Source organism: Gymnogyps californianus, chromosome 14, assembly GCF_018139145.2.
Source record: "Gymnogyps californianus isolate 813 chromosome 14, ASM1813914v2, whole genome shotgun sequence".
In the NCBI taxonomy this organism is placed as follows: Eukaryota; Metazoa; Chordata; class Aves; order Accipitriformes; family Cathartidae; genus Gymnogyps; species Gymnogyps californianus.
In genome coordinates this window covers 16,606,693-16,750,871 of record NC_059484.1, presented here as the reverse complement: position 1 = coordinate 16,750,871, position 144,179 = coordinate 16,606,693, and the positions used below count along the sequence as shown (strand labels likewise).

The 144,179-nt window shown below is 42.4% G+C and overlaps 4 protein-coding genes across 8 annotated transcripts; 3 read left to right on the top strand and 1 right to left on the bottom strand.

The window, feature by feature from the left end:
* The first annotated feature begins 42,500 nt into the window (after positions 1–42,500).
* Positions 42,501–56,703, top strand: MYOT (myotilin). Of its 3 annotated transcripts, none has more exons than XM_050905557.1 (9): positions 42,501–42,569; positions 47,095–47,245; positions 49,710–49,811; positions 51,862–51,911; positions 52,484–52,616; positions 53,748–53,955; positions 54,853–55,018; positions 55,548–55,681; positions 56,105–56,703. In XM_050905557.1, the coding sequence occupies exons 2-9, from the start codon at positions 47,108–47,110 to the stop codon at positions 56,275–56,277; spliced, it is 1,104 nt and encodes a 367-aa protein (XP_050761514.1). In that variant the 5' UTR covers positions 42,501–42,569; positions 47,095–47,107; the 3' UTR covers positions 56,278–56,703. The 3 variants fall into 3 exon arrangements, with proteins under 3 accessions (XP_050761514.1, XP_050761515.1, XP_050761513.1); XM_050905558.1 differs by having other exon boundaries at positions 42,521–42,573; XM_050905556.1 differs by lacking the exon at positions 42,501–42,569 and adding an exon at positions 44,384–44,932.
* A 1,411-nt stretch (positions 56,704–58,114) lies between these two features.
* PKD2L2 (polycystin 2 like 2, transient receptor potential cation channel) lies at positions 58,115–69,717 on the top strand. The gene is made up of 14 exons (XM_050905095.1): positions 58,115–58,172; positions 58,382–58,483; positions 58,713–58,846; positions 60,071–60,324; positions 61,090–61,311; positions 61,933–62,161; positions 62,700–62,876; positions 64,389–64,570; positions 65,843–65,963; positions 66,697–66,798; positions 67,974–68,053; positions 68,170–68,215; positions 69,027–69,148; positions 69,600–69,717. The coding sequence occupies exons 1-14, from the start codon at positions 58,115–58,117 to the stop codon at positions 69,715–69,717; spliced, it is 1,947 nt and encodes a 648-aa protein (XP_050761052.1).
* Positions 69,718–72,698: 2,981 nt separating this feature from the next.
* FAM13B (family with sequence similarity 13 member B) lies at positions 72,699–126,987 on the bottom strand. 3 transcript variants are annotated; one of them, XM_050905092.1, is made up of 25 exons: positions 126,857–126,987; positions 114,622–114,788; positions 113,437–113,627; positions 112,756–112,968; positions 108,695–108,872; positions 107,919–108,063; positions 103,547–103,704; positions 96,718–96,759; positions 95,522–95,683; positions 93,411–93,546; positions 93,152–93,175; positions 89,538–89,605; positions 88,729–88,783; positions 88,174–88,321; positions 85,480–85,545; positions 84,191–84,401; positions 82,253–82,382; positions 81,686–81,767; positions 81,177–81,406; positions 80,732–80,815; positions 79,443–79,538; positions 77,033–77,116; positions 76,764–76,936; positions 76,233–76,334; positions 72,699–75,050 (listed from the first exon to the last, which is right to left on the bottom strand). In XM_050905092.1, exons 3-25 carry the CDS (start codon positions 113,591–113,593, stop codon positions 74,927–74,929), a joined length of 2,868 nt encoding a protein of 955 aa, XP_050761049.1. In that variant the 5' UTR covers positions 113,594–113,627; positions 114,622–114,788; positions 126,857–126,987; the 3' UTR covers positions 72,699–74,926. The 3 variants fall into 3 exon arrangements, with proteins under 3 accessions (XP_050761049.1, XP_050761051.1, XP_050761050.1); XM_050905094.1 differs by lacking the exon at positions 79,443–79,538; XM_050905093.1 differs by lacking the exon at positions 85,480–85,545.
* A 12,808-nt stretch (positions 126,988–139,795) lies between these two features.
* LOC127022050 (thymosin beta-12-like) lies at positions 139,796–140,963 on the top strand. Its single transcript, XM_050905457.1, has 2 exons — positions 139,796–139,895; positions 140,907–140,963. The coding sequence occupies exons 1-2, from the start codon at positions 139,796–139,798 to the stop codon at positions 140,942–140,944; spliced, it is 138 nt and encodes a 45-aa protein (XP_050761414.1). The 3' UTR covers positions 140,945–140,963.
* Positions 140,964–144,179: the final 3,216 nt, after the last annotated feature.

Here is a 144,179-nt window from a genome sequence, read left to right as displayed (position 1 = left end):
TTGGCCAATGGAAGCCATTTAATCCACATTAGATTGTTGGGTTTTGGGGAGGGGGGTGTTTGTCTTTTGTTTGTTTTTCAAATAAATGCAACCACTGTTTTCTTACACGTGAGAAGTAAATCGAGGCAAGAATAAAATTCAAGAAGTTTTGTGTGGATCAAAACAAGAAAGGAGACCCCAGAACAGCCCTCGTACTCTCTTTTGTCTCTTCAGAGCCAACTGTCCCATTCTTCTGGAGTTTTCCTCAATAAAATTATCTAGCCGCCATCCCCTCCCCTTTTAAGTAACTCTGCAGGAACTTAACAGCAACTATTGCCCCGCAGTCCTTACCCATTCCCATTGCCTCTTGGACGGATTCCACCGCTAAAGGAGCTCTCTTCGGCTGCAGAAATGAATGCCAAACAGCCTGGATTTTGGGGAAGAGGCTTGACTCTGAAGTGAAGGAGCTGAGCTTAACGGAGTAGAACAGAGCTGAGACGAACGCTCACAGGAGCTCAGACCCTGGAAGAGACTCAGGAAGATTCTGCAAGAAAATGGAGATACAGTTTACAAGCCTCAGAGCAGATTGTAACAGCATGAAAATATACGTATGTGTTTAACTCAATACACTGCGGCAACTATCTCGCCTTTCAGGGGAAAAAGTTCTATTTGAGCATCATGTCTTCACAGGACATTTTTACAAAGATAAAAAGGCACAGGAAACATTTCATATTTAACTTGCACAGGAGGGAAATCCACATACACACTGCCGCTGTGCCTGGAGAGGTAAGAAATATGGGCTCTCCTTGCAGGAACACAAGGCCATCAGGTGCCAAGATGTTAGCAAGGGACCCCAAGCCTCCTCGTGTAAGGCTTAGTTAGGTCTTACAGCAAAGAGCACAAAAGAGCCCAAGACCATGGGCTGCTCTGAGAATACGGCCGACCTGTGGCTTTGCCACAGGATGGGCACTTTACATCCTCACTGGGGGGTTGTAAGTTTATTCTCTTTTGAGGAACTCCAAAGTAAAGGTCAGAGGGACCTCACCACACCCACAGGATAAGCCTTTGGGAGGATAATTAGTCAGTAAATAATCTCTTTTAAGGTATCCAGGCCTAATATTCCACTATTTGTAAAGAATAGCTTTATCAGTCAACCTAACAAGGCTGTCAGCATGGTATGATATCCTATCCAGCACACATTTACATTTTTGCATTTCACATTGCTTTAAGTGTCTTATTGCTTCCAGCTTTTTATTCACAGCCCTTTCTGACCGTGTGAGCAGGTCAAGTTCTCACTTACACCAAACGCACCGTGTACTCCTGCGCTGGTTAGAAATCAAACTTAAAGATCTCTTCCTTGGGACTTGTATCATTCATTTCAACCAACACCAAATATCTGTCTCAAACAGCCTACGCTTTCTCCTGAAACTGGCTCTCAACAGGGCTCTTCCCGCAGGCGCCGTCTGTCTCCAGCTCTTTGTCTCGGGCCAGAGCAGGGAGGAACTGTGGAAAATGTCACACTCCAGCAGTTTTGAATGCCGCCATCCGGGTTAGTGACCGTAAACGTGATCCTAAGAGAGCACATTCTCCAGGGGCATCCACAACCTTTGAGCGCTGCAGAACCTTCTGCCAACCAGTGTCAGACCCCACACTTGTCAGACAGAAAACCCAAAACCTAAGGCGTATGAGGGTATAACCATATTTTGAAGTGCTCTTTCTTAACTAAACCCAGCTAAAACTTTGCCTGTGTTTAGGCGTGCATACAAAACCATCGACATACTACACTTAATCGTCAGTTGAAGTAACTGAAGTCCTGTGACTGACTGGGAACGCAAGATTGCTGGCTTCCAATTAAAGATGAAGTTGAGACTCCTTTGAAAACTGGCCACAGAATTAGAATTGAATCCAAAAGCAAAATCTGAGTTGACTGAAAGGTCATCAAACACAGTGAGAAAATTACTGCTTGATGTTCCAAGAAACCCAAGCTCTGACAGTAAATTAAAAAAAAAAAAAAAAAAAAAAGGCATGCTGGAAGCCTTTGATGAACGATAACAAAAGGTTTCTTTCTTCCCATCCCGATCATGCAAACAGACCAGGCACGGAGATACTGAGGGCATTATGCAAGAAAACCCCAACAATCACGTGAGCCTGAGTATCCTGTTGAAGGTCACGTCTTTATTCACTGAAATACAGGACAAATCAAATATTTCAAGGGAAAAGTAATTTTTTTTTGTTAGTATCATTTACTTTGCTGACTAATCAATTTACATAATTGCTTAGCTTTTGCTTATGCAGCTTTGAGTCCTTGTCTCTTTCCAAAAGGAAAATATACAATGTACTAAGACTCTAGGAGTACTCAAGTTGTGTTAAAAGGCTGTGTGGGGTTAGTGTTAAAATACTTTCATTATGTTTTTGCATGGAGGGGATCTGCAGCAGCTGTACAAAAAGCATTTGAGAATAGCAACAGCAAGTTACGAACAAAAACAAATTCTGAACAAAGAAAAATTATGAACAGTCAAATTAATATAATCAAGAGTTACAGTACATCTGCTGCTAAGAAATAATAGCTGCTTCTTGTATTCTTCGAAAAGCTCAAAAAAAACAACTGCTAGTTTAATAATTAAGAAGGCTTTAAAAACATACAGAATGACTGAATCGTTGAGGATGGGAAGGGACCTCTTGAGATCATCTAGTCTAACCCCCCGTGCTCAGTAAGATATAATGCTTTTTCTGAAGTATAATCATAAATTTACCTAATTAAAACTTCAACAGAAAACTGCTCCTGGGAGAGCTGGCCATGGAGGAGCCATGAGGGTGTGCGTGGCCAGCAGTGCCTGCGTTTCTGCCACGGCACGTCGCTTAACCACTGCTGATCTCGATGGGAAGCTTGGTGCCGGCTCCAGTTCAGTATCTCCCCACCCTGGAGGATTTTTTTTTTTTTTCCTTTGTCCCAGTTCATGTTGCTGACAAACCAGGAGCTGAATTTTCTCAGAAAAATCAAAATGCCCCGGTGGAGGCCACTCCGGCCGCCAGCACGAAGGCGGCTGTCGGGGAGGCAGTGGTGAGCAGACGTGATGTGGAGCCGCTGATGAAGCAGGCAGGAGCCTGGTATGTCTGGGCAAATGTGCAAGGCAAAAAGGAATTTTTTTTTTCCTTTTTTTCACCCAACAGATCCAACCAGGGCTGAAATCAATAGAAACGAGTTTCCTGCCCACTTCGTCTGGGGGATCCTGATGGGTTTTGAAGTTAATATTTCAGTACATTGTACAGATATAGAAAAAGAGACCCGCAGAACTGCCTTAGATAACCAGAATCCAGAGGTCCTGCAAATTACTGCCATCTACATTTTCTATTAAATATGTCTGGAGGATGCTTGTCCAATTTGATCTTCAGGAATATGTGTCAACCTTTTATACTGACTTTGTTTGTTTTACCTTTAGAGCAATCAAACTGGTCCCCAAGGCAGGTATTACTCGCCTGCCACCTTGAACACAATCAGATTAGTGCCGTATTTACTCTAAAAGCTGAAGTCGTGGTGCACTGGCGAACCAAATGCTCAGCATTGAAATGAGATCACCTGAACAGAGCACACAGCCCGGCCCCCGTTTCCAGCCCTGTCTTGGAGGGGACTCTGCTCACCATATGGTGCTCCTGCTATGCCTGTGCTATTTCTAGCTTCAAACACTGGAATTGGAACGGACATATTTAAAAATAAGGCTTTGATCCTGCCAAGAGGTCTGCTGACCACACTATAGTCCTTTTTTTGCTGGTAGTTGAACCAGCATTGTGCCATGCACCCTTGAGATGATCCCTGTTGGTCCCTTCATAATACAGGTTCACACACTTTGCTCTTCCTTACCCGATTCCTTAGACCTACTTTTACCCACATTGCTTCCTCTCCTGCTCTTCTTGCAAACCTATGTGTCTGGATTTGAATGGGCTTTGATCCTGACATTATTTATCCAGCTGGAAAGAAATCAAACTTATAATCTAGGCAACGAAATGAGTCTTTCACTTCTTGAAAACCTCATTCCACCATTTATCCAACATCCACCATCAGCGCAAGGTGCCACTTCTGCAGCACAAACAGACCTCCCGAGGACTGGCCGGTCCTGTGCCCATCACCCCTCACCCAGTCCTCTGGGCACAGCCTCCAGTCAAAGTCCGGTCAAAAACCAGGTACTGATGACTCTTTCTCAGCCAAAGTTGCCCACATCCCAGTGTCAGCTTTAGGTAACTTTAAAAATAAAATAACAGTTTACCTAAAAGCATTAATTTCTACATAAATTGCTGGATTTCTAGTTAATAGACCTCCAAGGATTTTTTGGTAGACCAATCACTCCTTTCAAAGCAAATGATTAGGGCTGTATAAAAACCATCCTTTTTACTCTACTGTTCAGCATTTAGATTAATCTACTAACTAGTTTTAACAGCTCAGCAGCCATCCTCCTGCAAAAATGATCACTTTGCAGTCCTAGTCAAAAAGCCTTGAAAGGCTTCGGTATTGACAGGGGGGTGACAGAGATACAAAGGATATCTCCTTTGCACAGCGACTAACCATCTTAAATCCCCTCAGCTGTAGCAAAGACAGAGATCCAGCGTGCGTAGCACTCACTTCAGTGCACTGAGTACATCATAAATGAACCACTTGGCATGTAGGATCAAAGGTAGGAAATGTGTCATTATCTGGGACGGTTACGGAGAAAGGAAGGTTTCACCCAGCCTGAGTTTCCAAAATACATATAGGAAATGGATTACTCCTGTCTCAAAGCTCATCACCCATTTCCAGGACAGAGAGCCCTCCAGTGCTCAGCTTGCTCTACCTGGATTTTCAGTTTCCCTCTTCCTCCTTCTCTCCACCACTCCCTTACTTACTGGGAAAGAGCAAAGATGATGTTTCTCACAGTATTTAGCAAGAACACCTACACGATGCAACTGCCCAGCGCCAGGATTTAACAACCCATAATTCAGGTTTACCAATCAGAACAATGCAAATCAAGGTTTTGATTTTTGGAAAAAAACAAACAAACAAACAAACAAAAAAACCCCAAAAAACCAACAAACTTTGGGACTTTTAGCAGCTGTAGTGTCTAGATCAAACAAGTTGTTTCCGTTCACTTAGGTCATTTTTTAATTAAAAAATAACAACTACAAAACAATGGAAATCAAAGGTTAGACTTTCGCACCACTAAGCAAGCCATGGGATTTTTACTAGCATAATCCCTGAACACTGGGCTACCAAATACCAGACCCATCCTTTTCCTTCCCGGAGATTTTGGCAGTATTATGCTTTCCACAGCACACCTGGGACACTCGGGAGGCACTGGACCTGCAGCACAGCAGTTGTACACGAATTCCTCAAAAGAAATTTTTCACCTTTACCTCTGCAGAGATGAGGCACACATCAGCCAAGGAAGCTTCCCTCCCAATATCACTTCACCACTTCCACCAACAGGTTTAGCAAAATCCACATACACGTTTTCTTAGCCTGGTTGCACCTATACCACAGGGGCTTGGTTGGCACAGCTACGTCAGCTGGAAGTCTCCAGTTTGGACCAACATCCTTGCAATCTCTAGCTCAACATAAGCTTAATATTTTACAGCAAAAAATAGTTCAAAGAAAAAAAAGATCATTTACTTCTCACCCCTGAAGTTTTCATAATTTGGTTACCTGAACACTTGAGCTTTTATATCCAGCAAATGTCTCTTGCACAAACACAGCCTCATTTACAAGGACTATGAAACAAGGAAAAAAGAGGTAATTGTCATAAACAAAGACAATCTAGATAAGCCTAGCTTCCTCCAAAAAAAAAAAATCAGTGAGGATGTTCTGAGATCCTTGAAGAAGCACACACTTTCTAATACTTGAGAACACCACAGTTGCAGGTAATGTGTTCCAGGAAGAGAAGTGAGATTTCCAAATTCAATTTTCAGCTACTGCCTCTGATCTTCACAGATCTACTTGCACACTTGGATGCTGAGAAGCAGCAAAGGAGTAGGGAAGGGAGGGGATCAACGTGCAAAAAAACCTCCAAACAAAACCCCAAAGGGCTAGAAGCCCAGACAAGTCTTGGTTCTTCAGATTGAAAAGCAACATAAAGAAACCAGTCTCTATTCACACGGTCTGTGGAAGCAATCTCATGAGGTCTGGAACTTGTGCAAGGCATAAATTAATGTCCTTTGGACAGTGCTCCTTGGATTTATTTACTTTTTTGCCCATTAATCCTTACAAAGCAAATCTTCCTGCTGTATAGTGATGCAAACTGGCCAGGCATTAGCATGTGATTTGCTACTCTTTTCAGTAAAAGGCAAAGTAGGGTGGGAACTCCGGAATAGCCCATAGAAAAACAAGGCAAGATCTGCCGGAAGAAGCAATCTCTGATAGTGCTGGAGGAGAGAGAGTCTTTCTGGAATTCCCAACCTTTCTTCAGATCAGATGCAGTAACATCTGCTAGAAAAGCCTGCAGTTCCTTCTTGGACACAACTCATGGTTCAGAAAGTCTCTGAGGCTAGTTTGGGCCAAGCCACCAATTCCTTACTGAGCCTACCCAACACAACTAAAGCCTGCGGTCTCATATCGAGGGCAGCCTTTCTGAAAGGCACCAGGTGGAGGTTGCCGCAATGTCACGTGCTGTATCAGGATGGTGGTTTTTAACCTTATCAGAAAGGATGAGAACAAATGCTGTCAACTTTGGGACACAACAACGACCAAGAGCTAGACTTAGTAAAGAGTGACTTGAAACTAGAATGAAAAAGGTGCTGCATTTCCACTCCGGCTCTCTTCTGATGTAGGTAATTCAGCTGGAGTTTATAGTTTGGACAGACTAAAAACAACTCACACAGAAGACACACAACCTTTCAAGTGTACTTTATGAAGAACTTTACAGTGTAACAGGTGATACTTCTGGCATGCCAAGGACTTCAGAAATAAGGATTTGTCAAATGTACGAAAGGAAGTAGTCCTAGGAACAGCAATACCCCAGCTGATGCACCAACCATGACCGCATCCTCCCGCGGGGGACGTAACAAGCTCGGACAGCTAAACAGATGCAGGGCCTGCGTTCATATCGTTCTCTTGGAGCCAAATTCAAGCCTGCTTTTCCTTGTCTGCTGTTTACTCCACATAAGTGCCAAATGACATTAACATGAAGGCTCCCTGAAATTTCATCTCACTAACATTTAAAAGTATGCTATTGATTGGTGTCTGTCTTGTGTCGGGACTTGTCAGCAAGCTGCTGTGAAGGACATGCGAATGAAGTGGGGCACTCTTCAGAGATGTTCTGCATCAGAAAGGGAAGGTTCAGAGAGCTCAGCAGCTAACTGCAGTTCCCAAAGGGATATGTACACTTTGGTAATTGAGATTATTCCAGTTTCCCAAGCCAGATGACTGATTGATCTGATATTATAGAGTGCATAGACAGACTAAAGTGGTTTGTCATGCTTCATTACACAGTCTACTTCCATGTCTAGTTGAACATCTTCAGATCCTCTGGAGAAAAAAAAAAAAACCACCAACAAAAATACATTACTCCCAAAACTGTCCAAAGATACAGGTACAGCAATACCCTTGTTAAAAACTAAGTCTTGAACCTTCTTAGGGAAATCAGTGTACTTCCAATACGATAAGACAACTTTTCCCAGGCAAGTATTTTGCTCTTCAAATACTTCCAAAATGTGAAGTTGTTGGATGTCACAAAGAAAAGACATTTACAGGTCAACTGCCTCATTTTAAGTGTAATGAAAGGTCAGGATAAACTCAGCTCTAGATCCCTGCCCAGGTCTACTTATTCTGCTTTGATTCCCAGCAGCACATGCTTGTTCGGGCAGCCTGGGAGGACCAGCAATCCCTTTCTGCACGTTACTGGGAGTATCTGCAATGCTTCCTGCACGAGCACTGTGTCAAGTCTTCTTCCCAAGCAACCCAGACCTCTCAGTTTGCCAATTTACCACACCTTACACCGACACTACTATAAAATATAGTGAAAGCGTTCAGACACTGTATTATCAATTAATTTATACAGTTGCATTTAGACAAAACCCTAAGAGAATCGAAACCTGCTGAGCTTTGTGCATGAACTGCCTGAGCCATCTGCCAAGTTCCACTGTCGTGCTTGCCATTCTGCTAGTAAATCTGCAATTTCCATATATTTTTCTCCTGGTGGCCTCCATGTAAATATGCAGAGCCTGAATTTATGAAACAATCAGATTTTTTCTTTGCTCAGTTTTGAAAAGAAGGAAGAAAAATAACCAAAATTCTTCCGCCATCTCACTCTCTTATTGTATTGACATTTTGTCTTTTTCTCTCTAGAGACTAGAGTTAAAGTTCCAACTTGGTCACAAGGCTTGATGGAGTTGCTTCAGTCCCTAATAATTATTTGTCCACATCATAAAACCATTATCACACAATCTGTCATTATTAGCTATTACTGTCTGGCCAAGGCAGCCGGTTGTATTGGTCACACCTGAAGTACAGGCGGGGTTGGGCAACTTAGATAACGCAGCAACTACCTGCACAAGGCATACCTTTAGCTAGGAGAATTGTTCACTTCTTTTCTGAAAAAGAACCAAATCAACACAAAGTTTAAGAGGAGTGGTTATTTTATTGGCATATTTCCTGCTAGTGTTTTATGGGTACAAACTATTTTTGCATTGCAGAAAATCAAGGCAGTATTACGCTTAGATTGTATCCAATTAATTTTTCATACTAAAAACCTTCTCAATGCCAGATGGCTGATACGTGGCCATTTAGAAACCAGAAGGTATCAGTCAGAAAAAAAAAACAAAGCCCTCAACTTTGTTCACTGAGCCCCCTTTTTACCTATGGCCTTGCTAGTCAAATTGTATTATATACTTTTGAACAGGTATATATGCTTAAGAGAAGCATGAATCTTTATGATTTTAATGCATCTCTCTGGCCTTCAGAATTATTCTTGCCCGTTCAAGCCATTACTCCAGGGTAAAATAAAGGAGCACAGAATATTAACCTCTGAGTTATCTTTTGCTAGGTCAAAAGATCTTTGGGTTGTCATCATCACCTAACTTGGGGCCATTGAGAAAGATGCACACAGTGAAACCTGGAGTCTGGGTCTGCTGTGGCTCCCGTTGTCACCTTCGAGGTACAGTTTGCTAACTGGCAAAGGAAGAGCATCCCCACCAGGACAGCTGAGCAAGAGACAGAGAGCGCTGCTGAATCCAGCACAACTGCAGTCGGACTCCGTGTTTGTCAATGCCAGTGCAGAGAGGAGCAAAGCCCCCGTCTCCCTTCTGCACAGGTGAAGCCGGGGCTTACACAAACAGTGCAAAGGCATTTCTGTCCTGTTTCTGCCAGGCTACCCACTGGCTAACATTTGCCAGAATGTCACAGGGAAAGGGAAAAAAGTGCTCCTTAATTGTAGTCCTTCTGTTGTTCGACTCAGGGGTTTTATTAAAAGGGAAAAAGCACAGAGAGCAGCTAATCAGCTGCTCCTAACGAATGAAGTTCTGGAGATTGATTTTTCAAGTGATTAGCAGTGCAAACACACATTTTCGCAACTCAAAACCTTTGCATTTTTATCCAGCAGCTATTTTCATTAACGAAGAAAGGATCAGAGAGGGACAGTTAACAGCCAACACTAGCCTCAAATACTAATGGCTTTAATACCACAGCACACAGATTTAAAAACCTATATTGCAGCTTTGTTTCCATAGTCCCAAGAGCTCCATAGGTTCCATATGCAGCTTTAATTAGAAGCAAAAGCTGTTGCTGTACCTTTGCACATATGATTCTTTCACGACAAAACATCCCTCGCTGGACAAAATGCCATTCAGCTTCACACAAGCCATTCACCGTCTCCAGCAGCATTTAGCACCGTCGCTCCCATGCTCGAGTTAGAAGCTCTAATGACAGAGCAGAGCAGCTGCCAGCAACTTATGGGCTGAAATAGGAATTGGAATAGCTTAGAGACAGATGATATACCCTGAAGGGAGCTAACAATAACCATGGTGGCATCAGACAGCCTATATATTTGCTGTGCTTCTTTCCATACCTGCTAGTCCCTTGAGGTATCAAGAACTTGCAGCTGACTGTACTGCTGGGATCGGGAGCACCGGCTGCTCAGCACTCACACAATACACTTCCAGGTAAAGCCAAGCCACGAAAATTACAGTCAGAGACTCTATCGTATCTGTTGTAACTAGATTTTGTTTAAGCCTCCAAAAAGGACAGCTTTAATAAAATCATCACTTGTCTACCACTCGTCGTTTAATTTTCTGAAGGTGGAAGTCATACAAGTTTCACCAGTGACTTAATACCTTTCTGAGCAATAGACTAGATGGAGAAAATTTCTTTGCTCCCACAAACAATTAGCATATCTTCACCTCCCTGGCCCCACATACGTTGGTGACAGAAGATTTTTTTTTTTTCCCCATGTGCTCCTTTTTAGCAGCCATATCCAAGAGAATAGGCTGGATGAGCTTTGCTGCCTACAACTTGAAGAGAATAACAGGGGATTTTCCTTCTCCCAACCATGAATTTCCATGACATTCCCAAACACCAGTCCAAAATCCCTTGGATGGCAGCAAGTTAACATTTGTCAGAGTAGGTGAGAAATGCGCATGTGCAGCTAAACACAGCGGCGTGCAAAGCAGCTACGCTGGGGAGTGAGAGACTCTCAAGCTGTGCGTCGTATTGCTGAGTGGAAATTGCAGAGGAGGAGAGATTGGTTGGGCTCTCACCCCCGGGAGGTGGCATCCTGCACGCTCCATGGCTTCTCCTTCACACAGCACAGCCCGGCTCACCCTCCCTGCCGTGCAACGCCTCGCTGGCACCTCTCCGCTGAAACATCGGTCCTGACGCGCTGTGAGATGTGACTTCGGACTCCGAAGACTGATGGGAAAGTCCCAGCTGGACAGCGGGCCAGCAGGACCCCTGCCCACACTGCAGCAAAGACTTTCACAGGCTCCCAGGGGAATTAAAACGTCCCTAACTCATATCGGAGGGAGATGTTTTCCACAATCAAGGAAATACATTTAGACTGTGAATACCTCAGTTCCTAGCAGCTGGAGGGAGAGGAGAAGGGGAGCTGATGCTTTTGTTTCATTCTCACCAAAGCAACCTTAGCCTTGCTTAATTCAGAGACAGAGTTTATGGCAGGTTTCAGATTCTATTCCTTCAACATCTTACAGCTTCCAAGATGCAGCATTAATGCCCCGGGAAGGCAGAGGACTCTGAATTAAGGGCACAGTTGTCACACGAGTTGTTACAGCCCTCCCACTTTCACCCACTGCGCTCTCATTACAGAGCACCACGGGATATTCACTTACACCGACGACTGGAGCTTCACAGTGTGCCTGCAGAGTGATTTTTCCTCGAGTGAAATGCCATCATTTACAATTAGTGCAGTTGTGCAGGACACTGTTACCGAACCTGCAGTTAACAATTATAATTAACTGTTGGTGATAAGTGAAGCATGGATTAAAGCACTGTCTATACATCACACAGATCCATATAAACTATTCTTCAGCAAGACATTTCATGCTATATCTGCAAACCCAGCCTTTTCATTGCACTGCTTTTCATCCAGTCCTGCACAGTGATTAGAGCAGATCAGTGGGACCGGGACAGAATATGACTGTATGGGTTTGTCCTCGCTCAAGATTCGGGGCTCCTAGATCATCTTCCCAGGCCTCCAGGATAAGTTGGTCTCGTAGTGATCAGTGAATTATTTCCAGTCTCGCTGCCAGGTTTGGTTTTCCTCTCCAAACTGCCTGCACAGGCAGCTCTTAGACCAAAATTTCACTCCCAAGAGAAGTTTTGCCCCAGTGCAGAGCAGCTGGAAAGCCACCTAAAGTTGCTTCCTAAGAATTGCTCTCTTGAAGACAAATCCACGGCCTAATTTAGGGCTGTCACAAAATCCCGTGCGCCCCAACCTCCACTTTCTGGCCCGTGGCACTGATGGTGGAAGCAAGCACTGGCAATAGCCATGTGATAGTTTTCTGGACCCTGAATTACACTAGACATTGGTGCAATGCATCCAGCCAGGGATGTTTCTCCTCTCCCTTATGCAGCTTTGAAATCATAAAAGTATAAATGAATACGTATGGGACCTGAGAGTAAAGGTTGATTCCTCGTGCTTACACAGGCTCAGAGATAATCTTACTGCAGTTCTCAGTGGAATTAATTCATGCACTGTGGGCCCATAGTGTTATCAAGATATGAGAAGGAATGCATTACATAAATATATATTTATCATAGGGAGTGGAACAGCTGAGACAGATTTTCATTTTTGCTTCTGCACTTAGATATGCTTTGTAGATATTTTCCTTCAGCGAATGATTCAATCCATCACAATTAAAGTAACACAATGTAATCTTTCCTTTGACTTAATTGTTCCCCTTCTGCCAGACATACGAGTTCAAAATACATTCAAAGTAATATTTAAAATAGAAAGATTATTTTCAAAATTAGCACAAATCTCCTAATGGGTTCAGAACTACATGCTGGGAGTCTTGCAATGCATTGATTTTTGGTACTTAATTTTAAAAGATTTCCAAAGTATGCCAGCATGAATCTGAGTTGATATTTCCCGGGAAACTCTAATGGACTTGGGTATTCAAATCCCTCAGAAGATCAATCTTCTTTCCCGTGTGCTGCTGCAAATGCTCTCCTTCCCCCATGTGCTCAGAGCAGAGCTGCCCCTCTCGGATCCAGGACGGTGCCCACAGCCCATGGAGGAGCAAGCCAGCCCTCCTCGCAAGGCAGCAGCCCACAGCATCCGCACCTCAGGTACTTACGTAGCTCAGGAGCAAAGCCCTGGGGAAGGTCACAAACACAAGGTCAGAATGAGAGATGCATGGCAAGACACCGAGCAGAAACTCAGATGGTGTCCATTTCTTTGACAAAGACACTCAGGGAGAGGCAATGACCGGCTGCAAAGCCGGGCCACATGCCCCAGCAACTTTGCTCACTGCTAGCTTGGGCAGATTTGACCTGACAACTTAAAAGCTTTTACTAATAGTTCCATAAGCTTGCCCAAGGTAAAGCATACCTACATACAGATATGCTAGTTAAATAGCAAACAAGAGCTATGCTCAGAGCTTTTGCACTCTCCTGTAACCTGCTTTCTTCCATCCTTTCCTTCTATCTGCCATCTCCTGACTTTGTTTTCAACTCCCTTCCCTTGCTGTACCTCCTGAATGTTTAATTTCATGTCCAGGCTCTGCAACGGAGAAATGCTGGCGCTGATGCTTCTTAGGCGAAGAACTGAGGACTTCTTAGCATGGGGCAGCCCAACACTCTCAGCAGGCACCCCAAGTGTTGGAGCGCAACGCTTGGTGTCCCTGCCGAGATCCCCAGATTGCAGAGCCACTGGCAATAATTTTAATGGAAATGGCATGCACTATCACTGTAAGGATTTAAGTTTTCATTAGCTGTTGAAGCAGGGTTTTATACAAGCAGCAGCGCTGTTTTTTCAGGAACTCTTCCTCAGTGAGCGATTCAAAGGAAACAATTACCCAAACCAAGCTGTAAGTGTCCACGTTATGCTGAAGCACTTGCCGTTCCTCAGCACAGCCATCCTAGAGCTCTCTAACTACTAAGCAAGACAAAGGATGCTAAAATAATTAACACATTCAAACCCTTACTGTAGCAGGTATGCAGCAGGACCTGAAAAATAGCCTCAGAAAAGAAACTGGTGTAAAAGGAGTAAAAACTCACAAGTTTTTTTCCTTTTTCAAATGTCTCACTGTGGCTGGCAGGCAGAAAGCAGCGTGCAAGCACACGCAATGAGCTTTAGAAGGTCAGGATGGGAACCAAAATCAGTGACGTCCTGCCAGCTCACTGTCCCCCCAGCCGGGTTTGCACAGAAAGCAATGCTGGTCTGTACCAGGGTTATTCTACATCGCACTGCATCTGCCAGTACAAACCTATCCCAGAGGACATTAGCATCGCTGCACATCACCTATGAGCATAAGCCGGGGAGGAAAGGGTCCCTATCCTCCTTCCCGCCCAGGTGGGCTGGAGCAGGGAACAGCCTTCATCTCAAACCTCTCCCTTTCCTTCTCCTCCACACGCTGAACGATGCAAGTGAGGCAGGATGACGAGGCAGTAACGGACACCCAGCAGATTGAAAACTGGCTATTTTCAGCACACAGCAACAGGCAGCGACTTGCCGAGTGCAAACGGCAGCTTTCGGAGCTATTCTCCACCCCAAACTGGTGTCAGTGGAGGAGCAAGCTGACCAGCTGTGCACGAATGGATCAAAAGGCCTGTGTCTCTCCCGCTTCACACACGAACTGAGGACCATTCTGCACAGAACCACTGAATACAGTTATTTGCACCAGTGTTGCAGGATCCAGACTCTTTGTCTCCAGATACAGACTTACTTCACGTAGCCACTCTATGCAAAATAAAAATTGCCTAATTCCTGACTTATATACTCATAAATTAATACACCAGAACTCATATTCTTATTTTTCATGTACACATACTACTATTAGTCTATCCCACCTGGAGACTTGGAGCTAAATGCGATGCATGTTTAAATCAATGAAAGATTTTTCCCTCATCTTCGACAGAATTAAGCGAGACTCTCAATACAAAGATTCTATTGCATTGTGATACTGACTGTTAGTAGGATGCATATTAGTATGTGCAGCAAAACATAACATCATATCAAGTCCTGTTAGAATAGAGCCTCATCAAAGAAATGATTGACAGGAAATATGTTCTCCAAAAATAGCCACAGTATTTGCTCGTGGCACTCACACAAAGGATATCTTTGAGCCACAGCTCATATCTTTGCCAAATGAGAAACCTCCAAAAGAGTCTAATTTTTATGCTCATTTTAATTTTGCCCATTTTCATTTTACATATGAAATTTTTAAAAAATAACGGCAACATATTTTAAAGAGAAGTGTTACTTTTTTGTGTATGGTTATCATTTTCTACAACACATAGACAACATAAATAAAGCAAATTAGTAACATTAGAGCAAACTAGCAGACTCCGTGCAGCAGAGTTTGATGCTCATTTACACAGAGGAAATAAGCAGGGACAGGAATCCTCCTAAAATACAGGATGGACACAAGGAACCATCTATATGCTTTGATTTGCCAGAAAACTAAAGGCATGCCATGGTGATTATAACTTTGTGAGGTCTTTAACTACAATTTCTTCTGCTTGTTCATGTAATCACAGCTTACATCTTTCTAACATCCAAAGCCCGACAAGCTTTTTCTATGCTCCTACCGCCTCCAAGCTATACAAATAATTAAGAAGCAACCTCATTTACTGCCAGTGAGAATAAGGTGTTTGTTGAACACAGAGTTGTAGTGATGTAAAGGTTGGGGCCACAGCCACAGTCAAAACCAAGTCACACAGAAGGACAGGCTGCTAGGCCAGGTTAAAATAGGGGCTAAAATTCCTGGCCGTTGCCGTCACACACCCACACGTGGTCGTGGCCAGGGGAGCTGACAAAGCAGCTCATCCCTTCCTGCGACTTCCCCAAGCTGCCGCCTGTCCCAGCCCCTGAGGGTGGCCGGTCTGTGCCCACCGGGGAGATAAGGAGCTCTTTCCCACCGGTCAGCCACGAAAACAGAAATCAGATTGTTGGGTTTGTTTGTTTGTTTGGCTACAAACCACTGCAGCAAGGCACCCAAGATGGGAAGGAGAATTACAGGAGGAATTACAGCCACCAGCTGCCTATAAAGTTGCTTATATAAAAAAATAATAACAAAAAACCACCTCTGCTACGGCCTTAATTTTACAGCTTAAATGCTCAGTAATATTTCACCTGCTCAGTTACAAGTTGTAAGATGTTCTGCTGAAGTTATTTGTAGTTTGCCTGAACAGGCACAGAGTGCTGGTGCCATCTGCCGTTTGCTGGGTATTGGCAGGCAAGCACAGGCAAATCGAGTAATAGCATAACAAAAGAAAATGACTTGATAAATTAGTATCTGGCATAAATGAAAATCCTTCAGATGCCTGAGGGTCTCCTGTGGCAGTTTTGGGATAAACGGGGTTTTAGACAAGATTTATTTACATGGGAGAAACCACAAGCAAATCCTTGCTGACGCAGTCCTTAATGCTGCATGAAATTAGACACAATGCCTTTCTAGAAGCAAAGAGCAGGATAAAACCAGAGATAGCCACTTACTTTTAGGGTTGAAGGTACTTTTAGCTTTTAGCTTAGTTAGTTACTTTTAGCTCCTCAGCCAGGAGCATGACTGCTGGAGCTCATAAACCCAGCAGTCCCAAGGAGAACAGCACCAAGCACTTCTCCTAAAAACTTATTTACTATTTAGGACACACAGAACCAGCTCCATATATAAAACCCAGACAGAAACCCAGCCTGCTCTCATCCAGCTCCTGCACCGAAGGCACCGCCAGAGGCTCACGACCCCCAACCCTTCATGCTGTTGAGAGCCACCTTCCCACGCCACCTCCCCTGCAGCCTTCCTCAGCCACCCTCCTCCTCACATCCTCCAGCTGAGCCACCCTCGCTTTCAGGACCCCCTCAGCAGGGCAGGAGGTAACAAATGCCCGGGAAAGCAGGTCCCGGCTGCCCTGGCAGGGAAGGTGCTGCCCTGGGATAACATGGCTGGCCAGCAGCAAGGCTGAGCGCTGGGACACGTCTGCCCAGCGCGGGGACAGGGGACCTGTCCCCTCCCTGCCAGGGGTGAGACCATTGCAGCCAGTGACCTGAGGGACTGCAAACACAACCACTTGCCCAATTGCCTTTTCAAGATGCTCAGTTTGCGTCCAGACCTGGCACAGAGATGGCAACTCCCAAGACACTGGTTTGAGTTTGACAAGAGAGGATATTATTTTGCTGGGGCCCAATTCAGCTGCTTTGTACAAGAATCATTTCCACTGTCCTTCCGGAGAGTTATTTATACTGACAATTGTGCTCTGCCTTAAGCACTTAAGCCTGCTGTCCAGCCAGGTTTCACACCAGATACCGTGCCTCTTCCTACCTGTACCAGTCACTAAACGCGATAAAAGGTGCTGTGCCATACAGAGAAGGCAGGTAGAATATTTCTGGCAGAGCACAGGCGATCTAATTTTTAAATGTCCTTGCTTATGGACATTGAAACCTGCAAACTTGAGGGCCAGAGGTGCTTGTGTGGCCACCAAGAGAGCTGCAGCTGTTGGTATGGCATTCTGAATATGCAGAGGGAGCTTCTGCCAGAGCTAAAAACAGAAAGCCTGGGCGGTGCGAGCAAAGTGCAGGCGACCCACATGCTGCATTTGTTCTGACCATCTCTGGCTGAGGCACGCCAAAAGGAAAAGTCTCTGCTTTTAGCCATTTTCTCTACCTCAATAAATTGACTCTGTCTCCTAAGCACCAAAGGGAAAACCAATTGTAAGAACCATTATCATGATGGGAAATGGAATGAGAGATCACGATGAACACAGTCTTTTCTGCTCTAGCAAGTATGTTGCTTAGGGAAAGGCCAGGATAAAACATCCCTCTCTGGAAATATCTCAGCTCTAGCTGGATAAAACCTAGACCCACATCCGTGGGGAAAACTCACACAAAATTTTGACATATTTTGTGGAGCTGTATCATGATGCAGCCTGCAGAGGTTTGTTAGGACCCATCTTGGGGGCACATCAGTACACTGTCTCTATAGATATCAGGGTAAGTGTCCTACCCAGGACCGGCAAACATCCAGCAATGTTCACCACTCCTCAAATTGCCTATAGATAAGTCTGTATAGCCCAGACTGGCACAGGTTTAAGTTACAGTGGAAAATATATTAGATATGTCAAAATGTCTGAAGTTAAACCCAAGGGAATGCTGCCAGAAAGCATAGCTGTAAGATCATCCAACAAGCGGATGCCTCGAGGCATCATATAGTAACGTCTCTATTGCAACACTGTGAGTGAACTTTAATTTGAGGCTAGTCAGTCTCCCCATTAAAACGCTGCTCCTGGGATTCAACATGTGGAGAGCGAGCAGCACCTCTGCTAAGTTGCTTTCAGAAGTTAATACTGACAGATGGTTGAGGACATCTGCCAGCAATGCCACTTTTGTTACGTAATAACACAGTTCCAAATTACTCACGCTCATCTGCAATCCTTTTCCACCACACTTGCTCAATCCTCTTGAAGTCTACAAATATGTGCCAGCATAATTTAGAAGAGTATTTGCCTAACATCATCAGAGATAATCTGAATTTACACCAAGATACCCATGATAAGCATCTAGGCTAAAACTACTGATCTGTCTGGCTCAGTGAGAGTATCAGATCTTCAGTGGAACAACTAGTAATGGCAGGAGAAAGGTCAAATATATCCTGTTGTCCAAACACAGCCCTCACATAAACCTGCATTGCTCCTCTGAAGCCAGAGGAACCGTACCAATCCAAATTTGGGTTTGGAGCAGTGTACTATCAAAGATGGAGGCAGCCCAACAATTGCTGGTCTCAGACAGGCTTGGTTAAGTTTAATCAGTCAGACTTGGCTGAGTCTACTAGTGAGTCCAGTTTCAGACAGGTTTGACTAAGTGTAAGCAGCCAAACTTGGCTGAGTCTGTTAGTGTTTACCACCCACTTGGAGACCTCAGTGGTGAGAAGACAGGAGGGAGGGCTTGGGGAGCCTCCCAGCACACGCACTCGCAGCCCCTCCACAGCCTTTGGACCACAGGCAGGCTGTGACATCTTCTGGCAACGGCACCTCTGCGTGACTTAAACCTCCCCAAGTCTCTCCTCTGTTCGCAGATGATTACTTGCAGTCATGTTCATTGCACTTTGCTGAGGATCTCTTAGAGGAAGAGCCCTGACTACTACCAGCAATGGGCACCACCACCTTCAAACATGTACCGCAGGCAGATGCAGAAGACTGTCCTTGCGTACCAGTCTGCTCAGCGTCCTCTCTTCCAGCAGCCAACCTCAACCAGCCTCTGACTACCAGAGGTAAATCGCTCTTTGGGAAAGACCAGCTGGGGCCTGCCAGTCTACCTGGAGCTCCTCTCTCGCCCGAAATTCATAGCACTGCCAAGCTCCCTCCCTATCCCAAGCTCCCTTGTGACATGAACACGAGCTTACGCTCAGCTTCTTCACGCAAGAGTGGGAAGATGCGCTGGATTTCCTCGCAGAAGTGAGAAGTTTCTGCCTGAACTCTGAATCCAACCATAAGAATTAAGTCAATTCTTACTGCCAAAACTACCCTAGACACCAACTTGCCAGTGAAGATGGCTAGTTTCTCCACAGGGCAGATCCATTCATTTTCACACCAAGACCATTTGTGACCTACATTCCTCCATTCAGAAATCCCTTTAGGAAAAATAAAAATTAAAAAAAAAATCACTACTCATCTGTCTCAGAGTTTGATGTGGTATAAATTGAAATGTCACTTCAGAGGCCCCTGACAAAGCACTTCAGGAAGAAGGGCCCCAGCATTTGTGGCCTTTGCGCCAGCTGCTTTTCCATTTTGGGAAGGGTTTAAGATGGCTGGAATAGCCAGTCTCTTCCCACCATCCCTGCATTCAAGCCAGCATCAAAAGTTCATCTGGTAATTACGCCATCAAGAGGTGAATAACAGTTTAAATTCCTTGGGCTAGATTGTCTAGCTAGAGGATCCGAGTAAATCCCATTGACTTGCGGCAGAGTTGCTTGTCCACAGGAGGGGAAGAGCAGCGCTCCTGGAGTTCAAGACCCCTTCCTCAGGGGTCTTCAAGCACAGATGCGAACTGGAGAGGCAAAAGACGGCCAAAGGAAGCAGGCGCAAGCAGGTGCAGCTTCCAGAGCATCCCTACACCATAGTCCGTGCTGGAGGGCAGGATCCACCCGTCCTCAGGCCCAAATGGCCTTGATACAATTTGCAGTGACACAAAAAAATGATACAGCCATTACTAACAGTGCCAGGAGAGATGCTTTAGCCAGAAGTAATTTATACCTTTTCGCACAGCTTCTGGGACTCAGCACGAATGAAGCAGGCAGGTGACTGGAAAAATTTAGGAGCTTGTGCTTGCAGGAAACCCAACTGCAAGACATATTTTCAAACTGGGAGTCTGGGAAGACCTCCAGAACCCCACAAAAGGTAACTAATTCAGCATACCTTAGACTGCTGGGCAGGGCTTTGCAAAGCAGCTGGGTTATTTTCACGGTCACAAAACTGATGAAGGCTGACAATGCCAAAACTGAACGGTCTAACACCCCTTCGGCCTTCAGCTGTGGAAGTGCACTGCTATGGTAGAAGACAAGATCCAATCTGTTTATAAGACACTTTCAGAGCGATGGGCAGCTTTGCTTGCGGATCTCTCCTCCTACCCTTTATGCATCTACACAAAGCAATTCCTCCAAACGAGCTGTTAACTAGCGTTTTGGAGCACAGGAATTTCCACGTAAACTTGTTGCCCTAACATTGGGCACAGACACAACCCTGCACTTCAGAAATGCCCTTGCTCCAGCTCGTCCCCTACACAATACCTCACTGAATAATGCACCTTGCTTGAAATTTAAGCACATAATGGCACTGTGCTTCTGCCATCATCAGGACATTACTTCAGCTCCCACGAGCTTTACAAAGCTCTTCTACCAAGTCTGGAGGATGCTAATGTGAAACTGTTCAAGTCAGCAAGACATACGCTGGCTCCACCGAACCCAAGCTATCCCCCTGCATTCCTCAGCATTTGGGGAGACGGGAGAAGCTCAGGTTTTCTTTATATCCCAAGTGAATAGGAAATTCTTTACATTCCAGATCTGTATAAGAGTCCTGCTTCTAAGGAAGTTTTGCTCCCCTTCTCTTTTTTGGCTCTCTTTCAATGTAGAGAGTCACAATCGACCTGAGCTGGCGTCTTTCCAGCACTCAGGACTACTAGCATGATAAATTATAAGCAACTACAGATCTGGCTACTGTTGTATCACAACAGTGGACCTGTTTTGTTCCAGCTAATGGTGCCGCTCTGTTGAGTTTCAAACAGACTGGAGAGAATAAATTGCTGCAGTTTATTCCCATACAGCTGACATTCCCGCCATGCCATCACTCACAAGCAGGGATCTGAACGTTAGAAATGTAACCCACCACCCCAGACAGCCTTCAGTCCTCGGAGGGGAGTTGGTGGAGAGGAGACTTTCCACTTCAAGTCTCAGCGCTGACTCAAGCTGCTGGCAGCAAGAGCCCCAAAACCAAACTGATGGCTTAGCGAGGTGAGTAACACTTTAATTTCTAGCATACTAATCATGTTCTCCAATTACATGAGGACTTTTCAAGGGGTGGGGAGGAGAGGCAGGGATATGATTTTGGATTTCAAATAGCAGCATTCCCCTTGCTGGCACACTGAGCTCTGCTCTTACCTGTAGGCTCATCAAGGGTGATCATTTGAGCATCCTGGCAAACCAGGAGCTCCAACCCCACAGCATGCTTGGCTCAGTCTTCCTGCCTGCATGAGCATCTCTTACCCTCACACCAAGGAAACCCAGGAAGACTGTGGTTTCCAAAGCAAGAGAGGACTCCACTTCCAACCAGAGGGCATCCTGGCTCCACAGCACATGTACAAGGGGTGAAGCCATGATGAGCTCTGCCCCCTTGAACATCTCACTTCATTAATGCGGTACTTTGCAAGCAGCCCAATCCACCAATACTTCTTTTAGTGTCTTGGGCTGAGAGAAGAGGCAAACGGTCCACAAGACACTCAGCTGAGGTGCGGGCTCAGTTGTGCAGCAGAGCGTCACCTGGGCTCCACAGCCTCCTCCTAAAAACATGGCTCACATGCAGGTTAAAAAGAAAAGAGAAGGGATAGAGATGCTACAGGGAAGAAAGTGGCCAGAAAATATAATGCATCTTCTCAGTGAGAGTCGTTTCATAGCACTGGGAACTGTACGCAATGGAGGTAACCAGAACCACAGGCACGGGATTTGGATTTAGTCTTTCACCCTGCTCCACCTTTCAGCAGCACAGACTGCTCTGATTCTCTAACAGCACATCATTTGCAGCCACAAAAGTTCACTGTCCGGCGAACTAACTCAAAGCTACCGTCGTGTACCAGGAAAACACATTACCTGGATATTCCTCTGCAGCAGCCAAGGAGGCAGGACACCCTGTTTGTGCCACCTGCAACCGGGCAGCAGCAGAGGGTAACCTCAAGCAATGGGCAGAGCTGGGGCAGTAACATCTCCTATCCCAGCAAGGCAGGACTCACAGCCCCAGCCCTACGGCACAATAAACATCTTGCACATTATCTGTAGGCATAATCCAGAGTCCAGTGAAAACAAGGGCCAGGCATTGATGGGAGTTTGGGGCCTCCCAGCTCCAAATGACAAAACAGTTGAGGATCAAGCATTTCCTTGGCAGACCAGGGAGTGAGGCGAACCTGAGAGTAGGACCTACCTCTTGAAAGGAACTTTATTCCCTCTGTTGCCTAGATATCGACTCTTCCTTTTCATATTTTGCTTTTCAATTGTATTAATTAGTAGATTTGGGGTATCCAAGAGCTTTGTCCATAACACTGTGTTATCTCCTAGCAAAATTCCTAGCTGTTGTTGCAAAAAGTAGCAAGAAAATTCAGTGGTGCATCATCACTGCCTGAGAGAGAAACTTTGTCCACTTACCACAAGTACTATTAATAAGAACTGTAACTCGCCTCTACTTCTGTTGCTTATTTAACCTATAACATTTTAAATGCATTTACTGACCAGCTCTCTAACAGAAGCAAACTGTTTTTTTGGCAGGGAGGGTAGGCAGAGACAAAGCCTTGGCTCTCCTGTGCCTTGCACTGCACGCATGCCTTCATATTATCATTTCCTAATTTCCAAAGGCTACGGCTGTCAGGGGACAACCCCTCGCCAACTGCCAGAGCTGCTGCAGGCTCCGATCGCAGCACTTGCTGGGGTTCACAGCCATCCAGACACTGCTGCGTTCAACGCTGAACACTGGAGGGTGAAGTGTTTCCAGAGCAGCTAGGTACACACTAGATTAGACATTTTTGTTTTCCTGAGACTTTCCAGTAATTAATCAATATAACTTGCTTACAGAACATCTGAGCTGGAGTTTAGCAGACATACTATCTCTGTCACTCTCTAGTAGACAGAAAATTCAAGCCCTGATGTATCTTTAGGGTTTTTCTACCTAGGAAGTTTGTGTCTCAGCTGCCAAAAAGACAGCAATCCGAGCACCCACTGAGATCACTGCCTAGATATACTCTTGAGCAATTAGCATGATGTCTAGTAGATCAAGAGACCACCAGTAGCTTAGGCTCAGACCACTGCTGGCTTTCATTAGATAAACTTTTCACTGTAGAAAACCTTTTCACAAGAGGGGAACAGAGAGAGTATGACGAGAAAACTTTCCCACCAGTTGTAAACAGAAACAGGTATGTACTAGCATGAAATGCAATATGGGGCGAGAAAAATAAATAAGTCATGCCTCACTTTTCTAATGAAATGGCATCAAAATCTAAGAGTTTGGGCAGTGCATATCTATGGTTGCAAAGCTGCAGCTCTGATTTATATTGACTGAAGTGCAAGCTAAAATTGGGCCTGGCTTTCTAGATTGCCTTTGGGTGGAAATGAACATATTTGCTTTAGCGACGCACTCAGGTTGCTTGACAGGCCCACAGATTTGTATGACACCAGCTGCTTCCATGTCAAATGCTGTCCACGCAGTTAAAATTAGACCGATCATATTTCCTGGAGGGGTTTCGGCTGTACAGCCCACCGTCAGCCTGCACGTGGGCTCCCCAACAACGAAGAGTTCACTGCTCGGCATAAACCAGGCGCACGGTACTTTGTGGAAGCCCAAATGCCATGGCTATTCATTTAAACTAACCTTTTCTCCTCCTCGGACACAGAGTATGGCACGTGTCACTGTCATAAGAGGTGTTTGTGAGAGCTTAAACAGTCCAGTCTTGATGCTTCCTAGAGGGAAAAAATAACCATTAGACCAGGTGTACGTTTATGTTTCATTCAAGAAACATCTGTGCAAGTTATTTAATTTTATGCAACACTTTTTGCCAGCTCAATTTTCTATGAAATCGCTTGGGTTTTGTAAAATTATTTCCCTATAAAAAGCTTCCTTTGACTATACAGTGATGGCTTCATTTAGGCAACTTGAATAATGATGGTTTGGGAGTTGGCACTTTTAACTGCTTCATAGTCTACGGCTTAGTTCTACAAACATGCGTCTAAACTACAGTGTTTAGTGATAGTCTGATTATTTGCACTTTGCATGCATGATTTATGCTCTGTGTAAAAGCTGTGAGGCTGGAATAGTTTTTTACCATGTTTTACAGCGCAACAGGTAGGTCCCTGTTTTGAGCTTCGTGGTGATATTGCAGCATGTGCAATGGGATGACAGTACTCTGACTGCTGCAGGTCTTCCAGACTTGGTTATATGATGCACTCTGGGTCCCAGCCATTTTGGGTAATTACCATGAGCCCCACTGGTGGAGCGAGAGCTGTCGGTATAGACTCAGACTCTCTTGTAGATGCCAACAGCTGCCCCAGCTTCTCTGGTGAAGAGATCAGACATAGGGCCTGGCCTAGACATAGGTCTGAGAGCAAGTATTTAAGAGATCCCAGCTCTGCCCAATTACACAGTAGCCCTCCAGCCTCTGCAAGACCCACGCAAGGCCAAAATAACTGAAAATCCCTTCCTCATGTTGGCATCAGTGCCAGCTGCATCCCTCTGCTCCCTCACTGCTACCCTAGCACCACACAGCGCTGACATCCTACTCTAGCATCATTTTAAAATCAGTCACTTGAGATAACTCTGCTGCTCAGGTGGCAGCAGAAGGACGAGCCCTGCACCAGCGTGAGCAGGAGGTGGACAAAGACCGCGTCCTTCGGATGCTCACCTCCCAGCTCCCAGGCCTGCCCACCCCACGGCATCGTACGCGGCGGTGCAGAGGGAGCCGGTTTCACCCATCTCTGATGACCAGCGGCTGCCCCTGTGGTTCACGTGCCCACCGCAAACCCCCCAGCTCCCGGGGGAACCGCACGGCGCTGGCGTGCTGGCTCGGGGAAGGCGCCTCTGGTCAGATCCTCGCACCACCACCGCAGGGACAGGGGACAGCTCTCCCCAGCGGCTCAGACAGACGCTCCCCTGTCAAGAGGCGAGTGAGCTAAAAGCATCTCTGGCATGTCAGTGAAACCGGAGACGAGAGAGCTTTAAATAACACTCCCCTCAAGCAAACAGTCTCCAGGGGGATCCTGGGTTTCTTGTTTAATTGTACAAGTTCAAATCTCGCCCACTGACTTTGCTCCACTCATGGAAGCGCTGGCACTGCCCGTCCCGGGTGTCGGTGGCTTGGCACGCTGGAGCGGGGGCAGACCAGGCAGCAGCAGAGCTCCCAGCAGCAGCTCTGTAAGGACGTGTGCCCAGCGTGAGCGGTGCTGGTGGAGCTGAACCAGGACAAGATTTTTAGGCCAGAATTCACTGTGGGCACAGATGGGAGGTGATAAAGTGCAGCGATGGGTAGCCTGGAGGATTATGTGCTGCTATTCCTGTGCACGGGCTCCCCTGCCTGGGGCACAGGCTGGAAGCAGCTCTCATGGCACTAGAGATCAGACAAGGTGCGTGAAACTCAGTCACTCACCTCCATTTTCATTGCAGCCTTCTCCATTGCACAGCAAGAACACGGGCCAGGGGCCTCACGTGCAGTGGGACAAGAGGGCAGGCAGGCTCAGGAGCTTTGGTTCACCTCTGGATCCACCAGCTTTGATGACATCAGGTTTATATGGCAGAAGCATCAGACCACCAGCCAGGATATTCTGTGGGATAACCACCCGAGACACACCTGTGTGACAGGAGATGACAGAGGCTACAGCAGGCACATGCTGCTTTGTGTGGCACTTCGGAGAAAAATATTATGCAGGCTCTGCAAAAGCTACCCCAGATTCCTATTTGCTTCTGAGTGCAACTTAGCTACTGCTACCAGTCTATAGACAGCCTGTTTGAATGTGTTCCCATCTGAGGACATACTTTCTCTTTATTCCTATTCAAAACAATTTAAATCAGCTAAGTAAAAGCAAGAGGTTCTGGGACAGAAAAGGCTCTTTGTCCATTTTGGTAGTTACCAGTATAGTAAAGACATCCCGTGCTACGCCAGATGCTATAGCAGTCACAATTCATACAGTGCTGTTCATAAAAATTCCTTCTTCACAAAGAAGGAGGGACACACGTAACGGGTCTGGTTTGGGGACAGCGGAGATCAGAACATGCTGCTTTCTGCAGAAAGTGCAAACGTAACCATACAGCCACCGACAGCAGAGAGAGCAAGTCATCACTGGGGCACTGGATAGCAAAGCCATGAGTCACGCACAGTTACATGCGCTGACCACACAATTCCGATCTTCTCCTAAGCCTGCTGGAATGACATATCCCCCTCCTTGGAAGGTGTGCCCCACATGAAGTATCGAGCTGGCTCGACTGCTCTCTCTCTCTTCTTTGGACCCGTCAACTTAATCCTCCGTATGACACACAGGAGAGTCATCATCGTATTCTAGGCTGGAGAGCTTAACTTACTTGCTGGCTGAATAGCGTACTATGATATTTTCTACGTTAAAAAAAAAGACTGTGGGTTGTCTTATGTATTAGGGTTGAGGCTCTGCTTCATTATTCACTGCAGGTATCCGTGGGGAAATGGGGAAAGCATCCTCCAGCAGTCAGCAGTGAAAGGGAGTTCTGGAATTTGATTCATCGGCTCCTCATGCACAGCCAGGCTCGTGCAGGCAGCAGGAGCCGCTGGCTCCTGGCACTGTGCGGCTACAAGGCGGGGAACTGATCGGTCAGACGGCTCACAGGTTTGTACCAGACCAGAGCGGCTCAGCACTGCCCCAGTGCATCAGCTCTCGATCCAAGCACTGACAACGCAGAGCTCTTAGGAAGTAGTAATCCTTGAGACAGCAGGCCTGGGGTGTTTCCCAGAGCTTTCAGGAAAGCCTAGCTTTGTTACTATATAGCATCCTAACTGCAGAAATAGCAGTTTCCAGGTTCTTGAAATACCATTCTTTCCAGGGCACTGAACACTTGTCCTTAGGGTCCACGTAAAGGACCTCCAGCCTCCACCAAACGCAGCCTCTGGGATGTGCCTGTGCAACATGAATGCCAAAGGTACACGCAGCACAGGCAGCAGAGAGCAGGCAGGTGCGTCAGGATGTCCAGGGACTCCACAAATACTATTGCCTTTGCTCACATCTGCATGTACTCTGCAGCTTACAGCCATGGGCACCAGAGTCTTCATGCACGACGCTCTCCAGGATCTGCAGTCTTCATGTGTCAGGCAGTCTGGGCTCAAAATTCTTCCACATTCCTGTAACGCTGTGGCATGCAAAGAAGTGGGGCAGGGATGGGGTTTTTTTAGAAGGAAGAAAGGAAGCAAATGACCAGGATCTCTGTTTGACATGAATCAACTTACTTTAACAAGTAAGGAGCCTCATGATTTGAAGTGGAAGCTTAGCATCTCTTAAAATAAGCTCTAGGCATCTTTTAAAGTCGGTGCTTAAAAGGGGATATAGTCACTTGGTTCTAGGAACTCCAGTTCGACTCAAGTGTCCAATATCTGTCGGCAGTTCAGCTGTTATCCAAATAACGGGAGGGAAAGCCAGGATTTTCCAGCCCTGAGAAACAGCTGTACTCAGAAGAGGCATGTAAACGAGAGATAAAATTAATTCACTCTCAGCCCCAGTTTGTGAGCCGTTCCCAGCCATGGGATGAAGAGCCCGACGCTCACCACGAGTCCCGCAGGGCTGCCGGGGCCACCTGGAGCGCACCCCGCTAGGCGGCCCCAGAGCCACACCAGGAGGGACCTCCGCTCTCATCCAAGGGCTGGATCAGGGGACCTTCAGGGAAATCAAAAGGTGATTTGAAGGGAGAGATATTGAGGCCCCATCTCTTCGCACTGCGCTTGGACTGGGACATGTACCAGGAGCAATAACACCCTGCGTACGTGCACCCCTGCGCGCTGCCCATGGACGCCAACATCCCACAGACTTCACGGCCACGTGAGCCGTATACAGGGTGTGTTTGCAAATGCTCACCATCTCATCGGGGACATGCCTTAACTAATTCCAAAATTAAAGCTCTCTACTGTGCTTTCTCCTATATTAAGGCTACTGTTGTCCAAACGCCATTACATTCAGATTGCTGATGTTCTTTTCCTTGCGACAGCCTGCTCTGTACAATGGATGAACTCATCTTAGCAAAGACTTTCAAGCATGGAGCACAGTACACGCATTTCAGCAGCCATGCTGTTCTCCATGCTTGAAAGTCTTTGCTAATCCCAGAGGGAGCCTGTCCTTGAAAGCCAGCGCACCTTTCTGCCCTCCCTGAGCAGCATGTATGGAGATGCCCACAGGAGTGCCATGCACAATTTTTGAGATGCAAATCTAATACCCTACTTGCTTGGGGGGAGGCATTAAAAACCTAATGCACAGAAAATGAGTCTTTTAAATAGTGCACTATGTTCTGAAAATATGCTACAAAAAATTGGTCTTTGTTCAGCTGCATTTCTACAATTTAGAAAGACTCTCAGCAAGCTTCAAATCTAACCAGGATTCTGCAGTTTCTGTAAATACCTTATCAATGGCTACAATAACCTCTTCCAGCTATTTGCTTCTTTTCAGAATATCTTAGCTGATGCAAACCTGCCCTTCTCCCCACCCGAAGAGCTGTCGTTTTAAGAAATCATTCCACAATTTGAAACTATCACAAATTTCCCTGCAATCTAACCGGTCATCTCAGGATCCTTGGTGCGTGGGCAGAGAAACAAATAAAATCACTCTTTTCTCACTTCCTACAGAAGTCTTGTTATTCATACTCCAGGAGCAACAGAGAAGCCACTTTCAAATCCCATATTCACGTCACCAAGTAACTCACAACTAGAAAGCTCACTACTCAAGTGGTGACAATTTCCCCGTTTAGCCATATGGCACAGAGGAAATACAGCTCCAGATACAGCTTTCTCCATCCCACTGCCTTTGGGAAAGCCTCATTCTTTGCAGTCCTATGTTCACACCACTGTTAAGCCATATAGGGTAGCGCCACAAGATATCCAAGCGTCTAGCATACACTCTCAAATCTTGAACACCTCTATGAAAATGAGTAACACCATCAGGTACATGCAGATGGCTTGCAAAATGCATCGCTTTCAAATTGACTGAAGGTTGTTACCCTGTATATCTGTTTGAGTCTGTTTTCTAAATAAAAGACATGCTGGTACATTAATATGATGATGCAGTCTAGGTCTGCCTTACTTCTAAGTGTAAATTTTAAAATGTTCTTCTCCCCCTATATACACTCTTTACAATGCAGTGTATTTCAGATCCAGCAGATGCTCATTTTGTTCCTAAAACAGATTTAATGGGTTTTCCATGATCTAAACGCCTGGCAAAAGGGCTCCATGCAGCTTTAATACTTTCCTAACCCTGTGTTAAATTTGTCCTAGTGTTGCATATAGCATAATTCTGCAGCCATGTCAACTATTCAGGTAATGCTAGAATGTCATCATTATGGTTTGTGTCAACAGTGTGATCTGTATGTACCTTGTAATCATTCTGGTGTTGGGTTGCAAAGGTCCTTGGACTCTTCATTTGGCTGAGTCTAATTCTGTCCTCTTCACAAAGATCTAGAGTTACACTAAGTAAAGGTTGACATTTACATGAGACACTAGGACTGCTAGAATGACTCACCAAGGTAAAACCTTGGCTATATATTCTTTCAAGGGCGTAAGCTGTACAGTGCCGACATTTCCGCTGACCTGCTGTAGAAAGCCTCTGTGCTTAGCGAGGCAAACACAGACAGAGGGGCACGTCACGCGTGGAGCTCGGCAGGACTCAGGAATGGGATCTCAGGAATCTGAAAACAGATAGTTAAAGAAGCCTGGAGCAATCACGCATAACTTAAAGAAAAGGAGACACGTCAGAGAGAAAACAGCTATCTCGGAGTGACCTCCCAGTGTTTTCTTGGAAGCTGAATGACCTCCTCTCATTTTTACTGCTAAGTTGGACAGCCACATACACCCTCATACACAAGACAGCTTTGCACTCGCACAGAAGCCCACTGTTTCAACCACGTGAAACCAATTAGTCGTGGCAGGGCTGGTCAGCATTGCAGCCAGAGTCCAAATGCTCTCAGTACATTTACTCTCCAACATTCACTCTGTCCTTTAAAGCAGCACCTGCCACCAGGCACACCTCAGAGTCTCCTGGTTTACTAAATATCCGAAGCCCCAATGTCATTAGGTCTCAAACAAAACCAGGCAATTCAGACTAAAACAGTGACCGTTCCGGTGATGAAGCTTATAAGCCTTTTATCTATTCCCATGAACTCTTCTTTACCCAAATCCAATATTAACAGTGAAAGCATCCAACACACTCAGGAGAAGCAAACTGTGAAATGGAAGGACCACAGAACATGAGATGAGAGCAGAGCATCTAACATAAACCATGCATGTGAAGGATGAGTTCGCCTACAAACCAGGGTGCTGCAAGCAATATGGATTTCAAGGATGGCTTCTGCTTTAAAGAGTAGACACCTACAGCAGCCAAGCACAAATAGACTTCCCAATGATGGGATGTCCTCTCAATTGAACTAGTAAGATCTGCTTTGGCAAGAGATTAGCCTAGCCTTCCTCGAGCACTGGCAGCTGCAGCATCTCATATATAGCTTCCTGTATTTACTGTGCAAACACTGACTGCTTGGTGTGTTACATGGCATCAGTCCAGTTTCACTTGCAACTTCGACAGCCATCATCTTTGGCCATGGTTTCTGCCATGTCAGAAGGTCTTAGCAGTAATCATCGCATTGAGGAACTAATGCCATGCAACTGAGTAACTGTCTTGCGCACAAATTCATAAGCTAGTGCTATTCCTGTTTAGTGCTAAAGTTCAGTGTCTGTTTTATTATGGCTGGAAACTGGTCAGAAGCTGTTCTTATTCAGTTCCGTAGACCAACCTCTCTCCAAGATCTTGCTTCTCACCCCAGATAAGGTGTGTCCAACCTTTCTGAGCAAGCTTCCTGGAGTGCCTCACTGTGCTTCGATGTTAAACCACAGCCTGCCACGGTCCCACCTCTGACCACTTCACTTACCCTTGCTAAGGGGCACGTCTGTGTCTTCTGTTTCTGTGCATGTCTTGCCCGATTCCAGACTGATCATGAACTTGGAGATAGAGTGGAACAACCAAGAGTGATGGCATCTCTACAGGAGAATTAAGTCTTTTATTGTACAGAAGAAAGGGGGGCATAGGTTCTCCAATGCAGTTTTGTTAATGCTGTTTCAGTCATGTGAGGTGATCTTTAAAGCAGATATGTCAGCCCAGGAACTCCTTTCACAATCTGCACATGTTTGATTTTTCACCACCCTTTTTCTTTGGGAGAAAATCGGGAAAAACAAATCAGCCTATTTCACAGGTCCTGAAAACCGACCATACTGACCGTTACCTGACAGACTGCAAGGAGGCAATGCAAACAGCATCGCGGGGATCTGTGGTGGAGTACAGCCAGGACTGGCTTGCGGCGGGAACCCGGGGCAACTTGATAACATTGGCTTCCCAGGCCCTCCTCCCACATCCAAGGGCTTGGGATTATCCAGTAGGCCTTGCATCACGGCACAGCCCTGTTGGTGGCCACGTGACATAACCTTGGACAGGAGCCATCCTGGAACTGCTTGAGAGATACTTATGACTCAAGAGCAACAGATAGAAATATGAAGGCCATAGGTGGTCCAAGTACATGTGTAACCGCGTTGCTGGATCAGGGCCAAGGGTAACATACTGCAGGTTTGGATGAGACACACAGCGACATGTTCTCATCAGAGATGTCTGACTGCCTTACAGCAGCCCATTGTCTCACGTGGCTGCCTGCAGTTGTCACATGGCTACACCAGTCAAATCCAACTAGACCGCAAAATATCCTTCACTGTAATCAGTTATGACTGTTTTGGAGAGTGACAGAAAGCAGGAGAGAGAGAGAGAGAACAGATCTCAAATAAATTATTTGGACGAAACAGCTATGCAAAGCCTCTGAAGCGTTCAGATGCACATACTGATTTTATTTGACGAGATGGGTGCTTTCGTAGCCTACTGACCTGTTCGAGGTAACTAAATCCTAGCCTGTTGAGGTGCCTCCATATCTCTACACCATGCACCTATCTGCATCTCTACAAATGTGTCTCCAAGACAGGGTGACAGCCAGCTAGAAGACCCCAAATTTGAAGTTACTCTACCTATCACGTTACAAATGCTGTAAGTACCAAAAAATACCATACAGAACCAGGAGCATCAAGTGTAGGATTCAGACCCTAAAGAAACACATATTTTTGCCTGACCTAGAGCACTGTCAGGGTGCAGATAAAACAACTGTGACCTTAGGGAGAGACTTCTTACCTGCCAAACCATGACCACTCACATCTGGTTCCTAGCAGGCTGCAAACACAAAGCAACACTGCCACAAAGGCAGTGGTTCAACAGGCGAGGAGCTCACAAGGGGACAGTTACAGTGGCCTTAGCAACCGATCACTAAACAAGAAACAACAGCTTTGTAACCATCTGCCAATACCTCAAGGTACTGTTTGCATGACCACAGACACGTACAGGCACAAACATAGGACTTGGCAGTACGTGACAACATCAGCTACCAGACAACGTAGAATAAGGCTCTGAATTTGACGCCGCGGGTGCTAAGAGTGGGAGAGGCTGAACGGCTGGCTCAATGGATGGGGAACGCAAATCCCAGGGCACCCTTTAGCAAGTCAGCAACTCAGGAGTATTGCATCACACCAAACAGATCAGCAGGGGACATACATTGCTCCTACAGGCAGCAGAAAGTCCATTCAGTTATTTCGATGCCTTCTCCTTGCTGACAAACCAGGTTCAATTCCTTCCCCACAGCTGTAGCTCAAGGCAGACAGACGCAGGAGCACTGTCTCCACGTCTCACCCATGCTGCTGTCTCTCAGTCCAGAGCCACGTTTTTAATGTTCACTCCAGAAGCGGAGTGTATGACAACAGCACTGCTGCTGCTGCTGCAAGTTATTTATTGACACTGGCATTTTTACTGAGGCAGCTGGGCCCAGGAGAAGCAGGATCGTTAGCCTGCAGTACTCCACCAAGAAAAATCTCTCTTGCCATAGTAAAAGGGAAACAAAGATGAAATCTGTAAATCTTTTATTACCACTATGAGCTAATAAGCTACCAGTAACTACTTTTTTGTGTCAATCCAGTATGCTACAGTCCTTATGTGAGAAGGATCTGGTAGCTGGTCTATGAGGTACCATTTTCACTTTAGCTAAAGCAACAAGAGTTTTCTTTAGACTCTTCCATCCAAATGCAGAAAAACCCTAACTCCATCATGGAGCCAGGTTTCACGGGTGACTTGGGTCTTTTACAAAGGTCTGTATCAATAACCTTGGTTAAATATCTCCATGCTTTGGAGGTGACCTGAGCCTACTCTCAAATACTAAGGATGCTTCTATTTTCCCTGCCACATACCACTTGCTCTCCAACCAGCACATGCTCAGTTCACAAAACAGAGCCATCACTGTGTTGTAAGGAAAAGGAGATAGTATTAAACACACACTGATTTATGTTTGTCTCTCCAGGTTCATAGGGTAAATCCGAAGGCTAAGCCTCCTTGCAAGCCTCAGCATCCTGGCAGGGCCAGAGGAATGTCACAGTAAGTGCAAACATTGTTGGGTCAAGTATACTCAGCCTCCTCAAGTCTCTGTCTCCATCCTGCCCTGTTTATTTTTCCCCCGACACTAAGAAAAAGTGGAAAGCCACCAGTGTTTTGCTGACCATTGGTTCCTCAGCCAGTGAAGTCTCTAGCAGCCGTTCAGTTCACCAGCTACACCACTTTAATTCAGCTGTTACCTATTGACCCTCAAAGAGTAGGTTACACATTTTTTAAATTATTATTTATAGTATTCTAGAAATATTTTGCAAGGATCAGCTCAAGCACGTCTTCAACAAGTGACTAAGAGACAAGGGTCATCATGAATATCAAGATCCGGACCTTAAGCGCTGGAAAGGGGCTTTCTGGCTCGGAACATTTCCTAGCCAGAATTGCTAAGAGAATTGATGGAGCAGGTGACAGGGCTGGAAATGCTCGAGGGGCTGCCACGCAGCTTAGCCATTTGTCAGCCTACTTCAAAGATTCACTTCAGAACAGACAGTTGGTTTAGAGCACATACTTGGTCAAGAGCTGGGGAAGTCAGACTATCTAGAGACAGACTTATATCTTAACCCAGGCTGGGAGGGAAAGAGCTGATAACTTGGGTTATTTCAGAGACAAGACAGATTATAAAAAAGACCAGTGCCACAGCAAAACAAACCCAAGCACTTCAGTTGCACATTTATATGCAAAACACATGGTTCAAAAGCTAAATGAGACGGATATGAGTGCACATCAACACTCCACCATGGAACAAGGACATACCTTGCACTGCAAATATTTGATCGTCTTAAACTGCCTTTCTTGCTTAATCAGAGACCTTACTGTAACCTCTGCATCAGCTGAGCTTTAAAGGAGGATGTTAGGGCAGAGTGCCAAAGTTCCTGCTCATTTCTCTACATACAGCCCCATTGTAGTTACCATATACACCACATAAGCCAAGAAGAGCTAGATCTGGGATCAACTACACCAGGTAGGCATGTCTGTAGAAGGCGACAACTACTGGCAAGCAACACTGATCTTTATACAGAGACTACAAGATGTGGGCAACTAATTGGCTTACAGCTCTGAGATCAGCAACATTTACCAGTTATCAGCTCCTCTTTCCACTAACTTGATGTTCACAGTCCAGGGAGGCATTTCCTCTTGGAGCACTTGAATGGAGACTCTCCACAGGGTATTTATTAGGCTGGCGCATGAACAACAGATAAAACGCTCCGACATCTTCTTCTGTTTCACAGTAAAGTGCCAGCAACACAGCCGGGTTTCTGCATATGAGAAACTCAAGCTATAAAAATCACTTTTCTTTGCTATATAGATGCAGAGTCCCTCGGCGAGCCTGACCGGGTCTGCCTACGGAAGCGCACCTGTGTTTACAAAGGTAAAGAGCACAGGTTGTCTGAACAACATAGCTTGTTCTGCAACTTCTAGCATTAGATTTTGAGTTTTCTTGCTCATGCCTTCAGAAGGTATTTCGAGGCTGGAACATTGGTTCATTTACAATTCAAAAAAGCCAGCATGCTTCATTAGTGATGCTATCAAACTTACATCTTAATTGGTAAACGATCCAGACAGACAGAACCACTTACATGAATTCATCTCATTTATTTCCTACAAAGGAGGCTGAATTGGAAACCTGTCATAGTAACCTCCCTTATTATGTTGTATCCACTGGAATAGATGTTTTTCCTGCATTTGGATCTGTATTTAAATGCATAAGCAAGCTAAACCATTTTAATGAGCACTGGTCTACAGGTGAAAAAACTTCCACTCAACCCACTGCAAATGCATTTAGAATTAAATCAACTATTGTAAGTAAAATAAAAATATGGGCATGAGATCATCTTCTTCACTGAAGGGTGTATCATTCCGTAATAATTGCTTCAATGGGGAAATACTTACGTCAGCCATTTAACATCAATTTTTCCTCCTCCAGGGTCTACAAAACATAAGAGCTACAAAGGGTCAGTTAGTGGTATTTGAATGTCGCATTCGCGCTACACCCACCTTACAGGTTCACTGGTACAGAGAATACGATCAGATAAGAGATTCTGCCGATTTCCGAATACTACGAAAAAGTAGGTATTACCACCTCTGTTTGACGTACAGTAATTTTATTGGGACAGTGATAAGACAGGAACAAGAACTGCTATAAAAATTAGGAGATCGTACATGTGCATAGAGGCAGAGTTAAGTTTACAAGTATCAGATGACCTGAAGTCACAGACTGCTGTACACAGCCCGCGCTTCCTCTGGCAACGCGTGAGCACATCAGGCGCAATGGGAGGAGATTGCCATGCTGTTAGCTATTAACGACAGTACTACTGAGCCATGGAGGCATTGTCACCGTATATTATAACTACTGATGAACTCAGGAAAAAAAAAAGTTAAAATATAAGCACATTTTAAACAATTTATGATACTCCCAGGCATGAGGTCATAGCTCCAGTGGGCCAAAATTACCGTAACTAACTCCAAAGTCAGAGGAGCTCTTTCTATATCACCTCAGTGGAGAGGTGTTTGTACCGTCAGGTTCCCCAGCCAAACCTGAGCTTCCCCTCTCTGGATGGGGACAGAAAGGGAGATGGTCCCTTTGTAACCAGAGTGACAGCTGAGGCGGGAAAGGGAGTGAGGGCTGAAGGTCTTTCTTCCATTCTGGCATTATAACTACTTAATTTTTTTCTCTCTTGTTTTGAGCAGAGGCTTGTTCATCAGCAGTTCCTGGTAAGTACGCTGCGCATTTTCTGTTAGACATCTCATCAGTTAATTACCCCACACTTAGTTTTTCCCACCTCATCCAAAATAAAACAATAATGTTCAAAGGGTAGCCAGAAGATAGCATTCAGTGTCAGGCTAAAAGCTTTCAAATTCTTAGTTTTGACACAAGCACCTGAAAGGCACTGATTTTTTTCACAAGACAATGAAAAAGGTATCATCCCTTTTACATTTAGTCAATGAAGAGTACCCTGTATGTTAAGGGAAAATGTGTCAATCGTTCTGACTTATAATCTTTTCTGGGGTTTAAACTTGTGCAAGAGAAGACAGAATTTAGCAAAAAAATTGTGCCTTGTTTCATTAAAGTCACAGGAAGACAGATTCTTCCTTCAACTTTGCTCCTTCTGAATCCTTGACTTCCTATACCCTTTACATCACTTTTTTGCGCTTTATTGCTGCCAAGCCCCATCACTAACAGTCCTTCTGCAAGGACCAATTCCTACAAGTTAACATTTGGCTTCTACGGTACAACAGCATGCCTGAATTTGTTATTTCAGAGGAAGTCTGCACCCTGGTTATTACAGAAGCTTTTCCAGAAGACTCTGGAATATTTAAATGTGTTGCTGAAAATGAATTTGGATCTGCAGCATCCAGTGCACGTCTCTCTGTTTCCCCAGGTAAGCATATGGATTTCTGAGCTGAGCAACTAAGCACAAGAGAATTTTCTGCTCCTCAACATCAGGCAGAGTCACAGATATTTGCCAAGCAGAAACCAGACCCAAACACTTTTGTAGGCTCAAGAGAAGAGAAATGCCCCAAAAATGCAGTCCTCTCAATGGGTACCTCTCAAAGCTGGATGCAAGTTGTTCTGCATTTCTGCTTTTGGCCCCTCTTCCTCCCGGGTCAAGGATGACAAGGTGGAGATGATGTTCCCTCTCACAGAGGAGTCTCATCCCTGAGCTTCATCCTTTCAGGGATTCCAGCTTAGCCCAACCCATTGGCTGTATCTATACCTTGTTTACTGTAACACATGACTTGTCTGGCTTGTGCTGAAAGCCATCTCCAAACAGAACAGCACCTTGCATGTAAACCAAAGCTCACCAGCCCTGGTGAGAAGTCAGGTTTGGCTAATGCAGCTGGTTTGGTCTACGCAGAGCTCAGGCAGGCTGAACTCTCATCCCCCTGCACAGAGATACCAGTTTCCCTTCCCCTGTTACTGCAGCGGGCTGTACTGGTGAACCACCACTGCTTTCTACCTGACTTGTGGACAATTCTACTTCCAGGAGCAAAAGAGCTGGAAAGCTTTGCGGGTGCTGCCCACAGGCCAGCTGTGCAAGTCACCATGAAGAAACCCACCTTCCCCAGGAACAGCCAAACAGGAGCCAAGGACCGAGACGCGGCTGGCCTGCCGTCCTACAGCACAGAGACCCCCGGGCTGGGCAGTCGAGCAGAAGCCACAAACTTCGGCCAGATGAACTCCAAGAGCGAAGCTGAAGTTTTTCATGGAGCTTACGAGAACTCACCTCAGGCTTCACCTCTGCGGTAAGACAAAGAGAAAATCACATCCCTGGGTTAGTTTTATACAACACTTAGGGGGTGAACTTTCTAGTGACCCCAGCAATACAACTGCAAAGCTCCCCGTGCCCCAGACCCTAAGAGGGAAACATGCACATGCAGTAACCTGAGCTGTTTGCCTACATGACAATGGGAACGTGTAACACAGCCCAGCTACAGAACAGCACAGACTCGATTTGACAAAGTATGTAACTATCAAAAGGCTCAGGTCAGTGCCTAATGGCGTTTTCAAAAGCGCCTACGTGTAAGTAACTTTAAAGCATCACCCCAAATAATTAGCCTCTAGAAGACCTTTGGCTCCACAGCAGAGCATGAGGCAAAGATCACAGTACCTGGGAAATTTCAAGGTACAATTCTGTTGCCACCACCTTCCTCTGTAGCCTTGGCCAAGCGGCATCACCTCATGTTTCTGTTTCCCATTCTGAAAGACAGCAATAAAACTCGAGATCCTGTAAGCGTGGTGCAGACAGTACCTGCAAAGCACTCTGTGGAGGAAAAGTACTGAAACAGTGACCCACTGGACAGAACGAAAACTGTCCCATGCCACGATAGGGACACTCCCCACTCAGGAGATGGAGATTTTCAGCCAAGAATAAAGCGTTCCATCTTACAACAAGACTCAATCCAATTTCTGTCCCAAATGCAGCTCTCAAGTACCTATGTACTTATTGCATTATTAGTTATCCTGTTTAACTATTTCAGAGAAACAAAACAAGTTGGAACACACGTCTTAGAAATTCCATCCCAGATTTTTGTAGTCTTCCTCAGGTGTTTATAGGCATAAGGAAGACCTCAAATGGTGACAGTTAAGAAGTCCACGCCCAGCACTACAGAGGAGTTTCCTCAGCCCTGTTTGTGAAGGCAAGAGCTACAAGGCAGACGTGTGCCTCCTCTCTCAGCTGAATGCCAGCGTTGCATTGCAGCGATACTGTTACATCGTGTGTAAATAGCTGTCCCTGACAGAAAGCATTCTGCGTGTTATAGATTATTTTTGGATGTACTCAGCCACTTTAACTAAACCGGTTATTTTAACAATTCTGAACACCCTCCTCCAAATTCACTACAGGAGAGATCATATTTCAATATAGATTTCTCCGTGCACAGGAATTTTTTTGCTAAATCACTGAGTAAAAATGGGTTTGCTTCAATAACCTGCAGATCGCTAAGAGGAGGCTCTCAGCTTACCTTCAAGCCCTTCCATGAAATCCAGGCTTGCTCCAGGGAAATCAGCTGGGACCCTGAGCAGACCCCACTGCAGAATCAAAACCCTGGCTGAAGCTAACTTGTATGGAGTTTAGGAGACTGCAACACTGCAAAGCTGCGGAGGGCTTGCTTGCAGCCTGCCATGAAGCTGTGCGTGTGCTGTTGTTGCCTTCAAACATCACAAGCCAAGCATGTGAATGCAGCACCGTATTCAAGTCAACTCACGCTCAACAACCCCCAGGTCCAAACACCTAGAGATAAGGCAGTTTGCTTGGGAGTACCTAACGCAGACCAATATTGCATTGCTTGTAACCTTTACCTGATGATTGTTTTAAACAAGGGCAGACTGTTAATTGTCTGCCGAGCAAAAATGAAAGCCTTTTATAAAATCTCTGGCATAATTACCTCTTGGAAGGTATGGGGGCAGTAAGAGACATTTGCTAGCTCTCCTTTTAGAACAGGACTAGTTTTCCAACCTCTCTCCCGATTTCTCAAAGGCAGCAGGAAGCCTGTATTTTGGCATTTCTAACAAGCAACCTGTGGGGAAGCTCTTTCAGATGATACTTGCTGCTTAGGATGACTACTTGTAAAGTGTATTGCCTGCAGCAGTACCAGTGAGCTGTGGTTGCGTTTTTATTTGTAAAGTTTGGTTAGTTTGAAATGCAGTACCTGACGTCCTGCATGAAGGGATATAACATACCACCAAGATCAGCTGTGTAATAGCTTTTAAAAATTTGGGTTGCATAAAACATTAACTAGTGTATAGAGCTGCAGAGTGCTTTTGATTGACAGCAATGCTGAAACAGATTTTGGAAGGCATTTACACGTCTCAAGATACAGAAAGAAAACTATTAAAATTTCTAGATACACCCATCTATGAGCATTTAAATATCTTTAAAGCCCACAGTCTTATTGCCATGTGCTTTGAAACACCATTATGAATGGGACTCAACATTGTAAATGTTGTCATTACCTCAAACTAAGCAATCATCTCTAATGAATAGCTGTACAATAACCGTCTTGTTAGACAGATTTAGCCATATAACTCTCTCATGTAGCATATGTGGTTGCAACTGTATTACCAAAGACAAAAAGAAATACCAACAAAGACAGTGATGACAGAACAAAGCTATTACTGGGAATAACTATAAAATGAATGAAGTCCTTGTACTCATACTTCTCCAAATTATTGCTTAGCAACAGCCACTCTACAAAAGCTAGAAAGTGCAATTCTTGAAGACTGTCACTACCAGCTACTCCTTTCTGAGCCCTTTATATCCGCAGCTTACAGTGTCCTTCTCAACAGCCTTAAAGAAGCAGAACAAAATCTATACTGATTCTTAACGTTAATAAAGGAACTTAATCCAAGCAAAAGAAGAGGCTTCAGGCACTAAGTATACTGCCAAGTCTTTTAGGTAGCTTTTAAGATTCCTTAATAAATAAGCAGAAGATTCTTAACTTTTTTCCTAAAAATTTTTTGCTATATGACTCAAGCAACTAGGAGAACCCAATCAGACACAACGGGTCACCATTCATAGAAAGTAATCTGAAGCAGTAAAAAAAAGCTGGTTTCTAACACCTCGCAGTGCTGGTCAGAGTACTATTAAGTTACCCTAGCACAGCCTATGAGATTTATTCCTCTGCCTTTATCAGTTCAGCTTCTAGTTCTTCCAATTTTTTTCCTACCTTCCGGATCTCACGTTTTTCTGTTCCTTCTCTTTCACACAAATCGTCCTAGTTGCGTCCAGCCTTTTAAGTGCATAAAGCCGTCCTTAAATTGATGCCATGAAGCCAGCTTTAGTTCTGAAACAAGCATACTGCACCCTCATTGAAGTCGATGGGAAGCCAGGGAGCCTGTCTGAGCACAGAGCCTGACCTTTAACATGCTCACAGCTTCCTACAGGGCAAATGATCACGCTGCAGTTACCTTTTTTTAAGTACTCAACTCTCTCTATGCAAACTACAGATTTCTTTTTTTTTTTTTTTTAACTTAAAAAGCAAATAACCTCTCCAACAACTAGGGATACACTTCCCCCCTTAATCACTTTCATCACGAGGAATTTAAATCAATTAGCACTCAATTAACACCTGCTATGTAGATTTAGTTCACAAACGACGGGCTGATGTTTAAATACAAACACTAGATGTGGATTAACTCTTGAAGATCGCTGTGAAGGGAGAGAAGAGGCAACTGAAAGACCACACGCAGCCGAGCTGCGGTATTTAAGGGGTTGGGGTTTTTTTAAACAATAGCGTGCATGTTAGGCAAGAGTTGCCAAAGTATAATTAAGATACTGAAAACACTATAATGTTAATTTAAGATGCAATTAAGCATTGAAGCCTTTGATTAAAGGGATACAAATCACCTAATCTGCCAGCAGGATCTGTTGCTGTTCTGGTGAAAACACCATAGTTGCATCTTTTAATCCAAGTAAATACCTGTAATAACACACACCAACAGCAAAATATCAAATAATATTTTACCACCAAGTATATTTTATTTGTGTTATTCAGTTTATGACTCTTCAGACACATCCACGAGCAACGCCGCTGCTCTTGATGAAGCTCCGTACTAGAGCGAAGGTGCGGGTAGCACCGGGGGATGGGGGCACGGCGGCCCCGGGTACCGAGGGAGGACTCGGTCGGGTGTGCTGCTGGGTCGTTATTTAAACATTTAAATGTTTAAATGTGTGGTTTTCAAGTATCTGTTGCCTTTAAGTACACAGCCTTAAAAGCAGTAACAGAGTGTTATCGCTACAGAGGCAATTAGCTACAGCCAATTAGTAAATGAATTAAAAAAAGGAATTTCTTTGGGATAACGAAGTGGGGTTTAGGGACGTTTAAGCATCTTGCAGCAGTCCTTCCTCGCTGCTCCCTGACGGCTGTTACGGGGAGAAAAACCTGCTTTTCTGTTCAATAGCTGTCGACTTCTTCAGTTCTCCCCCTCCTCCTCCTGCTGCTGAACACAGGGACGTAGGAGGCGGGCGACATCTCGGGGTGGGGAGAGCCGGAGCCGGCAGCTCCCTGCCCACCGCTACCCTCCTCAGGCGGCCGGCCGCCGTCGGGGATGGACCCGGCCACAGCAGCGCCTTGTGGAAACCACGGTGCTCCGGGAGCACGGCCGCCTCCCCAGCCAGCAGCGCCCGGTCCCGGCTGCCGGCGGGGTCAGCTCCTCCCGAGGGCCGGCCCGGTTCGGCCCGGTCAGCCGCCCCGGCGGCAGGCTTCAGCGCTGCCCAGGCGGGTGATTCGCTGAGCGCGGGCACCTGCCAAAAGCCCGGGCTGCGGCCCTTAAATGAAGCGTCCCCGCGAGGCCGGGGCCGGTGGAGACTCTTATTGTGACAGCGGTGCGGGCAGGAGGGCAGGCAGGGCCCGCCGTGTCATCGGCTGGCAGCACATTAAAGCCTCTGGTCTTATAACGCCACGCAGAGGGCTACTATGACAGTCCGGGTCAGTGAATGACGGTCCCTGCCCAAAATACTGGTTACAGCCCAGGTGACAGCTTCTAGGCGGTAGGTAAGGGGCTGTGTTTGGGGGGCTGGGTGTTTGGGGTTCCCCCCCCCCCCCCCGTCGTCGTTTTTTACTTCGAAGCCGGTTAGGGAGCGGGGATGGGGAACTGCAGTGCGCTGGGTAACGCTGAGGTGGAAGCGCACCTTTAAGGTGCGGTGTCAAAGGTAACGTGGGAGGCAACAAAGGGGGGAAAAATCGGTTTTTTAAAAAGCAGAGTGTCTCTATTATTACTTACTGTTTTCGTCTTGTAAGGTCAAAAGTCTCTTCAGATTTATTTCATTCTTTTCACCCAAATCAAGGTGGAGTGATTTGAGGAAAACACAACTTATCCCTTGCCGCGACAAGTGAATCTGTGCATCGTATCTTGTTTAAGCGCAGTATTCTAGAAAACAAAGTAAATGCTGGTTTCTGTACACAGCCTGTAGGTAAAATGAATGAATCCGTACACAGGCAGTGATATAAAAATGGTATAAAAACAAGGTTCAACGAGTTTTCTGCACCAGTGAATGAGAACAGAGTGTGGACATGCTCCAAAAATTTGAGCCAGCTTCAAATTCCAAGAGCGTGACAAGGGGGAAGTTAGGGAATTTTTACTAGAAAACCTCTGTTTACGTACAGTTAATTTACAATTAATATTGATAATTACCTTTAGGAAACGAAAGCTTTGAATCTTTAAAACGAGAGCGATGTCTTCAGTTGATCTCCCCCCACGGGAATTTATGACCTCGTGGAGCCCTTCTTCGGGCTCTCCGATGGGAGGAATATAAAATACTGTGTATATATAGCAGCAAAACAGCTGATCGCAGTGGGGCAAGATTACAATTTTTTCCAGCACATGTAACTGTGTGGATTTATATTCTCCTTTTTTATTAGTAGCTTTATGTTTATTTTGGGGGGTTATTTATTTATCCTGGAGCTGAAGTTGTTTGTCAGTTTTAACAAACTTGCTCAGTTCACTCTAATGAAACTTTCCTGGTTTTTGAGTTGATGGAAAGCCCAGGTTTAGATATCAAGGACCTGCAAACTAAATGCAGGACCTCTGAGCAGCTCGGCTTCCCCTACTTTATCCTGCAGCTATGTCATTCTGGCAATTATTAGCCCTAACAGCAAATCTCGGGAAATCACTTCAAACAGAGAAGCACAGTCCTTGGCATTCCAATCCCAAATCTTAATTGGATATAAAAAGCTCTGAATTCAAAAACTATTAGAGGATCAGGATACTTGGTTTCAAAGGTTTAGTTTTAGGCTTAAAAGAAAGTGGAACCTGTTTCATGCTTCCCTATGGTGTAAGGAATTTCTCGGTGCAAATAGCCAATTCTCCGAGTAATAGTACATTTAGTTTTTTGACAGGGCACAAAACTGCTAGATCCAGAGATCTTTAGTTAAGATGATATGTGGCAAATTACCTTGCTTAGCAGTAGTATCTACGGTTATCTGTAGGCTTACGCAGGTGGTGGGTTGTCTCAATAAACCAATTGCTATTTCTTTTAGAATTTACTGGGCTCTTGCAGATAAGATAGCTGTGGTGAGCACTGCACCTGAGTCGGATAGAGTGCGTGACTTGTTATTGTAATCCAAAATGTTCATACAGTTCTGGAATAGTTCTAATCAATCCTAAATCTCTTCATTTTAAGCTCAAGCTTTAATTGTCAGTTGCCTGAACTTCATACTCTTTGGATTGCTAATGACTGCTCACGACACAGTATTTTTGTGATTCAAATGGTGATGTACAATTTATTTTATCTGTATTGTCTTCCTTAAGGGAAAATCCACACCAAGAAAGCCTCTATTCTGCAAGGCAAGGGTTCCATTCTATCCAGGAGCCCAGCCAAGAAAGCTTTCGTGGCCTACCACCTAGTTTTTACCAGCCACCTATCCAAAGCCAGTTATCACCAACAAAAACCCAGGACAGCCGTGAAACCTCTCCTATGAGTGTCCCTAATTTCCCATCCGTTTCCTCTATGTGCCAACCAACCATGTTTAACTACGAACGTCCAAAACACTTTATCCAGTCTAAGAATGTGTGTCAAGGGCAACAGCAGCCTCCAGGACCCGCAGCCTCTACAGAGTCAAGCAGACAAATCAAACAGTCCTCCATCCTAATACAGCCTCGTAACCCAAGCGGGCAGAAATTCTCCTCCTCATCATCGCTGAGCTCTTCAATCACGCTCTCCTCGCCTTCCTGTAGTGCCCCTAAGGAATCCACATATCCCGTCACACCTGCATCTGCGCAGTCTCCTGCTAGCTCATCATCTGGGCAACGGCTTATATCCATGCCTAACCAACCCCCCGCAGCATTCCTGTGCTCAGTGCTACCCTCGCAGCCCGACTATAACAGCCAAACTCCTTCTCCTATGGAACCTCAGTAAGTATACACAGGCTTCTAACCTCCCCTTGCTTTCCTCTGGCCTGGCCTCTCCTGTGCACTGACCATCCCCAATCCAACCGTCCGGTGAAACACCAGCTCAGCTGAAGCCGATGGTACAACTCCCATTGACTTCTGATGTTCGAGGCAGGACTCTGCATGAATCGGGTTAGGAGGCTGAGCGCTTGCCCTTGGCGTCTGTGTGGGAGAGACGGGTATCCGCCAGGAATTACACTGCACAGCAGTCATGTCACAGGCTGCTGTGCAGGTTTTCTGGAGTCAGTTTGAACAGTTTAGTTTGATTTGATGGAAATCTCTTATTTAAGGGTAATCGAACAGAAGATGGACACTCATCTCAAATGAATTTCTCTCGACAAACATGGCTTATGAACGGGGAAGCCCCTTATAGGCAGGGAGGAAGGCAGTAGTATTTCCCACATGTAAACAACTTCAAGATTCCTAGTAAGTCTCAGCAGCTTTTTCAGGTTCCACATCATGATGGGACTCTATGCTCACCTACAATACAGGTTTCATTAATCGTACGTGCTAACAGAAAGGCGGCAACTTTAAAATTTCACCCCTTCAGACCAAAGACCGAATTCTTTCCTGAATATGTATTATATCATTTTGCCTTTGGGCTGCAATCCAAATATCTCCCAAGGTCAGTGAGATCTCAAAGGGAGCCAGGTCTTGCCTTCTCACCAACTTGTATTCCTGCCAATATTAGCTGGAGGTCCTGGGGAAAGTCAGTGTAGAATATGCAACAAACATTTAACCGAGGATATTAGAAAGGTGATAGGAGCAGGGGGGTTCTGCTGGCTTGGATATAAATTCAGATTTAAGCGTCAGTTTGTATTCGGGAATCTAAATGTTTCTGGCGGTTTTTTTTAATCACAGCACTGTGGGAAGCGGAAAGGTAAGACGGAGTGGGCTAGCTGGGGCACTCAGGAGTGTTTCTTAAAAGTGTTTCTTAAAAGAAGGAGTGTGGGGGGGTTAGGTACGCATCTGGAGTAACCACTGGGTTTTGTGTATGTAGTGTGGAGTTGTTTGTTTTCATAGCAAAGGGCTTTGGTGCCTCACTGTGCTTTTCATATAAGCTGCTCTTAAATGCAACATCCTGTGAGTTGAGGAATTATTTTCCTAATCATGCTACAAATGGGAAAACAGCGACATGAGACATATTAATCTGTTGGGAAAATTAAAGTTTTTAAGTTATAACTTGGGCAAGTTATTAAGTCCAAGCAGTGCTGGGAATACGTACCAGAATTATAACCCTTCTACCCTATTCTAATCAGCAGAACAAATTCCCAAGCAACAGGAGGAAGAGGATTTAGAATAGAAATAATTGCTGAACGCAACTGCAGCATACGAGGCCCCGCTGCATATAACGAACTGGGTTAGATCCTGTCAGCACAGAGTGCTGTGACCTCTAGTAGACCTTCGCAAGCCGTTTTGAGGGATGCTCCTCTTTTTCTAGCACCTTTCAGAATCAAGTCTACTATCTAACTCCAAGACTTGATTGTGTCTCTTGACTATGGATTACAGGATCAGGCTATGTGGGGGGCTGCAGCAAGGGCTCCTAAAGACCCGGCCTAGCCTGGGGTAAGCTTGGCTGTTGAACATCTGGGCAGAAATGCTATATGAAGTAACTTTCTGGGGCCAAGAAGAAGAGGACAATTAAAGCTATTTGTTCATACCTAATCAACTAGTTTGTGACTTTGCTGTGGATTTGCAGCACCCAGGGCCTTTTTAACAATTGAAATTGTAAAGGAACGCAGTTTTTGAGGGAGAATTTGCTCCTGCAGAGACTCACATTGCTCAGTGGAGTTAGTGGCTCCCTCAAAACACTGCTAGCCTTACTGCACACATCTGAGTGAGGGCAAGGGCCACTGCAGGATGTAGGGATGCTGAACAGTGACCCACAGCAAACTGCTGCGAGTGTTGTGGGAGGACACTCAATGACTTAGCTAGACAATGATGCTTCCCCTTAAGTTTTTGATACTCATTTACGCCACCTAGCCTATCTATCTCCCAAATGCTTTCCAGGTTCATTTGAACCACAGGTAGCAGGCTCATGTTTTCTGTGTGTATTCTATGAAGCTATAGCAAACAGGCAAGCAGGCCTACAGGAATAACTTTGTTTTCTCTTCCTGCATGAGTAGTTACTCACAACCAATGTATAACAAACAAGCTAGCATCAGCTCTATGCAGAAGACATCAGACCAAGAAATTCGAGGAACAAAAGAGGCCCTCATTCAGGACTTGGAAAAGAAACTCCGATGCAAAGACAACCTTCTCCAGAATGGCAACCAGGTAAGGGAAACCTGCTGATTAAAGAACCAGTTTGCTCTGACCCTTGGTAGTGCAAGCAGGGATGCAGAGACTAGTTCTAGTGCCCCAGAGGCTGGAGCCTCCAAACTGAGCTGAAAGCAGAAGGAAATGCAGGAGCAACACTGCCCAAACACCTTTACTCAGAACCTCAACAGATCCCAGCAAGAGTTCTTTGAGCCATTTATGACCAGAATATTCTTTCAATGTGAGGTGGCTGAATTTTTCCATTAGAAATGTAAAAAAAAAATCTCTTCCAACAGTGACTTCATTTTTAATCATGGCTCAGGGCTGGTATAAAAGGTGTGGTTCTGAAAGATTTACATCCAACCTCTTAATTTCCCAGCACCCTCTTCACAGTTATTTTTGGTATTAGAATGCAAATAGCTGTACTGGTGGGCCAGGTTCAGCTCAGTCCTGAGAAGGCCCTTCCCAGTAGAGGACCAGCACATGGCTAGTGCATGATGAAAGCTGGCCTGAATGTATGGCAAGAGAGATGGCTGCTGTAAGTCTGTCTGTAGGCATCTACTGTGGCAACTGAATGTCTGCACCTCTGGTGACTTCAGTAAGGGGTGCGTTGACTTCTGAAAGCCATCTGATGCAGCAAGATGGCTTTGAGCTGCTGTTGGCTTTCCCTCTTATCTGACCTTCTTGGCCAGCACACACCATTCAAGCTGTCTTTGAATTTGTGCAATCAAATTAATAAGGCTAGGGTCAGGAGAAAGGTACATGTTTAGAGCCGTGGCACAAACCTGAACTCTCTGCTGGGGATCCTGCTGAACACCACATCTACAGACAACTAAAAACCCAAGGAGAATCCCTCAGTTCTCCAGACACGATTTCACCCTGGCTTTCAATGCTGGGGTTAATAAACCACCCCAAATCATTAGAAAATTGGAGAAGTACCAATATTTGAAAGCTCATTCTACAGACCATCACCAGGTGGTAAACCTCTTTGATTTCTTTTTATATGAACAACAACAAATCAAAGAAATTACATGAGCTTTTATCATAAAGTCTGTCTCCTATAAGAAGGTCTCTTAGTCTCAGTACCTACTTATTTATTCTGCAAAGGGACAAAATGCAATCCTCTACCAAGAAATCCCAACTGGGAGAAAAATTTGCTTACCAGTAGGGAGGCACATTACAGCAAGCTAGAGCGAGCAGGTCTCTAATGTGGGAACCTTCCTGCTGGCTGGAGGCAGACGGGTAAAAGCCCAGTGTTTATAGTTTCCATCTTCTTTCCCCTGAAGTAGAAAGGAGTTTTTCCATTACCACCAGTGGGACCAGGTTTGTGTCATATATATAATCTTAAATACTGAAGGAAAAAAAAATATATTAGGTCAAATCTGACTTAATGTGTCCCTCACAGGAATGTCCTGTCTGCTGTAAGAAAGCTTGCCATTGCAAGCCAACTTTTCTTCCCATAGGAAGCCAGGCTAAAAATAAGGCTTATGCAATCGCCACTCTGTGTCCTCCTCCCCTTGTCCTCCAACGACGTCTGAACCAACTGGCCAATCTCAGCCACACTTGATACAGCCGTAACGACCTCAGGGATATTAAGCTCTCACAGGTTTTGCCAAAGGTCTCTCTCGCTCTCTTCTAAAGAGAAGTCCCACAAGCCTCCCCAAACCCTTATCTACCCAGGAGCAGCCACATACACAGTAGAAATTCAGTCAGAGCTTGTCCTCACGTCACAAAATCCAAACCCAAGGTAAACTTTGTGGGAAGTGAAGTGTCAGGTGTTCCGGTGCTCAGGGGACTAACGTACTCTTCTAAAGTAACCCAACTGACAGAACTTGAATTTAACTCTGCTCATATTTATCCCCACATGCTGCATCCACATTGTCGGAACTTACTGTTACATGACTGAAACGCATTCTTGCCTCCTCTCAAGACAGCACACAGCATTTCATAAGGTGCCTGTTGTGCTGGCATAAACTTCTCGTGTGCTTTCAGGGGTAGAGGTTCTCCTCTCTGGCTGTGTCTGCTTCTGGTGTGGCTCTTGCTTTTTTGGGAGTAGGGGATGCTAGCATCCATCATGCTTCTAGCTCCTGAAGTAAATCCACAGCTGAATGACTTGGGAAGTCTTCCCAGTGCTAACAGAAAGGTACCCAGGGACTTACTCTGGCTTCTGAGATAATGCCATCAGTTACCCATAAATAATCCCAGTGGAGAAAGAGGAGGAGTGGAAGGCCACAGATGGCATTAGAGAGGCTTTGATGAACAGGCAGTTTAATCTTTTATGCATTTCAGCGCTGTATATATTGAGGCTGACTTCAGTAGGCATCACAGACTGCAAACCCTCTGGAACAGACGTGGTGTTTCTGTTCAGCCGCTGCTTTCATTGACAACACCCTGAATTTGTAGCATATTAACGTGCTCTTACAAGCTGATCTGAAATACTAAATGGACTTCTGACTAGAATTCCTCTCCGCTCTGCTTTAAGCGATTAACTTATGAAGAAAGAATGGCTCGCAGGCTGCTCGGACCAGTAAATGCTGCATCTGTGTTGGAAGCACAAAGTGAAGACAACATGCAGAACGCACAGGTAAATGGGGACCTGTCTCGAGAACAATGATTTCCTGGTGATTGTGCTGTGACCTGCTTGTACCTGAATAGGGCAGAGAGATGGGCTTGCTTTGGTACCAGTGCAGGGGAGGGGAGGGAAGGGGACAGCTCTCACTGGCAGAGCTCTCTATGGTAGGGATTTGGGTTTTTTTTGGGGGGGTGGTGGCAGAGGGGGAGAATTTAAGCACCATCCCTTTGGGGCCTGATCGGTAGGAATGACCTCTCCAGGGAGGAATTACAGCAGCTGCTGCACAGCACGTTACACCCTGCCTGTGACAGGCAGGGAGCAGCACAGCGAGGGATACAGGTACCCACTCTCTACCAGCCCAAGTTCAGACTTGGCCAGGACAGCAAGATTTACACCTGTCACTGTTGGGAATAAGTGACATTGACTGCAGGAGGTCAGGGCCTTGGGGTGGGATCGGTTGGGTTTTAGCCCTTCCAGGGGCTTGCAATCATTAGGAGAAGGCAAAGCAGTTATTTTAGCAGCCCACAGGCTGCTAGACAAGAATCTATTACTACTGGCATTTTCAAAAGCATTTTAGTTGGAGACTTGCATCATTCATTGGTTATTCAGGCCAGTTAAAAGCTCTTTTTGGCAATTCTGTGATCAAAGTTAGTGGAAATGTCTGTGATGTGGCACCAGGTACCTGTGCAGCCAAAGAAAACATGCCTCCTGCTGCATGCACACAGAGAGCCAGCAAGCTGGCATACACCTTCCAAAGTGCAGTTAGCAAAACTCTTCGACACAAGAGACACTTAAGATCACAGCAAGGGAGGAATACGCAATTTGAGCTATTTCTCCCCAGCAATCACCTGACAACAGCAGGCAAGAAGGGAACATTATGGATGTCAGAGAGCAAGGGAAGCCTCGTCTTTTGCAGAGAACAAGGAAACATTCAGTCAAAACAGGATGACTGACAACTTTTCAGGGCGTGTGAAATGCTGCATAAAAAGGAGTATTGGAAGGAGAGATTGGCTTATGTTTGGGAGATCTTAGTCCCATTGTTCAGTCTTATTTTTAAATATTGTAGTCACCGATTCATTCAGCCTCCTGATTCCTCAGGAACTTAACTACACCATCAGTCCGTATAATAGAGCATTAGAATTATCAGCAACTTCATCACTACAGCATCATTTCACAAGACAAGTAATAATTGTACAGAACTTGTGTAAATGAGCAGATACAAGCAATTGTCTTTGGACTTAGCATTGAGCTCAGTCCAGCAAAACGCTCATTCATGTAATACTTCCCCTGAACTGAAGACCGCTTCTGTGCTTGAAATTTAAACTCAGGCTTAAATGTTCCACAGGACTGGGCTACAGAGCACAGAACCAAGCATCGTAATGGCTCAATGCAAACACCCCAGAAATTTCCATGCAGTTTTTCTTCTATCTGACTCCATTGCTAAAATGAGTCACTGGTAATAAACTCTGCTTGCATTTTCCAAACATCCAGGTTCCTAGCAGGAATCAATCCTGGGTACTTTAGCAGATTTACTCATGTGATTGTGGAGTTGTCAGCGAGCTTAGTTGGTGCTGTGATCTAGAAAGAAAAATATTTTCCAGCTCAGCATGTGTCCATTGCTATTGGTACCATATTTAAGTGGGCACAATACAGTGTTCTTGCCAGCGATTCCACTTCTATTCCTGCTATAGGGAAGGACACTCTGTACTTAGTTCTCATTTTAGATACTGCCAGTAGTACTACTCTCCTCTAACAAAGGTTATTGGCTGGCCAAAAGCCTTGTGTGCCAAACAAAACTGCTGCACCTATCACCTGTGCAGAGTGATGAGAAGTTGTGCCATTCTATTAATAGTACTTGTTACTGTCATCCAAAGCCTAGGGTGAAAACAGAGTGTATTAGCTCCTGATACAAGTTCCTTTGCCTCTTGTCCCAATGACTTCTGAAGTATTCAGTTTGCTTTTAAGCAGCAGTCAGTATACAAACTTAAAATGGCTTCTCATTCAGTTTATAGATAAAACTTTCTCTCTAAGTTAACTCACCTCTCGTCTTTCTCTTTCCAAGCACCAGAATGCGGAAAACATCAGGCTGCAGGTTCCTACAACCCATGTAAGGTAATGGATAAACTTGTGCTGCGCTATTCTTAAAGACCTTATTTCAAATGTTTCTAGACAATGTTAGTTTTACTTCACTACTTATCACTTTTTCTAAAGTAGTAATTCCTAAATTCATTCACTTTCTTTCAACTAAAACGCTACCGTTTGTGGATGGTTGATGATGCCTATGATCTTAATCCAGTCAATTCTAAGGATAACACTAGCGGTTTAAAGATTCCATGTACCTAGGGCAAATATGCTTCATATTCTAGATTAATCTCTAGTCACAGCAAAGTCTGACAATGTAAATGATGAAACATAGCATGATGAAACACAGCCTACGTTGCTCTTGTAAATTCTTTTGGATATTAGGCCAAAGATGAAGGTTTCATATGTTATGCTTCTGTGTTGAATTGAACAACTTGAGCAAGATAAGTGATCAAAACCCATACCTTACAGCTGAAAAACAAACCAGAACTGTAGTGTTGGATTCCTAAATGTGTTGAGGGACTCTAGGTGCAATCGACGCTTCCATGCCATTTGTGCTATGGTAACTTTTACACAATTAACTGTTTCTGTCCACTTTTTAGGAGCAGACCGTCCTCAAGAGGAGATGAACGTGGACATGACTCAATCCAGGAAAAGTTTTTTCAGCCACGTTTTACACAAGTGCCTGAAGACATAATTATTGAGGAGGGGCGATTCTGCAGGCTCGACTTCAAAGTAATACCAGCCTTTCACTTTCAGTTCCATTAGCTCAGTGGGGTGTGTGGCATGAAGAGAGGTCTCTGAGCTGCAGTGCCTTTGCACTTAATAAGCCAGAGCACTAATGGCAGATGGTGCAGGGTCTCTTCAGGCAATGTAAACCAAGAAATAGGAGACGGCTAAATGTTTCAGCATTTTCCCTTGGAAAATGTAAATGGAATTAGCTGCATAAGAATATGGTTAAAGCTAAATAGTGGTAAATACGGACCACCACAGAACACCTTCTAGACCTCATTGGGAAGAATTACTATTAAGGCCCTGCTGAAAGAAGGCATTTGGGAGGGAACCTTGTGCTTTGCACTGGGACTCCACTGACTTCAGTGGACACATGCTGGACACACGTCCAGTAAGGCCTGTTTAGGACTAGCCTGCCTTTAATGAGTCTTCTCTACGGTAACTGTGCCCTTGCTGGAGCAGACAATCTGGCAAGGAAATGCCCTAATTACAAACAAACAAAGTGCCAGAATGGCCTGAAACTGCATGGCAATTGTACCAACCCCAGGGTAAGAAAGAACATAGGTCTTCTGCGCATGCAACTTCACTGCAAAGGGTGTTTACTGATTGTGGTTTGGCTTGTTTTTTCCTAATCACTTCCAATCTCTTTCCTTAAGTATACTCTTGCCAGACTTAGGCATGACCTTTAGCCATTTTGCTGCAAATTGCTTAACTTCTGAATGTCGTGGACAACCTGGAGCATGTCTGCAGGACAGTTTATTTACATACGTTATCAAAACAGTATGGATGTCAGCACTGCTTACAGTGCTGGCTGTGGGATTAAAAGGGTGAGTTCCCCCCCTCTATGAACCCACAATCTTTGGCCTAATCTAAACTACCTTACAAGATGGGAACAACAGGGGGTTGCAGGAACAGCATCTACTGTCTTGTAACTAAAGCTCATCTTTCCATGGCATTTCACAAGCCTTCCTCTCTCTGCAGCACCACATTAATATTCAAAACTAGGCAAGACTGTAAAATTTCGCAGTAGGATCATGATTTGATCATCTATCGGCATCAAACTCCCTATAGCATTGAAAGGCTTTTATTATCTTAAAGCTGTTTAACTCTTCGCTGCTTTCCTCCCCTTCACAGGTTAGTGGGCTGCCAACTCCAGATGTGATGTGGTATCAGAATGGAAGGATGGTTCATCAAGATCAGTTCCATAAAATGATAGTGTCAGAAAAGGGATTCCACTCGTTTATTTTTGAAGCAGTCAAATCATCTGATGCGGGGACATACGAATGTGTAGCTGTCAACCGTGCAGGAGAAGCGTCTTTCGCAGTAAAAGTGGAAGTAATTGGTAAGACTGAGAGCACTGATAATTACCTGGCCACACATGGAAAATCTCAGTAGTCTAACACCTTCCTCCTTGTGTTTGGGACATAAAACAACTAAGAAGCAGAGGTAGATCTCCAGATATTCAGGCTCAAACGATAACAAACACCTTATCTTTCCCAAGACTATTTTAATACATACATCTGGGATGCCATATTTCTTCAAAGAATTTTGTCATGTTTTAACCTCAGCCGGCAACTAAGCACCACACAGCCACTTGCTCGCTCACTCCCCCCTCCCAGTGGGGGGACTAACTGATGCCCAGTTAGTTCCCAAGCAGCGATCTGCCCCTCCTGGCCAACTCCCCCCAGTTTATATACTGGGCATGACGTCATATGGTATGGAATACCCCTTTGGCCAGTTTGGGTCAGCTGTCCTGGCTGTGTCCCCTCCCAACTTCTTGTGCCCCTCCAGCCTTCTCGCTGGCTGGGCAGGAGAAGCTGAAAAATCCCTAACTTAGTATAAACACTACTTAGCAACGACTGAAAACATCAGTGTGTTATCAACATTATTCTCATACTAAATCCAAAATATAACACTATACCAGCTACTAGGAAGAAAATGAACTCTAGCCCAGCCGAAACCAGGACACACTTCTAGCGGGATATTTAGATGTAGTGGGATGTCCAGAATTTAGGAGTTATTAATCTCCCGGAACTGATAACAAGTTGATTGACTCTCCTCCTAAAGTGGATTGTGTCTACTACACCCTTATGCTCATGGTAATTGCAGGTAGGCTAAGGAGTTGCAGTAAGGAACATGTGCCCTCCTGAATTTAGCATTATAAAATCTTAAAAAACAAGCCTGATATTAGCGTTTAATACTTACAGTAATTTCTCTTTATCTTTCCTCTTTAATTTAGCAAAAGAACATCACACGCCTCCAACTTTCATCTTCAAGCCACAAAGCAAAAAGGTTTTTGAAGGAGATACAGCCCGACTCGAATGCCAGATCTCTGCTATCCCAACACCTCGGATTTACTGGAAAAGAAACAACGAAATGGTACAATATAATACAGACCGAATAAGGTATCCTACTAATGAGTTGGCCATTGATGTGTTAGAAAACAATAACCAGTATTTGTTAAGTCAAATTTGAATTGGCTGGTTTCTAAAAGCAGCAAGCTGGAAAGCTAGATCTGCCCCTCGTTTATGACATATGGCGAACAGGCCCGTGGGCTGGCCAGGCACGATGCTCAGAGTCTTGTTTTGAGGGCACAGAGAGAAAACTGTGACCAGATGCCACTCTGAATTCTAGCAGCAGTTACAAGGCCCATGGAGAGGCATGGCTTTAGGACTGAAACATGCAGTGCATTCATCATGCTCTGAGGCTATGGGGCTACAGAAGGGCCTTGATGCCACCTGAATGGTATCATGATGTGAATCACTGGTGGCTGGTAACACAAATGCAGTGTTTATGTCTAAATAGTTTGCAGTGCCCTGCAAGAATTGTTCTAGGGCTTTCGCAGCTCCTCAGCATGTAAACTGACTCTCTGATTTCAATGTCTTCTCTCCTCCTCCCTCCAAGCACTTACACATAAACACCTTCATTTTTCAGCTTGTTACACGACAATACTGGAAGGATTTGCCTCCTGATTCATAATGCAAACAAGAAAGATGCTGGCTGGTATACCGTATCTGCTGTCAATGGAGCAGGTGTGGCCACATGCCATGCCAGGCTGGAGGTTGCAAGTAAGTACCACATCACAGTGCCACAACCACAACTGAAACTGCCACTGGCACTTGTATTCGGAACAGACCCTCCAGATTAACCTAATAAAGCTCAGACTGCTGGGAGGATTTCTTTCCAAAGATGCTGAACTAGACAAAAAGTAACTATCCCTGGAAAAACTCTTTTGTTTAGTACCAAGACACTGTGATGTGTCCTTTGCACATTGTCTACATTTGCTCTCTGCACTGTTTAAAGACTACAATTTGATTAATACCAAGGAGGGTGAATATAAGTCTCTGGTGTCTGAGATATGGGCTTCTCTGTTAAATTCTTCCTAAGGGTTTGCTGGTTTATGTTGCATATAAAAAGCAATTGGGTTGCTCTACCACGGGTCTTTCCACAGTCTGGGAAGACACTGAAAGAGGCTTTTCTCTCTCTTCCAGCACATGCAAACAAGCCAGTTCCAGCCCCAAAGCAATTACGGGTTCGACCAACTTTTAGCAAGTATTTGGCACTTAATGGAAGAGGACTGGATGTGAAACAAGCTTTCTCACCAGAAGGAGAGTTTCAGCGTTTGGCTGAGCAGTCTGGACTGTATGAAAGTGATGAACTTTAACTGGAGATGAAGAGGAAACCTCGCACCTATAAGAGACAATTACAACATAGATGCAGTTAACTGGTGATTGCTCTAATTAGCAAAATACCTATCTACATATTTTTACTTTGACTCTTGCACATTCAGCTGTTCCCATTTTACCATGTTAGATTTTATTTATATGGTTTGGTGACTATAACCATTTACTGAGTATTGTATTTTAACTATAAAGCCTAAGAAAGCAGGCTAACTAGTTTTTACAGGTGTGGGTGGTTTTAGTTCCACCTATGCTTGGTTACATGCTAAAGTAGATTGGTTTGTACTGCTTCTCTAATATCACTCGATAATATCAGAAGTCTGTACTGTCTGAATACTAAAACCAAATAGACTAGAGTGTTTTTATGAGAATAAATTAGAGGCAAATAAAATTTTAAATAACCAACATCAGCTGTGACTCTTCCTTGATCTGTTAAAACCAGCTTATGAATGTCTGGCATCAGCTGCAGGCTGGCAAAGATGGATTCTTACCCTACTAAGTCTGTCACTGGTCCCCTCCCCTGTCTGCTCCCCCCATCGTTTGTCATCTGATAGCTATAAACTATTTAGCATAAACTAGATGCTGACACTCCCTTAACACTAAAACATGTCAGTGAGGCAACGTCAATATTTTTTCTTCTTGCACACTTGACCCAAGAGCTGCCCTGTATAATATGAAGTGTTAAGGCTACCATGTTTTCCCTCCTTACTCCTTTAATCAAGCAGTGCCTGTGACTTATCTGACTGTTGACTCTCAACAAGCTGTTGATTTGAATCATCCAAATGGTTTGTGTGCTACTATTCACAGCATACTTGCTCAAAATAATAATAAATACCATGAAACCTGATTTTGCCGAACTCCAACAAACCTAATCTCTGAAGATTTTTCAACTGTACTTGCTAAAGGAAAATTTGTGAGGGTGGAACTAGCCTGAACTCCTCCCGAGGGGTGCACAGTAACGCTGCTGCTGCTACTCAGCAAACCCCACGAGCACCTTCCAGAACAGAAAAAATGCGTCCTCAGCTTCACCCCGCACTGCTGTACCGTTAAATAAAACCCCACATCTGAACTGCACAACACTGACTATTAAACTGCCGGCAAAATCCTGCAACTCTACCACCACGCTTCTCCTCTGGGCTGCCCGAGCAACGAAAAACACTAAAATAACTCCCCCCCGCCGCGCTCTTTGCGGGTTTGAGCTGATGGAACGCAGACTGATACCCAGCTCGCCCATAGGCTTCTTTTGAACGTAAAGACGCTGCGATGCTTGGGCAAGGGTGCAGAATTAGTGCTGAGCAGCAGTACCAGGTCTGACACAAGAGCATCCTAAGTTCTTGCAAGGTCTGGGAGCCCCAGCAGCACCTGAGCTCGCAGCGTTTGCATTAATATACATTTAAATGAACATATCCTATGCTCCCTGCCGCTCTTCACAGCAGGAAGGGAATTTCCTAATTGCCTGAACTTGGCCTGGAAGCAACCAGGCTGCAATTTATCGTTTAATTTCTCCCCCCGAAGGAACGGCTGCCAACACGGGAGCTGGAAGCGCGGGCTCTCCCGGGCACCGCTGCTGCGGGGCTTTGCAGGGGGCAGGGCGGGACAGACCCGCTGAACACCACTAAGAAAAATAAAATAACGATAATAGTAAGCTCCGAGGGCGGGAGGGGCAGTCCCCCGCCGGTAGCCAAGGGCGGCCCGTGGCCGCTCCGGTCCCGCTCCCGCTCCCCAGCCCGAAGCCCTCCCGCGGGCGGTGAGGGGAACCGGCCCCGCCGCGCGTTGGGATTCAAACGGGGGAGCGCCGGGAGCCGCCCCGGCCCGGCCACCATGGAGCCGTCGGCAGCGCGGCAGTGGCCCGCGGTGGACCGGAGGCTGAGCGGCAGCGGTGCGTGAGGCGGCCCCGCTCCCCTCAGGGCCGGCCCTGCCCGGGCCGCCCTCGGCCGCCGTTACCCCGCGGCCGCGCAGAGCCTCACGGCGCAGCCCGGGCCTCGGCCCACCGTCCCCGCGGGAGGGTAGCGGGCTGCGGGCCTCGCCGGGGACTGAGGGCTCTGTCCTCTGACTCCCCTCTGCCCCCGCCGCCATTTCCCCGACCAGGTGCCGTGAGACCCCGGGTCAGTTGCAGCAGAGAACTGGAACTGAAAACCACCCTGCGGGAGCTGGTCATCTACATCGTTTTCCTGACAGACCTCTGCATACGTAAGTCATCCAATGACTGAGGCAACTTCAACTGTTTGCAAATAATTAATGTGTAAACTGTACCTCTTCCAGTGTTCACTCCTTACTCCGCCTGTCACCTACCCAAAAGTGTCACTTCAGTCGAAACTGCTTTTTCGAGCAGCATGACTTGTGGAGAAGCAAGGTTCGAAGCTGTTGTCATCCTCTAATTTCAGCCTGCGAGCATCCCCTCTTTGCCCCTTCTTTCCAGTGACGTTTGGCATGGTGAGCATGGACATGTACTACCTGAACAAAGTCATGTCCCATCTCTTCCTGGAGCCTTCCTCCTCTGAGGACAACAGGAGTGGTTTCAAGAGTATTGGGAGCAGAGCTGATTTCTGGAGGGTAAGGCTTTCATTACAAAGATGTTTTCTTGGACAACAAACAAGGGAGGAAGCTCCTAGTGTTAATTTGGAGCAACGCAGTCTTGTGGTTCTCCTAAAAGCCGTGCCCTAGATAAGGTACTTTCAGCTGAATAAAAAGCAAATAACTTTTTAAAATGCATTTGGAGAAATTCTGGGTACAAACAATAATACTGATACTTCTGAATAGTCAGTCGATGAAAACAATAGGCCAATTAATTGCTGCATCATATTCGCAATATTAGGCTTGGTCTGAGCAAAGATTTTGGGTTTACAGTTCTTTTGACTTTCAGCTGTTAAAAAAAATATTTATGATTTCCACTGGGGCAGCCAGGAGAACGTACCATCTTGATTCATCTGGTTTGCTGTTACATTACATCATATTTCAGTGAAGGCTGCAAAACACGTATCTCTCTTTTCACTACTAGGTGGAGGACTTCCCACCAGCATTGCCCAGCTGACAGCAGAAGGCAAAGTTTCTCACCCTACTCTTCCTTAAAAATGGAAATGCCTGGTTGTAACAATTCATTTGGAAGAATTGTACTCCCTCTTAGCATGCTGTCTGTTATTGCTAGTCCATAAAATAGTGAGGCCTTACTATACAATGTGTGTGCTAATGTACTAGAAATGGTTGTAATACATGCTCAGATAGTGCCAGACCATGGGCCCGTGTTGTTTTGTACTCGGAATAATGTTATCCCCAAGCTTAATGCTCTTCATCTGCATCTAAGAAACACCGAGAAGAGGAGGGATTTTTTTTCCCCGCTTTCAAAAAGACATACTTCTTCATTTAGATTCAGATAACTCAAAACCTAGTCAGAAATATATCCCAAAACAGATCTTCAGAGATTAAGATAACCAACAGATTTTGTTAAAACAACATATAATGTTTGTGTTTAAACATATTTGTTTAGAATTCAGCAGAATTTTTCAATGAAACCCCAGACGTATGTTGTAGTCTTACCCTGAATAATCCCATTACATATCTCTGATAGAATTGCATAGGGAATAGAATTGACTCATAGCAAAAAGATGTAAATATATCGTATTTATAAGACAGTACATAGGTGGGAATTGTTTGTATTCTAGCTTAGACTCTGTAGCTATAAGTAACTTGAGAACCCTGCAGAGATTTGTATGCTTAAAAGTGGGGTAATAGTGGTATTTAAATCTTCTTTTGAAACTTTAACCTCACTTGTACATATAGTTTGCAGAGGGACCACTGTTGGATGGACTCTACTGGGACAAATGGTATAACAACACGACGTTAACCCTCCAGAACAACAGCCATATTTACTACGAGAATTTGCTGTTAGGAGTAGCCCAGATTCGCCAGCTGAAAGTACGCAACAACACTTGCTCCATCTACCCATATTTCCGTACTTTTTTAGAAGACTGTTACAGTGAATATCGTTATCGAGCTGAAGACAGGTCTGACTTCGGTCTGAGGAACGAATCTGAGTAAGTCATCCTACTTCAGCACAGAAATGTTTTTGAAAACCTAACCAAATCCTTAATGCCAGTATTCTTCACTTAGTGACAACCGTGCATGCAATTAGCTGAGATTTTCTCTTGTTTACATTGAGATAAACCATGGATTTGTTTTTGTGCCAACGTTATAGACGGGAATTTGGCATGGGAAATCTATAGTGGAGAGACAGGAAGAACTGGAAACAGCGAGCCCATTTCAGCAGAAGCACATGTTACTGGGCCTATCTCCACTAACATCTCTGGAGAAATGCTCAATTATATGAGGCCTGAATTTAAATCACATGTTTGCAAATTGGAATCATGCTAAAATGCTCTGGAAACAGAGCCAACAGGCCCACTTCACACGCTTCATTTAGCATTGATTTAACGCAATGAAAGAACATGTGAACATGCCACAGTAACAATGAACTATGTAAAGCAGAGATATTCCATTTACCTATAAAATTTTGAAGGTAATAAACTGTCTGGCCCACATTGGGTCAAATCCACATTCATAAGCAATTGCTGTTTTGTGAATGTACTGAGTATTTAGCAAGTAAGAGAAATGAGAATATTTTAAGGCGATATGTCTCATGCATACTTCATGTAAAGAAAGATGTTTTTTAAAGGTCTGGCTTAAATGGTCAGTTGTGGATGCAGAAGAACACAAGAACTAACAAGGATTGTATAAAAGTTAAAGCTTACTTCAGTCCAGTTTCCATAAGCTGAGCTGCTTTGCTTTCCCATTTCTGATAGATGGAAATACACCTCAGCCACTTCATTATCCCCATGGTACTGGGGATCTGTGGGCTTGTACAGCAGTGGAGGATATATGTTCACCTTACCTAAATCGAAGCAGGAGAGCGTGGAGAAGTTGGTGTTTCTCAGGCAGAACAGCTGGCTCACTAGAGGAACCAGAGTTGTATTTATTGACTTCTCAACGTATAATGCTAACATAAACCTCTTCTGTATAATCAAGTGAGTTCTTACCTTTACTACATGTGAAATCCAATTTACTGAGGCATGATGCTTCCATAAGGACACAAGGAAAGGCTGGTCACCTCAGGCATATGTAGCCACGTTTCTCAGGTAGCAGCTGGCAAGACAGTAATTAATTAAAAATGCAGAAATTCAGTTAGTGCAGGGAGCAGACTGAGATCCTTCCTTTCCGGGTTTTTGTTTGGTTTTTTTTTTATAGTTGGTGTCTGGTCTGTACAGCTGGTTGCCGCTGTCTGTTGGAATAAATTTCATAGCCTTTTGCAAGGTCAAAGACTGGATTGTTAGTCCTGTTGTCAGCGAGTGGAGGGAAGAGACTCAGGGTAGGGTGAACGTTTGCTCTTCTGAGACACGGTTTCTTTAAAGACTTTTAACCAAACACCATAGCTTGGGTATGCCAAGAGTTTCTCTTTTTCCCCTCAACCTTCCCTACCATGTAATACTCTTTTCATGGGGGACTTAGCGTAGCCCTTACAAGAAGATCTTACAGATGTAGGAGTTCCAGTAAGGTATTACTAATGTCGTAATAATTAATATTAGAAAATTAAGGGCTGAGATGATTTAAAGGGATGGTAACTAACACCAGTCCCCCATTTTTTTCAGGTTGGTGGTAGAGTTCCCTGCCACCGGGGGTGCTCTCACCTCCTCACATATCTACTCTGTGAAGCTCCTCAGATACATCACGTATTATGATTACTTCCTGGCTTCTTGCGAAATCGCCTTTTGCCTCTTTATCATTACATTCATAATCCAGGAAGCTATAAAAATAGTAAAACTGAAAAAGGAATATTTCAGAAGTGCCTGGAACTGGCTGGATTTGCTGCTGCTGGTGGTGAGCTACCCCTTGACTTTCACTTCTGTGCTTGCCAGCCTAGACTAGCACTGGATAGGCAGCCAAGGAGCCAGAACAGCCCAAATCTGTGCCTGGTTAGAGTCAGTCACCCACTGTTCTACACTGAAGAGGCCACATGGTCCACCATGGTTCAGCACACTTGAACTCTTTTCTAGCCTTGCTGTCAACTTGCTGTGGCTCTGTGTCCTTTCTACTCATTATCTACCTTGTTTGTTTTAGCCTTAATCTTTGCAGAGCGGTGAAGCACTAGCATGTAACAGAGCTAACACAGTAAAATTAGGATGTATGCAGCATGTTACATAGCACAAGCCCAGAATTATCACAATACCATTACAAGTAATTTGGCCAATAAAGTTTCATATATACAGTTTATGACAAAACATCTAAAAAGCTCAGGTTCTTCAAATCTAACCAAGGGCCTTCTGAAATCAGTGCAGTCTTTCCTGTGCAAAGTGACAAGTCTGAAGAGAGGGGGTGTAGGTGGACTTCAGTTTCACTGGCTTCTGCTTTCCTTCAGGTATCCATCCTTGCCATTGCCTTCAACATCTACAGCACTGTAGAAGTGTCCCTGCTGATGGAAGAGCTGCTGTCTGATGCCCAGGTATATCCAGACTTCTATTTCCTTGCATTCTGGCAAGTCCTTTACAACAACATGATTGCTGTCAACATCTTCTTTGCTTGGATAAAGGTATTGGTTCTTATTCCCTTTTTTTGTACTCGAGAATCATAGTGTTTCTAAGCATAGCCGAAATGTTCATTTTTACCTTTTCATGAGTGAATTGCAAAAGTGGGGCTAAAAGGGAGAATTTTGTTTATAAGATTCCAGAAGAGTTTAAAATTACCTCCTTCTCATAAACATGGGTCACACAAATTCCAAGCCATCTAAAAAAAAAAATTTTGCATGTAGGCAGCTGTCTGCATTGGAGCAGCTGGGAAGTTACCATGGCCAAACAGCCTCCTCAAACTCAGTCTTTTCCTAAACCCAATATTATCCAGGTCACAGCCTGACCTATACAGATGGCGTGGCTGTAATAAGTGAAGCTATTCATAGCTTTTGTAGCCAAAAACTATGAAAACAGTAGCTACTTTTTAACTCCAGAGGAAGGCAAAATGTGTCTGAACTTGATTCTGAAGTGACTTTCTGCCAGGACACCTTTAATTTCATTCTTACTTGCAAATAGATTTGCTGATCTCCGGACAGAGTAGCAAACTTCTCTAAGATTAGGGGCTACTTTTGTTCCTAACCAGGTGCTCTGGGGCCAAACCAGTCCTGCATGTTTGCATGCCACTGCCCCTAATCTGCTAGACCCTGCTGGCCCTGACTGGGGTCTGCACCCAGCAGACATCAGTGACTTTGGTTTGGGTGGCCTCAGTGTTCCCAGTGACTGGATGAAACTTCCCAAAGCTTTGCCCGATCCCAGGCTGCTTACAGGGCCTCTCTCCCCTAAGGTACTTGTAAAACGCCTAGCACAAAGCGGCTGCGAAAGAGGCAGGGGAGGTGCTCGCATCTGCCAGAAGAGATCACGCTTTACAGTCATGCCCCAAGTACCTGAACATAAGCTATCATGAAAGGTCACATCCTTTTAAAATAAACAGGCTTTTGGCCTTCCTCCACCTCCCAGGCCGAGGCTGTAGGAAGAAGCTGTTCGGGAGCACTGGCTGTTAACCAGTTCTGTGGACAGTCTTCCTCATTACATCCATTCTGTACCCCAGCTGCACGTTCCCCCTGCATCATCCTCCCCTCAGACTGATGACTGTTAATTTAGTAGCACAATTGTGTTTATAATTAATGACTGTCACTGAACAAGGCTTTTGTTCAGGCCTTGTTTCAGATCCAAAATAAGAGAGGGGTCCTTACCAACTCAGCCTGTCAGGGAATCCTCAGATACTGGAGGGTGGTATGGCTTGCAATCTCCTTGACCGAGGGTCCATATCTGCTAGAGCCGATTACACATACCAGTAGCCAGCAAAGACGGGTCTACACACTTGTTAGCTTTAGTACATAAGCATATTTACCCTGCAGAATATTCATCTTCTCCAGAAACACACCCAATCCTAGTTCTCCTTACAGATACATACCATGCAACTTATTTCTAGGTATGACTTAACCTGTAAATTATGATTACAGATAACATTCCAGAAATTCTGTTAAGAAGTTGCAATATATTTTGATCCCCCAATAACAATATGTTCTGTTCTCTTGCAGATACTTAAATATGTAAGCTTTAACAAAACCATGACGCAGCTGTCCTCTACTTTATCTCGCTGTGCCAAAGACATCATTGGATTTGCCATCATGTTCTTCATCATTTTCTTCGCCTATGCCCAGTTAGGCTATCTGGTCTTCGGGTCGCAAGTTGAAGAGTTTTCCACTTTCCAAAACTGCATGTATGCTACTTTCTAAACTTTTTGATACAAAACCCCCGGTTGGTGCAGGTGCAAACCAGTTTCTGCTAAGCAGAACTTAAGAGTACATGTCTCCAACACTTTAAGCTTATTTCATAGAGTAAAACCAATTTTGTTGGCCCTACAGTCTGTTTCCCAAAGCCTTCATATGTTCAAAAGAGACCGCACGTACATTAAACAGGTCAGGGAAGCATAAGGAGGGGAAGCTCAGGAGTAGTTCACCCAACGGAGCTGTTAGTTCCCACAGCTCTCAACCCAACTTTGCCATGTGTAACCAGGCCCCCGGGCAATCAGGCAGGCCTGGCAGCAGGCTGTTCTCTTTTGCCTCTTTCAAAAGCAAGAACGTGAAACTACCCAGCAGACGTGCCACTGGGTATGCGATACAGTCCCCAGCGTGAAAACCACAGAAGAAGTGCTTGAGATGCCCAGCTGGCTCAGAGCACAAGCTGAGCGCGTTTGCAAACAGGAATTACTGCTCTTTTCAGAAAACATCCAGCTGCATAGCAAGAGTCCCCAAATCCCATCTGCTGGCTCTGTAACTTTCTTCTCCAGATTTTTTTCAGCCACTCACTGTAGCAACATCATCAGATCAATTCCAGGTGCCAGCTGGAACTGGTTTTGATGGTTCTCACACCTTGTAGCAACCCTAACCTGTCACCCACGGTGTGCGTTGTGTTTTAGCCCATGGCTACGTTTCTTACAACTTTAGAGAGATACCTTTAGTGTACCAGATCGTTTGAAAGCAGGTTTTTGTGTAAAATTAAGGCATTTCTAAACGAGAAAAATAGCTCATTTTGGATCCACTTGGATGTGAGACAGTTCTAAGATGCTGCAATACAGAGACATAAGTATTTGTTTGTCTTAGCTAGGAATAAAATCCCCTATAGGGGGCATAGGGACTTATACTGTTACCTTCTGTACTAACAGAAGATAAGGGATCATGAAGCTAGAACAGAAGGGAAATAAGAAAAAAAGAACAAAACCAGGTGATTTATCCAAAATGAAAGTTATTTTCTCATACAAGCCATTTAAAAATTCCTTTGTACTTTCAAATTCTCAAATATATGCTAAATGCCCAGTTTACCATTGCTGTATGATCCTGGCTTGCCTTTTGATCTCAGTGACTGAGGTAATGGTGAATCAGTCTCAATTTTATCTATTGCCCTTTTTTTTTTTTTTTTTTTTAAATAATGCTTACAATAGTTCTCTTTAGGAGAAGCCAGTCAACCTCATTCTCGTATTTTTTACTCCCAGCTTTACACAGTTTCGTATTGTGCTGGGAGATTTTAATTTTGAAACCACAGAAGCAGCAAACAGAATCCTTGGACCTATTTACTTCATCACATTTGTATTCTTTGTGTTCTTCATATTGCTGGTAGGTATCATCTTACAAATGCTTATCCTTTTGCATAAGCAGTAGAGAGGAACTATTGTATAGCGCTCTGAGACAGTGTTTTTCACCCCAAAATGACACTGGGCTTCCCCTGGCTGCCCCTCAGTACACCTGGGCAGAGAGACAGTCCAAACTCTTTTGCAGGAGTCCCCAGCAAGACATTTCGCAGCTCTCCCTTCCTCCAAACAGCCACAAAAGGGGCTTTTGGACCACAAAACAAGCGCGTTGCACCTTTCAGTCTACTGCACCACCTATTTCTTGAGATTTTAATTCCTGAAAACTTAATTGGGTGCTCTTGAAAACTGCCTAATGTCGGCCTTGTCAGGTAGGAAGGTTAAAGAGAGACTTTGATGGGACTGTATAGATGCAGGCTTGCTTTATCAGTTAGATTGATGTTTTCATTAATTACTTCAGATGGAAACACCATCTGAAAAAGCTACAAGTATACAACAGGAAATCTGTTGCCTCCAAGAAACTGGGCCTTTTAGCTGATACTGCAGATGGAAAATAAGTGATTTGTTTCCCAAAAATATTCCCTAAAACCCTAAGATTATCAGATAATTTGACTGCATTAGGAGCATGTCTGCACCCAGCAAAGCTCTTCAATTCCATTAGTTACGTGCCCTAGCACTGAACAGCCCCCAGAACAGCAGCCCCAGCATAATACAAATGCAATTTCCAGAAACAAATATCTAACTGCATCCTTCCTGTGCAGAACATGTTTTTGGCTATCATAAATGACACCTATTCAGAAGTCAAAGCAGACTTTGAAGTGATACCCAGTCAAGAACTTCAGATCAGAGACCTCTTTAGACAGGTAAGTAAACGCTTCTGTAACTACCTCATTTAATTCAAGAGAAGAGGAGGAATTCTAAGCTACATCACTAGCAAAGAGCCTTCAACAGCTGGGCCATAGCCATTTAAGAACACCCAATATTTGATTTTTCACTAAATATTTGACAGATAGAGAGACATCCTTACATCAAACCCACAGGAGCTCCTAATGGTAAGAGTAGCATATGAGTTAGGGTGCAAGGAGCCTGCCTTTACTTCACCCTTTTAAAAGCAGTATTTAAGACCAGCCTGGTTTGTGATATATCTCGTCATCAGCTTTGTTCAGAGCTTACTGTTGCTGCTCTTCCACACTGAGAAACTAAAGATCTTCTCTGCATGGGAAGACAAGTAGAAATACGTACCTTTAAAACCCCACAAAGTTCAGACCATTTTTATGTGCCAGAAATGAGTACAAAAGGGGAACAAATCTTTCCCTAACTTTTCAGTTCAACTTGAAATTATGACCTCCTCCTTTCCTGCCAAATGCATATACTGAAGCCAAAGAGATTGCACGCAGTTCTGTTGCTGGGACAAGTCAGTACCTCCGCCTAGAAACCTGACTTTAACTGGGGAATACAGCATCACCAGTGAGATAAATAAGAGTGAGATAGGTGCGGGATGAGAGACCTGCACATTCAGACTGTGTTTCTCCAAGTTGGCCTACACTGACCACGCTGCAGAGGAGGGCTGGCAGCCGCAGCTACCTGAAATTTTCTGCAGGATTTTATGAGTGGCATAGGCACAAGTTACATTGCTTCTGCAAAGCCTAGCTGTCATTAAGGAAGAGGAAGGGGGAGTCCCTGGCCAGGATACAGCTAGTCTGGTCAGCAACAGCACAGCTTAGATTCCCCCACCCAAGCTCATTCTCCTATTTATCCGGGACTACAGTAAGATTAAACTGAATATGCCTGAAAACAGAAACTCTGGATTTGGTTGGCTATTATCTTCAGGGATTTCATGACAAATTTGAGATGTAGCAGGGTAAGTTCTCTGAGCTGAGCTAAGGGAACAAAGAAAGTGATAGACTGATGGGATTTCTGTTTAATTGCCAAGGCATTATGCTGACAGTTTGTTCCTTGCATTCAAGTCCTTGTGCAAAAGTGTCTCTGGTTAAACACAAGCCATTTAACACGCCTGACTTTCCCTGTCTATGTTCAGAGTTGCAATAAGGCCCTTGTCAAGCTCAAGTTGAAGAAACCAGAGATGGATACAAATCCAGCAGGCGAGAGCTTGGAAAGGTAGGATCTCAGCATTTGCTGTTACCGTCTGCACCGAGCACAGACCTATTCTCACAGGACTTCTGTCTCTTCTCATTTGTGTGAATGACAAGCAAGGAATTTTCAGCCACTAAAAGAAAGGATATTTCTAAGCTTTCCAATGGAGACAGTGCTAATGAAAAGGTAGGCTTTATTCTTTCCTATATTCTTAGAAACTGCTGATTATATTTCAGAAGTTGAATACTACAAAAGGAGTCACAGTTGTCCCCACTGTTACTTACAAAAGCTGTGTCTCCACAGCTGTGTCTCTTGTTAACATCACAGCAATAGCAAAAGCTAGACCTATAAATAAAGAAGAATCACTAATTATACCCAAAACTTGAAATGAAAGCTTGTTCAGTCAAGGTTATATGCTACAATAGCAGAGCTGGCAGTAGGGTGAGATCAGCGTGTCTTAGCAATGGTATGAAGCTGTGAGCTGGGCATTTGCCCAAATGTTAAACAGAAACAGATGTATGGAAAACAAACAAGTTTTACAGCAACCTATTGGGTCATAGGCTGCATCTACAGCAAGAAGAAAGATTACTGTAGCTTCCTTTTGCTTTACAAAAAGTGGTTTCCAGCAGTGTTTGGTAGTTCCATATCCGGGGTAAGCCTGTGCAAGCACTTCGAAAACATAGTTTTCAAAAAAATCACTTCTACAAGAAGAGAGGGAAAAGCCCCTTGGCTAGCTGTAAACACTACTACACACAATGCTTGCCATCTCTCTCAACTGTGAGAAGAAATGTGTATTCCTGTGTCCTGTCTTTTTGGAAGGGCCAGAAGGAAAATCTACTTTCAGATGGAGAACATTTTTCTCCCCAAAGCTGCATGTGTCTTTTCCTGCTTGCACACCCCCTCCCTGCATGAGTGATTGTGTTACAGGTGTCCCAGTGAGCCATGCTGGCTTTGTGATTTCTTTTTTTTTTTTTTAAATCCCTCTGGTGTTGAATAGAGCCATCTGAAGTTATCAAAGCTACAGAAAGGGAAAGAAAAACTTTGCCAGCAGTATCCATCTACTGAGGACATGGACTCAGTCACAGCTCAGAGCTACGTCTCCACTGCCGAATTTCAGCAGTAAGTGTGTGTGAGTCTGTTCTTGCAGTCTTATTCCCATCCCCAGGCAGCTGCAGCCCTAGCTGAAACCCTCACCGAGTGACAACCTGAGAGACAGGAGATCAACACAAAGTCAGTGATTTTAAGATCTTTTAAGTGTTCTTATACTGACTGACAATAGCTGCCCTCAAGGAGGGAAGAAGGAAACAAAAGGATTTAGTAGAGCAGCTTGTAAGGACATTAGTCAAGAATGAGGTGAGATAAGAATTTAAAATACTGTCACTCTTCCAGAACATCTCCTTGTGGCTGCCCAGGGAGGGGGACAGAGACTGTAAGGCTTTGTGCTTGTGAAGTGGTATTTCAGGACTTAGACCCTTGGCAGCTGACACAAGTGAGCAAAGAGGAAGGTTGCAAATGCGAGTTTAAGGGCAGCGCCATCTCAAGGGTATGTGGCTGTATTTGTGTGTTCTAGGCTCTTCAGGTATACAGCTGAGTTGGAGAAGGAATTAAATAACACTAATGCAAAACTCAGGAGAATTATGAAAAGCATGCAAAAACTGAAGGATACTTCAGGCAAGACGGCACAGTAAAATGCGTGCGCTCATCTGGTAACAGAGATGGCCTGACTCTTCACACAGTTTAAATAAATCCAAAGTCCCCATCTCCCCCGTCTGCTTTACTTTTTTCTATTTCTGGATAAGAGAAGCAGGAATGTTAATAAAGGTATATACTATTGTTGCTTCTGGGTCTTTTCTCTGAGAGTTTCAGGGGCTTCTTTAACTCTGAGAAGAACTGACCAACCTTGCTAGAGTTCCGGGTGGGCATCTCTACAAACGCCTGAACATCATCTGTTCCTCTGCCTTGTTTTGGGGATGCTGCGAGACACAGATGTGTAAGCAAGAGAGCAGATTATGAGCAACGGCAGCATCCTGGGCCTGCTCCGCACCCTTCTCTCCATCTCTGGCCCTATGGAGCCCTGTGCAACCCTGAATCGCCAGGCACAGTCCAGCACACAGGCCATTAGCCCTCACTTCCCCAGACCGCTTGCTTTTGCTAGGGCATCTGCTGCCGAGGTTAATGCTTAAATTTCTCAACAATCCTTGTTCCAGGCACCTGTTGCTTCCAAAACAGGTTACTGTTGCCTTCAGAGAAAAAAAATAAATAAATGTTATTCTTTCAGCGGCGGGGGGGAAGAAAAAAACCTTTAATTTGATCAGGAATAACGGTTTAACCTTAAGCTAAGCCGTCCCAGCCGCAAGCACCAGAGGGCGCCGCGCCCCCCGCGCCGTCACAACGGCCTCGTCAGTCCTCAACCCGCCGAGCCCCCTCGCCTCAGAGACACGGCGGGGTGTCCCGGCCAGGAGCTGCCTGCTCCTGTGGAGTCATCAATGTTTGTTCATTGCTGGGACTCGGCCACAGGAGGAAATAAAACACACGTCCGAAGGCCATCTGAACGGGCCATGAGAAAAGAGGGGGCCAGGCTGCAACACCCGGCCTGCGCCACGCAGTCCCTGCCCCAGGGAAGTTCCGCTGCTGTACATCTCGGCTCACGCACGACACGCAAGCCCCAGCCTCCAAACTATCCTGAATCTTATATAATCTTGTATTTATTAATATTATCAAGCCTTATGTCCTGCAGAGCACTATCAAGCTACTACATGGTCTCTGGTCTCTCTGCATCTAATCACTGTGTGGAGGAGTTCTGTCACAGAGAAGGGAGCAGACAGGCATTTGAAGGGACCCAGAAAGAGATCACTTCAGCCCAGTAGCACAATGCAGCCACGCACTGGTTTGCCTGTCGGGGTTCGCTGATTTTGTACTTCAGTCTCCTGGCCAAGCCAGGACATCCTCTCCCTTCTGAAAGGGACCAGTTTAAGATAAAACACCTCTTCCCTTCACTTCCAAAGGGTTCTTGTTGCTATGCAGTATCCCAGGACACTTGTCCCAGGAAGCACAGGTCACTGATGATGTGTTTACCTTGATTACTCAATAGCCTGACATACAGGAAAGCAATGTATTGCACCTTCGGCATCTCCAACCTTTCCTCCTCCTGGCAACCCCTCTCATACAAAGAAGTCTCAAAACCTTTAGACACAGCTACTTACCCAGAACTTCATGGAAGAGCTTTCAAGCACTCCTCATCCTTGCTCTACTCCTCTGGGGCACAGGAAACCCTCTTTATAGCCCGCCTCGCTTTTCCCAGTGAGCTCCTTGCCCTGCAGTAACATAATGGCTCAAGCAAACCTGTTTAAAGAGGTTAAGCTTGGAATACCATAGATTTGCGTTGTCTCGGAACTGGTTCTTCAGCAAGGAAGATCTGTCCCAGTATCACTGAGCTTTTTGCACCCTCAAAAATACCTGTCTCTCCTCCGTTTTGGCTAATGGTGTTCAACACAGGGTTCCTTTCCTTCATTAAAATCTTCTTAGTTCGTTGCTTTGTTGCACGTGGATTTGAAGCAGTTCCCACTAAACCACTATTTGAGGTATTGTTGTCTTCTCATTAGTGTCTTGAGCAGAGCGAGCTTCATTGAATAAATAACGCTAAGGAAAAACGGAGGATTGTAGAACAGATCTGCAGCAACCTTGTTCATTCTTCAAACCAATGTCCTAAGAATTTGTGCTTTCTTTTCCCCCCATCTTCAGAGGAAAGCCATGTGACCAGAGGGAAGGTTATTCTGTCCCACCCTAAAGAACGTACCAAAGGCTGCCTTCTGTCTCCTCTCCCTCAACTTCCTAGTTGTTTTTCTTGTTCCCATTTACCTGCACTGCCACACATCCACAAGCAGAGTCTTCACCTTCAGGAGTTCTTCTGTCCCCTGCCAGGCCTTAGGCTGAAGAAAGGTGGATTTACACAAAATACAACAGAAGAGTCAGTTTGAAAGACCTGTGTCACTTTTCATATGAACTTACATCAATGTACTATGAAAAAAACCCCAAACTATTTGGTCCAGAGGAAAAGCATCCTCTTGTGTTTACCCAAGTGTGTGCAATAACAGTGTTTTCTGGCCACAAACACAGCAGTAACTGCTGCGATACTGATTTTAAGGCAAAGAGATCACTATGGATATAGAGACACAATCAAATACTGCTCATCAGCTGAAGGTGTATTCGTTGGCAGTGAATTAATTAGCCCAGTAACGACTGAATGAGCTCTCTGCCCCATCTACTCCCAAAGCTGCTACTGCTGGAGCAGGAATGAGCGAGACTCACAGTTTGCTCCTGCGTCACCACGCAGCAGGCTGGCACCCTAGCAGGAACAGAAGCCCACATCGCACCATAAGCCAAGCTGTCAGTTCAGGAGCCGATCTGGTCACTTTTCTGCTGTCTCTGCTGAGGGGCACAGTTCTAAACAGGGAAATTAAGGCTTAAACTGCTCAGCTTCATCACGGGCTGTCTCAGCACCTGAGCCACCACCAGCACGCGCGGCTCTGCTGGCAGGCTGCGGAATTCGGACCGGCCTCAGCAACACCCTGAAACTACAAATACGTACAGGAACAGCGAAGGACTCGGCCCTTGTTTTTAAGAGATGGCCGTGGAGGAGAAAGCATGATGAGAAACAAAGATATATGACAATAAAGGTTAAGGTACTTTTATTATAAAAGTCTATACAATGAGCACCAGACATAGCAATGCAATTATATCTGGTTTAGTTATATATATTCCATATCTATATATCCATATAGATATATAGGTTTTAGCTTTTACCAAAGTAAAACTGTTATATCACAAAATGCCTAGTTCTACCATTTATTTATTGCTCAACAAGGATGGCACAAAACACACTCAGCATAACTGTTGCCATGCTTATCTACTATACTGAATAAACAGCCAAACACTGCATAACAAACACAAAGCAGCTGTTAATTCTGAATTGGAACCAGTCTGATCACTCACTCACTTATAAAAATATTGGAATCATATAGATTTAAGCATTATAAAGGAGGAATATATTATTTAAAACATTTAAATAGTGCATATTGACATTTTGCATGTGGTATATAAAACACAAACATTCATGTACAACACTATACAGTACACATTAGTTTCAATGTTTGGATACACCCGTGTCTGCAGACTGATAGAAAAGTAACTGAAGTGTACATTGCACAATGGAACTGAATAAAATTGATAAATGGTCTCAAGACTAGTTTAACCTCATAATTCTCTAAGGTCCCAGATCATTTTGCAGTTTAAAAAAAAAAAAAAAAAGGCATACCACCAGTGCTCATAGTTTTAGTGCTTTTTTTTCTCTGAATTCCAAAGTTACATGCCTACAAGCAGAGTAAAACAAAACAAGAAGTATTCTACAGTACACAGATGAAATCTGAGCACTAAAAATCCTACTTTCAACCTATTTCATATGCTTCATGACAGAACAGCAAGTCTATGAGGTTACATGCTAGCCATTTCTTACGTTGTGAGAAAGTTCATTTTTGGTCTTTCATAAAGCAGTGTGAATAATAGCTGTGTTGACATTAGCCAGTCATAAAAACATGCAGTGAGAGTAGGTGCATGCAAAACATGGCCACAATCAAACTGATACATTGAAGAAAAAAAAAAAAACTGAGAAAGCACCAGTTAAAATTAACACTTAGATTTTGCCAGATCAAAACCAGCTGCTGATGGCTGTCGCAGAGCATAAAGCTAGTAGCTAAATCATCATTCAGCACAGCAGATGTGATACTCAAAACATTATTTAGTTTCAACTCTGAAGCTAAATCATGCAAGGCTCATAAACTGTTTTGCTTACATCATAAGGGTTAGATAACTTATTTTTATTCTCCAACTGTAAAACAAAATCGTGATAAACAGCAGTAATTTTTTCACTCAAACCCGACAGTTCACCCTGTGGTGCGCATTAACTACACTGATTTTAGCCCTTGATACCGTATTTATTTCAGGTACAGTAGAATTTTAACTGTCCTAAGCCAGCTCTTTTCTGCTGGAGCTACGCAAGTCTGAGCGCCATCAGATTTCCCATACACTGAAATGTTCATTATGTTCCTCAAATCTTCCAAAAGTGGAGACGCAGTATCCAATTCAGACAAAACACTATGTTCACCACTAGTTGATAAACAATAACCGATAAAATGATAAAATGAACAACAGTAACATAAGTCCTGTAGGCAGCATGTGATATAAATTTTCAGTTTTCCAAGTTTTAAAAGACACTAAGCAAGGTCACTTTCTGGTTTGTCCACTGTCATCTTTATCAAGGAGGAAACGTGACCACTAATGAGCAAAATCCACAGATGTTAATTATTACTGTGTTATAGGTGCAATTTAGAATACCAAAAATTAAAGTTGTTCCACAGCAGTCCTTTGAAAGGAATTTCAGTCTGTTTTTTAAATGTTCCAGGAAAAAGAGCTGTACGTTTAATTTGCTGACTTTTTTCCCCCATAATAAAAAATAGGCAAGAGGAGTAGTTCAGTGTAGCATTATGGTATTAATAATTTCTTCAATAATGCAAAAAGTTGGTAATAACAAAAGTCTCAAAGTTCTTGAATGCTAAAGAAAAAAGCTATGGTTGTTTTGGAACAAGATGGATGCATCTGTAATACAAAACTTTGATGGAAACTGTGTTTGCTAAAGTTGGATAGAGCAGTCTCGGACTTAGAAATCTTACTTGCTCTCTAGACAGGACCTACTTACCCTTCAAACATGTTATAGTGGCACCACAATAAAGTGCACAAACTGGATTCTTTCAACAGTGCATGACAAATGAACACAAGTACCCAATAAGTACAGTGGTAGTATACGGAAACATCATGTTATTCAATGGGCTGGAGGAATATAATTTAAATTGATTTTGAAGAATCTTGTTTGCTGATAAGGACTTCTAACAGCCTAAGTTTGGCTTTAATTTTCTTGTACTCCCTGTACTCATCAAGCATTGGAACCCGATCTTCTTTCTGTACGTTCCTGTAAAAAGAAGCACACCTAAGTTTCAAGAAAATCCTCCATACTGCAGCAAGCTAAACACAAAAGGTGTTAACAATGTGTGGTTAATCTTAGGGCAGATAAAAACATTTTTGGCAGCTTGTTCACCAACAATAGACACATTGTTACATTTTAGTTCATTGTAGTTAAAATTGCCATCACCTAAAAAACTGAATAGAAAACCCAGCAGCATTTATTCAGCACAACTGTTGCAGCATTGTTTATAAATCGTTCTCTTAAGTTCTTCTGGAGATTTTATTAACAGGATATGAAGACTCATTTCAGATCCTGTGTATACATTACAGAAAAATACAAATAAATTTAAGTCGATCTACATTTTCACTGTATGTAGACGGACCCACAAATGGATAGCAGAGAATTATTCTTATTTACTTAAGACTGGACTATAATAAATCAATCTATTAATCTGACTTATTTTTAAATCAACCCTTCATTATTAACCTCATTATTTGCCATTAAAGTCAAAAGGAGTTATGTCCCAAATTCAGTAAGTGCATAATGAAGCCGTGTTAGCAGAATTTGTGTGGCCAATGGTCCAGGAGTTTATAGTTAAGGAGAAATACAGCAGAAATTATAGTTAAGTGAGAACGTCTGCCAGTCAAGAAAGTGATTGACCTCTTAAGAGTGTTGTTAGTTTTGTTCATGAGGTGATACACTTCAAAAAACCTCCTACTACACACAATGGGCAGCAGTTCAATCAAATTCATAACAACACATATTCAAATAAGAAGCCTAAAAGAACTAAACAATACAGAGAAGAATAAAAATTATATACCCCTTTATTGGTAAAGCAAATATCCACTGTTAGGACTGACCTACTGGAACAAAGGAAAAATAGGCGAACTTCCCTGCCCTATGTTAAAAACAGAGGGATAATCTGAGGGGTTTTTTAATATAAAAAGTACTTTTTAATAAATATTTTGAAATGTTAGTTTTTTTAAAATGGAAAAAACCCACTTCTTCCATTTTCATTATTAGCTTTACAGACTATAACAGAGGAAACAAAATTCAGGAGCAGCCTTCCTCCACTATTAAAAATACACAATCAGATTCCATTTGGCAACATTCATATAGAAAGTTAAAAAAAATACTTGGCTACAAAATGAGGCTGCTGTCCAGCATCTGTTTTTGTGCTAAACAAACCTTCCATTCTGCTGATAAAACTCCTCTTCAAATTCTCGTAATGTCTTACGTAGCTTCTTTTTTTCAGCTCTGGCTTTCCACAGTTGCTCCAATAATTCAGGCCTAAAAATTTCCAGTGAAAGAAAATTACTGTTGGCCATACAATAAAATTTAAATTCTTCAAAGTATACTCAAAAACAACTGAGCTAGCTGCACCAATAATAAATTTGTCTTGCTCATAAGGAATATGTTATCTGTCTGATGGTGAAATATTGAGAACAAACTAGTAGATAATAAAAGGATATAAGTTTTCTGCTGTCTACACAGCTCAAGTAAGGCTGAAGAAGATTTAGAAGATACTGAACAATTCACTGAACACAAAAAGATCTCAGACATGTCAGAGGAAAGAACACTCATTCAAGCCAAACACTTCCTGAGAAGTGCTGAACATGTCACTCCCTTCCACCTAACATGATATATTTGGTATCATGACTGTAAGTGCAATAATTGCAACTTCTGTAATAGAATTAGTCACTTCTTATTTTTACATACATAGAAGCAGCACGGGTGCTTGAGAGCCTAAGGTCCCGGGTCAGTTTCTCTTGACCATCTTCAACATCAGACTCAGAGTTTTCAACTGGGCTTAGAACAGACTGTGTTTGGACAGCAGTTTTTAAGATATCGTTCAGGTCTGTAGACAAACCATCACTTTCCTCCTCTTCTTCCTGAAAGTCAAAGCAGAAATTCAAAACAAATATGAAATATTTCAGTTCCCTATTACAAGTCCTGGGAAGTATTTTTTCAAAATGCACTCTACACACCTTAATTTCTTCAAAAAAATGGGCAGTTTCACCTTCAATAATGGGCTGTAACATCTGCCCCCGCCTCTTGGTTGATGGTGACCCCTGCAAAAATTTAAGTTTGTTTCATTATGTGCAATTAGACATTAAATGCTGTGTGCGGTCAGGATTTTGTTCAAGTCACCTAATACCTAAAGGTGTTTCTTCTTTCAGAAGAATAAAAGACTGCAAACATACTTACAGAGCACAGACAAAACAACCACGTAACCCAAAAAGCTCAGATGCCCAAAGTATCCTTGACACAGAAGTAAAAATATCTAAAACTCTAATATTCTTCTGACTTAAAAGAAAAAAGCACTCACTCTCACTCTCTCTCCATGTTTTGTAGAAAATTCATAAGGCACAAAGATATCTCTGAATTTCATATTTACTCTTGTTCCTCCCAAACCAAACCACAGGGAGATTATAAAAATGAAGTTACACAATGCCAAAGCCGTTTTTTATCTTCTGCCAGGCATACATTGGGAATAATACTGCCAGTTTCTTTTCCTAGACCACTCTGAAGCCCCGCAATTGGAAGTGCTATATAAGAGTTATCTATTGCCACCTCAAAGTCAACATCCTTTGAACTTCAGCCTAAAACAGGTGCCGCTGTGCTGTACAGGTATTACTGTTAGCTGCCTGTTGCACACATGCAATCATGCCCTGCTCATCCGTTATCCCTGGACAGCATAAGCAATTTCAACAGATGGACTCTTTGAACAGGAGGAAGGTGGAACACAAAAGCCACACAGACAATGACCTGTCAAAAAAGTTTAGTTCATGAAAGATAAATAGCTTCCTGCTTCTTTGGACATTTCCATACAGATGTCAGTGTATGCGATTAGTATACCATGATACCGTAAGAGATATCTCATGGAAGCAAGTGTCATATAAACCGAAAAGCAATCCTTGAAATTCCTGGCACTGAATATAGCCTACCTAGAAGCTACCACTGAACAATCCTTAGTAATTAGAGAGCTCCACATATCTCCTATAGGTTTCAAAAGCAGAGGCCTGTGAAAAATATTTTACAGATGTTGCCTACAGCATAGATTAGGAATTATGTTACCAAGATCTCTTCTGAATTTAAAATCCTTTTGGTTGGCTATCACCCATCACTTCTTTTTTTTCACAGGAAAAAAAAGAAAAACAAATGAACAACTATGATATAGTCATAAGGCTACTGATAATATAAAATGTATCTCAGCTGAAGAGTCAGATATTTGAGGTGAGAGATGGGATAAAACTCAAGCAGTCAAGGGCACCACCAATAACCTATGACTCACCAGTCATGAAGAAATGCTTAGGTGTTTAAGAGCAACCTGTGTTTATGGAGTTCAAAAAGGGATACTGATATAAAAGCCCTTAAACAGAAATATGACTGCAATGTAAATCACATTTTTCTATAAAAGCAGCTACCCAAAAATGTATGTGCCAGAAAGGAATGATCTTGAACTGGTCCCTTTATCTCAACGTACTTCGGCTTAAAGGAGATAGCTAAGAACAGTCAGAGTCAACGTAAACAGCCGATTAAGTTCCTGCCGAGTAAGCCACTACCCAGCTATGTAAATCTGGTAGAGAACTGTCTGTATGTAAAGAGATTATCTCACGTCAGCTATGCAGTCCCTTCCTTCTAAAAGGGTCAAATAGCTAATATCAAAACTGTTTTGTTGCAAGTCTGGGTCAGCATGCAAGATTTTGATTATAGCTCATGAAGAACAAAGACAGCCAGCTGGTTGTCATTCCCCAACTGTTTTACAGGTACTATAAACAAGGTCACATCAATCTCCCTGCACAGTATGAAAACTTTTCTTCCTCATCTCTTACAAGACCACAGAGAGAGGAAAAAAAAGAATAGAAAGCACTGCAAGTTAGAAGGAAATGAAGTGAAAACACAATGAAAAAGCGCAGATGTGGTACAGATGCTGCAGACACTGATAACGTCTCACACTGGGGAAGCATGAAGGAATGAAATGGTTCTTATGGCCATCCTATCACTCATGCCTCTGGTGACAGTAACCTGCAGTACAGAAGAGAGGCAAGCTTCACTGCAACTGGTGTTACTATTCTTGGCAGGACTAGAAGTACAATATGTACTGTGGATCCATACCTAGCACAGTGGCTTGGGAACGTCTCAGCCACGGCAAGTTAGAACAGCTTATTTACTTCCACCGAGAACCATTTACTTCCTAAGAGCCACCAAGGTCACAGAGAGCTTTGAATTGCTCTGCTCTCAGCAGTAAATCAAATGCCTCAAGTACAGTGACATCATCATCTCATATCTTCCCCAAGAAAGATGTATGTTATGGAACAGTATTACTGGCTCTTCTAAAGGCAGCCTAGCAGTTCAAAAGTGGAAAAAAATAAAAATAGCATGTGTTTTACTCACAAGAATAGGAGTAATGCTTGCTCTAGTTAACATTTGTTTTACAAGTCTGTATCTGTCATAAAGTGGCTTCACAATATGTCTTTCTTCTCTAGTAACCTAAAGGCAGAGAAACCACAGAATTAATTATACCAGTCACTCAATAATATACAAGCAAACACAAAGCGGTATGCTTCTCATGCCAGGCCACGTACATTCCAATTAGGAACTAGTTTAAATTGTGTGTATGAAATGGGGTTTGTGCAGATAAAGGGGAATAAATGGGTGCTTTCTCCTCCTCTCTTTTCTCATGTTAACTCCCTATGTTTTTCAGGAAGACGTTTTAAAGACTTCCTAACAGTTAGGGGAGCTTCAGTAGAAGCAAACCCTCTAAAGACCCATGGAAAAGAGATAAAAAAGGGACCAAGAACTGGGGGAGAAGACTGTGTGCCTAGCAATGATGATGATTCTACAGAAATGACAGGGGAAAAAAAGAAAAAGATGAAACTGTAGAGAGATTTTATCCGATATCTGACTTACTCTCAATTCTTGGACACTATATACTCTAACACAATGAATCTTAAAGGCTATCCTGAACAGTTACTGGCATTTTCTCCCTAAGGGGATTGTAGAACCAGTGCCAATGTCTCCCAGAACATTATTCTTCCTTGGCTTTTAGACTGAAAGGCTTAGTCAGATTTATACAGCAGTGCTGATTACAAAGCTAGTGTGCCAAGTCCAGAAGGCTGACAGAACAGTAACTGGAAAGATCTTGTGATTGGACTAGTGAAGCTGGTCACTGTCCAAGATAAAAACCCAGAACTTTAGGCACTAATTGCTAGTCACTTACTCTAACTTCCATACCTCCAATTATGTAAGACACATGCCACGGACTTGGGGGGGGGGGGGGAGAGGAGTGTCTTTTCATTTCTGTTTTTATGAAATCCAGAACAATATTTCAGGCCTTTTCCCAGGAAATTCAATAGCGTAGTTTATTTTTAAGATTTCTCTTTGCTTCACAGACATATAAGGCACCAAATGACACCAATCACTTTGCAAACTCCAATAACCTATAACCAATAAAGGGCCTATTAATACATAAGGTTTTTTTTTAGAAGTCAGTGCAACAGCTTCCTCCGATGGCAACATGGAAACCAATAGATAACTCTGTGCTTTGGAGAAGAAAAAAAAAAAACAAAACAAAACAAAAAAGCCACACACACCAGCATTAAATTCTGCTATTACTACTGCACAAAAGTTACTGTTGTCTATGCATACATTAATATAGTTTGATGAAGTAAACCAAGTATTACCGGCCGGCCGTGCTGACTTTCATAATACAGAAGGCTTTTCTGGAGAGATGTTTTCTCTTCTACCAAATGGTCCTTTGTCATTTTCTGTCAGAAGAATAAGTCACATCTCATCAAACTCAAGTCACTAACAGGTTTTCTACATTATCAGCTATACAGATGCCTTAGCCAAACTTAACTTAGTTAATACCATACATCCCACATTCATCCATTTAAAGCTATCCAATATTGTCAGCACATACTTGTAAATATTTTAATACAGAGTGAGCAAGGAAAATGTGGTTCATCTTGATCATTTCCCCACAGAGCCTGAAATACGAGGGCTTGGTAAAGGGCTGCTAGACAGAGGCATCATTTTGTTGATAAAGTGGTATCTGAAGTGTCTGACAGTGCTCTATTTCTCTCTGTTCTTCTCTTAGAAACAGCCTATCCATAACCTTATGCTTACTTTTACATCTTCTGGCAAACATCTCTCAACTCGTTTTTCCTTTAATCTTTTCAAAATGAGTTCAAGCGTAGCTTCCTTGGTGGGCTTCTTCTCTTTCTGCACAACCCGCATCTCATCTCCATTTTCTTCATCCTCTTGGTCAAGAGAGGAACCAAAGCTTTTTGGAAGAGTGTTACTTCGTGGACGTGTTTGAGGTATGAATTCTCCATCTGAGCTCCTCTGCTTTGCATCTGAAATGAGAAAAATTGCTCAATCCAAATGTTTAAAAGAAATAACTCTCTCAGTTCGTTTAACTGCAAATAAAGGAACGTAACAGTTTGCACAGGCCAAGTTTCTCTTCTAATGAACTAAAAAACAAATCCACAAGAATAATTTGGATTTTTGAATAGTTCAGAATTTAGAAATGAAACGTTTTTACTGTCCTGTGGAATTTTACTGAATGACTTAGCCATTTTAGTCACGTAGATAATTTGTGTTTGTTGAAAACCAGAAACTGTAGCATCCCTTACCTTTTATTTGCTTTCTCAATTTGGTAAGTTCAGTCATCCATTTTAACACTTTTGGATTGGCTGCAATATCACTATAGGAGGGCTGAAAAGTAATACAAACAAACTACATTTTATGAAAACAAAACACACTGAATCTTGTTTATAAATACTTCTTTCAAGATTTGGTAATATTTATGACAGCGAATGTGACTAGTAACATGGATGCCACTCTTAGTACCAGATCAAATCTCAGTGCCAACATAACGGACACCACTTGTGAAAATAAACTTGAAACAAGACATCAGAAGTTGAACCAGAGAGTGGTAAGATGCTTCTGTCTCTCCACATATCTCATCTGATATCCCCTCAGTCTCACTCCATAAATGTCACTGTCTGCCCTTCTTTGGGCTCGGGCATTATGGCACATTTTCTAGTATTGCTGTTGCTCAGTTCACTTTTGCAGACAGCAGCGTATAACAAAATTATTCTCATTTGTGAACCCACAGTTATTCAGTGATGAACTACAGAAGTAACTTAGCTCTACCATGCAGTCCTTTATTCTGAGTAAAAGCAGAAGTGATAACTTACCTTGCTGTTTTTCTCTTTTTCAAATTGTTCCTCAAATTGCTTTATTTTTTTCTGTAATTTCTTGACAAGCTGATAAGGTGTCTTGTCTTCCCTTTTGTCATCTTTTGAGCTAAAGGATGCTCTTCGTGTTCTGTATTAAAAACATTTTTAAATGTCATTTAAATAATTAAACGAGTGCAAACAATTTGTATATTTGAGTAACAGATGACTAATTTCAATTTTTTTCTCCAGTTCATAATCCATTCTTTTCAGGTTTTCAGTCAGAGCTATCTACTTACTGAATCCAAATGCTTTGATGTGCTGCCTTCAAAATGTGATGTGTTATTTTTTCCTCTCTAATTTCAGTAATACCCCTAACACAAAAACAGCATTTGAATTCAAGTGTAATAAACTAATGTACCGTTAATTACATTGTCTTTAAAACAGTTCAGATCTGTCTGGTGAAAATACAGATCTAAGTTACTCAGTACTTCTTGAAGTATTGGGCACAGAATAAAGCCTATGCTAGAAGCTACCACTGAACAATCCTTGGTAATTAGATAGCTCCACTTAACTGTCTTAAGCAAGTTATTAGATACTTATCTAAAAAACATCTACATCATCTGTTGGCTTTACTAATATATTTCTAGAGTATGTGACTCTGGTTTTAAATTATCTTTTGCACTTGTTCAGCTCCTTGACATTTGCTGTTTGTGAAAAGCCTTTTTATTTCAAGACCGACCGTGAGAATTTTCTAGTACACTTATTACACAAGGTGCCTGAAAGATCCCTCAACACAGCTAGTGACATCTATGTAGTTCAAGATATTAGAAATACTACTCTAATAATCTACCAGTGTAGATCCTTATCAGTTTCAGAATGAGGAGAACAGCTATTACAATCAGCACTTTTCTGCAGGTCAGTCTTCTGCATCATTTTAACAGTATTTGTCAACTATCTTCTGCAGCTCACTGGAGAAAACTTGGGCAAGTATCTTTTTGCATGAATAAATCTATGTCAGACAGAGAATTGGAGACTTTAAACTTGGTCCTTCCTGTCCCAGATTTTCTCAATTTTATGAGATTATTTCTTCTTAACAAGCATGGAAATTCTTCTTAAATTCCCTTTCATAGTAACAGTAGAAGACAGTACAGGTCACAGGTTATTTACAGTTTTGGAGGGAGACACTCCCCAGAGTCACACAAATAACTTGCAGCTTGTTTAATTACAACTCTACTTTCATATACTGGGTTAAACGGGTTCGATCCTCTAAATCTGCAGGAGTCTACCTGCATTAAGAACCCTACCTCTTCACTGTACTGCTATCCCATGCCTCTCCCTCTAACAGCTGCTACTTTCCCACAACCGTCCTGGATGAAGGCTTTCCACAGCTCAAATGAAGGATCTGCCCAGACCATTACTGCACACTTCAGTTGCAGTGGTTTGTATAACCTGGCTCTCTCTACTGCGAGTGGATAACATGCTACGCAAAACAAATCCAAAATTATGCAACATGAAAACAGATATTCATGCTACTGGGGAAAAAAAAAAAAGCCAAAACTTACATAAAATCATAGACCAGCAGCCCAGACTGGTAAACAAAGGATATAAATACTATCTTCAGCCCAGGAAGTGCCACTACAGCAGGTTGTCAGAAGTCCTGACCACATGCCAGGGGAATCTGTGCAAGCTTGCCCTATTTTTATACTCTTTCCCTCAGCATCTGCCAGTGGCCACTTTGAGAGACACGATACCATCCCAGATGAACCTCTGGTTTGACTCATTATGGCTGTTCCTGGGCAGGCAGAACAGCCAAACGGCCATATAATGCTACATTTGACCTTGGTCTTCAATGAATTCATATCGTGAAAACCCACGAGGTTCTTAAACAGCTGTATTTTCCTACTGGCAGTAACGTCTCCTGCCCCAACACCCACCAAATTGCATTAAAATACATACCTAACAAAAGAAAGTGCTTTGGATGAAGAATCTAACGTTTCTGGATCATGTAAGAAACGTTGGCTTTGCCCAAAATCCAAACTACGATGTGACAATATCGGATGACAGTCCTCTTCCAGCGGATGATTAGTCATCCTTCCAGCCTGCGGCGAAAGCTGAGCTTCTCCAGATTCACTGTCCTCCTGCCAAGATTTGAAAGCAGGAAACGGATCTAGAAAATAAAAAAGGGACACAAAATGGTACTTTTCTGTTAACAGAATTATAAACAAGAGTCAAAAGGAAACAAAAGTGCATACCCAATGCTTAGTCGTGTATGCTATAAAGGATGTGGTGTCATATACAATGTGAATAAAAACATTGAAATACATCAGAAAGCTACAAATTCTGTCATATAACAATTGAAAGAAAAAGGTACCGAAATGAAGTATGCACACTAGGATCCCTTTTTCAAAGTGTATCTTGGGAGTATGCACTTCTGAACAGTTCAACAGTGTAAAAGAGCCTTATTTACTTATCAGAAATCCGAAGTCAGAAGAATGTATTTATTGTCCATTGCAATATTTTGCTGTGGAAATTAATTTTCATACCTTACGCATATACTTTGAAAGACTGTCCTCTTGGTTTTGAAGAAGGTAAGCCTGACAATACCTCTTTAGGTACAATACTTGTTTGCTTAAGTCTTTTTAAAGGAGTGTTGTTGGGTTTTTAAGTTTAAATCCATCTTGACACCACTGAGAAAAAGAGATTTCTTAATTTGTGGAAGGTGATTTCTTTTAGGCAGGGGATTCCAAAACAATCAAATTTTTTTTTTTTAAATCCCTATAAAAAGTTAGTTGCTAACATCCCTTGCAATTCTCAGATATGGTTTTCTTGCTGTCTAACAAAAAGCTGACATGGCCTTCCAAGCACTTTAAAATCCCACCCCCTTTTCCTTTCAGAGAGTTGCCTATATTTTCCAGTTCAAATCAGAAATTTGAAAACTGGGTTCAAAGTGTGCAGAACAACAATAAAACCCACAAAGTAATCTTTAAAAAAAATAACCCTTGTACCTGCTTTCCATTGTACATTTACTAAGTGTTATTGGGATTTTTTGTTTTGTTTTTAAGCTATAATCTTGCCTGTTTACACAGTACAAGATACAAGAAGGGGACCTTTTAGAAAAAAGTAAGCAAAAAAATTGCAGATCAGAACATTCCCAAGATATACGGGACAGCAGGTGAAGGGTTAGTTAAAGCAAACCATAAACTATCAAAAGGCAGATAACTGAACGTATGGCGAACCATACTTACCCTCCCCTTCTCTCTGCAGATGCATTGTTTTGAAATCAATGAGGGGAAAAGTGATAGGGCATGGCGCTAATAAAATGAAAAAGAATGGCAAAAATACTAAAGTGAACACACAGCACAGTCAGAACAAACTATACATAACATGTAAAGCAGGAAGATACAGTACCAGGGAAAAACATCCCATCTTTTGGGCCAGGCCCTGAGCACTCTCACCTTCCAAGCAATTTCAATGGCAGGTAAGGATGCTCAGTCCTTAGCGAATTTGAACTTTTTACTGAAAAGGTTTACAAAGAACTGACACAGGAATAGTAAAGACTTATTGTAGTTTAATAAGAGTCTCATGCATCCTCACATTAACAAAAGACACGTTCTAAATATGTTTTTGCTCACAGCTCATAAATAATAGAGATGGTGGTGATTTCCAAAAAGCAGGACAAATACAAAAAAATACTCAGAAATATAGATTAACTGATCTGCATTTTTGCCTTAAGCCAGCAAGCATCTGACGTCCATTTTCAAGAACTCTGTTGGTAACAGGCCTTTAAGTTTTCTATCACATAGGCTTTAATAACCCAAATCTTGTTACAAGATTTGGACTAGTATAGATTTCTTTACAAAGCCAATCTACTTCAATGGAACGCCACAAGGACTTGCAGTGCCTCGGAAGGCTGAGATGCTAATAACCGTTCTAAACAGGACTGAAGAATAGCCAAAGTTAAAATACTTTGCAATTAAATAACACCTCTTGCAAAACATCCTGATTTTACTACCAAGAAGCTTATAATATATATTTATATACAGATATGCTACTTTCTTTTCAAAGTAAGGGTCATAAAGCTATTTGGGTAAGTAAAACCAAAGCAACTTTTGTGAGCAGATTTAAGGAAATAATGAAAATGGAAGCCACAAACCCTCTGAGAACATGTATTAAATCAGATTAGCACAAATAGAGGATGCAACAAAATGTAATGTGCAAGTAAGCAATTAATGTAAATAAAACACTGAGAACATAAGCAGGATTTTTTTTTTTTTTTTTTAACTTTAGACAAAGTTACTAACTTGGGCAACAAGAATGAAAATCTGGACTCAATGTCTTCGGATGCCTGCAAATTGACTTCTATATGACATGACATACTCTGAATGTACAGTTTGCTAAGGCTCAAGAAGGCCAACTAGCAAATATTTTACAAATCTAAGTAAGCCAATCACAGGTTGCAAACCTCATCATTTGTAAAAGGGTTAAAAGGGAAGTAGGGATTCATGCAGGCAATTAATTTGGAAAACAGTTAACACTGGTGACAAATTAACAATACGTTATCACCATTTGAGCTTCAGGACAAAGCTTTATGTGCTGACATGCTATACCTATATGCTGCACTGTTAAACTACACGCATTCCAGGTATACTTCACTAATTTTAATATTTATAACACAGCAACCAGAAGTTAAGTGCAGTCATTCTTTGTTACCAGTGTCTTACTAACATTTGACTGTGACACTTACAGGCATCTCAAAGAATAGCTGTCACTGGAACAGCCTGTTGGAAGTTAAAACCTCGTCTCTGTGTAGTAAATCTGTACTGTATCTACCAAGTTGTATTTGCGAGTTTTTAAAATTGGAAACAAGTGGACTGTGGCTATTGTACTGTCAGTGACAGTTCACAGTATTTTAGCAAACTATCACTTGCATTTTTTTAAGGTGTGATGATTCAGAATATCAACACCAGGCAGAGAAAACAGGATATAAGGAACATGTAAAAAGATAAGCACTTTGAAAAGAAGATATTGACAAGAGTGTTTTGCTCTAGTTACAAAGGGGTTATGTTTTTACACAAGTAAAACAACAGTCTAAACAGTTATTACCAGACATTTGGGCAACAAAGTTCAGTAAAGTCACAAGCTTAGGGGCTTGCTAAACCTGGAAGGCCATGAAGAATAAGGTCACAAACATAAGGAATCCTGTCTCAGAGAAAACTATGTTTCAAACATTTTGCTTTTCCTAAAATCCAAACAATGGACGGGAAAAGGGCATAGAAATAATATCCATCTACAGCATGAACTTTTATTTGAAAATTTAGAGCTGTTTCAAGTTGTCCAATGACATGGAAACCAACACCTGACATTCCTGATCTTTAAAACAAAACAACCAACAGATTTTTTAGAATAAATGAGATCTAAATTGCTGTGTTTAGTAGTTCAGTAATTTTTAAGTCAAATTCAGCTCGTATTAGCACTTCAGTAGCTTACATTAAAAAAACAAAACAAAACAAAACAAACAAGACACAATGTGAATATTAACTATATGACATAATCAGAGAAAGCGTTTTTAAGGACTTGGATGAGACTCAGGGTCCTGGGAACCATAAGCCACTTCAAAAAAAAAAAAAAAAAACCCCCAAAAAACCAAAACAAACAAACAAAACCAAAAAACAACCCCTAGTATGAAACTTAGGCTTTCTTTAGTTGCTCCTTTGACTATTTTTTCTTTACAGTTTTTTAAGGTCCTTAATTAAGTTGCAGATAGTTCTGAAACAAGATGGGACCTATGTCATGACTTGGTCGATCTTATCACATGTATGGGAACATATTATTCAGATTGAACTGAAGAAAAAAAGCGTAAGTTGTCTGCTTCTGCTTTGTCAAATGTTCTATTTATCATTACTAGCTTACTATATTGTGAGCTAAAGGGTGAAAATTACCTTCCCATTTGTCACCATCAGATACATTCTTCAGATCTAGACGTGGTACTTGGACACCCAGAGCTTCCTCAGAAACAGTAACGTTGCCATCCCCCAAAACCTCTGAATCAGTATTTGCATTAAGATCACAAGTCTTGCTACTTGAATCCTGTATTTAAATAACACAACAGAACAATTCTATTATTATTTAGCAACTGGAAATCAGGTACCTAATCAGTGCCAGTTCCAGCACTTCTGGAAATTTTCTGGTGGAAAAAAAAAATTTTTCTTCTTTCCTAACTCAAGAAATTACAAACAAGCTTCTCCCCCACCCCCAACAGTAGCCAGTTATTTGCATTACAAAACATTGCTTACATGAGATGCATAAGTATAAGCTTGCTCTGCTGCCAAAAGTTTCTGTGAAGCGAGATGAGGAGATCTCTAACAGAGGTTTTGCAAACCTTGCAGCAGGCCAACCGACATAAGATTTTAAAATCTAAATTTATTGTTTTTCTTCATTTCATGTAAGTTCATAAGATACTGTGTATCTGTATATAAATGAAACCATAATCTTACCAGAAACATCTCTGAAGATATTCTATCATTGCCACCAAGCAATATACTATTTTGCCTAAAAAGAAGACACAGACCTAGTTATCATTTTAAATACAAGTTCTTAATGGACAGTAAACACTATACATTCCCTTTACATTTTATTCTTACATACCCTAGTGCAGTTTTAGCAGATATGCAATGTATTTCCTTAAAGTGATAATTAAAACTCTGGGGAGCAAAAGTTACATTGCTTTCCCCCCCTCCTTGTTCTTCACACAGAATTTCAAGCTGAAGCATGTAAACAACAACTGGACTTGAACAAAGTTGGAAATAAAAACAGCTCAAGGCTTTATTCTCAAACAAGGAGTAAATATTTTAAGTCAATTGAACTCAAACTGAAATTTCAATCAGTGCTGAACTCAAACTGCAAATGAACTTAAAGTCTTCTGGCTAGTCACTATTACCAGCATTAAGTCTTCAATCATTAAGAGCAATAAAATGTGTCAAAATATTTTGAAGAAAATAACTTTTTCTTCTTCTCTTTCTCTTGCCCAGAACATAGGGTTGTTCACAAAAAAACATGATATATATCATATAGGCTTGTACTTATTTTCTCTTTTAAGTGCATAAAGTTCCATGCCTTTTATATCATCAGCATAAAAATTTAACTCCATCTTATCCTCTCTGTTTTCACATGTGAAAAGTTATATGTTTAGGTTCACCTCCCTTATGTTATACTGTGTTGTCACAAATCACCAGTTTGGTACACTTACTTTTCAAAACTGAAGTTACACATACTGCCATGTAAGTGACAAAAGAAAAATACATACCTTTCACTATTATTTTCTCCATCAACATCTGCATCTTCATCACATGGTTTCAATAATACATCTGCAGTCTGTTGGCAAAAAGTATGTTTAGAAAGATTTGGGAATGGCATTCTCAGCTGAAAACATTTCTGTAATCATCACGGACCACAAAAAACCCTCAAGAACTAAAAGCACAGCTTTTTGTGTGGGGGTGGAAATCATACTTTTTAACCATGCAATATTTTTACATCTAAAGTAAGGCCAGTGTGTTTTAATCACTAGAAGACAGACAATGACTTTCCATCTTCAGACAAACCATTTTTTTTATTATTTCTTTTAAATATTAACACCGACAGTTCTACTGCAAATTGCCAATCACAGCATGAAGTTTGGGGTGACTAAAATCACGGAAGTATATCCTAGTCTCGAAAATAACTGAGTTGGATGTAGACTTGTGCTCAGCATATATGAAATGAAACAAGTCTGACAGACTTTCTAAAAGGAGCTATTAATCCCTGTTACTAAATAAAGCAGCCAAAGAACTGGAAGGGGATGAAGAAATGCTGGCATTTCTATGACATCATCTCACAAAACAAGTTCAGATGAATACATGTCACCATTTTGTTCACTAAAAGTTCGCACAGGAAGACTACTTCAAGCATTTACGCCAAAGCCCAGTACTTGATTTCTTCAAAAGGTGTCTTATTTGGGGGAATATAAGAAATTTGAAATATAAAATATGTCATTTTAAAATAACAGATTGCATGTGGTTTCAGACTTCAAGAAGTTCTCACAAACTATCTTTAAAATGTCTGAATATAAAATGAAGTTCCCTGGAGAATTCAAATATACATAACAGTTGCCAGTTTTACACTGCTGACAGTAATATTTGCCCTTACCAGACAAAAGTCCATTATTCTGTTTACATTATTTCAGTCCTCAAGTCAGATCCCAATTCGGGGAAACAATTTTTAATGACAGTGCATTTGTCATACTCCAGCAGACAATTTCCACCCCGCAGATGAGCTGTGCAAGTCTTGCATAGTCACACTTACTGTAGTTGTGGAAACAGCTGCTTCTGTTTCCATTTCAGACCCAAAGGAGAGCTCGCGTGCACATCTTTCGTTTCCTACAACCCTACATGCCCCTCTCAAACTCCTTTCATACAGAAGAATCAGTGTATTTCCCTTTAACATTTCCCGGAAAGATACAACCCTCCAATAACATTTGAAACAGTGTATTAACAAGAAGGTAGAAACTAAGGTTGAAAAACCAAAACTTCACCCCAGAATGCCATCTTACCACTGATACCAATGGACAGAAATGTATTAAAAAGCAAAAAAGGCCAAGAATGACATCAGGTATGACAACAAAAGCGCATCTATACATGACCATGCGCTCCCCAGCATCATGCTCCCCTTTATATTCTTCGCACGGTAACATACTTGGAACTCCAAAGTGCACATACTTCATAAGAAGTGTAATTCACATTTCTCAGCTGTTCTTTGAAACCACTGAAACTGCATCAGATGCACTGAAAAGCCATCAACTTGCAATTTTTGTTTCTCCATCTACATTTGTATTTTCTGAGTTTTGATTTCTAAAGCTCAGCATTATTTTAACTAGGAAGTCAGGAGGAAGTAAATTGTTAGGAGTTAATATGAGAAACTCGCTCTACTGCTTTTGAAGGCTTTCATTGTCAAAAGACTGAAAACCTAAAACAAATACTACAAATAAAAGACGACTTACAACAGCCAATCAGAAAAAGACTTACGGCAGAAATATGGAACTCTACCCTGTACTTTCAACAGAGTCCTTGCAAACATAGTATTCACCTGAGTTGGATAAAATATCATCTAATTGCAACACCATGTTTCGTGCATTTTGCGCTATAGGATAACAAACTAATAATTTTTTAATAACAAGAATTGGCACTAACGCATCAGGAAAGAACCTGGACAATCAACACATTCTGTGAAATTTTAATTTACAGAATGGGACTCAAACAATATGCTAGTTTATCAGGAACAATTGAAAAATTTGGCTTGTTAGGTGAATCAAGAGAGTCGTTTAGCATCCATGAAAGTGAATAGAAGGCTAGGAGAAGAATACAATACAACAGTGAAAAGCGCTAGAGCAACATTTTGTTTTAATAAAAACATAGATTCCAGACAAGACTCTCAGTTTCACGATGGTCAGGCATCCATTTCTATCAAGTTCACAGACTCATTAAATTCTTCTAGTTAATTTGTCTACTAACAATAGGTTCGCTTATCTAGTTATCTTTCAGGAAACCCTCAGAAAGATTTACAGACTCACAGGCAAGAAGCTAAAAACCATTGTAGAAAGTTCTCTACACATGCTCTCTACCTATAGAATTCATCATTTAGATTTATGACAACAGAAGTTTTACCAAATAAATAAGAAACTATAGACCTGAATTTTTCATTAGAAGTGCTTATTTGACAGCTGCATATGTGCTATTTCATACAGAGTGGTAGAAACTATATTCTCTTGCATATTACTGTTATACTCGATTTCATTTTTGTCAGCACGTATTTTACAGCATTGCTTGATCGCATAAAGATACCCTCAATGAGAGACTGATGTCTGCTTACTAATAAAAAGTGCTGGTACAGCTCAGGCCATCATTACGAATTCAGGCGATACATACTACAAACCTTCACATTTGATTCTATGTGAAGATCTAATAATTTGCAGCTCAGAGCAAAGCTGAGGCATGTTTGTTGTATAGGGCAAAAAATTATTTCAACATTTACAGTTGCTACAATACTGGGCTTCCATTCAAACTGTATACAATATTTGCTTCTTTCAGTGACATGAAGCTGTTCAATTCAAGCATAATATAGAAAAGCAAAGCCAAAATTAAATCTATGACACCTGATTATCCCGTGGTTTGTTGTTTACATTTTCAGTTGCTTTCTGAACTTCAACAGCAACTTCAAGTATCATTAACATTATATTTTCTGAGCAAAACATTTTTTTAAAAAATACAACTAAGTATTTTATTTTTACAAGCATGTTAGCATCACATCCTAATATGTGCTCATGCAGCACTCTAGACAGATTTTTCTGCTTTGGAATAAAAATGGTCAATCCTGATACTTTTCAAGATGACAATATTAAGTGTTGAACCTCTTCAGGAGGCCACAAGTCTAATTTTCTTTCATTTTTCTTCTGCTGAACACCTCAAGTGTAAGAATTCTAAGTGTACACATCAGTATGGAGGGACACAAGCTATCAGCACAGCAGAAGTCAAACATCTAAGAAAAGAGGTCCAAGGAGAAGTAACAGAACCTCTTTCAACTAGAAAGGAGATGAAGATGTGTTGAAAAGAACAGGACATCTATACCTACCACAGAAGAAACTGGAAACAGTGAGAAAAGGCTGTAATTAGCTAATTACAAAACCACACCTTCCTAGCACAAGCATAGTCAAGAGGCTGCAGAGTCTCAAGGTGACTGCTACTTCTACTCTTTCTTGATGCAGTAAAAGGTGTGACTAACTGTGGGCTATGCTACAATCACAGCTCTAAATCTTCTGCTCCTCAGGAAGCCTTTACTAACACAGATGCTATTTTAACTGGTGCTATGCTTGCTGGTACACTGACTTACCTGAGCAGAAGGAAGGGCTGGTACCTGTAAAAAACCAATAGAAAAACATTAGTCAGGGTCCAAACAAGTTACACCAAAGTACACAAAAATTGCTCTGTGCATGTCTACGAAACATGCACAGCAGAGAAGGCAATTAACTGCACAGAGCAACAGCGCCATGTAAGGCTACAAAGCTATTAGGAAAACTTGGATCTCTAAAGCACTTCGCTAAAGTCACAGCAATTTATGATTTTCATACACAGGAGGCTCTTCCTCTCACCTGAATGCTTTCTTCTTCCTCAGTTACAGTATCATGTTTCATAGCTTCACTGTCTAAATCAGTGCAAACGAATACTTCAGAGCAGTCTCCTGTGTTCTCACTGCTACCAGTGTCATTATCTTCAATAACATCATTCCTAAAGATAAGAACAGAAAGACTTCAGCAACCTGTTGTTCCACCTTCAAAAGAAAAAAAAAACACCACACTTCCCCCCCCCAACGGTATAAAACATCAGGGTTTTTTTTTTTTTCAACAAAATAATTCTGACCAAAGATACTGGTAATATCTACAATTTCAATCACTTGTAGGCAAATTTAATTATTTATGTAGTTTATATATACTTCTGAGGTTTTCTACAACAGTACGTGATAGACATATTAAAATGTATTTATTTGATTCTTGTATTAAGCGTCAGGCATACATCCCCCACTTACTATGCTGACCTAAGGAATAAAAGCACCAACAGCCAGAAGCAATGACATATTGAAACTACCACAACTCAATGAAGTTGCTGTGGCTACACTCCTCTCAATATTGAAGCCCTCTAGTTTATAGCTAGTATCACTATGTTCCCCTCCAGTGAGAAATCCCATTATTTCTAACATTTAATCTTCCTAGTATTCAACTTAAGGGTTGTAACAGTACAACCAGATTAAAACTAACTTACACCAAATTTATGTCCATATATTCTTTACATGCTACCATCCCTGTTACCACGTGATTCTGTAATTCATCACAAGCATTTGACTTCCTCGCCTTCCTTCTCTTCGCTCACAAAGAATTCCAAACTACTTTAAAAAACATTCCTCCTCTATCAGATATACAGATACTAAACAGGATGGTTTGGAAATTAACATTTTAACTCTTTTTTCTTAATTGTGGCAATTATTTTAAGTTAGTTCTAAGAAATTTGCACTGGATCACTGCATTTTTTAGTTCTTCATTTAACTGTGTATTTGCCTTGTGCATAGTCTGCTGGCGGCACTGCTTTAAAGGACCCAGACGACCTCTTTCAAGAACGCTATCATGTATCCTCTATTATGGTTAATCCACAGTGGAACGATGATCAGAAACATTTGAAATAGTCACTGTGCCAGAAGAGTATATTGGTTTCAAACCTGCAGTGTTGGTACTTTTAGCCTCTGCTTCTGTGAAGTCAGCCAGCCTTTAAAGCACTTATGCTGTAACTGAAGGAATTCGGCTACAACAGGTCTTTCAGACAATTACCCACGTACTTACAAATTACTTCAAAGACATTAAATCTAACACTAAAACTCAGTTTTAATTGATCATTACCAGCAATGATTATTACTTTTATGATCAACTGCTAACTTATCTGTGACAAGAGGTCAGACTAAAGACTTCTAAAACCAATAAAGATTGAACAATTTAGAGAACAGCATTCGAGTCTCTGAATACTTCATGTATTTCAGGCTCTGAGCAACAAAGCAATTTAGGTACTGAAGTCCTACTTAACTACACATTTTTGGAGTTTGGGTATTAATCATGATTATTTATTTTTAATAAAGCACCAAAACGTACCAGCTTCTCAATGCTGCCGTGGCAATTGCTACACTCACAACGTGCCAAGATTTACAATAAAAATAAGAGCTGATCAAATGAGGCTGAAACTCTATGCAAATAGACCCACAGTACTCATTCTATCCATCTTCAGCTGTTTTGTTGACACTGGCAGCCAGAGCAGTACAATAGCTATGTTGACGTGCAAAGACAGGGTAAAGAAACTGAAACAGCATCTACAATAGCTTTCATATGGTAAAACTGTGTCATAAGTAACATTAGTGAGATAAGAATGAAAGCAGTTGGGTAAATTTAAGTTCTTGTGCTACTTGCACAGAATTCAGTAGTGAAGCAGTTATACTTCACAACATTTTTAGCTATAAGATCAATTTAAAGTATTTGCTTCAAGAGCTGTTGATTACCGGCAACTGATGGAAGTTGATTTGGTTTAAAATATGAGATAAATTGAAGTTAATGGCAAAAGTCGTAACTTTTGCTTTGGGTTGAGGTGGGGTATTGGGGTAGTTTGTTTTGGAAGAGTTAAGATATACAATCCTATAGAATTCATTACAGATACAACAAAATCTTACTGGTTGTTAGATCCTTCCTCATCCCCGCTGGGATTTTTTGCTTCATTTTTTGCTTCACAGCCCAGTCTGTGTTGCTGTATATGTTTAAGATCGTTATCTAAGCTGCTCTGCAGGTCGAAAAGGTGCTGTTCCACAGCTGCTCTAATTGTTCTTTCTAAAATGCTAAAAAGAAAAAAAAGACAGAAAACTCATGTTAAGAACTCTCCTTCTGCATTCATCAACTATGCAGAAAGGCAGAGATAACAAACTTTACACATGACAAGAATCTTTGATGACAAGTACTTCAAGGGAAAGAGAGATGAACTTTTCCAAAAAGGCAGTGGAAATTACTGCACCTACTATCTTTTATTTCATAAGATTTACATAAAGTATTATGAAGTCTATTAACAGTATTTTAAGAGTAATCAACACATTACAATGACTAACTTATTTTTTAATAACTATACACAAAAACTTTTAAAAGCCTAATATATTAATGTGACAGTAAAATCCTGTAACAGGTCAGAGTCAACCCTGGAGCAGGTACCACTTCAGCAGTAGTACTGGCTGTAACCCCTCCTCAACGGGGCTGTAATCTTAAAAGGCAAGAGCCAACAAATAGCAGAGATAATGAGCAAGTACCTGATGAAGGACACAGGATATACCCAAAGATACATCAAGAACAGAACAGCATTCTTTAAAAACAGACTACTCTGTTGAGTGCTTTGTAGCCAGCTCATCCAAAATATGCAATTAGGCCTATAAAAAATCCTCCTGTAAGAATCTTAAACTATTTTACCCCATTTTTAACTCTGGAATTGTGTGTTTATTTTTCCTCCACATTTGTACGTGCAATTCCACTGAACTGCACTCAATATTAACAACTAGAAGTCGTGCCAAAAATACAATGTGAATGCTATCATAAATTTAAAGTCAAACACCTGGGATGCATCTAAGTATAAAACCAAAGTGTTTTGGAATCTAGATTCTACCATACTGTGCTCTCATGCTTCTGCAGTCAACAACGCTGACAGACATTAGGTTTTTCCTGCATTAGTGTTAAATGCCATAAGCAAAATACTTCACGCTAGAATATGTTCATTCATAACCGTAATCATGAAAGCTACTGCATTTCTTTTTCTTGAAAGAAGAAATATCTTCTATGCATGTTCTAGTAACAGCACAATTCAAACATTTTATATTTTCATTATACTTACTCTGCAGAGGCTGGCAAGATACTTATGGGAGAGATATGAGCACTGCAATAAAGAAGAAATACGTTAATGTAATGCAAAAACTTACCACGCTAAGTAAAAGTCTTGAAGTCAACCGAAAGCAACTTAGAAAATACTTAAAGAGTGCATGTAATGTGGCTAAGTAAAATAAATATGTAAAGAAAACACTGATTTGCAGTCCCCCTTTATTATTTAGATGAAGAAATCTTAAAGAATGCCATCGTAAGACAGAAAGTTGTAGAAGCAGCAATGCAGATTTCTGCCTCTCAAGAGCCAATACTCAGTATATTATGAAGCTATAAGCTCTCAGATGTACGGTCTTTCCCATGGGAAATACTAATCACTTAGTCTCCAAAGACTTCCTGACACCTTGCTTAAGAATGCAGATTTTAACCTTGCTGCCTAAAGCAAATTCCAAATTACTCTGCTTTCCTCCACAGCTGCAATTCATAGAGGTTCCTCCCTGCCTGTCAGACTGTTGCATAATTTTATTCTGCAACGTTCAACAGATCTGCAGCACTGTCCAAGGACAGCTACATTTCAGTTGCAAGGCAGGTACCTTCCAGAGGTTTTGAGACACGAGCTAGCCATTTGTAAAGCATTTGGAAATCTCTTAGCACAAGCCACTTCAGCCTAGAATGTTAAACTCCTAGGGAAGGTGGAAGGGTGGAAATCAGTGTAACTAACACAAGTAAGTTCAAGTTAGTTAATTCGCGTATGTACTCGCTTTTCAATTTTCCATTAATACGATCAAAATTCTATCATTATAAACAGAATACTTAAATTTTACACAACGTGATGGTAAACATGCTAAGAATGAAACAGAAGAAAACTCTACTGTAAACGGCAATGAGTTGCAACTTATACATCTTATTCAGAAAAAAATAAATACTAACTTCATTTCAACTAGGAGGTGGGGAGGGAGGTAAACAAATGCTTTTTCTTCCTATTATATAGAACTAAGCTCAAAAAGCTGAAAAACAAAATTTTAGTCTACTCTTTACCAGCCAACAACATTGTTGGCAGCCAAAGTTGACTTCAAATACTGTTTTCATGAATGCATAAAGTAAACCTTCAAATACGAGGGAGCTTGCCACTCCACTGGAGAACTGAACAGGTACTAGCTCTGCAAGACAGTTTTCACTGATATTAGTCTTGCTTGCACTAAAAAATGTAGACAGTCTCTCTGCTTACCCAAGGATAGTTTTAATCCAGCAAGGAATATCTTGGTTAGACCTTATCAAGTTTATTAGTAATTCCACCACCAGAGAGGTTAAGATAATTAGACCACCTCAAGCAGACTTGCTATTTTTTCTTCCTCTAAGTAGATGAAACACAAGCAATAAAGGACTTTCAATTAAACACTAGCTGATAAGGAAAGTGGTTAAAGTATTTATTGAAAAATAATTATGCCCTTTTCCCTTAGACAACTTGTACTGGGTCAACAGCAAAGTGCGCTGTATTTAAACACCACCATGTAACAACTGAACTAGCAGGTGCTCACAGAAGTTTTTAATTTTTTTTTTTTAATGGAAACTTGATTTTGAACAAAGCTCACTTTACTATTTGTGTGTTTGTTTGCGTAGGTGAAAAACCAAAGCAGATCTATTCCAAATGCTTTGACAGAACAGGCAACTCTAAACTACTATTTCAAAATAGACATTGCCACATAGCTTTGGAAAATTAAAACACCTGATGTAGAAGCCAGATCCTGTAGCCACTAATTTCAAAGCTGCCAGATCAAACAACTGAGGGTGAACACACTGACATTTTGGTTTTTTTCTTTCAAACAAAGAAATGGTAAGAAAAAGTTTACAACTTATTTACATTTCATTGATATTTCTGTGCACAGTTCAGCATAGCCCTACTTGTACAAAGTGTTTAAGTTTTCTGATAAGTAATTTTTGTTTTGACAATACTTGAAATAAAAAAAATGAAGACATGAAGCTGTAAGTTCAGCCCTGTGAACAAGATAAGAGAGAGGAGGAGCATGAGCAAGAATCTCAGAGAAAAAAAGAAGTAAGATTTCAAAACATGAAAAATGTTTTTAAGTATCCGATCTCAGTATTTTCAGTAAGTTCTACAAAAGCTGCACTAGAAAACGTATGCTTACTTTCTAAAAGTACTAATACATAGTTGTACACATTGAAATCAATTTACTATTAAAACATAGTCACTCCTAGGATAAATTGGGGGGGGGAGGTAATCGGAGCACAGAACACTGCAACACTAGTTGTAAGAGAGAGCAAAAAAAATTCAGTCAAGGGCACAAGTACAAATACTATTTATAGGAAACTGAGATGACCTGGAATCCTTTTATTCTACCACTTGAGACAATGAGGAACTGTGTCAAGAGTGGGGAGAATCAAACTCATCTCCAAAGAATCCAAAAGATTTCAGACATGGTTCACAATAAAATTTTCCATCTTACTGCATAACCTTCAGCCCCCAGCATAGGATCGTTCACCAGTGCTTTTATTAAACACCTTTAGATGCATTAGAGGTACTCAGCAAAATATGTGCATAAATCAGCAGTATTGCCAAGCCTGAAGAATCCTCTTACTACATAAAGAATATCTTAACATCTTCAACTAATCACTTCAGCAATTAAGCACTTTTTGAAAGAAATGTGTCAATCACTCTTAGCTGAAAATACATTACAACTTCTGAACCAATGTACCACAGTTCAAGGATACTTTTTAAAAGCTGTAATTTATACTGCTACAGAGAGCCTTAACGCAGCATGACACAGCAAGACACAGAAAGGTAAACATCTTTGTTTCATAATGCTAACCCTTTCCCGAGAATGCCTTTTGCACTGTCTCCCTACCCATAAAAGGTCCCAGAAAAATATACCTTAAGATAGAAAAATACATTAACTAGAGATAAAACATTTCAAAGTTTTTCTTGGTAATATACCGGCTGTACACATTCTTATTTCTTGTTAAAAAAAATTAATTGTGACATTATTTCATTTCACAATATCTCCAAAATACATTTAATCTCACACAGTTTTGAAGTTAAAAAAATAAATCTTATTTGCAATCATATCACAGCAACATTTTCCTTTCGTATATTTACCTGTGCAGCAGAACTTTACAGGCCATTCTGATTATTTTTGCTATCCCAAATGAGCACTTCATGTAAAAATGCTTCATTTGAAAAACAGCAAAGCGTGATGTTGGCTGCTGGTTATGCATACTGCTTGCTGGGATTCAATGGCTGCTTGTCAGACAGTACTTCTGGAGTGCTGCACTAAACCCTGCAGTCTAAATAGAAATAGACTGCAACATGAGGTCACTCCTGACAATAAGCTGCCCAATCAACACTTGAAAGCTTTCCTAACATGTTGTTCACAGATTTTCTAGGATGGAAGTAGGGACAAGTATTTGGATGTTAAAGAGAGCACCAAACTAAAACAACAATATATTTTCTAGCAATTCAGGCAGTTATTGTATTTGGTTAGCCTTACTATATACGCATTCTGTCTCACTTTTGCTGTTAATATTATTGCCCCTCTCTCACTGATCAGAGCTAATTAAAACAAAAAAGAGTTAACAAAAATATCACACAAGCAGTAAGGATGTTGCCCTTTCATTGCATTTAATATAGACAAAGCAAACTGTTTACAGAACTTACTACTTGTCATATCTCATATTTTTATACATATAATTTTGAAAAGCCCAAAGAACATATCAAGAATTTTTATATTAGGCTTCTGAATGACAATATTTGAGATGAACTGCAAAAAGTAAAGCAAATACTGCTTGACAAAGTGCAGCAATGAAAAATTTGGAATAATGACAGAGAAGGATTCTGAAGTGATTATTTCAACAGCACATCTTAAAAGTCAGCTGCAGTGCTGAGTCAGTAATTCTTTTCTCCGAAAGTCAGGACAGCAAAACCAAAAGAGCCGTGGTGAAAAGGCTTCTGATAATGCAGAATGTTTCCTTTACATACATTATGTCAACTCGTGTGCAACAAATGCTCCCTGATTGGGTAATGGGCTTAAAGATCACTCAACAGGTTGATTTTAAATACCATTTTCAAGCAGTCACTAAATCAAACTGCATTAATGATTATCCACATTCTCACCAGATCTCTCTCACACTCAAAGTCAAATTAACACCATGCAGTGCCTGAAGGTCATACGTTTCAGAAAGAACAAACAGAAAGAGTAAAGAAAAAAGGTAGTGAGCAAAATTATGAGGAAGTTATAGTCCAATAACTGGAAGAAAGGTCATATGCCCCATCGTATGAATCAAGACAACCAATCTTTAACATGCAGAACATGCAACCTCAGCATTCTTTTCCTTCTCTCCAGAGACCAAAATATACAGATATTCTGTTCCCAAAAATCTAACAACAGCAAAGAGGCAAAAAAACCTCCAGGTTAAGAAACTGCAAGAGTTGTGTTTAAGATCTACCTCTCCTCCTGTTTCCTTTATCAGCTGCTGCAGGCCCTATGTCAAGACAAACATCCCAATAAACTTGCATTAACATTTGCTTTAAATTTTTTTTTTCATATCAAGAAACTAAAATAAAAAAGGCCATTAAATACATACTATGAAAGCCTTTAAGTTTGGAAAAATATTTACAGTATTTATAGTGGTTAAAAGTTTAATAAAGCATACTTTCTCATTTTCTGTAATTTATTTTTTTTTAAATGTTTCCTGCAGTTCTGGTTTTACAGTCAAAATTCTCTTTCTTCTTCTACAGGATTCCTCCTTATCCTTCCCCACAAATTATGTAAAATGCCAACCATAATTAATGCCTATTAATTTTTAATTGACCCTAAACATCAAGTAAAAATGTTTTTCTCTTCAGGCTATCAAATTTAAACTCTCAAACATGTTGAGTTTGTCCCTACTGCTGCACTCACATGTTCCACAAGCAACTAAATACCTGTGAATAGGTAAATTGCTTTAAAATTTTCATTGGAAGAAGGAGCACTTTTGTAGACATTCTAATTGCAGCAACTTTTTTTTTAATTTAACTCAAACTAAACAGCTCTATTGCTGACAAGGATAATTAACTATTAAAATACAATTTAAATTACAAAACAGAATTATGTTTCTCATTATTTTTTATTTTATAAATTCTTCCAATGAAGTAGAAGGAAGTGTGCAGCCAAGCAGCTGAACAGATTTCAACCTGAAATCCACATTCGTGAACTACTCATCTTAGCAGTAAACTTAACTTCTGATTTTCCCTGCATTTCTTCTGCTTTTAGTCACACTTTTATCACAGATTCTTCCTCGCCCCTCCCTACAAGTTCTTACATGCAATGCCCGTACCAAACACATGCTGGAGAGGGAAAAGGTAAAACTCACTAGCCGTACAATGTAAACTCTAAGTACAAGTAAAGCAGACTTAAAAACTTGTGTACTAGAAGCAAGTAAAATATAAACCTGTGTATTACAAGCAAGCGCAAATAAGCTCTCAAACGGAAGTACGATTTTAAGTTTATGCACCTCTTTTAATTAAAAGCTGACTCCCACTCCAATACTCCTGCCTGTATTACACTTTGCAACTTCCAGACTTGCTCATAGGTCTCTACCAGCAGACCCTATCCAAACAGATCCCTCTACAGAGTCTGCCTCTTAGGCAGGTAACACAGGTCCCTCCAGCCTCAGCAGCCGTTATACCTGTTTGGACAATGTGAGACTGTGGCTTTCTATGCATTTTTCTAATACCTTTTTTCTAAAAAGCAGTTAAATAAAACCTCAGTTTGTGCATAGGTGCCAGTCATGTCACCCCTACATTGATATAACAAAGAAACATCAGCCTCCGAGACAAATTCAGTTGGCAGAGTTTATATTGACTGAAGAAGGATCTTCAGGTGTTTTACAAATATATTAGCAAGTCAACTTTCACAAAACAGCGTATCCAGAAGATAGCGTATGAAGATCCAGCATATCTTCATTTCAACTCAAATTAAGGAGACTTTCTGGACCCTCAAATCAAGTTTTCTTGCAAGCAACCCATTTTACGAAGTCTCATATATAACCTTACAAAATGCCATCTTTAAAGGGCTCAAAATTTCTTCCACATTGCTCCTACTAAAGGCCTTTCCAGAACCTCTAAATTCCAACCTAAAAATCATTTATGGTCAATGTTATCCCACTTGCTCTCCACCAGCTTTTTGGTCATATATAGTTCCTCTTTGTCCCTGGTGTTTTCTCTCTCCAGCATATTTTCAGGAAGTAATCACATCTACAGAGTCTTCATTACAATTGTTTATGAAATATATTCCACTGTACTCTAGTGAAAAAGAAAGTACTTTCCTCATTTAACACCTAACCAAACTGGGCATAAAAAAAAAAAAACACCAAAACCTGGACCAACAAATTCTCACAGGTTTAGAAAAGCATTAGGGTCATGTAAGGACACATCTCTGCTCACTAGCACATGACAAGAAACAGTCCTAGGATTTCCCCACTGAAAGAGTGGTGGAAAGATGGTACAGAATGCGTTTGTATCTACCAATATTCAGATTCTTTTTATATTTCTGCTACAAAATCTACTGTTTAAATACCACTTTACAGTTTCATTAAAATATGCCCTTTTTCCCTTTCTCTGCATAAATCACCACAGTTAATCCAATCTGAGTTCTACAGGCATTCCTCTACTGAATTTGGGAATGGCTATTTTATCCCATATTTTACTACTACAAGAACTGCACCTACTTCTAAAGCTTCAGTTTGTAGACACCACCACTTATCTCAAAAGCCTGACAGCTTCTCTCTCTCAGACAGAACGGACTATACGCCAAACTTTAAATCCAAACTCCAAGGCAGAAACAAGTTACCTTGTTGATGCTGTAACACTCCTGGAATCCGAGAGACTCCCTGTCATATCTAGATGCACCACAGCTGGCCTTTCAACAGGTTTCTCTGTGCCATCTTCTGGAAGTTCTTCAGACTGCTCAAGCTTTACATCTTCCTCCTCTTCCAAGAGATCATTGATCTAACAAAGATTTAATCACAGTTAATGGCTTGAAAAGTTCTTTTAAGAGGTCCAGGGAATTAAAAGAGCATGAGAGGTATAAAAAACAACGTACATGTAAGAGGAGAACATTTCTCAATTTTAGAAAACCAGGCACACTAGACCTGCTTTTATGTAAAACCATACATTCCATATCATTAAAAAGCTACATAACCCTTTTGAAACACTGGACAAAAACTGAAAAGAGGAGCACCTTTGATGCAGTAAACGAACACAAGCAGAATCAAGAAACAACAAAATCCTGGCCACACTGAAGTCACGAGGCGCAGAACCTTTCCTCCTCTACATATAAAACAGAGACAGATAATTCTCGTCTATTCCATAGGTAGCCTTATTCATATATGAGAAGCATTTTCAAATCTTTCTATGGAAGGCAACATAGAAGTCTAAGAATCCAAACTTTAAAGTACTGAATGAATACTTGTAAAGTCAAATGTAAGAGCAGGAGTTTTGAGAAGTTTCTGTGAAGCCTCTTGTCTGCTTTTGTTTCTTTGTTTCCAAACACAGAAGATGTTTTTACTAAAGCAGTAAAATATAGCCAATTTAAAAAGTAAAACAATATGGCCAACCGACAACGCAATACAGCCACCTTCATTTTTTAAAAAGCAACTATGTTTAAAACAGAAAAAGGTAAACACAAAGTGATTCTGTTTGATTCGCAAAGCCATTTGTGATTGATTACTGATCTCCCAAACTTGCAAACCCAAAAATTAAAGTAGCAGCAGCAGCCTCAAGAAAATATGCTTTATAATATCTGCCATATAAGTATAAAACAAAACCACTGAATTAAGAAAAATTGAAGCTTTAGAAGTTTAAGATTACACAGAAGGCAGAAAGGAGTTGTTTGTCTATTTTTAAAAGGGGTGTATGTATTATATGCCACTACATTCAGGGCAAGAAACGTATTTATCCCTGACTTTCCTCTGTAACTCCAAGAGGATGTGCCAGTGAACCGAAGGCAAGCCCACCCGCACACAGTCAGCTGCCAGTGGGGCTGCGCCCAGTGGGGACAGCGGCCCTTCTGTACCCCCGCTGCACCAGCCCGGGAGGGAGCAGGACCCAACAGAAGTGCACTGTTGACATCTGGTGGAGACAGCAGGAAATTAAAGGGACACCTCACCAGGCCTCAAACTTGGGGGGGGGGGGGGCGGGGGACGGGGGGACACCCAAACCAAAACACACCACACAGACTGTTATGCTTGGTAAAACCTTTTGCTAAAACATATCGTGACCCACAGACAAGTCAGTAATTTTAAACATGAGTATAGATCAACTAACTATACTTTAAAGAGCCGAAATCCCAACCTAAGACGACAGTCCTCAGCCCGGGTTGCAAAAATTACAGCCCAGCTTTATTTAACAGCTTCCTGCATGCAGCAGGGCTGTGCCAGTTCTCAGTGCTAGACTGCAAAGAGCTAAAGAGACAGCAAACATTGCAAAGCTCCAGCACTTGCTAGAAGAGCTAGCAGAGCAGAAGCTCCTCAATCCAGAACTTGCTGCCCACGCTTGGCAGACCAGACCAATGGGTGAGGTGTCTACTGCAGTGAAGAGGAAGCAACCAGCTGCCCTAGTACTCGCCTTACCCGTCTTGCTAGAGGAGGGGTTTGTGGGATGGTTAGGCTTTAAAAATTCAGTATTTCTTGTTACCTTCCTTAGCAACTGCTGGTTATTTACCCTTTTTCCTCTTTAAAGGAAATCCATCATTTGTTAAGCCAACTGAACATGAGAAAATTCAGTTTATAGCTTTCCGTATTTCTGAGGAAGGGTTTAAGCCAAGATTTTATTAATAATCCATGAACCTGGCTTTGATGATACAAAAAGTACTTCTTCTGTGCATTATCACTTATATACCATGACTTGTGAGAATTAAAAATATTTGCCAACAGAAGAAGGTTCTATCACAATACCATGTTTTCATTTCCCTAACAACTCTCCATCTCTATTTATCCCAGCATGACATGGTATTTTACTTCACAAAGTTAAATTTGTTGTGAGGAAAGGCATAAGAGTGATAATGGATACCATGAGTCATATGGACAGGTGAATCTGGCAATCCTGACAGCTGAATGCTAGGGCCCAGAGTATTTCTATTCTACTCAACTTTGTTTCTCTAATTTCAACACTTCTCCCCACTAATGTCAAGATGATACTTTGAAGTCTTAGAATCAGAAACACCATTCAAAAATTTTGGCATAGGGAACCACCACTGATAACATCATCAAGTGGAGTGCGAGACCCTGCATGTTTCTGTAAGACACACCTAGAAATATTATTGACCAAGACCAACAACAGCATGGTTCTGCACTTGCTTAAAAAGTAGTTCTCCTTTCCTAAAAAGGTAATTAAAAAGCTATACTGTTCATATAGCTTAACAGCATCTATGTTGGGCAGGATTATCACTGTTAGTTTAGTTCTTATGTATTTTTCTATACAGCATAGCTATACTTACTACAAAGCAACAACTTCACAAGCATACCTATGTTAAGAAAATCATAGCATCAGAGAATGGTTTGAGTTGGAAGGGACCTTGAAGATCATCTAGTTCAAACCGCCCTGCCATGGGCAGGGACACCTTCCACTGGATCAGGTTGCTCAAAGCCCCATCCAGCCTGGCCTTGAACACTTCCAGGGAGGGGGCAGCCACAACCTCTCTGGGCAACCTGTGCCAGTGTCTCACCGCCCTCACAGTGAAGAACTTCTCCCTTACATCTACTCTAAATCTACCCTCCTTCAGTTTAAAGCCATTACCCCTTGGCCTATCACTACACTCCCTGATAAAGAGTCCCTCCCCATCTTTCCTGTAGGCCCCTTTAAGTACTGGAAGGCTGCTATAAGGTCTCCCCAGAGCCTTCTCTTCTCCAGGCTAAAACAACCTCAACTCTCTCACCCTGTCCTCATAGGGAGGTGCTCCAGCCCCCTGATCATCTGCGTGGCTCTCCTCTGGACCCGCTCAAGCAGGTCCATGGCTTTCTTATGTTGGGGGCCCCAGAGCTGAACACAGGACTCCAGGTGGGGTCTCACGAGAGCAGAGTAGAGGGGGAGAATCACCTCCCTTGACCTGCTAGTCACGCTTCTTTTGATGCAGCCCAGGATGCAACTGGCTTTCTGGGCTGTGAGCGCACATTGCTGGCTCATATTCAGTTTTTCATCCACCAGTACCCCCAAGTCCTTCTCAGCAGGGCTGCTCTCAATCCATTCATCCCTCAGCCTGTATTGATTCTGGGGATTGCCCCGACCCATGTGCAGGACCTTGCACTTGGCCTTGCTGAACTTCATGAGGTTCGCACGGGCCCACCTCTCAAGCCTGTCAAGGTCCCTCTGGATGGCATCCCTTCCCGCCAGCGTGTTGACTGCACCACACAGCTTGGTGTTGTCAGCAAATCTGCTGAGGGTGCACTCAATCCCACTGTCCACGTCGCCGACAAAGATGTTAAACAGCGCCGGTCCCAGTACCGACCCCTGAGGAACACCACTCGTCAGTGGTCTCTACTTGGTCATCGAGCCGTTGATCACAACTCTGAGTGCAACCATCCAGACAATTCCTTATCCACCAAGTGTGCCATCCATAAATCCATGTCTCTCCAATTTAGAGACAAGGATGTCGTGCGGGACAGTATCAAATGCTTTGCACAAGTCCAGGCAGATGACATCCGTTGCTCTTCTCATATCCACCAATGCTGTAACCCCGTCACAGAAGGCCACCACATTTGTCAGGCACAATTTGCCCTTAGTGAAGCCATATTGGCTGTCACCAATTACCTCCTTATTTTCCATGTGCCCTAGCATAGTTTCCAAGAGGATCCACTCCATGATCCTGCCGGGCACAGAGGTGAGACTGACTGGTCTGTAGTTCCCCAGGTCTTCCTTTTTTCCCTTTTTAAAAATGGGGGTTATGTTTCCCCTTTTCCAGTCAGTGGGAATTCACCAGACTGCCACAACTTCTCAAATATGATGGATAATAGCTTAGTCACTTCATCCGCCAGTTCCCTCAGGACCCGTGGATTTAAGGGTTTTAAAGCATTTTTAATGCTTTTAAGGAAATACCAGGTTTTGTCAGTTTGCAAGAAACTACAGAAAGGCATACTAAAGAAAATTATATTTCAACATATCTTTCATAAACAAAATGTGTATAACAGTTACTTAAGTGATAACATACTGCCATTTAAAATACTTACCTGCTCAGTTATTGAGCTTAAATCATTAGTAGATGAAAAATCTTCCTCTTCATTTTCAAAGAATTCATAGTAGTTCTCCAGAAGTCCCGCCATTATTCTGCTAACTATTTCTTGTTCTTTCAGATCCTCTACATCTGTGTAAATGCTAAAGATTTCAACACTGGTTTAGTTTAAAAATCTAAATCCAACTGTTTCCCCAAAGAACTCCTGTGAATGACTTCTATGACTAAGGGCTACACTTCACACCATTATCCCTAATCCATTCTGAACACACAGAACTTTAAGCATACCTTCACACTACTGCATTATAAAGCTTTACACTATTTTATATTTAAAAGTGATGAAGTAACAACTATTTAGTCAATTAACTTTTCATGAGGAACATTTAAAATTCAATATTTTCCTGTAGAGACAAAACCCCAGTATACATTTGTACTTTAACAGCTTTCTCCCAGAACTGCTTTCCTGCTACAAATAGTAATCTTACACACTATCTCTAAAAATTTTGAACCTCAGTATAATTACGGTAATGCAACAATCAAATCAGTGGTTTCTAATGCCATAGCTCATAGACAAGCTGTTGTTTAGATCTGAGCAAAAACTGTAAGACAAAACTGGGATGAGGGAGCGGGGGGGTAACAGAAAGAAAGATATTGCCCAAAACATATTGTGTACTTGCTACTGTTACTCATGGACTAGAAAAAAGACTTTAGACTACAGATTTACACTGTCAGATTCAGATAAAAACACTACATGAACTTTTATAACTAACTTACTGAAAAACATCCGGGCCAAAGACTGCAGCTAAAGAACTTGCCGACCAAATTTCTTCATGATGCGATGCTACATTAGCTAAAAATTTACACAGAAACTTTAACAAACTGTAATTAACAGGTGGAAGCTGCTGCAAGAGGAATCTCAACTTTCTTCCAAATTCATCTTCATTATTATAATCTGAAAAATGTAATAAAATATTTTAATCACAGAAATAAAATACCTGCTTTTTCACATCTGATATTGATCAACTTTTTAACTCTGACAACAACTACTTACTTCTGAAGTACAACTAATTTGTTCAGATCACAGCCTAAAATGTCAGCGTTTGACTTGCATTTTTTTGGTCTGAGAGTCTCATACTAAATTTCTCCATGGAAAAAGTATAAAAAAACCCCACCCCAAACCCAAAACCTGAAGCATTCAGCCCACATATCTGAAGGGCATTCATAGTGGTACTACTTCATAACAATCTATCTGTCCCAGCATCTCATCCTCTCATTTCAGTCTCTGGATTAGTCTCTTCCTCTCTGATCTTTCCAAGAGAAGCTGACAACTCATTTCCTATTCTGTCACTCTTCTTCAACGATGTCAGAGTTTTGGAGGGGTGGTGAAGAGGCAGGAAGACATAACAAAAAAAAAAAACCAACCCTCCCCAGTCTTGTTTCCATAGCACAGTACCACCAAATTACTTTCCCTAAGGATAAGTTAAACTATAAATTTAGTTTCTTCTATGAAGCAGAAATTGATAGCCTAAAGCAATGATTTCCACCATATTCTCCTCTGCAAGTCCAATCAGTAGTTTTCAGCATGTTTTCCCCAATTAATGCTCACTCAAGTTTTTAATTACATAGGGCTACCTCCTCTGTATCCTTTCATTTTACCACTGTTATATAACAATTGCTTTGCAGAAGAGCTCTAGAGACAGCAACAGCTCCAGAGATAGCAAGCTAACTTAAAAGCTAGTTAAATTCTCCCCATTTCAGACAAGCTACTTTGACACTTCTTCCTCTACAAGCATTCCATTCTCAACACTCTACTTCCTTTTATAATACTTAACTGATGAATACAAGCAATCTCAATGCAATCACCTCAACACATACTTAGCTTGAAGCTAGCTGATTCAATTTCAGACCTGAAAAAAGATCACCATAAAACTTCCTCATTCTCACTCCACATTTAACTATACCCTTCATCAAAATATCTCCCCATAAATCTCATTTGTTACGTTATCAGCCTTACAGGCAACAAGGTTCAAAGAGTTTACAATTGTACCCACCAGAGAAATTCCATATAAAGAAAAAGAAATGTCAGGAAAGCAAAATTGTAGAAAAATTGATACTAACAGGCCTCCCCTTCTTTCTCAGACATTTAAAAACTCTTCTCAGACCAGTTAGAAAGGAAAAAGCACGTTTGAAGATGATGAGCAGTCACTCTGCCTCTCTAGATGAGACAGCTGAGACATCCTAGTCCTTAATATCAAATCAAAGTAGTAAATTCCCTGTTGTGTATGTACAGTAATACCAAACAGTAACTGTGCAGGACTTCATTTGCTCAGACACAGTCAACATCTGCAGTACTTGAATACAGGTAACCAGGCACAGAAAAAAAATAGTTCTCTCAACACAGTAACACAATAAAATGAATATATTATTGTTAGTTTTTACTCTTAGAAATGCATTTAGGAAACAGAACAGCAAAAGAGAACTTAAAAAAATACTTTCACAAAGTAGTCCTTCAAAAAGAAAGAGAGCAAGAGAGAGAGGTGAGAGTTAGACCACTTTGCACATACACATATAGACATTTTGTTTTACCAATCTGTCCTAAAATTTAGGTTCTAAACCACAGCCAGAGACCTAAAGTGAGAACATTCTTACCTGTAACTGAAGTCCTCTGACAGTAAACACTGTCCTCTGACAGATACACACTTCTGGGACACATGGCCTAGCGCATTGGGGTCAAATTCACACTTTAATTACTGAAGTCACTTGCCTTTGATGAACCACCATCAGGCCTGCACCTAACGAGCCTCAGAAGATGTATAAAGGCCACACCTTGTTGTGTTAACTAAGTTGTTTTGAGAACTAAGCTTAACCTAACGATACGGAAAGCCTGCTAAAGAGGGAAAAATACCAGAAGTAACATATGGATCCAAAATTACTACCACCTTCTGCATTTCTGTAAGCAATTCCTCTGCCTACAATGCAGCTGATACTAATTCTGGAAACTGAGATATGTCTATCAGACAGTCAAAATATCAAAAGCCAAAACCTGAGCAGAGGAAACCGAAACTCTAATTTTAGTATCAGGAAACAACGTTTAAAGGTTTATGTGTTTTTATTTCCTTGGTACAGATAACTTTAAATCTTTCTGAAATAACTTTATTTTATACTTTAAAAAAAGACAGTAAAGACAGTAAGCTGCAAGTTTAAGTGAAATTTCTCTGTACATTTAACAAAAGGGAACTAAATGGGGACTTACATGCTGAAGAACAGCTCTTTTCCCAAAACAACCCACACGTAAATCCTTCCAGTCATCTATTCAAAGATGGAAAAAACCCAATTTTCACACTATGTTTTACAAGTCATAGAAGGGAGTTACACTGTCACACCAAGCAAGTATACCTCAATCCTATTTCCAGTCCTGATAGATAACATTGCAAATCAAGGTGCCTAGCAGTATTAGCTGAGCAACCAGCAGCATTCTGCATTACTGTCTTAACAATCGTTTTTTAAATTTATCATCTTTTTCAGGAGAAAACAAACAAACAAACAACAGTTTACTAACTACTTAGGTCCAATGAACCATGATATTAGCAACACAAACCAAGTAGCAGACATATCACTAATGAAACTCCCTATCCACTTCAGTTTCTCATTACTGCACAGGACAAATAAACAAACAGAACTTCAGCCTTAACAAGCTTCTCTGGTCAGCAGCTTCCAAAAATTGTTTCCGGCACGAGATTATTTAGTGCCTCACACATCAGTGTTCAGCCTCTGCTCACCAGCCATCCAGATAACCACCCCACATTCAAAGTTTCAGGATATACAGGCTACCAAGGTAGGAAAATGAAGCAGCTTCACGCTGCTGCAGATGACCCTCCAGTTTAGCACTTGGTAAATACAGTGTAACAGCATATGAAAACTATGCCATACTCACTCATCCTCCAAACTAATTCCCACTCTGAACAAACAGGACTATCACGAGCGCTATCAAGTTCTTATCAGGAATAAACTCAACAACAGAAAATTAAATCAAACAAAAATGTGCATCTCACAAAGCAAAACAAGCCCAGCACTTGAAGAGAAGTACAAACCGACACTGGAAAATGAGCAACATTCCTGCAGAGTGACAACCAGCAAAACCCTCAGTTATGTTACAGGGTGCGGAGCTCCGACATCAACCTACCCTTTGAGGACATTACTAATGTAGCGCTGCAAGATGAGCGTTTTTACTAGTCAAGTTATGAATCACCTCCAACACCACTCAACACAGCAGAGGCCAAAAGACCCAGGAGAGTGGATACAGATAGACAAGTTGGGAATTGGTAAAGAAAATACTGTGCCAACATATGGGTGTCAATTTGAAAGGGCAAGGTTTTGCAGTATATGAAAAAACATACTTGGCAACAATATGCTGATGACAGGGGTTTTTTTTCCTCCTACAAATGAATTTTAAACTGAAAAGATCCACAGTGGGAGAGCAAATATGACATGAGTATAGGGCTTGAGATCTCTTCTCTAGTATACAAGAGCTTTAAGTATTCACACACAAGAACATGGAATATTCAGAACTAATCAGCATGATATGTGGCAGCTTCACTATTTTCCTGCATGATGGATAAACTGTGTCTCTGAATCCAGGCTGAATGTCCTAAAAAAACCCCAATCTATTTATTTGGGTTTTGTGCTAAGAAGAGGTGTATCTGAATGCCTCCTGATACACACATTATTACACAGAACACCAAAGACGACCTAGTGCCACTACAAATCTCAATTTAATACTCGTTTTCACTCTTAAATTAATAAAATAAAAACATTGAGTCCAAAATAATTATTACCTTGAGAAAGTTGCATCAAATGTATGTGCAAACTGCCTGGGATAACTGGCTCTGGAAGTTCTTGAAGAAAAAATCTAAGAAGGCTAATAGCTGAGGGTACATCTGCTTCTTTAACCAGGTCCACATCTTCTCCATTATCATATCGTTGCCGAAGCCACTCCACTGTCTCAGCATTCCCATTGACTTGAAAAAGTCCTTCTTGTTCCAGACCCCCTGAGTTAGAAAGAGGTTGCAGAAATAAACTTTTAGATCTAGTATGGACAAATATATCAGAAAATACCGATAATCAGATATGCACAATTCACATACTGAATGAAAGACTTTCTGGACAACAGTTCTGCAAGACTTAGAGCAATCCTCTTCCCAGCAAACACATTCTTATGCCCAGCTAACAATACAATAAAATAAGGTAAATGTTAGCAGTACCTAAAACACACCATTTCCTATGAAGTACCCTACTGACCTGACTGCATTAGTGTGAGCTAGAAAACAGAGATAATCAAACGTAACAGAAGGAGTAAAGAAAGGGAGTGTGTATCACAAAAAAAAACCCAAACAAAACAACCCAAATCACATTCAATTAAATATAAGTAACTTAAGAAAACAAATACTCTTCAAAAAACACAATCTATTCTGTAAGAATAACAGCTAAATATATTAAAGTACAGCAAGAATACATACCATGTTCCTCAATATAGTCCACGACATGGCGGACTATGAATGGAACCTCATTGTCTGGCTGCCCTTCTTGCTGCAGCTCATCAAGTGGAATTCCAAATATTTTGTTAGCAAGAACAGAGTTGCAGTTACTCAAGGAAGGGGAGGAGCTCTTCCTCATATCTTTTTGCAGCCAAAAATCAAAGCTGTCTTTTCTGTCAAGTAAGAGGAATTAAAACCAAAAACCATACTTCAGTGTACACTGTTGAATGTATTGATCTGTTACACGATGTGCTTTAATTACCTAATGCAAATACTCTCCAGTCTCTCTCAATCAGTTCACTGATTTAATGAAATGTTCTGTAATGACTCCAAATACAGCTAACTAGATAAATGACTATTACAGAGGTGTTCTGTTCAATCCTCAACAGAGGACCGATAACAACATATATAGCAGCGAAGGAAATTCAGAAAGTTCTAGTTACAACATCGTTACTTAAGTTCTAAGGTACTCTGGGAGACCTAGATTCTGCAATACGTTTTCTGACAGTATTTATCAGTCAGGCTTTGAAAATCCAACACAAAAGCCTCTCCAGAGGAAATGGAACTAGTGGATCATACCAAACCAAAACCCAACTTTTAGTTACATGAAATGATTAAGTATTTTGTGACACACAACTGCACTGCAAACAACTTCTAATATATTTGGCACCTTCTGGTCTACAGAATAAAGCTTTCAACACCTGCATCAAATTAAAAATTTTACTGAACAAAAAACCCCCAAAACTAGTTTCCAGATGCTCAGTGATACCATTCTTCCTATCGCGCAGAAGCTCAAGCTTTACTTGCAAGTCTTTGCTTGATACAGGATCTAGATAGATAACAAAGGTATTACCAAAGGCAGTGTAAGTCATTCAGTTAAACTGTTATCCTGTCAAAACGAAAATATTTCTTCTAGCAAAGAAAAAACTGTCTTTCCAAAATAAATAAAAAGAAAACATACTTGCTTAAATGCAAGCAATCACTTTCATAGAAGACGGCACATAGAACACGAACTACATACTGTTAGTCAAAGTATGCAGTTAGTCACTGCAACCAAACAATTCTCTGTTTACTAATGGATTGATAAATTCTAATAGATTAGACATACTGAAATCCATACTTCCTTTTTTTTTTTGTAGTCTGAATAAAGTAGTTTAAGAAACCTACCTCAGAGTACTTAAACAGCCGAGTTTGAAAAACGTTTTCTGCGCCAGCTGCCCTCACTGACCAAGCATTCTTTTGTCATTTATGGTTGTTTAAGATTATGGCAAAAGATCAGCCTGTAGTTCCTCATTGAAGAATAGCAGAACTCGATCAGTACTTCAGCAGTTAATCTGAAAATAAGGAAAATATTATTAGACCATAAAGTTTTCAACAGTTTTAAACTCAGTCACAAGTCTAAACATCACGTTTGAGGAATTCTCCTTGTCAAATCATCAGTTTCTTGTTCTGAACAAGAAAGCGTAAAGACCACATTCGCATGGCTCACGGGAGAGCACACAAAAAAAGCAAATCCCCTTTTTCTCTTAGGAGCTAACCAAACTTGAAACCAAAGTTAGCATGGGACGTCTTAGCCTTAACAATTATGAAATGATTTTCAGACTCATTCATTCTTCTTCCAAAGAATCACGAAGGGCTAAGTAGGTTAGACAGAAGTGTTTTATAGTACCTACCATACTCAAACATTTAATGGCTATAAAATTTTTAGAAGGATCTCAGGCACTGGTTTAACACACTATCTTTAAATGGCACGAACAAAAACAAAGTCCTAACTAAGGAACAACATAGAGACTCAAGCCATTTTCAGTGGTACAGATCATCTTTTCTAGAAAGTTGATTAGGTGTCCTAACTGCCAGTTCAAAGTCCAAGTGATCACCAGATCTGGATATAGGAAGCAACTTCCCCCAATCAGATTCCCTAGAAGCACCCACATTTTTGCCACCTTTTAGAATCCCAATTATGTGGACATTTTTGATGTTTTCAGCTCTCAAAAGAGCTATGGACCACAGCAATAGCCTTTTTGATTTTCTGTGGTACTAAAAATTTAAATTGCAGTTTCATGACACAATGGAGCTGATTTAGTGTCCAGATACAGGCAAAGGGTCATCTCAGCCCCTTGACCTCACCCATTACCTGTTCTAATTAAACTCAAGCAACTATAACTGGGCAAAACTAGCTTGTGACATACACGTACACACACTCAAACACAACACACATCACCAAAACTAGACAATAAAAACGCTTTCCCTGGCTTTAAAGTATACATAATGAAACTTTGTTTCATAATTTGAGATTGATATGAGAATTCAGCTGACAGACTTGAGAAAAGTACTTTCCCTCTCTTTGTTCTCCCACATTGGCTCTTGCTTCTATTCCACATCAGAACAAATCAACTTCATCTTCACTTTCAAAGTCCTTACAACCTACTACTCTCATTTCAGTACCAAAACACCAGTCCATTCCTTAGCCTATGACACCAGGAATCCAGAGTCCTTCCAATACTTTGAATAAATAACGTTTTCCCGCTCCCAATCCTCCCCAAACTGCACCCATGTGTTAAGGGAGCTGGCCATAAGCTCTATACAAGACTGCTTCATCCTCCTCCTCAAAATTTTCTTGCATTGAGGCCTAGAGGAAAAAAATATTTCAGGCTTAAAAGTGTTTAAATCTTTGCCTATTGATGTAAGCAACACTGACAAATATTCTTTCCTGTTCTTTGTCATCTGCCTCTATCTATTGTCTCGTATTATACACAGGTTGTAAGTCTGTTATGTGTCTTGCGCAAGTGGATCCTGATCTGAGATCACGACTGCAGGTGAGCTGACAACAGAAAATGAAGGGTTATATTCCAGTCAACAGGCTTTTTTTTTTTTTTAACCAATCATGTTAAAATCTGTCATTGTGTATTCTTGCTTACTAAAAGATCCTGCCAGATTTCAACAGTGAAGCAGTCGCAATTCATGACTCTCCTATAATTTATGAAGACACTGCCCAGCCATTTTTCTTATTATTTTGGTATATTAAGTGATAGTCAACATAATCTTTGCATGCAAGTAGATTTCAATCAATCCCAATACATCATGCAATTTTTAAAACATGAAGATGCACACAGTCTATTTTCTCACGTTGTACTGCAGTCAACTGTGGTGTGCTGACCCCGGCTGAACACCAGGTGCCCACCAAAGCCGCTCTATCACTCCCCCTCCTCAGCTGGACAGGGGACAGAAAATATAACGAAAGGCTCGTGGGTCGAGATCAGGACAGGGAGAGATCACTCACCAATTACCGTCACGGGCAAAACAGGGGGTACTTGGGGAAATTAGTTTAATTTATTACCCATCAAACCAGAGTAGGATAATGAGAAATAAAACCAAATCTTAAAAGACCTGCCCCCCAACCCTCCCTTCTTCCTGGGCTTAACTTTACTCCCGAATTTTCTACCTCCTCCCCCCGAGCAGCGCAGGGGGATGGGGAATGGGGGTTGCGGTCAGTTCATCACACATTGTCTCTGCCGCTCCTTGCTCCTTCCTCCTCAGGGGGAGGAGGACTCACACTCTTCCCCTGCTCCACTGTGGGGACCCTCCCACGGGAGACAGTCCTCCACGAACTTCTCCAACATGAGTCCTTCCCACGGGCTGCAGTTCTTCTTCACAAACTGCTCCATCGTGGGTCCCTCCCATGGGGTGCAGTCCTTCAGGAACAGACTGCTCCAGCGTGGGTCCCCCACGGGGTCACAAGCCCTGCCAGCAAACCTGCTCCAGCCTGGGCTCCTCTCTCCATGGGGCCACAGGTCCTGACAGAAGCCTGCTCCAGCACGGGCATCCCACGGGGTCACAGCCTCCTTTGGGCATCCCCCTGCTCCGGCGTGGGGTCCTCCAGGGGCTGCAGGTGGAGATCTGCTCCACCGTGGACCTCCATGGGCTGCAGGGGGACAGCCTGCCTCACCATGGTCTTCACCACGGGCTGCAGGGGAATCTCTGCTCCGGTGCCTGGAGCACCTCCTGCCCCTCCTGCTTCCCTGACCTTGGTGTCGGCAGAGTTGTTCCTCTCACATCTCACTCCTCTCTGCGGCTGAAGTTTGTTGTGCAGTTCCTTCCCCCTTCTTAAATACGTTATCCCAGAGGTGCTACCACCATCGCTGATGGGCTCAGCCTTGGCCAGCAGCGGGTCCGTCTTGGAGCCGGCTGGCATTGGCTCTATCGGACATAGGGGAAGCTTCTAGCAGCTTCTCACAGAAGCCACCCCTGTAGCCCCCTGCTACCAAAACCTTGCCACGCAAACCCAAGACATCAACCTATCCACAATGAACCAGAAAGGCTCATGTTAGCCAACTGTGGGGTTAATGGCAGCTGGGAAAAAAATCTTTGGTGGATCTGCCACAATGCTTCAGGCTGCCTTGCTAAAACAAACAAACAAACCTTCAAAACAAACATCACCTAATAAAAAGAGCAAATTAGAAGAAACCACTTCTTTATAATCCAGCACCAAACGAGCAATCTTGAGGTCCAGCTTTCTTAGCAAAGATAACTTTGTGTTTAGTTAGCTGACATAAAAGCATAGCCGTTTTTACCAGGTGCTGCAGACAAACAGGCTACCTGAATATTAATTTCATCCAGGAGACATGAAAAAACAAAAAAAGACTTCTATTTTAAACAGCCTGGCAACGTAACAATGAAGTTGAAACAGCCTGGTTGTCTCACTGTTAGAGCAAAACCGGATTTACAACCCAAGCTTATACTTTAAACAAAGTTTTATATGGCTTATCATCACCTAGAAGAATTAGTGAAAGCCTAATTTTCACCCTCTCAGATACACACATCCTTTTATATACACACTTCAATATATCATTATATGCTCCAGTTTCTTTTCAGAGCATTTAAGTCTTTTACCTTTTAGTACAGGCTTCAGTGTAATCTTCACAGGCTGTGATACAATGCATCTGATATTTACCAAGTCTAGAAAAAGTCAGAAACTTTTTCAAAGTTATCTGACTTCCTGCAAGTTTTATTTCCTGTTATTTCCAACATCGTAAAACCGAAGGATAAGCTCAGAAACTGTTAATAATTAAATATTATATCTCTACTTTTTATACTGATCAACAGCTTTCCCACTTGCCCTCCCTTGACTCAGGACGTGCACCACTTCAGTACAGACACGGATGAAAACTAGGACAAGATATATAACCTTCAGAATTATTTCTAGAGTCTTTTACAAATACTAAGCAATACTGTGGGGTTTTTTTAATTTTTTTTTGCCATGATCAAACATCTCAGAAAACAGGAGCTGATCCATTCAGTCAACTATACCTACTTTTGTCCATATTATCCTGACCCTGTTGAACATGCATTTCCCCTCCCAGTTTCACAACCTACATGCTTCACAAGTCCTATCAAGAGAAACAGAGTAATTAAAAAAAAAACCAAATACCAAAACCCGACTAGCTTGTGCTTTATTACAAATATTCTGGTTGCATCTTTCTCAATCTGCCTCCCCACCTTGTTACTACAAACATTTACAAAGATTCCCCTAAGCTACAATAATGTTCTACAAAACTTAACTACAGAAAACTAAAAATACACTTTATTGTGACCACATACCACAATTTTACAAGAGGCTGGAAAAAACCATACTATGTCCTATTCAACATCTTGAGCCCAAGGATCTTAAATGAGGGTAAAACACCAAGTTTCATTCTGTATTGTGTATTTCAGTGCTCTCATCTGTTATTTAAAAAAAAAAAAAATCTGGTTTTTTGGGTTTTTGTTTTTTTAAATAAGGCAAGTACTTCATAGAGTCTGCTGGGAAAACAGCACCACGCGTTTCATTTTGCCATCATAATAGCATTCACTTATCTTGGCAACTAAAAAAGTACTCACACCCACATATGAAACGTCACTAAAGAAAACACAGAATACATGGCTAACTGCTAATATTTGAGGCATACATATGAAAGTTTAGACTTAAATTCAGTCCAACTTTTACATTACTGGCTGAACTACAAATATATGGGTGTCATTTTAAATTAAACTCCTCAGGACTCCAGCACCTTTCCTTAAAACAAAGGAATGAAACAACAAGAAGTAAAAATACAATAAACAAAAAAGCCTACAAACTGAAACCATACCATAAGAATGAAAACATTAATTCTGTGTGTAGAATTTCTGCCATAAGTCTCAATTATTTAAGCAATTCTTTTCTTTGCTTGTTTTATCTAGCAAGACATTCCTATCATCTGTGAAGCCAAAAACAAAGCTAACAGTGACTGCCGTTCTGCTCTATTATTTTGTGGGATTAGCAGACATCATCAGTGATTTTTTTTTTGTAACATATGAAAAGTAAAAACTAAATGTAAGATTTTTAGATAGGAAAAAAGTGTTATAGGGCAACAAAATCGCTTGTCCCTACTTCTCAGGAAATACACCTCAAGTTCAGACTTTGGCTTTTTCAATCCACAGTGCTACTATCCTGCGAGCTACCCACATGCCTGCACACAGGGTCCTAACAGAACACGAACACATCCTCCGGTACAAAGAGGATCAATGCTCATTTTCTGCAATACAAGGAGGTTTATTTACAAATAAAATTCTGCAAAAACATCAAGGTATCTCAAAGTTTTTAATTTCTTACTCTATATTTGATAAACAAAAAGAATGTCTTATGTTACTTATATGACCTCCTTATAACTAGACAAAATCTGTGATGTCCCTCTGGATGCATATAGTAAACATACTTTTAAATCCAAATAAAGAATTATTTTTTTTAGCTAAGTTTGAAATGTTCAAAGTTATAACAGATTTTAAGAATTTCAAAATGATGGCCTACACTCATGACACAGATTCCAACTTGGAATCACAGAAACTTTCCTCATGTAATGACATCATCCAGAGCCCGCTGCCAGGTGTGAGCATGAGCAAGAAGGCTTGCCTGGGAAACTTCTGTGTACCAGCTCGCTGTAGAACATATAGCCCCATTTGGCAACTGCTGTACACTACTTAATTTATGTTTTTTAAGAAATGGCAACCAGCACTCTCCTCTCTGCTCTTAAGTTTTATTGAGATAAAAGGAAATGGATTTTTAAATTTTTTAATGTAATGTCACGATCATAACAACTGACACTACCTGATGATTTTTATGCCATTCGTATACTCAAATTACTGTTAGCATTCCCAATGGATGAAATGCTTTTGGGCGGAAGAGCTTTTGCTCATCTGATTTTCAGCTTTTGTTCAGCTAACAAGTAAAAATAGAGTATTTTGCTCATTTGAATTAATCCAGTCAAAACTGAAAAGATGGCCAGGTTTGGGCAGGGGATACAGCTTGGAGGAAAATAAAAAAAAAAAGAAAAAAGAAAAACTGAAAAAACCCCACCCCAAGCTTTAAGCAAACAAACAGAACACTACCACAAACTCAGGACACAGAAAAGGACAAACGATACTTGTCTCAAGAGCATAGTTAAAAGCATGCAGAGTTGTGCAAGTGCTTGAATATGGAGAGATACAGAATGTCCTCCACGTAAAAAGAATAATCAATTTTAAAGCTACATTTAAGTACTCATTAATATATTTGAGTAGTCAAAACAAAAATTATTTAAAGAAAGTTTTAAAACCAGCAAGATTAGCTTAAAATAGATTCTTAACGCAAGATTTCCTCTTTTTGACTGTCAGTGAAATCAGCTATTGAAAGGCATTTTAGTCTAAAGTCTGGACTGGCAAATCAGACAATTGGGCTCAGTTATTATTTTAAATTTAACAAGCTGGTCTTCTTAAGAATACATTCCTCATCCCCATAAAGGCATAATGTTTTAAAATAAGTGTAACTACAGAATTAACTCACAGTGTTGAAGGAAACCATGTTGGAATACATGTCTTTTCAGGCAGATGCAACTTTCCTGCTCCCTTCATTTCTTAGTATGGTTATTAACTCTTCACTGACATGTTTGCTTTCTGGTTAAATAGGAGTCAAAAGGAAACAAGCTTGTTGCAGTTTTGCACGCAATCACAAAAGGAGTCAGCAGAAGCATGAACACCAGCTCTTTAATTAATAAACTCACTACTTGCATGTATATGCCTTCACATGTGTACTCTCTCACACACACACTAGACCTCAATTCAATTAGCTGAAAATCTCCATCATCTGCCACTAGCACTTCTGAGAGAGCCGCAGAAAATACTGAGCTGACAAAATAATGGTTATACTGACAAAGCAAATAAAAGCACAAAAAAAACCCCAACCATCATCAGATTTAGCAGAATGCAACAGTAATGCAATTTTTGTTTCCTGGAAATGAAGTAGCGAGCCTTCTAATTTCCAAATTAGAACAATTCAAATTAAGCCTTCATGTCCTTACCATGGAAGTAAGCAACAAAACAACTCACGAAAGCTCCTCTGAAAAAGATATTACTAAAATCGAGAGAATTTTGGATTTTTAGAATTTACAAGCCAAGAAACCATAGTATTGATTAGTATTTATTTTCCAGTCACTAAAGTTTAGTCTACAATTTCAGCTGACAGAACCTGATTATACTTTCTCTGAAAAAGCCCATCATTTACAGATATTCATGAGAGGCAAATCCTATCTGCCTCTTCATGAGAGGCAGAAAAGTGGATAGGCTTTAGTTAGATTAAATGCAAAATTTAGGGGAAAAACCCTACAAAACTTCAAAATTTAAGAAGCAAATTAAGCATGTAGCAACTGTATTGCAATAACATAAGTAAAGCCTCAAATACGGTGACCGATTTAGCCAACATTCCAAAAAATTTTACATTTTAAAAGAGCAAGCTGAGAGATCACCGAAACATTAGCTGATTTTCAAGTGTTTTGATATGCAAAGATAACATTTTGTATTGACTTACTAGATAAAATCCAAAGGCTTAACAGCATTACAGCAACTCGTAATCCTTCTACAACTATATTGTAGCAAGAGGAATTAAATAAAACCATCAGCGATACCAGAAAAAAGTAGATGTTTGCTCGCTGCTTCACACCCACCACTGAACACTGCCAGATTTGCTCTCAGCTGCTGCTGCCAATGCACATGTGCAGAATTATAAAGAAACTTCCTGCTTGCACAGATCCCATCACATTCTTAACAACAGTAGTTAATAAATAAAAACGCTTTTGTATCTTGTGTAACAGTTAATTATATTCATCCTACTTGCCTCCTCCCAAAGTAAAGCTGTACTCCACCAACCACACACATATAATTGCCACTACATCAGATAATACAGAACTTAATTGCAATGGCATTATAAAAGTACAGTAAGGTAACAGACAGGAAGAAATTACCAGTAAAACTATGCAACTTGAGAGGTTCACATTATAAAACCAAAGCAGCTTAACATTTGTCACTGCTGTTAAGACAGACTTTGGAACAGAAGTCAAGCTACCTCAGAGACACCAAAAAAGCAAACTATAAATATATAATGCATTTAATTTATTATACATAAGTTATCCTATTACATACATTTATCATCAACCTGTTTCTCCCCCTCCCAAACAAGTAAGCAGAAATACACATTGGAACTCAAAACATTACAAAATGTAATACATCGCCCATTTGCTATAGAAACACTGCCTCTGTCATAACGATAACCACGTGCCACCAAAATAAAGGACAGTCTTAGCATCCCCACTGAAGGACTAAGACTTTTCAATGAAGAGTTCAGTTCTGTAGCAATGACTCTTTGAATTGCGGGGGGGGCGGGAAGAGAAGACTGCTAATGAGGTCTCCTCCACAACCAATTCTTTTTGCAACTTGATCATGACCAGATTTGCAGATACTACCAGAAATCACAAGGTTAGAAATTACATTGCAGACTAAAATTAGGTAACCTGATTACATTAAAAGAGTGACAAGACAACAAAAGATTTAATGAAATGTGAAGTTCAGCAAAAAGGGGAAAAAACCTTTCAAATATACACGCTTAAAAAAAAAAAAAAAGAGTATAAAGGAAGAAAGAACGACATTCATAAGATTCCAGCTCTCATCTTTTCAATTTTGTCCAAGTATTATTATCCTACACAGCTGAGCACAAATTTTAATCCTGAACACACTGCAGGGAACACTGAACAGAAGAGACGTATAAAGAGACCAGCTAGTGAGACTGGAACCCCCACAATCAATTCAGGGTTCCCACCACATACTCTGTTCTGATCGAGCAGCTGCCCCACCCAAGTGTCCTTACAAATATCCAGATAGTGAAGAAAATAAACCATTTAAACCTCTCAATATAAAAAAGCCTCTGCAACCCTGGCCTTTGTTACAAGCTGTTTGAACACAAACATAATGCAGTATCTTTATTTTAAGCTCAACTTTGTCATATTTTTCTTCTTTTAAGATAAATATACAGGATAAAATTTCACACATTCACAGGTGAGAGACCAAAAGAGCAGAATTGTTTGTTACTATCACAACAGAACTATTCATTTCACTATAATCAGAATATGGTCCTAGATCCAGCTGCAAAATATTACCCATTTCTTGTACTGAATGACTCCACCCATATGTTGCAAACATAACAGGTTTTCAGCACCGTAATCACCTTCTAAACTATGTTTTTTAAGACTTCAAAATAAATCAGCTCTACCAAAAAAAAAAAAAAAAAAAGAGGTCCAGCAGAAGATGCAGTAACAAATACGTTATCTTTCAGGTTGTAAGAATATGCAGAATTCATCCGAATTGACTCAACTTTCACAAATCCCAAGAGCTGACTGTGAAGCCAGTACAAAACTACAAAGCCAAATCTGAATTTACTAAAGCCTTGAGACAGCTAGTTATTATTCTCAAAGTTTTTGCAGGTAAAATTTATAACTTACAGAAAATAATAGCCAGCAAGAGACTCAAAAATGAATGGCCCAATTTTACTAACTTTCCAGAGAGCAATGCAAAATTCTTGTATTCTCTGCCTGAATACAATTTTGACATGAGACATACAGCCTCTCTACTGAAATAACTGATATATCCGTCACTTTAAAAACTGCATGACAAGTAACAAATCTCCCTCTTTCAAAGCCCTTCATAGCAGATTTAATATTCCTTCAATTCTCTCTCTCTTCCTCAGATGTTTGGGATGAAGTGTTATTTTTTTGGTTCCTAAGTAACAGTCCTCACATCTGAAATGATTAATAAATATATAACTGGGTCTGCAATACAAGAAAAAAAAGTTAAAAGGTTTACCATCTTTCATCCTCACAGATCCAAATACTGAATTGCCCTGCAAGATGTCAATTCACACTCATCCCAATGGCTTCTAGATTTCTGGTTTGTCTGCTAACATTGCAGCAAAAAATAATCTGGTGTTACTACAGAATTTAAGGACAACTTAAAGGCATTCTCTTACTGAAATCACTTCCTCTTCCTTAGAGCTGCAGCTTCGGGGGAGGGGGGAACAAAACAACAACCAAAAAAGCAGCAAACTAAAAAAACACCTCAGACTTGGCAGATTTTACTCACTTTCTAATGAGCTGTAGAAAAGGGCATCACTGCTGAGCTATAAACATTTGACCAGAGATCAAAAGGTTGAGTATCTGAACAGGAAAAAACCACCACAAAGTCTTCACGCACAGAAAGCAGGGGATTTCACGAAACTTAACAATGTCTGTTCCAAATGCATGGAATATTTCTTCAGCCTCACCTGCCTTTGCAAACATGCTGTTATGTACATTAGAAAGAAAAGCTTCACTGCTTGCACAGGTCTCATATTATGAGCCACACATGACAAATGTTAAATTAAGTCTTTTAATGAGCTGTTAGAAAGTCCTCCAATGTTAAAAGCAGCACATACAGCAAGAGCCCAAACTGACCAGAACTGAGCAGATAAAAACTATCGTTTGCCAAACTCAGATGTTTTGACATGTTGTCCATGTCAAAATTTGCAAGCATGAGAAATTATCAGGAGTTCCTCCTAGTCAACTTCTTCAAATGTAACCATGAAACACTCTACTTGATTTTCTAAAATGATACTGTAAATTTCCAGTTTCATGCTTTCAAAACATTGAGATATTTGATTCATTTTTGTAATGTCAAGACAAGGAAAGGATCCCTATGGTGCTAGACAATATACAAAACACAGAGAAAGCAGACAAAAAAAGAAATTCTAAATACCTTCAAATCTATGCAACAAAGAACACGTAAAGCAATTTACTAGTCATGAGCAGTAAAAAAAAAAAAAACAAGATAGAAAACAAATGGGCTAACGAGACAGCTGAATTTGTTATAATATAGGCCAACAAACTAGCTTTTTATTTTTTTTTTTATGCTGGTAGATTAAACTGCATAGAAGACAGAAAAACTTCGAACCTAAATGCTAACCCAGTTCAACAATTTATTCCAAAGTCACAAACCAACTGTTCCATCCCTGAGGACACTCAGGAACACATGCCTGAAAAAAATAAACTGTGTAGGTTTTGATATATTCAGTTTCTTTTTTTTAAACAGGCAAGAGTGATTAGGTAGTATTTACTTTCTTCATTTGTTACCTTTCCCCCCCTCCTTGAGCCTGACAGCAGTAACAAATTTTGTAAAAATTTAAAAATACAACCTGACCAAGGAACTCCAGAGTAAGAGAGCTGTGTAGTAAAGTTCAAGTTACAGTGTTGGATTGCAGTGTTTTTTGTTGGGGTTTTTTTTTTCCAAACCTGGAAGAAGTACCCTAACACTGGAGCATCTCATGTTAAAGTAACTTTTTGGTAGCAAGAAGCATTTACGCTCAAATGTTTAAATCCCTACGGAGCTTCCAAGAACAATGGAAGCCCACACTGACAGATTCCTCAGAAGATACATTTGGTCACAGGCTAGAGTGTTACATCTCTAAGCTAGCGTTCTTAATGCTAGCGTTGCGTTCGTATTCACTGAAGATTTAGCGACTACCCTTCTTTAACTTCTGGAACCAACTTTGCTGGCAAGGAACTGCTAGGCTAATACTGTCAGCGTGCCAAGTCCCATCGCAGGGGGGGATAAGGCTGATTCACCGTGGGAGGAGGGAACAGGCTCGGCAGACAACTCCGCTGGAAGAGCCAAGAAATGCCTACTGGCTGTCAGGGCTGCCTCGAAGGTCCTACCGACACAAGTGCAACCTGGGAAACGAACGCACCACTTGACAGCTCCCTCCGAGAGGCTCTAGCAACTTCTGCACCGCACAGCCCTGCAACACGCCCGGCTCTGCCACCTCTGCTGCCCAGACGAGGAAGTTCCCGCGCCCCTTATCAGCGCTGGTCCCAGAAGGTTCCTGAAGCCTGACGTGACACCCTCCCTGCCCCACAAGCCGCCTCCAAAGCGGGGAGCCCCGGACGGGCCGCAGCCCGCCGCCCCCGCGGCAGAGCGGCGATCCCCCCCCCGCCCGCCCGCCCGCCCCCGGCCCGCGCAGCCCCGCACGCCGCGCATGCGCCCCGCAGCCCCTCACCGTTGCCGGGTGACTCGCCCTCCCCGCCGTCCTCAGCACCAGCAGCAGGTTCCTCCGCCTCTTCCTACCCCGGGGGCCGGCGCGGGCCTCTCCTCGCCGCTCCGCTCTCCTCGCAGGCCTCCTCCCTCGGCCGCCGCCGCCCCCGCCGTCTAGCCGCGGCCGCCGCACTGCCGACCCGGGCGCCGTCCGTCCCCAGAGCCGCTCACGTCGCTCGAGCGCGCCTCCGCGAGCGGGGGGTCCCCAACGGTAGCGGCGGCAACTGGCGGAAGTGACGCGCTGACTGACAGGTGCAGCGCGCGCCCCCTCCCTCGGGGTCACGTGCTGCGGGGCGGGGAGGGGTCGCTGGTGGCGCCGCGGCGGGGCGGGGCGGGGCGGCGCTGAGGGGAGCCGTCGCCGACGGCGGGAGCCGGTTCCTCTCAGGCCGGCGGCGAGGCACGGCGGCGGAGGCCGCGGGCGCCGGGCGGGAAGAGCCGCCCGAGGAAGGGGGCTGGCGGGCGGGGGCCGGCGGGCGGGGGCCGTTTGGCGGGCTGGGGCGGCCTCCGGCGGGGCCGCCGTCCGTTATGGCCCCGGGCTGCCCGGCTGCTGGGAGCCTCAACCACTGCCACACCGCACCCGGGAACAACGAGCAGGGACCCAGGGATTAACGTTTTTCTCTCGTTCTTACCCTTACAGTGACTCAGCCATCCGCCTGCCTCGGCCCGTGCGGGGCTCAGGGGTGCCCAGAGAGCGACCATGGCCGTTAGTGTCAGCGTGCAGGCTCCTGCTCCACTACAGTTTTGCATTTCTCGTAACCATATTAAAATACTTCCTGTAAATTTTCTGAATTAAAGCGTCAAGAGCGATCACTCCCAAACATTTCCCACGTGTAAGTGTGCCAGAAGTAACGAAGTGCCCTTTGACAAAGAGCTAATGCATTTTGAAATACAAAATTTAGCACCCTTAAACTAAGTTAGCATAAGTTAGTGAGGAGATGCGAGCTTACACCAGAAGTGTTAAAAGCCGTGCCTGACAGTCTGTGGTTCCCACATGCCACATTGAAACTACAACAGCTTTTGCTGTCATGCAGTGCCAGCAGCCATAGGTGGTGGGTTTAATAAAGCATTTAAGGAAATTTGGATTTAGTTTGTAAAAATCCTCTCAGCAAAAGCTTTTCTTCCCATGAAAAACTGACAATATATGAAAGGAAAAAAACGATAGAAGTAGGATGGGATTAATTGAAACTTCTGTATTGCCAATGGCTGGGAGGGTTTTGTTTCAGGTTTTCCGACACGGATTCTAAATTTTATCTAGAGATACATTTATAAGACTCGTTAAGAGGTTTTACATTTAGAAACCAAAGAAGGGAGTGTCACAATCCCACAGTAAATTAGCCTGGTTTTAATCAGATCTAAAACTGTATTTTCCTGCTAGAAGATTTGGTATCATTAGGAGGTGCCATACAAAAACAATGAAATATGTAGGGTCAGGGGAAACGAGCTCTCGGGTCTGTATTTGCTGTCGGTCTGCTTCCACAGCAGATTTCTCCACTTGAACAGCTAATAAAATTTCCTCGCATCAGGATGAGGTTTCTGAATTTGTATTTTGTGTGCATAGCTGTGTTCTTTCTGATTCATTTAGCCTCATCAACAACAATAAAGATACTGAATCAGAACAAGCTGGCAATTTTGTTGATGAAACATGGGAGAGAGCGGACTCCAGCTGGCTCTTCAGCAGATATGTTGGCCAGTTGACAGGAATAAAACGGCAAGAAACCTGCCACAGAAAACACACGCGGCGAGAGGAGACAGACAGCAGAGGCAGGCAGGTAGGCAGGCGCTGCACAGCACCTGTTCGCTGGTTTTGAGCCCAAGACAGTGTCTTCCCTCCTCTGAACTGGCTCCGAGTACGCCGTTTCGTCCCAGCTTATCCTACCTCTTTTCAAACGCTTCCAACGTTCCTTGCAGGGGGCAGACATATGCAGTCACAGGCTGCCATTTTAGTCTTTTCTGCTCACTTTGTGTTCTCGCTGCCTATTTCTGAAAGGTTGAGGAGAACCTGGGAGTCCTGGTGCTTTAGCCACTTTTTCTAAGATAGTAAATGTAGAGGCAACAACTTAATGAGCGGCTGCATGGTTACACCCCCAAAATACAGGTATTGAAGGCATCTGCCTCTCAGATCACTGCTAAAAATTACAATGGAGCAACGTGGTAGCTGTCCCCATCCGTTTTTGCACTGTCTCAGGGCACAGCTCAAATTTTATGGTAGCTTTTTGTAATTCTCCCGCTTACGTGACATGCAGACTGCCGCACAGCTCAGACACCCAGCCCAGTTTCAGCAGTCTAGACAAGACAGCGTGGAGCTCGCACAGGCTCGTTTACCCCCTCCAAACCCGCAGGCACATGCAGAGCAGCCCCAGCATGAGCAGGGGTTGCGCAGGTGCATGGCTGCAGTCCCACCATGTGACATAGGACTGTCACCCACCTGTCAGGACATATGACAATGCGCTGCCTTGCACAGTGACAAGGCCCCAGTGTGAGGCTGCTCACGAGGAGAAGGACGCATTCCCCAGCTGCTGCACAGCTCCAGGAGCTTGGCAAATGCGTCTGGTCAGCGTCTGGCTCCTAGGACCGAAGAGCCAGAGTGCCACGGCATCCATGTCTCATCAGTAAATCCATGTCCAGAGCCACACCATGAAGGGGGAGCCATTTCTATAGCTCAGTGTGTTATCTTACAAGTCCAGCGAAGTTGCTCAGCCTAAAAGTTTTCCAGAGATTCTGCCGCTAGGTGCTCACAAAGTAACTCGGTAGATCTGAAATGATTCCTAGCATAATTCCCTTGTTTTCAGGAAGAGCTATTAATGAGCACAAGTCATGATTACCAGTATATGTCACAGAAGAACTGGAGCCATATTTCCTTCATGGGTCTCCGATGTCAGTCCTGACCTAGTATGACTTTAGAATAAATAATCTCTGAACACTTTAGTTTCCAATTAAGTCTAGTCCCAGCAACAGCCCTGCATTACTCCTCATCAGAAATTGAAGCAAATGAAAGAAAAATAGCCCTGTCCCAACTGTGCTCACTGTTGTGCGAGGCTTAGTACAAACTGAGCTAGAATACTCCAGAACTCCAGCCAATTTTGTAATGCCATCCAATCCATTGAAGGTTGATAGCCTGCCATGCCATTCTTTACCTTCATACTGGGTCATGATCTTACTGGAAGGAAATGGAAATCTGATGCATAGCAAAGCAAGACACTGTCTGCTGTAATACCTGTATATTATATGCCAACAGTTTTTACTCGGGGGGGGGGGGGAAGGGGCGGGCGGGAATTATCTGTGTGTCAGAAAAGTATTTGGTTTTGGTTTGTCAATCTGCAAAGAAATTATTTTATATCCTCTCCTGGACTTGGAAGTGCTCAGTTTTTGTCTTAAATGGATCCTATTGATGTCTTGCAAAAATATTGACAAACATGAGTCCTTTCAACACCAAAGAACAATTAGCAAACAGTAACGCTTTCCAGCTGGTTGCTCTGCAAAATGCTTTCCTTTCCTGCATATTTCATCCAGAAAGAGAGACATGTCCCCAAACTGAGTCTTTACTTTGTTTCTCATTTCCAGCATTACAAAATTTTCTAACAAACATTTTCTCTCAGGATGCCCAGCACAAGGCACTGGGCCGTGTTAGACATCTATACCTCTCCAGGGAGGCTCTCGAATCAGCAAGTATCCAGTTCTTCTGACTCCCGGTGTCCAAAAGGACACCTAAAAATCAAAGTCTATTTTTAAAGCTTTGCCCTGTATTAACAAACAAAGCTTCACAACACTCAAGCAAACAGGTGAAAGAATCTATTTTATGGAAACAGAAACTCCAGCACAGAGAAAACCATTCATCTTTTCAAAGACTGTCTGCTATTGCTAGACACATATGTAAGGATTTTTTTTAAACTGAATTCAATATCAAAGGCACATGTTCTACGTAAATGTCAGACATTTTTACTCATTTTTCTACCAGAGTTCTCTGATTAAAATAAACATTTACAGCATAAGATTTTTTTCCTGCCTTTGAATAGTTTTTGGATCTGAATCTTGGTTTTGGAAGATCTGTCTTTAAAGTAGAGATCTAGGAATATGGAGCAAATATGGCTTTTAAGGCTTGTTCACATTTTAATTGCATGATTGGAGACTTAACAGGAGATAATTCTTCCCTTCTTGAAATTCAAGACATTGAAAGGTTAATTCAGTCTTCTCAGTTCCATTTCCTTCCTTCTGTTCCCCTTCCCACACTCCCCCCCCCATCTGTAGACAGCTGAGTTATTTGAATTTTATGCAAGCTAGTATACATCCAAAGGGAAAAATCATTCAATGTATGCATCAGACAACCGAAAATTACAATATTACACACTTTTGTTTTTTACTTCCTATTTGCTTTTCTCTGCATTCACCAGTTTGGGCTGCGGACAGACATGAACTCATGCCCTAAAGCTAGTCTCCACTTAAAAGTTAACTTGAATTAAAGCTTGAATGTCCCCATCCCTTTTGAATTCCTGTTCTTTGCACTCACAGCAATCTATACTTGAGCTGCCGTGGTGCCGTTACCTTGAGTTGGGGAAAGGCTGTGGTTCAAGTTAGCACAATTTGTCTGCTGCCAACACAATCACTCTCTGCTGCTCCCATGTTATCTCATGGTGTGGTCACTCACACTCAAAGTATACTAACTCCAGAGGAGTCAGTTTGAATGTACAGAGCTCAAGTTAACCCTGTTATGAAGACATAGCCTTGATAAGGCTGCAACTGATTTCTGCACTTTATATATATTTGCAAGAAAAAAAGCCATAAAAGTAGTCATTGAAAACATTCTAGTTCCATCAGGTTCTGAAGAGATAGCTGTTCACTTCAGATGCCATGAGAGGAAAATAGTCTCATCTTTTTTTTTTTTTTTTTTTTTTACATTTTAGAGAAGAAAAACAGTGTTTAACATAACATACTTGCAGCTTTCATTTGAACAGGCAGAAGTTAACAGATGTGGAACTTAGTGATTACCACTTTCTTACATAATTGTTGACCTTGTACACAGTACCTATGTGTTTGGCTTACTCTGTATAACAAGCTTATAAAATTGGAAAATGATTTTTGGAGAAGATGATGTATGAATCCCTTCAAGTAGAAATACAAGTTTTTATTCTGGAAATTTCTCAGAGATCAGCTAGAGAAGATACTTGGCTGCCTAGTCTGTTCCTCTGCTTTAGCAGCCTCGTTTCCTTAAGCAGCTGAAAAACTTCAGGGTTTATCTTCTTTTCCCCAAAACATAAAACCTACTTAAGCTGCTGGGAGGTCCCAGGCCACTGAAAGTAGAATGATTTGGCAACACAAAGAGAAGTGCTGGTTAGGCAGCCATCAAAACTACATCTACCACCCTGTGTCCCAGAAGTCAAGGATACATGCCTCCGTATCTACCCCAGCACAACGTGGATTGTAACGACAGACCCACCTATTGCCCTTTTTCCTCTGGACAAAAAGAAAATCTGAAGTTAATATCAAGTGAGTAGATCTCTGGATTTTATTATCTTATCTTGGATTATCTTATCTTGGATTATGTTGGTTATCTATTTGCTGCACACAATTTGTGGGTGCCACAATTTAATCTTCATAAGGAATGGTGATTTTCCTTTTGTTTAAAGCAAAGAGAGTGAGAAATCCAACAGTAGATTGTTTAATCCCAGAGCAGCCAGCTGTACTGAGAAGAGCCACGTTTGAGCACGCTCCCAACGCTCACCCAAGACTTCTCTGTCTTACTCTTTCCCTAAGAGCTGCTGCTTGCAAGAGATGCTTCTGTCCAGAGACAGAAAGGAGAGAGGTAAAAAAAAGACTGTGTGTAAAGACTGGAAGTCATGCTAAACTAGTGTTTCTAGACCAGTATTCATCACGAACTGTCACGTGCTCTATAGCATATTAACTAATGTGACTAATACATCACATGCTTCTTTCCCCACCCTGTCTTTGGGAGAGAAGCATGTGCATGGACATTTTGTATTAATTTTTTTTCCCTTTGACAGTGCACACATGTGTCACCGCATGTTGCTAGGAAAGGGCAGGCCGAAGCCACGTACTTTATGCTGGAAGACACACTTTTGGGTCAGTTCCCGAGAAAGTTCTGTTGCAAGAACCTCCATCTGGTTAAACGTTTAAAAATTCACCCCCATACCGAGTTTTATAAGACCAAAAAAAAGGGAGAGAGGAAATTTCCACTCCCACTAGCTTATGTTTTCTCTTTTTGCTCTTTGCTGCAATGGGACTCCTAGTATAGACTGTCTAAACTCCAGAGCTGTTTGGAAAACATGGGGTTGGAAAAAATAGCCCAAGCAGAAGGACTGCCTATAACTAGCCTCTCCTCTCCCCTCATCCTCTGTACACACCTACCCTTAAGGTTCAATGGTCTCGATAAGGAAAATCAAACACCTTAGGTAATGATAAAACATACAGTAGAAGACAAGTATCGAGTATTTACACACTAGCAGTGCAGCATTACAGAAGACGCTCTGCCAAAGAGAGATCATTGCCTTCCTTACACCCCCAGGATTCATTGTCTCTTAGCCTGGGAACCTGTCTCCGTTCCCAAACATGGATATTTTTTTTGGCAGCAAGACGGAACAAAAGGCACAAAGAGAACTAAGAAAACCCTTTCAGTGAAGCAGTAATCTTTTTTTTTTTTTCTGTTCCCTTAAGGACGGGAAACCTTCTACAGATAGCTAATAACACGCCCAATCCTGCTACCTTTCTGGAAGGTGCTCAATGCTCATAGGGACCTAAAGGAATTAAGGTGCTTGCAGATTCCAGCCCAGCTTTTGACCTTGAAAAATTAATCCCCTACCTTTAGCACCAAAAATACCACAACATTTTGAAAATGAAATCACTGTTATATTTGAGTGGGTGTGTTATTTCGAGACAGCCCTAATGTGATTATAAAATCAGTTGTGTCAGCTCATTGGCTCAGCTACAGACACTGATCTGCTCGAGCGTCTGTTCCTCTAACCGGCTGCTCACATTAGGGTGCTTTGTCCCTCCTCAGCTCCGTATAGAAATAGATGCGATCTGATTCCTACTGCTCCACCCAAGAGAAAGAAACCCCTTCTTCTTGCAGTTGCCCACCTAGTCTCCATGAAACTTGGCATTTCCAGAGCACCTCTTGTGCCAAACATGAGCACAGCATCCCCTCGGCTCGTGAAAGGCTATAGCCCTTTTTTATATATATATATATATATACACACACACACACACACACACACACACACACATATATGTCCCTGCAGCCCAAGCCCCACACAGGCTGGGCTCACTGCTTCCAGGTGATGGCAGCCAAGGGAAAAAGCTGAGCGGTGGCAGGCTCCAAACCTCCCAGCCTCACTCTTCAGACTCCCCTCCAAATTTTCCTTTGCATTTGAGCTCCCTTGAGACATTTCCTCTCACCTATTGCTGCATCCTGGTAGCAAGTGTTTGTTTTCCCCTGTTTCTCTGTGGGTGTCTGACAGACACTCGGTGCCTTGCGCTGCCAGACATGGTTTAATGCTGTCAGTGGCAGGTGACTCACTGGTATCAGAGGTGTCAGTCCTGGCAGGTTTGACTCAGCCCTTCATCCTTTGGCAGCAGATTGAAATAAAATGCAATTTCCATTGTATCTGAGGCAGCTTTTCAGACACGGCCATACCAATATGGCTTTATGTACTTTATGTGTATAGGATCTGTAAAGATCCTATAGTTTGCTTGCCTCGCTGGCTTGATGGTTTTTCTCACTTCTATATGCTGGATCATTCAGCTGCCTTTGTGTACCTCAAAGACCGTTGAGGTTCATTGGTACCACAGCCATCCCTAGGCCAGGTAACTGCCATGTTCCCCTTACTGAAGGTGGTGACTCTGAAATCCTGCCATTAAAAACCTTCTGTCAAATAATTGCTTTGCTGCTCATATTAGCAAGAATATCCCAGTTCCCAGTGAAAGTAAAAGGCATCTGAGTAAAATATCACCTACCCATCTTTCTGTCCCGTGGCCAACCTCATCTCAACACAGTATGCAATGCCCTCAGGCCACACACCAAACTTTCCATATGAAAAGTATACATGACTGTCTGTCCTGCACAGAGTATGTAAACATGAGGTGTGAATCCAGCATGAGCTGTATTTGACCACAGTACCGAACTTACAAGCTACAGAAACGTAACAGACACTTTATGCAATGGTCAAGATGTTCGTTATGGAGATGAGTATCTACTGATTTGAACTGACAGTGAGAACACACGATTTCTCATCATTATGTTACATGGACTAACCCAAACAACTCACCCCAAACTGTTTTTGTATTGGGTTTGCGTGGCAAGGTTTTGGTAGCAGGGGGCTACAGGGGTGGCTTCTGTGAGAAGCTGCTAGAAGCTTCCCCTATGTCCGATAGAGCCAATGCCAGCCGGCTCCAAGACGGACCCACTGTGGGCCAAGGCCGAGCCCAGCAGCGACGGTGGTAGCACCTCTGGGATAACGTATTTAAGAAGGGGGAAAAGTTACTGCGCAGCAGCAATTGCAGCTGGAGAGAGGAGTGAGAAGATGTGAGAGGAACAGCTCTGCAGACACCAAGGTCAGGGAAGAAGGAGGGGCAGGAGGTGCTCCAGGCACCGGAGCAGAGATTCCCCTGCAGCCCGTGGGGAAGACCATGGTGAGGCAGGCTGTCCCCCTGCAGCCCCTGGAGGTCCACGGTGGAGCAGATCTCCACCTGCAGCCCGTGGAGGACCCCACGCCGGAGCAGGGGGATGCCCGAAGGAGGCTGTGACCCCGTGGGATGCCCGTGCTGGAGCAGGCTCCTGTCAGGACCTGTGGCCCTGTGGAGAGAGGAGCCCAGGCTGGAGCAGGTTTGCTGGCAGGGCTTGTGACCCCGTGGGGGACCCACGCTGGAGCAGTCTGTTCCTGAAGGACTGCACCCCATGGAAGGGACCCACGCTGGAGCAGTTCGTGAAGAAGAACTGCAGCCCGTGGGAAGGACTCACGTTGGAGAAGTTCATGGAGGACTGTCTCCCATGGGAGGGACCCCACGCTGGAGCAAGGGAAGAGTGTGAGTCCTCCTCCCCCTGAGGAGGAAGGAGCGGCAGAGACAACGTGTGATGAACTGACCCAAACCCCCATTCCCTGTCCCCCTGTGCTGCTCGGGGGGGGAGGAGGTAGAGAAAATCGGGAGTAAAGTTAAGCCTGGGAAGAAGGGAGGGGTGGGGGGAAGGTGTTTTTAAGATTTGGTTTTATTTCTCATTATCCTACTCTGGTTTGACTGGTAATAAATTAAATTAATTTTTTTCCCCCAAGTGCCCCCTGTTTTGCCTGTGACGGTAATTGGTGAGTGATCTCTCCCTGTCCTGATCTCGACCCACGAGCCTTTCGTTATATTTTCTGTCCCCTGTCCAGCTGAGGAGGGGGAGTGATAGAGCGGCTTTGGTGGGCACCTGGTGTCCAGCCAGGGTCAACCCACCACAGTTTTTAATACTAGGTCTGCCAATAAATCGGGCAATTAAAATGGTGGTGCTGAAAAAACAAGTGTGCCCACCCTGTCTTAGCGTGTTTGGAAAAGCCTGAGCTCTGCTGCGGATGCTAGGGGCTGAGCTCATGACTGTACACAGAAAGCCAGAAGCAAGATTCTTCGTCTTTGCTGTCCTGAACACTTCGTTTGCTCTCTACATCTGAGAGAATTTGTGCCAGTCTAAAAGTTTAAGAGGTTTTGCCCTTGTAATCTCTCTTCACAATAAGAATTCTAGTTGTTACTGGTAAAAATGGACTAATATTTAAAAAACTGAAACTGGTGAACTGCCTGAATTCATTAATCATTCAGATAGTGTTTTAAAGTCTTTTCTGATCTAAATCTGGTGTCCAGCCTAACAAGAGGAGGTTAATGCTCTCTCTTTAAACAGACACTAAGACAGTTCAGTGCCAAATCTCAGCTGTGGCTTACACCAAATATTCACCCAGTGGCCGCCTTCCTGCTTATTCCCAGGGGCTTTTGGTCAAGAACACAGCTTTCTATTTTTGACAATTGGTTGGACTAATGGGATGGGAGCAAGGGAACCGAGTCCTGACGCTAAATATGACTGGTATGCACACACAGTGATTTTGCATGGACAGTCAGTGCAGAGGCAGAGGTAACGGAGCCAGCCTGCACAAGTCAACTGAGCATTTAGCGTAACAAAAATGTAGCTGCATTGCTGCCAGGACAATCTTAGGTCCAGAAGCAGCACAGACGGGTTTGCACAGGGCTGAGCTCAGTGGGACCCAGACCATCTCTTTGGAGCTCCAGCTGAGCAGCGTTCTGCAGCGTTTTTCCACCGCTACAGTGCTCCATTCTCCTTTACCTCAAAAACTGCAGACGCGGCTACAGAGAAAAAGTGCTCTTAGACTGGCGTTTGCCAGGGCACGCAGCAACCCCTGCATTCTCTGAAGATACAGAAAATGGGATGGATAAAGGAAAGAATCACTGGGTGGAAAGAAACCACTGTTCATGAATGCTGATGAGTAAAAATAATATGTTTTTCTGCATTTCATAGAATCATTTAGGTTGGAAAAGACCTTTAAGATCATCTAGTCCAACCGCAAACCTGTTCATTATTTTAATTTAAACAAACATTGGAAGAAGAGGTCCTTAAAACACATTTAAACCATTTTCTCCATGCACACAGATCAGACTCAAACCCACTCTACCTAAGCCTATTATGCCAACAGAAAGATCCACTGCACCTTCCCGGGGCTCTCAATGAGCTGAGAGACATCTCTGTCTCCCTGAGCTCGTTGTCCAGGCTCCCCTTATAGCCAGTAGAGAAATGCAGATACTCCTAGAGCTCAATTAATTTTATCCCAAGTTAGTTGCCTCTCTATTGACTATCATGGAGTCTAGACAAGTAATTCAGATGGAGACATCCAAAGTTACACAAGAGGAAACCCACACCAGCATCTAGGAGGATGCACGCAGCCCTTCCCTCCCAAACCTGAGGGCCTTGAAAAATGATTCCCCAAGCAGTTTTGTGCTGCATAGCTGGAGCCATGTCACAGCCACAGGGACGTTCACAGCCGCAGGGACGTCCACAGCCCTCAACAGCAGCAGCTCTAGGAGTTGGCTACAGGTGGTGCCCACATCTAATACGAAACGTGTCTTGCAAATACAGGCAAGGGCTAATAGCCATTTTAAAGGTTTTTCTGAATTACATGACTTGGCACCTACAGCACATTCTCCCTTCGCTGCAACTGAAGAGCTTCCCTGCGAGTGGAGTGGAGTACAGGGAACGGCCACGCGAGCAGGACGGGCAAACGCGGCTTCTTGCAAAGTGAAGGCAGGGAGGTCGGCTGTGGGCAGCTGCCCGGTCTGGCTTGCAGAGCCACGTGCCGTTGGGCTGAGGGAGGCACCAGCAGGTGGGTTGGTAGCTACCAAAATGGGAGTGAATGAAAGATTCATTTTTCTTCCTTTCAGGACACATTCCTGGACACCAGTGTGGTGCTCAGGCCATTGCTTATCGCAGATTTGGCCCTGGATCGCAGCAATCGTACCACGCCTGCGCTTAGAGTCCTCCTGAGCCCCGAGCACGTGCTTCTGCCAGCCTGGGCGGGTGGGGGACGATCCCCAGGTGCTTTGCTGAATTCACCTAAAAACTCCCCACAAACTGCAGCACCAGCCCTTAAACAAACTCCAAACCTCACCTTAACTCCGAACATCAGCATTGTAAAAGAGCAGCAGGAAGGGAAACTTAAATATTATTGTCTTGGTAAATGAGGAGAAAAGAAAAAAGGAGAAAAAAAAAAACCACCAAGATGTATTTTGGCAGTGTTCCATGTCAGTTTTCCCATTTCTCTCCCTGGTGCACTTTCTGCAGCAGCAATCTGTCCTTTCCCTGAACGCTGAGCAAAGCCGGCACTAAACTAATCAATATTAATAGCGATGGGCTCGGGCGGGGGGAGGAGAGGAGAGGAGGGATTACCCTGACCTTTTTCAACTCACACTGCCTCAGACGGCCACCAAGCAGCTGAGGAGAGAGCAGCCAGACGGTAATGCCATGTGGTTTTAGTAGCTTTTCATTTTTAATTTTTTTTTCCTGTGAATATTTACTTCTGTTGTCTCAGTGCAGATAGCAATGAAATCTGATTGTCTTCAGGAAGGAAAAAAATTTAATTATATCAGCCATCTCCGGGCCAAACCTCGCCTTGATGGGAACTCCACTGAAATCAGGGGAATAACGCCCAGGCTGGATTTTAACTTGAATTTCTATTAAAAACAGGAATTGGATTAGGGAAGTTTTGACAGGTGAAGTGTTAAATGCCGGTGTGCTTTGTGGATTTCTCTTTAGAGTATAATCAAACCCATTGAGCCTGCGACTGGGATATTGAGTGCGAGAGCAAACAAAGGGCTGGGTGAACCGGTCCTCTATTGTTAAGCACAAGTGTCCACAGCAGCTCATCCAGATACTGGGGTATGTATGCACTCAGGACAGGGTGCTCAGAATTAAAGACAAATCCTATTAATTAAAACAAAATCATAACTGAAGCTCTTTGTTCATGTTGGATTTGGGGTTTATTGTAGACTTTCTGGTTAGCAGCATTTCTTAAAATAGAGGTTTACGTCAGGAGGCACTGTGGATTACTGGCATTTAATGCATTGTCTTGTCTTTACTGAGATATTCTTGTTTCCGTGTGCAAAATATGATTTTTAGAAATTTCATCTGAGAAATCTAGATAAAATTCTATTTATGCCTTTCCTCTTTTGCTCTGAAAGAGCCAAGCCGCAAGGAGAGGTCCCAGATTGAGGTGTTAGATTTGTGGGGGTTTTTTGAATAAACATTTTTATGGTATTTTCATATTTTTTCTCTCGAGCAGAAAATGCTTTGCAGATGGCTGATATCACAGCACTAGCTAATGAAGCCACGGGTGTGTTTTTCCTTTCTTTGTCAGGACCCATCATGTCCGACAAACCAGATTTTGCAGAAATTGAAACATTTGACAAGACCAAGCTGAAGAAGACAGAAACCAGAGAGAAAAATCCATTGCCCACTAAAGAAAGTAAGTGCTTTTGAGGCTATTTGAACTACGAGTAGCAAGGACACGATCTGTATTGCAGTTCATACGCAAAATGAATAGTAATCGTAGGATTACAGGCTCAAACTCATCCCTGACTTTAACTGGGGATAATACTAAGACTTGTACTCTATGCTGGGCTTCCAAGGATACGAGTCGTTATAACCAATGGTGTGTTTTGTCTGAAAAATCCTTTCTGATGGGATTGCTCTTGCTTCTGCTAAAAGTAAGACCGGTTTTTCTGCTGGTTGCAGGTTACAGGATCAAACTGTTTGTAATTACCGTGTTACCAGCCTCTTTGGAGGCACAGATGAACCCTTGCACATCCCTGGCAGGCCAGGCAGCATGCCCAGAAGGTGCCTGGGCTCTGGATTTAACATGTTAGCAGGCAGCTGAGCTGCTGCCCCCCACTGGTACCTGCTGTCAGCCCTAGCCAGGAGAGCTCCAGGCACCTTCTCTGGGAATAAGGCTGCAAGAGAAACCCATCATTGTCCTCGTCTAACGGGCAATCTTCCTTAGCAAAGCACCCCTGGGCTTTTCTTGTGCAGCGTCTTCTCCCGTACATGCACTGTGCACAGGCAGCCAGCTGAGGGTTGTGATTCACATTCAACTTTGGATGTGAAAATGGCATTTCTCTGCATTTGGACCAGACATTGTGAGTGGTTTCATTCAGAAGAGCATTACTAACCACTTCGGAGGTGTCAGTACTGATAGCCATGGAGACACACTGTCCCTCGACATAAGATACATGTTTTTTCCACTGTTTTATTATGCCTACCGACCCTAAAGCTGTAAATACAAGAGGAGGTTTGCACATCATGAACTGCACCCAACGAGCTATGCAGATGGAATGGGTTGCCATTTTGAGGGTGGCCAAAGAAAGCAAGTGGGGATTTACCATCCTCTGGCTTTAAGAATGACCGTAGAAATCTGTATCCTGCAGAATCATTATAATGTTTATTGATGATGTTTTTGTTTCCTCTGTTTTTCTGGCAGCTATCGAACAGGAAAAGCAGAGTGAAAGTACAGCTTGAGCATAAAATTGAAGATGTGACTACTGCTGCTTCTTCAGTGGGGTTTTGGCTTCCGAGTTGCGTTGCTTTGTTTTGTTCCCCCATCTCGTGTTTGTTGCCCATTTATTTTAGCAAACATTTGCTCATTTAATGTTCCCCAGGGAAGAAGTTTGTTTTGTGTTTGTTGAACAAGATACTATGTATTTGTATTCTTAAAACTGTAATTCCGAGTTCTGTATCAACCCCATTACTTGCCAAAAAAAGCAATTTGCATAAAAATTGTTTTCCTAAACCTCACAATAAACAGGTTTCTTCTGATCAGCTGTCTTTGAGCCTTGCAGGAATAGGGTTTACACTGCAACTCTTATTAGCGTCCTTCTCGCTTTGTTTGCGTTGCCACAGCATCTAGAGAGCACGGCCAGGTTGGGAAGAGTTACCCCAGGCACCCACAGGTCCCCCTGGCCGGCACCCAGCCCCTCTTCTCAGCACATAGACCTGTATCCTGCAGACTCCCAGAGCCCCAGACGGCACCAACCCCCCCCAGGCACCCCCCGACTGCCTTTGCAGCAGCCTGGAGACTTCACTCCCTTTCCTCTGTCACTCAAAAGGGTGTTCCAGGGGAACTCTGAGGGGCAAATTCTGTATGCTAGTAGCTCCTAAGCTTTTAAACCTCCAGCTTGGCAGCAGGCATGACTAAGATGGGAAGTTGCTGGCCTGCTTCAGTCCTGTCCAACAGGTCTGTTAGAGGTCTCAGAGACAAGTACCCGCTTACAAATTCCATGAAAAATTGATGGTTGGGCTGAGGAAATACTTAAATTAGCATCCCAGATGGGAGAAGGGCTGCAGCACCCTCTCCACAGCTTTTTTTTTTTCCCCCTCTCTTTAGCCTGCCAAGATCCAATCAACCTTGGGACAAGTGCAGCATGCATAGCCTTTGGCCCATCTAATATCAAGCAATACAGGAATGCGGGAAGGTGGGAGAAGGAAAGAAAATTTATTGTTGCATTGATTTTCTGGGGTGAGAGAGAGACCTTCAGCAGCGCAGGGGTGTAGGACACAAACCTTCAAAGCAAGCAAGGATCCCTAAATCTTCATTACTGGTGGTACAATAACATGATCTGCGGAGGGCTTGAAAAAAAATAGACTCTGGTACCAGCTCAGGGGACTCTCAATTACATGGTATCACATTATCTCTGGAATTAATTTGCAGTCATATTAGAAAAACAAGTGCTTACTCTGGGAAGATAAACTGCTGTCCCTGGAGCTTCGGTCTGATCCTACTTGCGCTGTGAAATAGGAATAATTCTGTGAACTCCAACAGGGTTACTCTGGGTTTATACCTGTGTCAGGTGAGGCAGAAACTGTTCTACAGGCTTCAGAAAACAGAAACGAATGGTTGGGGTGGCGTTTAGAAAGCTCTCATTTACTTAAGGGTTGCTTGACACTTGACATTTAATGTGAATAGTCAGAACTGCAATTAAACAATAGCAGCATAGCCACAAAACGGGTGTCTTTCGGTGGCAACGAAAAGTAAACAGAGGTGGCCAAGAGACCAAGGGAAAACACATGGCATGCAGGACTAGTGATTTCAGTTAGAGTTTCCCTAATGTCACTGGTATTCAGAGGGCCATGAGTGCTGTTTCAATCACTACTCATCAGTTCAGCGTTGCTGCTGTTTTCTTTTCATGAGCAAGTTTTTTTGCACATTCTCCTTTTAGGTCCTCATTCCCCTTGGCACCTGACTCTAAGGGGGTTTTTTAGGGCCTGCTGGATTTATTAATACTCATTTTTATTTAAAGGGTGAAGAATGTGAAAGGTTGAGCAACAAGGAAAACTGTTGTTTTCTTTGTGACTCATGCCCTCCCCTCACCCCCGCATGGCGCTGGGGTCAAAGAGCCTTTGACATTATTTAAATATCTGCTTTGATGACGGTTCCTTCATGGAGAGAGCATTCAGAGACAGCACTTAGAGCAACAACACCTACTGGAAACTCATACAGCTAATACTGTTCAACCAGATTACCCGTTACTTTTCCGCAGGATGATTTTAAGCACCGTATTGCACTCAGCGGGTAAGCCCGCAGACTAGACTTTCTCCTTGCTTTTGCCAGGAGACAGCACTTTGTTCCACGTGACGATCTCCCTCCTTCTCTGCCAGTTCAGAGCATCTGCCAACTCGCTCAGCACAATATGTTGTAAATCACCGAAAACGTCTTTGGCACAACTGAGCCAGTGGCTGGTGTCTGTGCCCCCAAGTTCTCCCAGAAACTCAAGGTCTGGGCTGTGTCCTCAAGCCTGCACTTTGCAGGAGGAAGGGAAGGAAGGTCTGGCCAGAGCAAGAAAACAAAAGCGATATTCCCCTCTCGTGTTTGCACAGATACAAAGGATTAGCAGTGTGGCTCTGAGTGATGCAACAGATCAGAGCACTGTCTACAGCTCTGGAGATATCAAATTTGTCCAAGCACTTGGCTCAGAGCTGCTCCTGGTGCCGCTGCAGGGCTCACTCTGCCTCCATGAAACCTCCTTCTGATTTAGCTGTTTGCATTTAAACCTGACACCATAAATCCAAAGTCTCAGTGCTTTTATTCACATGTCTCACCCCACTGAAAAGGCTACATAGACAAGAAACGCTTTCGCCAAGTTCCCCACCCCTGGATCTGACTACAAAAGCTGTCGAGCCGCAGCAGAGTACACAGCGGCTGCACACTGGGAAAAACTCCTCAAGGTTAAAGGCCAGATCTTCCCACCCTTCACCCACCTGCCCCAGGTGGAGCAGGGCTTTGTGGCAGGGTTTGGAGACACCTTCTTTCACCATTAGCAGTTAAGAGAGGCTTAAAGACATGAAGTTACAGTACCCCGATTTGAGAAGCGTCCCTCTCTGCTGCTGTGTGAAACCGCTTCAGCCCAGGAACTAGATCACGAGATTAAAATTTGTCAATAGCAGGGACAGGTCTGGCTCCCTGTTATCTTAATCAAAGAGCATTACAACCCTTATCTGTGGGGCAAGCTGGGAACGCAAACCAGGAAGCTGCTCATTATTTAAGGTTGAGACAGTGAATTTTCATCATTCCAGTCATTATACTAAGGAAATATTTGTTCCTGCCATTGGAAGGGAGCTACAAGACAAGACAAGCCAAACCAAACACCTTGCCCACACCTAGGAAACCCCTTCTGGGTGTTAACCTGCTCCTGACCTTCACTCCCTGGAAGAGCATCCTCCAGTGCTGAGGCTCACTGACAGCCACCCACTCCAGGAG

Coding starts and splice junctions, on each gene's coding strand:
- MYOT (XM_050905556.1), top strand. CDS start 44,496: ATGAGTGTCCCTAATTTCCCATCCGTTTCCTCTATGTGCCAACCAACC. Junction 44,933..47,094: donor CCTTCTCCTATGGAACCTCA/GTAAGTATACAC, acceptor CTGCATGAGTAG/TTACTCACAACCAATGTATA. Junction 55,019..55,547: donor TATAATACAGACCGAATAAG/GTATCCTACTAA, acceptor TTCATTTTTCAG/CTTGTTACACGACAATACTG.
- FAM13B (XM_050905092.1), bottom strand. CDS start 113,593: ATGAGGAAGAGCTCCTCCCCTTCCTTGAGTAACTGCAACTCTGTTCTT. Junction 93,547..95,521: donor GAGGAAGGATCTAACAACCA/GTAAGATTTTGT, acceptor TCTTATCTTTAG/GAATGATGTTATTGAAGATA. Junction 79,539..80,731: donor AAAGTCAGCACGGCCGGCCG/GTAATACTTGGT, acceptor CTCTGCCTTTAG/GTTACTAGAGAAGAAAGACA.
- LOC127022050 (XM_050905457.1), top strand. CDS start 139,796: ATGTCCGACAAACCAGATTTTGCAGAAATTGAAACATTTGACAAGACC. Junction 139,896..140,906: donor TCCATTGCCCACTAAAGAAA/GTAAGTGCTTTT, acceptor TTTTTCTGGCAG/CTATCGAACAGGAAAAGCAG.
- PKD2L2 (XM_050905095.1), top strand. CDS start 58,115: ATGGAGCCGTCGGCAGCGCGGCAGTGGCCCGCGGTGGACCGGAGGCTG. Junction 58,484..58,712: donor CCTGACAGACCTCTGCATAC/GTAAGTCATCCA, acceptor CCTTCTTTCCAG/TGACGTTTGGCATGGTGAGC. Junction 60,325..61,089: donor GGTCTGAGGAACGAATCTGA/GTAAGTCATCCT, acceptor CATTTCTGATAG/ATGGAAATACACCTCAGCCA.